General features: G+C 44.2%; 3 protein-coding genes across 3 annotated transcripts; 2 read left to right on the top strand and 1 right to left on the bottom strand.

Annotated features, from left to right (window-relative positions):
- Positions 1–20,591: 20,591 nt before the first annotated feature.
- rab38b (RAB38b, member of RAS oncogene family) lies at positions 20,592–30,630 on the bottom strand. Its single transcript, XM_084190132.1, has 5 exons — positions 30,453–30,630; positions 30,089–30,254; positions 23,828–23,979; positions 23,557–23,685; positions 20,592–20,764 (listed from the first exon to the last, which is right to left on the bottom strand). Exons 1-5 carry the CDS (start codon positions 30,522–30,524, stop codon positions 20,612–20,614), a joined length of 672 nt encoding a protein of 223 aa, XP_084046258.1. The 5' UTR covers positions 30,525–30,630; the 3' UTR covers positions 20,592–20,611.
- A 35,396-nt stretch (positions 30,631–66,026) lies between these two features.
- Positions 66,027–76,990, top strand: kpna7 (karyopherin alpha 7 (importin alpha 8)). Its single transcript, XM_084190135.1, has 13 exons — positions 66,027–66,118; positions 66,369–66,509; positions 67,356–67,441; positions 67,958–68,126; positions 68,980–69,079; positions 69,154–69,236; positions 73,802–73,888; positions 73,971–74,147; positions 74,341–74,397; positions 74,810–74,986; positions 75,945–76,127; positions 76,242–76,388; positions 76,669–76,990. Exons 1-13 carry the CDS (start codon positions 66,053–66,055, stop codon positions 76,753–76,755), a joined length of 1,560 nt encoding a protein of 519 aa, XP_084046261.1. The 5' UTR covers positions 66,027–66,052; the 3' UTR covers positions 76,756–76,990.
- Positions 76,991–82,818: 5,828 nt separating this feature from the next.
- Positions 82,819–135,048, top strand: fgl1b (fibrinogen like 1B). Its single transcript, XM_084190139.1, has 11 exons — positions 82,819–82,899; positions 101,532–101,690; positions 103,673–103,764; positions 103,997–104,133; positions 104,538–104,617; positions 116,737–116,896; positions 117,766–117,863; positions 123,169–123,257; positions 129,867–129,992; positions 130,502–130,566; positions 134,568–135,048. Exons 3-11 carry the CDS (start codon positions 103,690–103,692, stop codon positions 134,752–134,754), a joined length of 1,017 nt encoding a protein of 338 aa, XP_084046265.1. The 5' UTR covers positions 82,819–82,899; positions 101,532–101,690; positions 103,673–103,689; the 3' UTR covers positions 134,755–135,048.
- The last annotated feature ends 9,131 nt before the right edge of the window (positions 135,049–144,179 follow it).

Genomic DNA, 144,179 nt, shown 5'->3' with positions numbered 1-144,179 from the left:
GATCAGCATCCCACCCACGTCCCTCCGTATCCCTAAGGCCCCGAGAGGCCAGGACCCATCCATCGAAAACAGCACACAGTGCCACCCACAAAACAGAAGCAGATTAACCGCCAAAAGCATTTCCAATGCTTTCACCTCTCTCTCTCTCTCTCTCTCTCTCTCTCTCATATATATATATATATATAACTATTTTTTTAAAATTATACATATCCTATTTTCCATCATTATCAATTAATATGCGTAATAATGTCGGCAGTTCACGCGTAGGATTCTAACATATAACCCGGATTGCCATTGTATTACATTTAATTCATTGACAAGCAGTTATTATCCTAGCAAATAATTCCCGTGGTCCATCCCATACCCTCCCCCCCAACATCCCCACCCCCCCACAACAGATGCCAGACAAGCACACACACACATACTCACATACTCCAATACACTCAACCCTCCTCCTCCACAATCCACCATAAAATCAGATACTCAACGGCTGTTATATCCCAGAGCCCAACTCGAGAAATAACTTGATTTACGAGTGCACATACAGTTAAAGCTGACTGAGAAAGCATGCAGATTGAGCAGAAATTGATAACAATGTGAGATTTGATTAATCTACTTAATCTATTTCAAGTCCTAGGTGATGGAGATCAGATCCACCCTCTTCACCTGAGACACAAACACTCTGATCCCCTGTTGTAACCATTTTCCCAAGCATCTCCATGCGGTCAGACCTTTGATTATTTTGTGCCACCTGGGCCACAATGATAAACCCCCTCTCTGATTGTCCGAGTGTGACCCCCTCCCCATGGGTTACTGCAGCCAGTGTTGCCAGCACTGCCACTACCTGGGTGGGCGTACCCCACCGGAATCCCCACCGGCTAGGTAAAAGGTAGTCAAGGTTCTCATTAGCAGCTTTGAGAATTTCCTTGTATATTATGCTCTCCCATCAGGGGGCTCTGGCTTTGTAGGACCAACCCTGCCAGGCAGGCTCAGAATCTTGAGGGGGCGGTGCTGCTCAAGTAGGTCTCTGACCGCATTTATTTCTCTGTTTAGGCTGCATATTCACAGCAGGTCCATAAAAGAGATGGGAACTTCTCTTTGGTGTATGGGTCGCTCAGGTGGGTGTCCAGGTTATAGGGTTAGGGATCTTTCCATCATGATAGGACAATGAAAAAATAGATTAGATGTATACTATATTTAAAAATGTATATCCCTCATCTACACAAAATTGAAAGCTCTCTCTCACTACCCCTGCTCATAGACCCCCGGTCGGCTCTGGGATATGCAACCATTTCCCCTCTCACTCACTTAATGCCGCACCTTTTCAAACACTAAAATGCACACCACATGCTTGACTGCGTAAGAAATGGTTCGAGCGTGCAAACGCACCCGCATCCACATCTGCCGCAAGGGGAAAGGACGCCAGAGAGAACACAGGACCAACCACAACAACCATCCGCCAAAAAAGCCATGTTCTAATTATTTGTATTTAAAGGTGTATTATTCTGCTTGTTACATCGTTTTATCCTTTTATAAAATACTATACTTACTATAAATGTTATTTAATATTACAATCCCTATCATTGCTAGTATCAGGTGCTCCAATATTTGACTCCTCTATTACAACTTTTAGAATAGCCATGGAGTAGTCTTTGTGTCTCTGAACATTTGGTTGTCAATATATAATTTATCCACCACTAGTGCAACACGTTTCCCTTTTAATCTGTTTTCCTTGAAGATTGGATACAGAACTTTGCGCCTTTCTACAATCTCCCTCGGGAACTGATCATTCATGCCTATTTTCGTGCCAGCAAGTCTTTTTCCTAGGCTTTTCACCATAGCTTTATCCTTAAAAAAAGCAAATTTGGCAACGATTGGGCGCTCATATTTCTGTCCTCTTTTTCCGAAACGATGTACACGTTCGAGTTGGATTTTATCGACAGCCTCGAGTGGGATTTGTAGCGCTGTATGCAGGAAGTCCTTCATAATATTCTCTGTTATTTCTCCCTCCTTTTCCTGAATACCCGTAAGTACTAGATTTTCCCTCATCGATCTAGTTTGGATGTCTAGTAAGGCTTCTCTCAGAAGATTGTTCTCCTTTTTTAGTTCCCTAACGTCCGTTTCCATTTTAGAGACTGTCACTTTTAATTCTTTGGTTTCTTTCTCCATTACCAAAGCTTTTTCGTCACTCATTTGAAGACTCACTTTCAACTCTTTAACGTCTTTACTGACCAATTCTAGTATGCCCAATTTGTCATTTATCGACTTCAACAGGTAGCTTTCCACACTTACCATACCCAGTGGTGAAAAGCATATATAATCTGTATCTGTCGATGAGTCGCGTTTCCTTTTGGGGATCGGCTCTCCACGCTTGTCTTCAGTCATGTTTGGGTGTTGCGTGTTGTTGTAATATTTGTCGATATATTTCTCTAGCCTTATGATCTGTTTTGTGTTATTATCCAGATTGAATTATATTAACTGCGATATATGAAATGCTAATATTTAGTCTAACTTACTGATTTTGAATATTATGTTTTTATCTTGAGGTGTTTTGTACCAATTTCTATTCAATACGCCATCTTGTCTACGCGTGCCCCGCTCCTGTATTTTGAATTACCAATATTACCTAAGTATTTTGTCCTCTCCTTCGTATATATTTAATCCTACCATCCCCCTTTTGACACATGATTTGCCCATGTGTCAATATTACCACCTACCTAAACAATCACTTAGGTAATATTGGTAATTCATTATCCAATTGCCATCCCTCCACTCTCTCTACTGTTATTTTATGGTTCAAATCATATATATTATTACCAAATTATAATCTTCTTCACACTTTTCACAGTATTAAAAATTACCCTCAACTTAGTAAAATAAACTATCTTAAAGTCCTCCTCTCATGCCTTTAGAATTTACTAGTGTGGATGATTAATTAACACCAGAAGGTTAAAACATAGTTCAGAGGCAATTGAAATTATTCAACGAACTGTTCCATCCCATAGTATAACAAACATTACCATTATTCTAAATATTTCATAATTGTTACTTATCCCAAGTGTTCATTAAGTCCTCATGACATTCATTCTCATAAGAAATCATATATACCCCAAACTCAGCCAAAACCGAAAAACTCCATAAAATTCACTCTGCGTGCTCCTCCAAGACCTATCACCCTTGACCTGCTGAAAACCCCCCAAAATTGAAACAACAACCCTTTATAAACATCATACTAGGTGTGTTGTTTTTTATTTGAAAACCCCAATTAAAAAACAACAACCAAACAGCCAGGTCATGAGGACTCCTGATTTCTCTCTTCCCCTTCTGCCTACAGTTTCTTAACTGGTGCCCTTTCCTTGCACATTAACTACACGGTTCCTCACATTCTCTAGCAAAATGTCCCGTTTTGTCACAATTGTAACACTTCCACTCACTCCTGTCTCCACTATTACCATTTCCTTCTTGTCTGCCTTTGCTACCGTAACCTCTCTTCTCTCCTAGGTATTGACTAATAGTCTCACTGTCTCTAATTCAACACAAAACCCCATCATCAAATGTACTCCCAGCAGAACTGAAAAAAACAAAACAGACTGTGATTTCCAGGACACTGCACCTTTGTTTCTGGCCTCACTATCTCCCCGGGAATTGGCCCTCCCTCAAGGTCCCTCCCAATCTGCTCTTGGTAAACTGCAAACCTTTTATTGCTTCTGATTTCATAGGGTATTGCTTCTGATATGGCCTATGATTAGATTTGGGTATCACCTGTACTGGAATTACCCCTTTTATTAATCCTACGTCTGCTGGACCCCGGGACCACAAATGCTCTGGAACTTCTTTTAAGTCTGACTCCTGTTGTTCTGTCAACAGGTATTCCTCTCCTCAGCATCTGCTATTCTCATCTAAATGTACTATCTGTGGATGGGCTGTGTTGATCGCCACTCACAATATTGACCCAATCAGTGATCCTCTTACCCTTGGATACCCACTGGCCCATGTCTTTCCAGTCCTCTGCTGGCTCCTTTGCTAGGGACACATGTGGGCTCCATATTTCCCTGAACAGTCTCTGACTTTGGGGCCCTAGTTCCACTTCCACTGCTGCGTGGGTGTTGTCATAGTGAAACCATTTCAGTGCTACAGTTCTTTCTGTGGTTTTAAATAGTGCTTCCTCATAGATTGAATCTGGACCTGGGTGTTGGTTATACCAGAGAGTACAGTGTAGGTCTTCGGGGGACATTTTAGTGGGGCCTGGTACTACATCATCAGCAAATTCCATCAAGGTTCGGGGAATATCAGTTATTCCCCCCCTTAACAAATCTTGCCTATACCAATAACATGGCTCCCCTTCCCCACAGACCACCACATTGTCTCTGACTATGTGTGCTTTCATTCCCCTCTCAGTGGAAATGACGGCCACATTCAATTTAGTCATTACATCACGTCCTAGTAAATTTACCGGACACAGCTTAGATGTCAGGATGGGTATGGTTGCCTCTCCTCCTGATTGGTCATGTTTTAGGGTTATTGGGGCTGATAACCTGTCAATAAATTGATGACCAGAGGCAGATCGCACTATGATTTTCTCCCCATCAATCCTGACTCCATCTGGCTTGTCTGTTGCACAGATTGCTGTCCTGCAGGCTCCCGTATCACAAAGGAATTTAATTTTCTTACCCATTACTGTCAATGTCAAATAAGGTTTCTGTTCCTGTTGAAGTGCTAAGTCAATAGTAGCCAATTCAAACACCTCACAATTTGGATCAAAGGGTTCCTTAGTCTTCCCCTCACTAGAGTCTACTATTTCTCCCTCAAGGACTAGTCACGCCTTATCTTCCTCTTCCTCACGCTCAAAGCTGGGGGATGGACTTCTCTCTCTCTCTTCTCTCTTTTCTCTCCCCGGTTTCCCTTCTTGCCCTCTCCTTTATGTTTGCAGCGGGAAAAGTTATGGCCTATCTTGCCACAGTATTTACACGGGGCCTCACATTCTTTGGCGAAGTGCCCTCCCTTGTTACAGTTAAAGCCCCTATTCTCCCCCCGTGGCCTTCACTCTTTCCTGCCTGCTTCTCTCTCCTAAGTTTCTAGTTCTACCCGCCATCTCTCCCAGAGTGGCAATTAGTTACTCTGCATCTTCCTCTTCTTTCTTGGCTCTGTCCTGTCTGTTATTCTGCTCATGATGGATTGCATGTCTCTCTGAGGCTATTACACAATTCAGTTATTTTCCCAACATACTCTCCGTGATCGGCCCATGGCAAAAGTGTCCTCTGGGCATCCCCTGAAACCCACTGCCCTCTAACGGCAGCCCAAACCTTACTATTCCTGTTTTGGGGTGGGTCATTCCTTCTACCGCTCTGGCCACATCCTCTGTGTTCATGGCCTGTCTGCTAAATGGCATATTATTACTGTATACATCTAAGGTTGCTGGGGCCCCTTTCATTCCCCGCCAATAGATTAGGTAAGGCTATCAGTGGGTACTGGCCCCCTCCTACTCTCTCTCTCTCTCACTGCTTATTTCTCCTTAACACACCTTATGTATCTGTTTAAGCATGGATTCGAGTTTATCTGCGTCTAGACGTCCCTCAAAACCATACCTCTCCCTCCACCTGGTTACATAATGGAGATTTCTTCTATCCCTGGATTCCATTTTAATTACATCAAGTATTTCTCGTCCCCAGTAAATTCTGGGACCTCTTGTGAGGATTTGCCCCCCATGGTTGGTACTGTTAAAAATCCCTTAGCCACCTCTTCTATATAACAAGTCAATTTAACAAGTAATTCAAAACAGCTTCACACAACAACACCTTGAATCACCCCTTCCTGTATATGTAATCTTGACTAGTCCCCCAGAATTATCTCATACTTTTACAGAGGGATTGATCCCCACAATGTAATCTTGATAATTCCTGACAGTCTCATACAACAGGAATGGGTTCTCCTTCTTCTCTATACAACCACCTGGAATTATTCATAGATGTGACTTTTGAGCAAATATTAGGTCTCACACGTATACAACCTTACATGATTATTGGTTAACACCATCGGTAACCTGGTGTTTATAAGGCTCCAGAACGGATAGAGTTACAGCAAAATCTACAGTTGTTTGTGACTTTTGACTTTACTAATATTCTATTTCTCACACATGCTATTTTAATTCCTTCTGGTGTACTTTTTGTATTTGTTTAACCCAGATTATTTGTTGACTGTTCAATAATCTCTTACAGGTTACATCCCATAGGTGTACTTTTAATAGTTCCTTCTATTTCAACACCGGGTAGTTTCTTTTGGTAATGGCCTATTACCGTGAATCGTTACGGACCCACCACCAGGTTGACTAGTCCCCCAGAATTATCTCCTACTCTACGGAGGAATCTATCCTCACAGTGTCATCTTGATAATTCCTGACAGTCCCCTACATTTCACTTAAAATGGCTACGCATTGATCAATTTAATACTTTTTCAATATTTTAGCAAGTTCTCAAATCAATTTCACCAAGTAATGAATAAAGACTACTGAACTTATCCTTGCAGCCGAGATTCAATGTAGGTTTGGATTCCGTCACCGTCTCTGTCATTAATCAGGTGTCCTCTGGCCTGTTTTAACCCTTAATGTCAAAGGGCAGGACTTTCTATTTACGAATGTATCATTCGCCCGTCAACGGTTTTCAGAGTTACCTGGAATGACAGAAACAGAGTATTGGAGTCCGGCTCAGAAGGACCAAGCTGTTATGTGAATTATTTAACAAACAATTTCAGTGTCTCTGTGCGTCTCCCAAAAGGTTGTAAGTCTTTTGGGATTTAAGTAACGGCCAGAGTCCCGGTCTGCATAGTCAGAGATATTTATTCATTGAGAATTCTGCCATCACAATTTCAGAGTCCATCTTTTATACTCATACGTCATACAAAAAAATACCTCCCCTCTGTAGGAGGGCTGTAGTTTTCCACTCTAAAACTGCTCTACTGACCATCAGTTCACACACACACACACATATACACACACACACACACACACACACACACACACACACACACACACACACACACACACACACACATATCCTACTCCCTGCATTATTCAGTTATTGCCGTTCTCACAATATTCTGCACCATGTTTTCATAACAGTTTCTCCCCTCCCTAAATTGGGAGGCCTCTTTATCTTAGTTTCTCAGTTGTCTTTGTTGTCTGGCCTAACTCTGACTCACATTGCTAAATAGTGGCTCAATGCCATAGCCTTTACTGGTCCTACACTCACACATTTCTAACACATTATACACAGTTTCAGGGTGTAATAATTAGTCATTAATAATTAATCTATCAGAGAGGCACTCAGAGCGGTCTGCTTGTTCGACTTAGGAGGCCCGCACACCACCCACCGCTTCCAAGTATACTACTCGCTAATGTTCAGTCTTTGGTTAACAAGATCGACGAACTCCGGGCAAGGATTTCTTTCCAGAGAGACATCAAGGCCTGTAACATACTTTGTTTCACGGAAACATGGATCTCTGGGGATATTCTGTCGAAATCGGTCCAGCCAGATGGGTTCTCAGTTCATCGCGCAGACAGGAATAAATATCTCTCCGGGAAGCAGAAGGGCGGAGGTGTGTGTTTCATGATTAACGACTCATGGTGTAATTGTAGTAACATACAGGAACTCGAGTCCTTCTGTTCACCCGACCCAGAATACCTCACAATCAAATGCTGACCGTATTATCTCCCAAGAGAATTCTCTTTGGTTATAGTCACGGCCGTGTATATCCCCCCTCAAGCTGATACCACGACGGCCCTCAAAGAACTTCACTGGACTTTATGCAAACTGGAAACCACATATCCTGAGGCTGCATTTATTGTAGCTGGGGATTTTAACAAAGCAGATTTGAGGACTAGGCTGCCAAAGTTCTATCAACATATCAACTGTTGTACTCGCGCTGCTAAAATCCTCGACCATTGCTATTCGAACTTCTGGGATGGTTATAAGGCCCTCCCCCGCCCTCCTTTCGGCAAATCTGACCACAACTCAATTTTGCTTCTCCCTTCCTATAGGCAGAAACTCAAACAGGAAGTACCTGTGCTAAGGACTATTCAACGCTGGTCTGACCAATCGGAATCCACACTTCAAGACTGTTTTGATCACGCGGACTGGGACATGTTACGGGTAGCTTGCAAAAATAATTTAGACGAATACACTGAAACGGTGACTGAGTTTAGGAAGTGTATAGGTGATGTTGTGCCCTATGTGACTACTAAAACCTACCCTAACCAGAAACCGTGGATAGATGGCAGCATTCTCGCAAAACTGAAAGCGCGAACCACCGCATTTAACAATGGCAAGGCGACGGGGAATATGGTAGAATACAAACAGAGTAGCTACCCACTCCGCAAGGCAATTAAACTTGGTAAGACATTTAAGCATGTTAACCCCAGCAAGGCTGCCGGCCCAGACGGCATTCCTAGCTGCGTCCTCAGAGCATGCGCAGACCAGCTGGCTGGAGTGTTTACGGACATATTCAATCTCTCCCTATCCCAGTCTGCTGTCCCCACTTGCTTCAAGATGGCCACACTTGTTCCTGTACCCAAGAAAGCAAAGGTAAGTGAACTAAATGACTATCGCCCTGTAGCACTCACCTCTGTCATCATGAAGTGCTTTGAGAGACTAGTCAAGGATCATATCACCTCTACCTTACCTGTCACCCTAGACCCACTTCAATTTGCTTACCGTCACAATAGATCCACAGAACGATGCAATCGCCATCACACTGCACACTGCCCTATCCCATCTGGACAAGAGGAATACCTATGGAAGAATGCTGTTCATTGACTACAGCTCAGCCTTCAACACTATAGTACCCTCCAAGCTCATCATTAAGCCCGGGTCCCTGGGTCTGAACTCCGCCCTGTGCAACTGGGTCCTGGACTTCCTGACGAGCCACCCCCAGGTGGTGAAGGTAGGAAACAACACCTCCACTTCGCTAATCCCACAATGGTGCGTGCTCAGCCCCTTATGCCTCTTATGAATGCTGTTCACCCAGAAGGTCAGTACAGGTGCATCAAAGATGAAAAACAGCTTCTATCTCAAGGCCATCAGACTGTTAAATAGCCATCGCTAGCACATTCCACCTCCATGCTTCACGGTTGGGATGGTGTTCTTGGGGTTGTACTCATCCTTGTTCTTCCTCCAAACACAGCGAGTGGAATTTAGACCAAAAAACTCTATTTTCGTCTCATCAGACCACATGACCTTCTCCCATTCCTCCTCTGGATCATCCAGATGGTCATTGGCAAACTTCAGATGGGCCTGGACATGTGCTGGCTTGAGCAGCGGGACCTTGCATGCGCTGCAGGATTTTAATCCATGACGGCGTAGTGTGTTACTAATGGTTTTCTTTGAGAATGTGGTCCCAGCTCTCTTCAGGTCATTGACCAGGTCCTGCCGTGTAGTTCTGGGCTGATCTCTCACCTTCCTCATGATCATTGATGCCCCACGAGGTGAGATCTTGCACGGAGCCCCTGACCGAGGGTGATTGACCATCATCTTGAACTTCTTCCATTTTCTAATAATTGCGCCAACAGTTGTTGCCTTCTCACCAAGCTGCTTGCCTATTGTCCTGTAGCCCATCCCAGCCTTGTGCAGGTCTACAATTTTATCCCTGATGTCCTTACACAGCTCTCTGGTCTTGGCCATTGTGGAGAGTTTGGAGTCTGTTTGATTGAGTGTGTGGACAGGTGTCTTTTATACAGGTAACGAGTTCAAACAGGTGCAGTTAATACAGGTATTGAGTGGAGAACAGGAGTGCTTCTTAAAGAAAAACTAACAGGTGTGTGAGAGACAGAATTCTTACTGGTTGATAGGTGATCAAATACTTATGTCATGCAATAAAATGCAAATTAATTACTTAAAATCATACAATGTGATTTTCTGGATTTTTGTTTTAGATTCCGTCTCTCACAGTTGAAGTGTACCTATGATAAAAATGACAGACCTCTACATGCATTGTAAATACGAAAACCTGCAAAATCGTCAGTGTATCAAATACTTGTTCTCCCCACTGTATCTACATTGGGGGAAAAAAGTATTTAGTCAGCCACCAATTGTGCAAGTTCTCCCACTTAAAAAGATGAGAGAGGCCTGTAATTCATCATAGGTACACGTCAACTATGACAGACAAAATGAGATTTTTTTTCCAGAAAATCACATTGTAGGATTTTTAATGAATTTATTTGCAAATTATGGTGGAAAATAAGTATTTGGTCACCTACAAACAAGCAAGATTTCTGGCTCTCACAGACCTGTAACTTCTTCTTTAAGAGGCTCCTCTGTCCTCCACTCGTTACCTGTATTAATGGCACCTGTTTGAACTTGTTATCAGTATAAAAGACACCTGTCCACAACCTCAAACAGTCACTCTCCAAACTCCACTATGGCCAAGACCAAAGAGCTGTAAAAGGACACCAGAAACAAAATTGTAGACCTGCACCAGCCTGGGAAGACTGAATCTGCAATAGGTAAGCAGCTTGGTTTGAAGAAATCAACTGTGGGAGCAATTATTAGGAAATGGAAGACATACAAGACCACTGATAATCTCCCTCGATCTGGGGCTCCACGTAAGATCTCACCCCGTGGGGTCAAAATGATCACAAGAATGCTGAGCAAAAATCTCAGAACCACACGGGGGGACCTAGTGAATGACCTGCAGAGAGCTGGGACCAAAGTAACAAAGCCTACCATCAGTAACACACTACGCCGCCAGGGACTCAAATCCTGCAGTGCCAGACGTGTCCCCCTGCTTAAGCCAGTACATGTCCAGGCCCGTCTGAAGTTTGCTAGAGTGCATTTGGATGATCCAGAAGAGGATTGGGAGAATGTCATATGGTCAGATGAAACCAAAATATAACTTTTTGGTAAAAACTCAACTCGTCGTGTTTGGAGGAAAAGAATGCTGAGTTGCATCCAAAGAACACCATACCTACTGTGAAGCATGGGGGTGGAAACATCATGCTTTGGGGCTGTTTTTCTGCAAAGGGACCAGGACGACTGATCCGTGTAAAGGAAAGAATGAATGGGGCCATGTATCGTGAGATTTTGAGTGAAAACCTCCTTCCATCAGCAAGGGCATTGAAGATGAAACATGGCTGGGTCTTTCAGCATCACAATGATCCCAAACACACCGCCCGGGCAACAAAGGAGTGGCTTCGTAAGAAGCATTTCAAGGTCCTGGAGTGGCCTAGCCAGTCTCCAGATCTCAACCCCATAGAAAATCTTTGGAGGGAGTTGAAAGTCTGTGTTGCCCAGCGACAGCCCCAAAACATCACTGCTCTAGAGGAGATCTGCATGGAGGAATGGGCCAAAATACCAGCAACAGTGTGTGAAAACCTTGTGAAGACTTACAGAAAACGTTTGACCTGTGTCATTGCCAACAAAGGGTATATAACAAAGTATTGAGAAACTTTTGTTATTGACCAAATACTTATTTTCCACCATAATTTGCAAATAAATTCATAAAAAATCCTACAATGTGATTTTCTGGATTTTCTTTTCTCATTTTGTCTGTCATAGTTGACGTGTACCTATGATGAAAATTACAGGCCTCTCTCATCTTTTTAAGTGGGAGAACTTGCACAATTGGTGGCTGACTAAATACTTTTTTCCCCCACTGTATCTGTTCTGTTAGACCTTCTATTTCCTTTGTTAGTATGGACTCTTTTGACCTAAATTGCTTTTGTTTTCGAGATGAGTGCTGAATTGCATGGCCTCTAAAGGCAAATTTAAATGTGTCCCATACAATAAGGGGATTCGCTGTACCTATGTTATGTTGGGAAAAAAAACAGTTATAAATTCCTCTGTCCTAGTTAAAAACAAGTTATCATCAAATAGGCTTTTATTAAATTTCCAATATCCTCGCCCACGTGGAAATTCAGTAAGAGTAATGTATATGCCAATTATATGATGGTCTCACCACATTCTGTCCCCTATCAACACTTTTTAAACTTTTGGTGCCAACAAGAATGACATACTGTAAGAAAGAAGTCAAGACGACTAGCTTGATTGAGTCTCCGCCATGTATATCTCACTAGATCAGGATATTTAAGCCTCCATATATCTACTAGTTCTAATGTATCCATGACGTTCACGATGTCCTTAAGTGCATGAGGGTGATAGTTTGTAGTGTGATTTCCTTTACGGTCCATTGAGCTATTTAAAACAATATTATAATCTCCCACCATAATAATAGAGTCTTGTATTGCTTGCAGGGTTGATAATTTATTATATATATTGTCAAAGAAGTGTGGATCATCATTATTTGGTCCGTAAAGGTTAATGAGCCATATCTGTTTATGGTCCAATAACATATTTTAAATAATCCATCTACCTTGCGGATCTGTTTGGACAATTTGCACAATTGGATCGAAATTACTGTTAATTAATATCATCACCCCTTTTGAGTTTCTTTGCCCATGGGAGAAGTATATTTCGCCCCCCCATTCCTTTTTCCACACAACTTCATCTAGAATTGTTGAATGAGTTTCCTGTAAACAATAGATATTATATTCCTTCTCTTTGAGCCATGTAAATATTGTTCTTCTTTTGTTATTATCAGCTAAGCCATTACAATTATAACTGGCTATACTTATTTCACCACATACCATAATGAGATACAACTTTGAAATCTATTTATCATTATATATGTTTGTAAATTTACCAATAGAAAATACCATAATGATTGAGTGTCCATATAGCTGTACCATGATATTTGCATTGCTACTAAGTAACCCTCCAATTGTTCTCCCGCTAAAGCCCCTCCCCATCCCAAGTTGAGCCGTCATCCCAGTGATCGGCATCCCACCCCCGTCCCCCGGATCCCTAAGGCCCCGAGAGGCCAGGACCCATCCATCGGAAACAGCACACAGTGCCACCCACAAAACAGAAGCAGGTCAACCGCCAAAAGCATTTCCAATGCTCTCACCTCAATATATTTATATAGCTATTTAAAAATATATATCTATTCAAATATCTTGCATATCTTATTTTCCATCATTATCAATTAATATGCATAATAATGTCGGCAGTTCATGTGTAGGATTTTAACATATAAGCCGGATTGCCATTGTATTACATTTCATTTTTGACAAGCAATTATTGTTTTAGCAAACAATTATTGTGGTTCATCCTATATTCTCCCTAACATCCTTACCCCCTTGCAACAGATGTGGGATACACACACACACACACACACACACACACACACACACACACACACACACACACACACACACACACACACACACACACACACACACACACACACACACACACATGCACATACTCTAACACACTCAACCCCTTTCCTCCACAATCAACCATAAGATCAGATGCTCAACAGTTGTTCCATCCCAGAGCCCAACTCAAGAAAGGACCTGATTTACGAATGCATATACAGTTACAGTCCATAAAACAGATGGGGACTTCTCTTTGGTGTGTGGGTCGCTCAGGTGGGTGGAGATAGTGTCTAGGACATAGGGTTGGGGATCGTTCCATCCTGATAGGACAATAAAAAAATATATTAGATGTATACTTTATTTTAAAATGTATATCCCTCATCTGCACAAAATTGAAAGCTCTCTCTCATAACCCCTGCTCACAGACACACGTTGGTTCTGGAATATGCAACCATTTCCTTTCTCTCTCATTTAACGACACACTTTTTCAAACACCAAAACGCACACCACGCCTTCCATCACAATTCATCCCCACACACCCACATACTGTGCCTTCTATGTCTTCTGTTTGCTGTGTTTTTATCTCCACTATGTTGACTGAGTACTTGTGTTCTAATTTAGTTGTATTTGAAGATGTATTATTTCGCTTGTTATCTTTTCTTGTAATACCGTCTTTTCCCTTTATAAAATACTATTACCTACTATAAATGTGCTTTATTATTACAATCCCTACCATGGCTAGTATTGGGTGTTCCATTCCAATCCCTACCATGGCTAGTATTGGGTGTTCCATTCCAATCCCTACCATGGCTAGTATTGGGTGTTCCATTCCAATCCCTACCATGGCTAGTATTGGGTGTTCCATTCCAATCCCTACCATGGCTAGTATTGGGTGTTCCATTCCAATCCCTACCATGGCTAGTATTGGGTGTTCCATTCCAATCCCTACCATGGCTAGTATTGGGTGTTCCATTCCAATCCCTACCATGGCTAGTATTGGGTGTTCCATTCCAATCCCTACCATGGCTAGTATTGGGTGTTCCATTCCAATCCCTACCATGGCTAGTATTGGGTGTTCCATTCCAATCCCTACCATGGCTAGTATTGGGTGTTCCATTCCAATCCCTACCATGGCTAGTATTGGGTGTTCCATTCCAATCCCTACCATGGCTAGTATTGGGTGTTCCATTCCAATCCCTACCATGGCTAGTATTGGGTGTTCCATTCCAATCCCTCCCATGGCTAGTGTTGGGTGTTCCATTCCAATCACTACCATGGCTAGTATTGGGTGTTCCATTCCAATCCCTACCATGGCTAGTGTTGGGTGTTCCATTCCAATCCCTACCATGGCTAGTGTTGGGTGTTCCATTCCAATCCCTACCATGGCTAGTATTGGGTGTTCCATTCCAATCCCTACCATGGCTAGTATTGGGTGTTCCATTCCAATCCCTACCATGGCTAGTATTGGGTGTTCAATTCCAATCCCTACCATGGCTAGTATTGGGTGTTCCATTCAGATCCCTACCATGGCTAGTATTGCGTGTTCCATTCCAATCCCTACCATGGCTAGTATTGGGTGTTCCATTCCAATCCCTACCATGGCTAGTATTGGGTGTTCCATTCAAATCCCTACCATGGCTAGTATTGGGTGTTCCATTCCAATCCCTACCATGGCTAGTATTGGGTGTTCCATTCCAATCCCTACCATGGCTAGTATTGGGTGTTCCATTCCAATCCCTACCATGGCTAGTATTGGGTGTTCCATTCCAATCCCTACCATGGCTAGTATTGGGTGTTCCATTCCAAGCCCTACCATGGCTAGTATTGGGTGTTCCATTCCAATCCCTACCATGGCTAGTATTGGGTGTTCCATTCCAATCCCTACCATGGCTAGTATTGGGTGTTCCATTCAGATCCCTACCATGGCTAGTATTGGGTGTTCCATTCCAATCCCTACCATGGCTAGTATTGGGTGTTCCATTCCAATCCCTACCATGGCTAGTATTGGGTGTTCCATTCCAATCCCTACCATGGCTAGTATTGGGTGTTCCATTCCAATCCCTACCATGGCTAGTATTGGGTGTTCCATTCCAATCCCTACCAGGGCTAGTATTGGGTGTTCCATTCCAATCCCTACCATGGCTAGTGTTGGTTGTTCCATTCCAATCCCTACCATGGCTAGTATTGGGTGTTCCATTCCAATCCCTACCATGGCTAGTGTTGGGTGTTCCATTCCAATCCCTACCATGGCTAGTATTGGGTGTTCCATTCCAATCCCTACCATGGCTAGTATTGGGTGTTCCATTCCAATCCCTACCATGGCTAGTATTGGGTATTCCATTCCAATCCCTACCATGGCTAGTATTGGGTGTTCCATTCCAATCCCTACCATGGCTAGTATTGGGTGTTCCATTCCAATCCCTACCATGGCTAGTATTGGGTGTTCCATTCCAATCCCTACCATGGCTAGTATTGGGTGTTCCATTCAGATCCCTACCATGGCTAGTATTGGGTGTTCCATTCCAATCCCTACCATGGCTAGTATTGGGTGTTCCATTCCAATCCCTACCATGGCTAGTATTGGGTGTTGCATTCCAATCCCTACCATGGCTAATATTGGGTGTTCCATTCCAATCCCTACCATGGCTAGTATTGGGTGTTCCATTCAGATCCCTACCATGGCTAGTATTGGGTGTTCCATTCCAATCCCTACCATGGCTAGTATTGGGTGTTCCATTCCAATCCCTACCATGGCTAGTATTGGGTGTTCCATTCCAATCCCTACGATGGCTAGTATTGGGTGTTCCATTCCAATCCCTACCATGGCTAGTATTGGGTGTTCCATTCCAATCCCTACCATGGCTAGTATTGGGTGTTCCATTCCAATCCCTACCATGGCTAGTATTGGGTGTTCCATTCCAATCCCTACCATGGCTAGTGTTGGGTGTTCCATTCCAATCCCTACCATGGCTAGTATTGGGTGTTCCATTCCAATCCCTACCATGGCTAGTATTGGGTGTTCCATTCCAATCCCTACCATGGCTAGTGTTGGGTGTTCCATTCCAATCCCTATCATGGCTAGTATTGGGTGTTCCATTCCAATCCCTACCATGGCTAGTGTTGGGTGTTCCATTCCAATCCCTATCATGGCTAGTGTTGGGTGTTCCATTCCAATCCCTATCATGGCTAGTATTGGGTGTTCCATTCCAATCCCTACCATGGCTAGTGTTGGGTGTTCCATTCCAATCCCTACCATGGCTAGTATTGGGTGTTCCATTCCAATCCCTACCATGGCTAGTGTTGGGTGTTCCATTCCAATCCCTACCATGGCTAGTATTGGGTGTTCCATTCCAATCCCTACCATGGCTAGTATTGGGTGTTCCATTCCAATCCCTACCATGGCTAGTATTGGGTGTTCCATTCCAATCCCTACCATGGCTAGTGTTGGGTGTTCCATTCCAATCCCTACCATGGCTAGTATTGGGTGTTCCATTCCAATCCCTACCATGGCTAGTATTGGGTGTTCCATTCCAATCCCTACCATGGCTAGTATTGGGTGTTCCATTCCAATCCCTACCATGGCTAGTATTGGGTGTTCCATTCCAATCCCTATCATGGCTAGTATTGGGTGTTCCATTCCAATCCCTACCATGGCTAGTGTTGGGTGTTCCATTCCAATCCCTACCATGGCTAGTATTGGGTGTTCCATTCCAATCCCTATCATGGCTAGTATTGGGTGTTCCATTCCAATCCCTACCATGGCTAGTGTTGGGTGTTCCATTCCAATCCCTACCATGGCTAGTATTGGGTGTTCTATTATTCGACTCCTCTATTAGAACTTTCAGAATAGCCATGGAGTAGTCTTTGTGTCGCGGAATAGTCTTTGTGTGGTTGTCAATATACAGTTTATCGACAACGAGAGCAACACACTTCCCTTTTAATTTATTTTCCTTGAAGATTGGGTACAGAACTTTGCGCCGTTCTGCAATCTCCCTGGGGAACTGATCATTCATGCCTATTTTGGTGCCAGCAAGTCTTTTACCTAGGCTTTTAACCATTACTTTATCCTTAAAAAAAGCAAATTTGGCAACGATTGGACGCTCATATCTCTGCCCTCTTTGTCCGAAACAGTGTACACGTTCGAGTTGGATTTTATCGACAGCCTCGAGTGGGATTTGAAGTGCTGTAAGAAAGAAGTCCTTCACATTTTTTTCGGTAACCTCTCCTTCTTTTTCCTGGATACCCGTAAGTACTAGATTTTCTCTCATCGATCTAGTTTGCATGTCTAGTAAGGCTTCTCTCAGAAAGTTGTTCTCCTTTTTAAGTTCCTTAACGTCCGTTTCCATCCTAGTGACTGCCCCTTTTAGTTTTTTTGTATCGCTCTCCATTATCACAGCTTTTCTGTCACTCATTTCAAGACTAGCCTTCAACTCTTTTACGTCCTTACTGACCAATTCTAGTATGCCCAGTTTGTCATTTATCGACTTCAACAGGTCGCTTTCCACACTTACCATACCCAGTGGTGAAAAGCATGAATCATCTGTATCAGTCGAGGAGTCGCGTTTCCTTTTGGAGATTGATTCTCCTCGTTTATCTTCCGTCATGTTTGGGTGTTGCGTGTTGTTGTAATATTTGTCGATACATTTCTCTAGCCTTATGATTTGTTTTGTGTTATTATCCAGATTGAATGTTATTATCCTCGAATATATGAAGTGCTAATATTTAGTCCAACTTACTGATATTGAATATTATGTTTTTATCTTGAGGTGATTTGTAGCACTGTGTATTCAATGCACCATCTTGTAAACCGGAAGTTCTCAACTCTTATTTTTCTTTAAACTGCATTGCTGGTTAAGGGCTTGTCAGTAAGCGTTTCACAGTAAGGTCTACACCTGTTGTATTCGGCACATGTGACAAATAAAATTGAATTTGATTTGATTTTGATTTGGTTTGATACAACCATCCCAGCTCTGCAGATTTTGCTGCGAAGAGACAGAATCATTAGATCATTTGTTTTGGTACTGTCCATATGTAGCTTGTTTTGGGTTGCAGGTTCAGAAATTACTGAAGATTGCAACATTTACCTCGAGCTAACTCTGCAAATAGCACTGCTGGGTGATTTGAAAAGTCAAAACTGGATGGTTTTCAGAGATAGATGGGAGGGGTTGAGGGTAGCTGAAGGGTGGGACTGGATGGTTTTCAGAGATAGATGGGAGGGGTAGAGGGTAGCTGAAGGGTGGGACTGGATGGTTTTCAGAGATAGATGGGAGGGGTTGAGGGTAGCTGAAGGGTGGGACTAAAAACAAACAAAAGATAACTATTGTAAAATATACTGTGTCTGTATAATGTATGTAGTATGTATAAGATGGAAAGTAGAAGCCCAAGTGTTATTATCCATTAGTTTACTCCAATTAGGGGAGGGGTGGTAGGATTAGGGGAAAATAATAAAGGAAAATATATAAATAAATAATATATATATATATATATATATATATAGTGCATTCGGAAAGTATTCAGACATCTTGACGTTTTCCACATTTTGTTATGTTACAGCCTTATTCCATAATGGATTAAATAGTTTTTATTTTCTCATTAACCTACACATTGATGAGATATGCAGAGCTCACATTTGCTAGCTATCTTGCTAACAACAGCTAACTGTATCCCACTGGCATTTAGGGTCAATACAGGGCAGGCACTTGGATACTAGCTTGCTGGCTAATCATAGGATGTAGCCAGCTTGCTTTCAAATAAAAAAACTATTTAATCAATTTTAGAACAAGGCTGTAACATAACAAAATGTGGAAAAAGTGAAGGGGTCTGAATACTTTCCGAATGCATTGTATAGCGATGGCTCTGGCAGGAAATAGCAAAACATTCAGCAACATAGCTGATTGCATGGTAACAGCCTGAAACTATTCTGTAGTTACAGTCCCTCTATTAGCATAAGCAGTGCCTTCGGAAAGTATTCAGACCCCTTGACTTTTTCCACATTGTTACGTTAGAGCCTTATTCTAAAATAGATTAAATCGTTTTTTTCCCTCACGCCATACTTTTTCAAACACCAAAACCTTTTACATGTTGTTACGTTTCAGCCTTATTCTAAAATGGATTACATTGTTTCACCCCCCCCCCCTCATCAATCTACACACAATACCCCATAATGAAAAGGCAAAAACAGGGTTTTATAATTTTTAGCAAATTTATTAAAACTAAACAACTGAAATATAACAAATTCCATAAGTATTCAGACCCTTTACTCAGTACTTTGTTGAAGCACCTTTGGCAGCGATTACAGCCTCGAGTCTTCCCCCAATCAAGTTGTAGAAACATCTAAAGGATGATCAATGGAAACAGGATGCACCTGAGCTAAATTTTGAGTCTCATAGCAAAGGGTCTGCATACTTACATAAATAGTTATTTTTGTTTTTTATTTTAATACATCTGCAAAAATGTCTAAAAACCTGTTTTCGCTTTGTCATTATGGGGTATTGTGTGTAGATTGATGATGAAAAAATATAATTTAATCAATTTTAGAATAAGGCTGTAACGTAACAAAATGTGGAAAAAGGGAAGGGGTCGGAATACTTTCCGAATGCACTGTATAACCTCAGTAACAGTTAAACATTTAATTTGTTACATGTGTCAAATCTCCAACTCAGACATAAACAAATGTACCTGACATATAATTAGGCACGCCTCTCCATTATTTTGTATGAAATTGTGCAAACATACTCCAAACATATCGCAGTGCGTGTCAGGATATCACTTCGCTCTGAAGCTTGCAGACTTGCTGGCTCGGTCGAAGTGGCTATATGAGGGTCTAATTTTCACTCCCTCAGCTTTGGGACACGAAGGTGTGCATGAACACGTAAATGGAGGGCTGAGGGGCGAGGAGAAGGGGGTGATTTGGGATTCAGCGCCTCTGTCTTCTGGAGAGGTGGAGATGGAGGGAACTTGTAGTTTTGTCAGGTGACATTCAATCATCTCTCCACTCTCTGCTCCCCAACAAAATAATAATAATAATAATCATAATAATCATCATCATCATAATAATATCCAAAGCGACTTACAGTCATGCGTGCATACATTTTAGGTACCCAGGCATTACAAGCACCATGCTTTACAAAGTGAACTACAGAGGACCAACAGGCGAACTACAGAGGACCAACACAGAGCCCCCTTCCACTTCCTCTTCCTCTTCTCCTCTGTCTCCTCTCCCCCTCCCCAGCACTCCTCTCCCCCTCCGCAGTCCTCTCCTCCCATCCCCAGTCCTCCACTCCCCCTCTCCAGCCCTTCTCTATGGTTAGTTCTCTCCTCCCCTCGCCTCCTCCCCAGTCCTCTCCTCCTCTCCTCCCTCTATGGTTTGTAGCAGGCAGAGCAGGTCCCAGGTTGTGAGTCGTCTAGCTATGGTTTGTAGCAGGCAGAGCAGGTCCCAGGTTGTGAGTCGTCTAGTTTTGGAGAGATGGTGTCTGGGATCACTGACTTTAGGATGTCATTCTCTGTAGCCATGATGTGTTTCACCAGGAAGTTGGCTGCCTCGTTGATGTTAGTGTTCTCCTAAAGGGACACAGCAGAATAACAACATCATGGTTAAAAGCTAGTGGCTAGTTTCAGCTATGAGCTGTTGCCTTGTTAGGGTTAAACGAAAACAGGTGCTACGTTAACGTTGTTCAGTACAGTTTATATAAACACCTTTTCATTATACAAAGAGGTGTTTTTATTGATCCTTACAGTGCATATGGAAAGTATTCAGACCCCTTGACCTTTTCCACATTTTGTTACGTTACAGCCTTATTCTAAAATTGATTACATTATTTTTGTTCCTTATCAATCTACACACAATAACCCATAATGACAAAGCGAAAACAGGTTCTTAGAAATGTTTGCAAACTAATAAAAAATAAAAAACAGAAAAACCTTATTTACATAAATATTCAGACCCTTTGCTATGAGACTCAGAATTGAGCTCATGTGCATCCTGTTTCCATTGCTCATCCTTGAGATGTTTCTACAACTTGATTGGAGTCCACCTGTGGTAAATTCAATTGATTGGACATGATTTGGAAAGGCACACACCTGTCTGTATAAGGTCCCACAGTTGAAAGTGCATGTCAGAGCAAAAAGCAATGAGGTCAAAGGAATTGTCTGTAGAGCTCCGAGACAGGATTGTGTCGAGGCACAGATCTGGGGAAGGGTACCAAAACATTTCTGCAGCATTGAAGGTCCCCAAGAACACAGTGGCCTCCATCATTCTTAAATGGAAGAAGTTTGGAACCACCAAGACTCTTCCTAGAGCAGGCCGCCCGGCCAAACTGAGCAATCGGGGGAGAAGGGCCTTGGTCAGGGAGGTGACCAAGAACCCGATGGTCACTCTGACAGAGCTCCAGAGTTCCTCTGTGGAGACGGGAGAACATTCCAGAAGGACAACCATCTCTGCAGCACTCCACCAATCAAGCCTTTATGGTAGAGTGGCCAGAGGAAGCCACTCCTCAGTAAAAGGCATATGACAGCCCGCTTGGAGATTGCCAAAATGCTTCTAAAGGACTCTCAGACCATAAGAAACAAGATTCTCTGGTCTGATGAAACCAAGATTGAACTCTTTTGCCTGAATGCCAAGCGTCACGTCTGGAGGAAACCTGGCACCATCCCTACGGTGAAGCATGGTGGTGGCAGCATCATGCTGTGGGGATGTTTTTCAGTGGCAGGGACTGGGAGACTAGTCAGTATCGAAGGAAAGATTAATGGAGAAAAGTACAGAGAGATCCTTGATGAAAACCTGCTCCAGAGCGCTCAAGACCTCAGACTGGGGTGAAGGTTCACCTTCCAACAGGACAACGACCCTAAGCACACAGCCAAGACAACGCAGGAGTGGCTTCGGGAAAAGTCTCTGAATGTCCTTGAGTGGCCCAGCCAGAGCCCGGACTTGAACCCGATCGAACATCTCTTGAGAGACCTGAAAATAGCTGTGCAGCGATGCTCCCCATCCAACCTGACAGAGCTTGAGAAGATCTGCAGAGAAGAATGGGAGAAACTCCCTAAATACAGGTGTGCCAAGCTTGTACCGTCATACCCAAGAAGACTCGAGGCTGTAATTGCTGCGAAAGGTGCTTCAACAAAGTACTGAGAAAAGGGTCTGAATACTTATGTAAATTTGATTTTTTATTTTTGTATTTGTAATACATTGTGATTATTACGTATTGTGTGTAGATTGATGAGGGGGGAAAAACAATTTAATCCATTTTAGAATAAGGCTGTAACATAACAAAATGTGGAAAAAGTCAAGGGGTCTGAATACTTTCCGAATGCACTGTACACAGGTAAAACAGCCTGGTTAAACTGATTTAGAAGCAGTGGGGATGTTTAGTGACTGTCTGACTCGACAGCAGCTTAGCCTATGACCTCATTGACCTCTGACCCCTATAGAACATCCTCGCCAGGGAGAGTGCAGTGACCTGAGGGAGAAGACTCCTAACAAGTTCTTTAGAGTAATCTGTGCGAAAGGATTATGGCTCTGTGTTAGGATAGAGAATGGCTGAATTGAAAAGGTTTATGGCTGTGTGTCTCAGTCCATTCTCTTATGGAATACATCAGGAGGGTCCATTCTGCAGGTACCAGATTAGGTTTGGACCTGGTGAAATGTGGAAACCATCCACTTGAGGAAACGTGAGCACCTATTACCTTCTAGAAGGCTTGCGGCTGGCTCGTGGATGGAGGATGGATGTTTAAGCTGCAAACTCTGGCTCCAAAGGTCGTATGTTCAATCCCAGTGCTAGGCACTAGTTTTTTATTGTTGTTGTTGTTGTTGTCTTAAGCGTTTTCCAAACCTTAACCCTTAACTTAACCACTCAGAATGAATGCCTAAATGTAAGTTGAACCCGATCCCTATCCTTAACCCTTAACTTAACCACTCAGAATTAATGCCTAAATGTAAGTTGAACCCGATCCCTAACCTTAACCCTTAATTTAACCACTCAGAATTAATGCCTAAATGTAAGTTGAACCCGATCCCTAACCTTAACCCTTACCTTAACCACACAGAATTAATGCCTAAGCTTAAGTTGAACCCTAACCCTAACCTTAACCCTTAACTTAACCACTATGAATTAATGCCTAAATGTAAGTTTTAGTTTCACTTTTGTGGAGTTTGACTGACAGCTAAGAAATGGCACCACATGGCGTAATTATGTTGCTGCAGTTATACCACTGGTTGGAGATTGGGTTGGTGTGTCTGTATAGAGGATGGCTGAATGAGGACACTGTCCCACAAAGCTGTTGTGCATGTTTTGTGTGTGTGTGTGTGCACGTGTGTGCTTTTGTGCGTGCGTTTGTGCGTGCGTGTTTGTTTCCACCTTGGCTGAGGTCTCGAACCAGCCGACAAAGCCATTGTCTTTACAGAACTGGTCCATCTTCAAGCCGTTATTGGTCAGAACCTCCCGCCCCTGGTCACATTTATTAGCCAATAGGACTGTGGCGATGCTCTGTCCAATAGAGAGGTAAAATATAAGAAGGTGATGCATGAACGAGATGATTTAAACAGTACTTTTACTAAAAGTATTTGCAATGGTAGAATCAACTCATTTACACGGCGCACATTTGAACCTGTCACTGTCCTGTACTCACCTCTTTGTTGGTCAGCATGAGTTTAGAGTCCAGGTCCTCCTTCCACTTGGTGATGGCTTCGAAGGTAGACGGCCGTGTCACGTCAAACACGATGAACGCCCCCATCGCCTCTCTGTAGTACACACGGGTCATGTTCCCAAACCGCTCCTGACCTACAGGGGAGAGAGAGAGAGACACAGATATACTGTTATTGCAACTGGTGGGATTTGATCCCTGGTCTCCCACATGGTAACCCAAAACGCTCACCATTAGACCAAGAGAAGATCTTCGTGATCTGAGGACGACAATTGTGTTCCATGTCTCAGGCAGGACTACTCACTAACATTGTCTTCCATGTCTCGGGCAGGACTAATCAGTAACATTATCTTTCATGTCTCAGGCAGGACTAACAGTAACATTATCTTCCATGTCTCCAGCAGGACTACTCACTAACATTATCTTTCATGTCTCAGGCAGGACTAATCAGTAACATTGTCTTCCATGTCTCAGGCAGGACTAATCAGTAACATTATCTTCCATGTCTCCAGCAGGAAAAGGTTACCACCACTGTTCAGGAGACAGAAGGAAAAGGTGCAGAGAAACTCTTCCTGTGGTTCCTTAGTGATGAGTGTTGCTACTACTCTACAGATAGCCAGCTACAGCTCATTCCATTCTGTAGTCTAGGTGACGAACAGAAAAACAGTGGATAACGTGGTTATATTAGTGGCCATTCCAGAGACAGTTAACAGTCTCCACATTCCAGAGTGAGTTAACAGCAGTCTCCACATTCCTAGTCATTATAGAGGCCCAGTGAAGCAACACATTCTCCAGGTCTGAGTCTCACAGAACTCCTTTAGTCTAGTCTGGTCTAGTCTGGTCTAACCTATTCTAGTCTGGTTTAGTCTGGTCTAACCTATTCTAGTCTGGTTTAGTCTGGTCTAACCTATTCTAGTCTGGTTTAGTCTGGTCTAACCTATTCTAGTCTGGTTTAGTCTGGTCTAACCTATTCTAGTCTGGTTTAGTCTGGTCTAACCTATTCTAGTCTGGTTTAGTCTGGTCTAACCTATTCTAGTCTGGTTTAGTCTGGTCTAACCTATTCTAGTCTGGTTTAGTCTGGTCTAACCTATTCTAGTCTGGTCTAGTCTGGTCTAACCTATTCTAGTCTGGTTTAGTCTGGTCTAACCTATTCTAGTCTGGTTTAGTCTTGTTTTGTCTGGTCTAGTCTAGTCTAGTCTTATTTAGTCTGGTCTGGCCTAGTCTGGTCTGGGTTTGTCTGGTTTGGTCTGGTCTGGTGTAGTTTGGGGTTGTCTGGTGTAGTTTGGGGTGGTCTGGTGTAGTTTGGGGTTGTCTGGTCTGGTGTAGTTTGGGGTTGTCTGGTATGTTCTACTGTGGTCTGGTCTGGTGTAGTTTGGGGTTGTCTGGTATGTTCTACTGTGGTCTGGTCTGGTGTAGTCTGGGGTTGTCTCGTCTGGTCTGGTGTAGTTTGGGGTTGTCTGGTCTGGTCTGGTCTGGTGTAGTTTGGGGTTGTCTGGTCTGGTCTGGTCTGGTGTAGTTTGGGGTGGTCTGGTGTAGTTTGGGGTTGTCTGGTGTAGTCTGGGGTTGTCTGGTGTAGTCTGGGGTTGTCTGGTGTAGTTTGGGGTTGTCTGGTCTCGTCTGGTCTGGTCTGGTGTAGTTTGGGGTGGTCTGGTGTAGTTTGGGGTTGTCTGGTCTGGTCTGGTCTGGTGTAGTTTGGGGTGGTCTGGTGTAGTTTGGGGTTGTCTGGTGTAGTCTGGGGTTGTCTGGTGTAGTCTGGGGTTGTCTGGTGTAGTTTGGGGTTGTCTGGTCTCGTCTGGTCTGGTCTGGGGTTGTCTGGTATGTTCTACTGTGGTCTAGTCTGGTCTGGTCAGACAGTCAGAGCAGACAGTCGTCATGGCACCAAGGCACAAGGTACCAACATTGTGTTGACTGTAAAGAGAAGATATAGTCAACTCTACAAGACACCAGTATTGTGTTGACCGTAAAGACAAGGTCCAGTCAACTCTATTAGACACCAGTATTGTGTTGACTGTAAATTCAAGGACCAGTCAACTCTACTAGACACCAGTATTGTGTTGACTGTAAAGACAAGTGCCAGTCAACTCTACTAGACAGCAGTATTGTGTTGACTGTAAAGACAAGATCCAGTCAACTCTACTAGACAGCAGTATTGTGTTGACTGTCAGGACAAGTTCCCCACATTGTTAGTGGTTCCCAATGGTGGAACAAGCTCCCTCACGACGCCAGGACAGCGGAGTCACTCACCACCTTCCGGAGACATTTGAAACCCCACCTCTTTAAGGAATACCTGGGATAGGATAAAGTAATCCTTCTACCCCCCCCCCCCCCCCCCCAAAAAAAAAATTGTAAAGTGGTTATCCCACTGGCTATAGGGTGAACGCACCAATTGGTGAGTCGCTCTGGATAAGAGCATCTGCTAAATGACGTAAATGTGCCCTTGAGCAAGGCACTTAACCCTAATTGCTCCTGTAAGTCGCTCTGGATAAGAGCGTCTGCTAATTGACTAAAATGTAAATGTAAATGTAAATGTTAGTGAAGTTCAGGACCTGTTTTAGTCTAATTGGGACTCCACATATCGATATAAAGTCCACAAAAAAATATTTTTCATTTTCATCTCTCCAAATCCAAACACATTTTAATAATCACGGCCTTCGTAAACAACATGTGGTTTAGTCTAACAATGAAAGGCTCTTATATGCTATATATATATAAAACATATATGCTCTATATATATATATATCCCAACAACGCAGAGAGAAAGAAAACAGAGAAATAATAAAAAAGTTAAACACGTAATAATAAAAGTAATAATAGATACACAATGAGTAACGATAACTTGGCTATATACACGGGTGCAGGGGTACGAGGTATTAACTTGGCTATATACACAGGGTACCAGTACTGAGTCGATGTGCAGGGGTACGAGGTATTAACTTGGCTATATACACAGGGTACCAGTACTGAGTCGATGTGCAGGGGTACGAGGTATTAACTTGGCTATATACACAGGGTACCAGTACTGAGTCGATGTGCAGGGGTACGAGGTATTAACTTGGCTATATACACAGGGTACCAGTACTGAGTCCATGTGCAGGGGTACGAGGTAATTGAGGTAGATATGTACAGTACCAGTGAAAAGGTTGGACACACCAACTCATTCAAGGGTTTTTCTTTGTTTTTACTATTTTCTACATTGTAGAATAATAGTGAAGACATCAAAACTATGAAATAACACATATGGAATCAAGTAGTAACCCAAAAAGTGTTAAACAAATCAAAATATATTTTATATTTGAGATTCATCAAATAGCCACCCTTTGCCTTGATGACAGCTTTGCACACTCTTGGCATTCTCTAAGCTAGATTCATATTATGTGTATTATCCATGTCCTTGTTCAGCCACGACTCAGAGAAACATAGAATATTACATTTCTTCAGGTCCCGTTGATAGGATTGTCTCGAATGGAGTTCGTCCAGTTTGTTCTCCAGTGATTGTACATTTACCAATAGAATGGAGGGTCAGAGTGTCGTCAGACCTCTTTTACGCCGTCTCTTCCTTTCCAGAGTCTCAGGGATTAGGGCCTGGTCCGGGGTATGTCCTGGTCCGCGGTATGTCCAGGTATGTCCTGTGCTGCCGACTCATTGAAGTAGAAATCTTCATCCAAATCGAGGTTAGTGATCGCTGTTCTGATGTCCAGAAGCTATTTTCGGTCATAGGAAATTATGGCGGAGACGTTATGTACAAAAATGTTATGATCAGTGCACAAAAACACAAAGTAGCAGAATTGGTCAGGAGCTGTAAAACAGCACCATTCTATCTACATAAACAGGTTTTCAGTGTAAGAACATTAGTTCACTAGTTCCTTTTTCAGTGTATTTAACTCCTGTTTGAAATGGACAAATATCTACTGTAGCTATGTGTTCAGAATCAACTCTCTGTGTTCAGAATCAACTCTCTGTGTTCAGAATCAACTCTCTGTGTTCAGAATCAACTCTCTGTGTTCAGAGTCAACTCTCTGTGTTCAGAATCAACTCTCTGTGTTCAGAGTCAACTCTCTGTGTTCAGAGTCAACTCTCTGTGTTCAGAATCAACTCTCTCTGTTCAGAGTCAACTCTCTGTGTTCAGAGTCAACTCTCTGTGTTCAGAGTCAAGCTGGTGTGCTCACATTAGATGTCAGGGAAAGTGGAGAAGAGGAAATGGAACGGCGTCAGAGGTGGAGAAGAGGAAATTAAACAGCATCAGAGGTGGAGAAGAGGAAATGAAACAGCATCAGAGGTTGTATTTTAGGCCCTGGTTGTTGTGTAAAAAAAAAAAGCTGCCATAACTGACTCACAGGAGAGTAACTGTCTGTCTGCCTGCCTGTGTGCCTGTCTATCTGTCTATCTGTCTGCCTGTCTATCTATCTGACTGTCTGCCTGCCTGTGTGCCTGTCTATCTGTCTGTCTGTCTGTCTGTCTGCCTGCCTGCCTGTGTGCCTGTCTATCTGTCTGTCTGTCTATCTGTCTGTCTGTCTGCCTGCCTGTGTGCCTGTCTATCTGTCTGCCTGTCTATCTGTCTGTCTGTCTGCCTGCCTGTGTGCCTGTCTATCTGTCTGCCTGCCTGTGTGCCTGTCTATCTGTCTGTCTGCCTGTCTGCCTGTCTGTCTGTGTGCCTGTGTATCTGTCTGCCTGTCTGTCTGTCTGCCTGTGTGCCTGTCTATCTGTCTGTCTGCCTGTCTGCCTGCCTGCCTGTGTGCCTGTCTATCTGTCTGTCTGCCTGTGTGCCTGTCTATCTGTCTGTCTGCCTGTCTGCCTGCCTGCCCGTGTGCCTGTCTATCTGTCTGTCTGCCTGTCTGCCTGTCTGTCGTAACAAACTTCTTCTTCTTGTACTCCATTATAATTTCTGGTTGTTCTGCTTGTATTGTCATTAGTGTTTTGGTGGGATAAAAAGTGAATATAGTTGTATATATATATATATATATATATATATATATATATATATATATATAGTTATATTATATTGTTCATGAAAAGACAGCCAAGGCCAAGGCTGTAAAGGCAGTTATAGGCAGACAGGTAGGGAGTGAGACAAGGACTGTGTGTGTGTGTGTGTGTGTGTGTGTGTTTACAATGGTTCTACTGTGACTTGCTCTTAAATCTCCCTCACATGGGCTCACATGATCCCACCCATACCTTTCACGAGATAGACCCATACCTTCCACGAGATACATGAACCGTGAGAGCGAGAGAGAGAGGGAGCGAGAGAGAGAGAGAGAGAGAGAGAGAGAGAGAGAGAGGGAGCGAGAGAGAGAGAGAGAGAGAGAGAGAGAGAGGGAGAGAGAGAGGGAGCGAGAGAGAGCGAGAGAGAGAGAGAGAGAGAGAGAGAGAGAGAGAGAGAGAGAGAGAGAGAGGGAGTCCTGGCACATGAGATAGGCCAATTAAAATAGCGTTCCAAAGGAGAGACACGCGCTGCATCAACAGGCAGCTTCTCCAAACAGAGATCGTTTATGAACTCTTCAACCCTGATCCATGAACTCTTCAACTCTGATGGAACCACCGCTTTAAAACCAATACAATCCAAAACCAGCAGGAATTATGAACACACGTTACATGTTAATGATGCAGCACCTCCACATTCCATATGGCAGCTGTCCTTGGCTGACAGACACACCCTAGGCTAGGCTTTTGTTCTTAATACAGAGCCGTTGTTACTCCTAGACATTTCCACTTCACAATAACAGCACTTAAAGTTGACCGGGGCAGCTCTAGCAGGGCATATATTCGACAAACTGACTTGTTGGAAAGGTGGCATCCTATGTCTTTGAGCTCTTCAGTAAGGCCATTCTACTGCCAATGTTGTGCTATGGAGATTGCATGGCTGTGTGCTATATTTTATACACCTGTCAGCAACAGGTGTGGCTGAAATAGCCGAATCCAGTATATGTTATCATTCTCACCTGTCAATTTTTTTATATAAAGATATTACAGACAGTCATTCAACATCATTCTCAGTGGTTTCTCAAGAAGAACAAGAGTTTTTCCCAATAAGATGTCGACTTGCCCACCAGCTGTTAACCATATAAATAATTAACAACTTTTCCGGTATGAACGAAGTCGACAAAAAAGGTTTGGATAAATAAATATATGTTCTAATTGATTGTGATAGCTTTAATTGATAGATAGGCATATAACAGAAGTTGAGATAAGAAGCGTTATGAGCCTAACAAAAATGAGTTAGTAGGCTAGATGAGAAGCTGTCTGTCCTACCCGCGATATCCCACAGCTGTAGCCGGACGGTCTCAGAGTCCCAGTTCAGGACCTTCAGGGCGAAATCCACGCCAATGGTGGCGCGGTAGTTGGTGGAATAAGTCTGATGGACATACCGCTTAATGATCGAGGTCTTCCCCACACCCAGGTCCCCAATCACCAACACCTGGAACACGGAGCACAACCAGACTCACGTCATCATTCTCCATGAGAAATCATTAGACATTGTTGGAGCACAACCCATACATCACCCATCATTCTCCATTCTCCACCATAGCCCTACATCATAAGACATCTTGATTCAAAATATCTCTCTGATCATAATAACTTCACAAATACATTGAAAATATAAATATCACGTTACCTTGTACAGGTGTTCCTTTCCGGGGTTCGGCATCCCGGCGGCGGACGACGGGGGAAGTCGTTGGTTGGTCATGCCAGTTCAGGGTACGGTTCACCCGGTAGTATAGAAGGAAAAGGTTTGGTTCTAAATGTGGTTTTAAGGAGCAGTTCCCTGTCTTCTGATCTCTCCTCTCTGCTCTGCTCTGCTCTGCGCGCAAGCACACACACACACACACACACACACACACACACACACACACACACACACACACACACACACACACACACACAGACACACACACACAGACAGACAGACACACACACACACACACACACACACACACACACACACACACACACACACACACACACACACACAGACACAGACACAGACACAGACACAGACACAGACACAGACACAGACACAGACACAGACACACACACACACACAGACACACACAGACACACACACACACACACACACACACACACACACACACACACACACACAGACACACACAGACAGACAGACAGACAGACAGACAGACAGACAGACAGACAGACACACACACACACACACACACACACACACACACACACACACACACACACAGAGGAATGCCTAGCTGCAGGGAACTTGTGACACAGCAGCAGCCGCTCCGGTCTCGCCTCGCGCCATGGGGAGGGAGACACATGCTGGGAAGCTCGTGAGAGCCACATTCATGATGAATTGTTATGGCTGCGTCACGGGAGATGGTAAAGAACATCATCTGGTTGTTACCCAACAATACCGGCCCTGTGACTGGCTGACATTACAACTCCTCTTAATGCAAGTAGCTTATAGTCCACTACAATCACTTCATCTTACAACATACCTAGACGGTCAGGAGTTACTCCTGAGCAGGAGATCCTCTGGCCAAAATAGATATAGAACAATTCCATCTCTCTGAGCCCTGTGTGAATCACTATGCTATGAGCCCTGTGTGAATCACTACGCTCTGAGCCCTGTGTGAATCACTACGCTCTGAGCCCTGTGTGAATCACTATGCTCTGTGCCCTGTGTGAATCACTACGCTCTGAGGCCTGTGTGAATCACTATGCTCTGAGCCCTGTGTGAATCACTACGCTCTGAGCCCTGTGTGAATCACTACGCTCTGAGCCCTGTGTGAATCACTATGCTCTGAGCCCTGTGTGAATCACTACGCTCTGAGCCCTGTGTGAATCACTACGCTCTGAGCCCTGTGTGAATCACTACGCTCTGAGCCCTGTGTGAATCACTACGCTCTGAGCCCTGTGTGAATCACTACGCTCTGAGCCCTGTGTGAATCACTACGCTCTGAGCCCTGTGTGAATCACTACGCTCTGAGCCCTGTGTGAATCACTACGCTCTGAGCCCTGTGTGAATCACTACGCTCTGAGGCCTGTGTGAATCACTACGCTCTGAGCCCTGTGTGAATCACTACGCTCTGAGCCCTGTGTGAATCACTACGCTCTGAGCCCTGTGTGAATCACTATGCTCTGAGCCCTGTGTGAATCACTACGCTATGAGCCCTGTGTGAATCACTATGCTCTGAGCCCTGTGTGAATCACTACGCTCTGAGCCCTGTGTGAATCACTATGCTCTGAGCCCTGTGTGAATCACTACGCTCTGAGCCCTGTGTGAATCACTACGCTCTGAGCCCTGTGTGAATCACTACGCTCTGAGCCCTGTGTGAATCACTATGCTCTGAGCCCTGTGTGAATCACTATGCTCTGAGCCCTGTGTGAATCACTACGCTCTGAGCCCTGTGTGAATCACTACGCTCTGAGCCCTGTGTGAATCACTACGCTCTGAGCCCTGTGTGAATCACTACGCTCTGAGCCCTGTGTGAATCACTACGCTCTGAGCCCTGTGTGAATCACTACGCTCTGAGCCCTGTGTGAATCACTATGCTCTGAGCCCTGTGTGAATCACTACGCTCTGAGCCCTGTGTGAATCACTATGCTCTGAGCCCTGTGTGAATCACTACGCTCTGAGCCCTGTGTGAATCACTATGCTCTGAGCCCTGTGTGAATCACTACGCTCTGAGCCCTGTGTGAATCACTATGCTCTGAGCCCTGTGTGAATCACTACGCTCTGAGCCCTGTGTGAATCACTACGCTCTGAGCCCTGTGTGAATCACTACGCTCTGAGCCCTGTGTGAATCACTACGCTCTGAGCCCTGTGTGAATCACTATGCTCTGAGCCCTGTGTGAATCACTACGCTCTGAGCCCTGTGTGAATCACTACGCTCTGAGCCCTGTGTGAATCACTATGCTCTGAGCCCTGTGTGAATCACTACGCTCTGAGCCCTGTGTGAATCACTATGCACTGAGCCCTGTGTGAATCACTACGCTCTGAGCCCTGTGTGAATCACACTACCCCTGGGCATGGCACACTGATATATCACACTACCCCTGGGCATGGCACACTGCTATAAGATCACACTTTTAAGAGAGAAGGTATTGGAGGAGGGTGGAACATCAGAACACTGAAAAAAAATAAAGAAAAGGACCCTGAGACTGAGTCCCCCTCTGTCAACCTGTACAAGAATGGAACAGTGGTGATGCAGGGCAACTTCATACACTTCCAAAAGGACTTCCACAGAATCACAGCGAGAGCAGGGCAGGAGAAGCTTTCTCTCTGTGACGACTCCCCCACCCCGAGTGAGTCCGATCACACCTCTTCAAACTGTCCTGCAGCAAGGGCCTCAGCAGGACATATGCCCAGGCCGTGAGCAGAGCAACAGGCCCACCCCCACTATTACTCCCGCCCAAGCCCCATCCTGCGACCTAAAAGGTATGTATCAGATGCTCAACATGCTCTGCTCACAGCTACTGTAATGGTCTGAGCCTAAACCACACGAAAACAACACTAGACACCATGGAACACAAAGCCTTCACTATCTCATCCTGGAATATCCAAGGCCTGAGGGCATCTGCCTTTGGCCTAAAGAGCAGGAACCCAGACCATCAAAGAAATTGGAAATACAGACATTGTCATCCTACAAGAAACATGGTATAGAGGAGACGAACCCACTGGTTGCCCTCTAGGTTACAGAGAGCTGGTAGTCCCATCCACCAAACTACCAGGTGTGAAACAGGGAAGGGACTCAGGGGGTATGCTCATTTGGTATAGAGCAGACCTAACCTACTATTTTAAATTAGTCAAAACTACTGGCTAGAAATTAATAAGGAAATTATCTCAACAGAGATCAATGTCCTCCTGTGTGCTACCTATATCCCCCCAATAGAATCCCCATACTTTAATGAAGACAGCTTCTCCATCCTAGAGGGGGAGATCAACCATTTCCAAACCCAGGGACATGGACTAGTCTGTAGCGACCTAAATGCCAGAACTGGACAAGAACCTGACACCCTCAGCACACAGGGACAAACACCTACCTGGAGGTGACATTATTCCCTCCCCAATATGCCCCCCTAGGCACAGCTACGACAACATAACCAACAAAAACGGATCACAACTCCTGCAGCTCTGTCACATGCTGGGTATGTACATAGTCAATGGTAGGCTTCGAGGGGACTCCTATGGTAGGTACACCTATAGCTCATCTCTTGGCAGTAGTACTGTAGACTACTTTATCACTGACCTCAACCCAGAGTCTCTCAGAGCATTCACAGTCAGCCCACTGACACCCCTATCAGACCACAGCAAATTCACAGTCTACTTGAACAGAGCAATACTCAACCATGAGGCATCAAAGCTGAACAAACTGCATACTATTAAAAAATGCTATAGATGGAAGGAAAGTCATGTAGAAACCTACCAGAAAACAATTAGCCAACAACAAATTCAATTCCTTTTAGACAACTTCCTAGACAAAACGTTTCACTGTAATAGTGAAGGTGTAAACTTGGCAGTAGAAAACCTAAACAGTATATTTGACCTCTCAGCTTCCCTATCAAATCTAAAAATGTGAAGCAGACAACCTAAGAAAATTAACAACAATGACAAATGGTTTGATGAAGAATGCAAAAACCTAAGAAAGAAATTGAGAAACCTATCCAACCAAAAACATAGAGACCCAGAAAACCTGAGCCTACGCCTTCACTATGGTGAATCACTAAAACGGTACAGAAATACACTACGGAAAAATAAGGAACAGAACGTCAGAAATCAGCTCATTGCGATTGAAGGGCTCCCGAGTGGCGCAGCGGTCTAAGACACTGCATCTCAGTGCTAGAGGCGTCACTACAGACCCTGGTTCGATTCCAGGCTGTATCACAACAGGCCGTGATTGGGAGTCCCATAGGGCTGTGCACAATTGGCCCAGCTTTGTCTGGGGTAGGCCGTCATTGTAAGTAAGAATTTGTTCTTAACTGACTTGCCGAGTTAAATAAAATAGAACAAACTACAACACGTAGAGTTATCTATCCAAAATGGAGATGTGTGGATAAACCACTTCTCCAATCTTTTTGGCCCTATAACAAAGAACAAACAGCAAAAACATGATCAATAAAAAATCCTAGAGTCAGCTATTAAAGACTACCAGAACCCACTGGATTCCCCAATTACATTGAATGAACTACAGGACAAAATACAAACTTTCAACCCAAAAAGGCCTGTGGTGTTGATGGTATCCTCAATGAAATGATAAAATATACAGACCACAAATTCCAATTGGCTATACTTAAACTCTTTAACATCATCCTCAGCTCTGGCATCTTCCTCAATATTTGGAAACAAGGACTGATCACCCCAATCCACAAAAGTGGAGACAAATTCGATCCCAATAACTTCCATGGGATATGAGTCAACAGCAACCTTGGGGAAATCCTCCGCATTATCATTAACAGCAGACTCGTACATTTCCTCAGTGAAAACAATGTACTGAGCAAATGTCAAATTGGCTTTTTACCAAATTACCGTACGACAGACCACGTATTCACCCTGCACGCTCTAACTGACAAACAAACAAAACAAAGGCAAAGTCTTCTCATGCTTTGTTGAATTCAAAAAAGCTTTAGACTCAATTTGGCATAAGGGCCTGCTATACAAATTGATGGAAAGCAGTGTTGGGGCAAAACATACGACATTGTAAAATCCATGTAAACAAACAACTAGTGTTCGGTGAAAATTGCCAAAAAACACACATACGTCTTTCCTCATGGCCGGAGGGTGAGACAGGGATATACCTTGAGCCCCACCCTCTTCAACAGTCAGTATACCTCCAAAACCCCCTATACCTCCTATACCTCCTATACCTCGTATACCCCCTATACCCCCTATACCTCCTATACTATACCTCCTATACTATACCTCCTATACCTCCTATACCTCCTATACCTCCTATACCTCCTATACCTCCTATACCCCCTATACCTCCTATACCTCCTATACCTCCTATACCTCCTATACCTCCTATACCCCCTATACCTCCTATACCTCCTATACCTCCTATACCCCCTATACCTCCTATACCTCCTATACCTCCTATACTATACCTCCTATACCATACCTCCTATACCTCCTATACCTCCTATATTATACCTCCTATACCTCCTATACATCCTATACTATACCTCCTGTACCCTCTATACCTCCTATACCCCCTATACCTCCTATACGCCCTATACCTCCTATACCTCCTATACCTCCTATACCCCCTATACCCCCTATACCTCCTATACCTCCCATACCTCCCATACCTCCTATACCTCCTATACCTCCTATACCTCCTATACCTCCTATACCCTCTATGCCTCCTATACCTCCTATACTATACCTCCTATACCTCCTATACCCCCTATACCCCCTATACCCCCTATACCTCCTATACCTCCTATACCTCCTATACCTCCTATACCCCATATACCTCCTATACCTCCTATACCTCCTATACCTCCTATACCCCCTATACCTCCTATACCTCCTATACCTCCTATACTATACCTCCTATACCTCCTATACCTCCTATACTATACATCCTATACCTCCTATACCTCCTATACCTCCTATACTATACCTCCTATACCTCCTATACATCCTATACTATACCTCCTGTACCCCCTATACCTCCTATACCCCCTATACCTCCTATACGCCCTATACCTCCTATACCTCCTATACCTCCTATACCCCCTATACCCCCTATACCTCCTATACCTCCTATACCTCCTGTACCTCCTATACCTCCTATACCCCCTATACCTACTATACCTCCTATACCTCCTATACCTCCTATACCCCCTATACCTCCTATACCTCCTATACCCCCTATACCTCCTATACCTCCTATACTATACCTCCTATACCTCCTATACCTCCAAAAACCACTATACCTCCTATACCCCCTATACCCCCTATACCCCCTATACCTCCTATACCTCCTATACCTCCTATACCCCCTATACCTCCTATACCTCCTATACTATACCTCCAAAACCCCCTATACCTCCTATACCCCCTATACCCCCTATACCCCCTATACCTCCTATACCTCCTATATCTCCTATACCCCCTATACCTCCTATACTATACCTCCTATACCTCCTATACCCCCTATACCTCCTATACCCCCTATACCTCCTATACCTCCTATACCCCCTATACCCCCTATACCTCCTATACCTCCTATACTATACATCCTATACCTCCTATACCTCCTATACCTCCAAAAACCCCTATACCCCCTATACCTCCTATACCACCTATACCTCCTATACCTCCTATACCACCTATACCTCCTATACCTCCTATACCTCCTATACTATACCTCCTATACCTCCTTTACCTCCTATACCTCCTATACCTCCTATACCTCCTATACACCCTATACCTCCTATACCTCCTAAACTATAACTCCTATACCCCCTATACCTCCTATACCTCCCATACCTCCTATACACCCTATACCTCCTATATCTCCTATACCTCCTATACCTCCTATACCCCCTATACCTCCTATACCCCCTATACCTCCTATATCTCCTATACCTCCTATACTATACCTCCTATACCTCCTATACCCCCTATACCTCCTATACCTCCTATACTATACCTCCTATACCTCCTATACTATACCTCCTATACCTCCTATACCTCCTATACCTCCTATACTATACCTCATATACCTCCTATACCTCCTATACCTCCTATACTATACCTCCTATACCTCATTTACCTCCTATACCTCCTATACCTCCTATACCTCCTATACTATACCTCCTATACTATACCTCCTATACCTCCTATACCCCCTAAACCTCCTATACCTCCTATACCTCCTATACCTCCTATACCTCCTATACTATACCTCCTATACCTCCTTTACCTCCTATACCTCCTATACCTCCTATACCTCCTATACTATACCTCCTATACTATACCTCCTATACCTCCTATACCCCCTATACCTCCTATACCCCCTATAGCTCCTATACCTCCTATACCCCCTATACCTCCTATACCTCCTATACTATACCTCCTATACCTCCTATACCTCCTATACCTCCAAAACCCCCTATAACCCTATACCTCCTATACCACCTATACCTCCTAAACCTCCTATACCACCTATACCTCCTATACCTCCTATACCTCCTATACTATACCTCCTATACCTCCTATACCTCCTATACTATACCTCCTATACCTCCTTTACCTCCTATACCTCCTATACCTCCTATACCTCCTATACACCCTATACCTCCTATACCTCCTATACTATACCTCCTATACCCCCTATACCTCCTATACCTCCTATACCTCCTATACACCCTATACCTCCTATACCTCCTATACCCCCTATACCTCCTATACCTCCTATACCTCCTATACCCCCTATACCTCCTATACCTCCTATACTATACCTCCTATACCTCCTATACTATACCTCCTATACCTCCTATACCCCCTATACCTCCTATACTTCATATTCTATACCTCCTATACCTCCTATACTATACCTCCTATACCTCCTATACCTCCTATACTATACCTCCTATACCTCCTATACCTCCTATACCTCCTATATTATACCTCCTATACCTCCTTTACCTCCTATACCTCCTATACCTCTGTAGCTCAGCTGGTAGAGCACGGCGCTTGTAACGCCAAGGTAGTGGGTTCGATCCCCGGGACCACCCATACACAAAAAAAATGTATGCACACATGACTGTAAGTCGCTTTGGATATAAGCGTCTGCTAAATGGCATATTATTATTTATTATTATTATACCTCCTATACCTCCTATACCTCCTATACTATACCTCCTATACCTCCTATACCCCCTATACCTCCTATACCTCCTATACCTCCTATACCCCCTATACCCCCTAAACCTCCTATACCTCCTATACCTCCTATACCTCCTATACCTCCTATACTATACCTCCTATACCTCCTTTACCTCCTATACCTCCTATACCTCCTATACCTCCTATACTATACCTCCTATACTATACCTCCTATACCTCCTATACCCCCTATACCTCCTATACCCCCTATAGCTCCTATACCTCCTATACCCCCTATACCTCCTATACTATACCTCCTATACCTCCTATACCTCCTATACCTCCAAAACCCCCTATAACCCTATACCTCCTATACCACCTATACCTCCTATACCTCCTATACCACCTATACCTCCTATACCTCCTATACCTCCTATACTATACCTCCTATACCTCCTATACCTCCTATACTATACCTCCTATACCTCCTTTACCTCCTATACCTCCTATACCTCCTATACCTCCTATACACCCTATACCTCCTATACCTCCTATACTATACCTCCTATACCCCCTATACCTCCTATACCTCCTATACCTCCTATACACCCTATACCTCCTATACCTCCTATACCCCCTATACCTCCTATACCTCCTATACCTCCTATACCCCCTATACCTCCTATACCTCCTATACTATACCTCCTATACCTCCTATACTATACCTCCTATACCTCCTATACCCCCTATACCTCCTATACTTCATATTCTATACCTCCTATACCTCCTATACTATACCTCCTATACCTCCTATACCTCCTATACTATACCTCCTATACCTCCTATACCTCCTATACCTCCTATATTATACCTCCTATACCTCCTTTACCTCCTATACCTCCTATACCTCTGTAGCTCAGCTGGTAGAGCACGGCGCTTGTAACGCCAAGGTAGTGGGTTCGATCCCCGGGACCACCCATACACAAAAAAAATGTATGCACACATGACTGTAAGTCGCTTTGGATATAAGCGTCTGCTAAATGGCATATTATTATTTATTATTATTATACCTCCTATACCTCCTATACCTCCTATACTATACCTCCTATACCTCCTATACCCCCTATACCTCCTATACCTCCTATACCTCCTATACCCCCTATACCTCCTATACCTCCTATACCTCCAAAACCCCCATACCCCCTATACCTCCTATACCACATATACCTCCTATACCTCCTATACCACCTATACCTCCTATACCTGCTATACATCCTATACCTCCTATACTATACCTCCTATACCTCCTATACCTCCTATACTATACCTCCTATACCTCCTTTACCTCCTATACCTCCTATACCTCCTATACCTCCTGTACCTCCTATACCTCCTATACCTCCTATACCTCCTATACTATACCTCCTATACCTCCTATACCCCCTAAACCTCCTATTCCTCCTATACCTCCTATACCTCCTATACCCCCTATACCCCCTATACCTCCAAAAACCCCTATACCCCCTATACCTCCTATACCTCCTATACCTCCTATACCCCCTATACCCCCTATACCTCCTATACCACCTATACCTCCTATACCTCCTATACCTCCTATACCTCCTATACCTCCTATACTATACCTCCTATACCACCTATACCTCCTATACCTCCTATACCTCCTATACCTCCTATACCTCCTATACTATACCTCCTATACCTCCTATACCACCTATACCTCCTATACCTCCTATACCTCCTATACCTCCTATACCTCCTATACTATACCTCCTATACCCCCTATACCCCCTATACCTCCAAAACCCCCTATACCCCCTATACCTCCTATACTCCCTATACCCCCTATACCTCCTATACCTCCTATACCTCCTATACCCCCTATACCTCCTATACCTCCTATACCCCCTATATCTCCTATACCTCCTATACCTCCTATACCTCCTATACCTCCTATACTATACCTCCTATACCTCCTATACCTCCTATACTATACCTCCTATACCCCCTATACCTCCTATACCTCCTATACCTCCTATACCTCCTATACACCCTATACCTACTATACCTCCTATACTATACCTCCTATACCCCCTATACCTCCTATACCTCCTATACCTCCTATACACCCTATACCTCCTATACCTCCTAAACCTCCTATACCCCCTATACCCCCTATACCTCCTATACCTCCTATACCTCCTATACCTCCTATACACCCTATACCTCCTATACCCCCATACCTCCTATACCTCCTATACTATACCTCCTATACTCCTATACCTCCTATACTATACCTCCTATACCTCCTATACCCCCTATACCTCCTATACCTCCTATACTATACCTCCTATACCTCCTATACTATACCTCCTATACCTCCTATACCTCCTATACCTCATATACTATACCTCCTATACCTCCTATACCTCCTATACCTCCTATACTATACCTCCTATACCTCCTATACTATACCCCCTATACCTCCTATACCTCCTATACCCCCTATACCTCCTATACCCCCTATACCTCCTATACCCCCTGTACCCCCTATACCTCCTATACTATACCTCCTATACTATACCTCCTATACCCCCTATACCTCCTATACCTCCTATACCTCCTATACCCCCCATACCTCCTATACCTCCTATACTAAACCCCCTATACCTCCTATACTATACCTCCTATACTATACCTCCTATACCCCCTATACCTCCTATACCCCCTATACCCCCTATACCTCCTATACCACCTATACCTCCTATACCTCCTATACCTCCTATACCTCCTATACCTCCTATACTATACCTCCTATACCTCCTATACTATACCTCCTATACCTCCTATACTATACCTCCTATACCCCCTATACCTCCTATACCCCCTATACCCCCTATACCTCCTATACCTCCTATACCTCCTACACCCCATATACCTCCTATACCTCCTATACCCCCTATACCTCCTATACCTCCTATACCTCCTATACCTCCTATACCCCCTATACCTCCTATACCTCCTATACTATACCTCCTATACCTCCTATACCTCATATAGTATACCTCATATACCCCCTATACCTTCTATACCTCCTATACCTCATATACCTCCTATACCTCCTATATCTCCTATACACCCTATACCTCCTATACCTCCTATACTATACCTCCTATACCCCCTATACCTCCTATACCTCCTATACTTCCTATACACCCTATACCTCCTATACCTCCTATACCTCCTATACCCCTATACCCCCTATACCTCCTATACCTCCTATACACCCTATACCTCCTATACCTCCTATACCCCCTATACCTCCTATACCTCCTATACCTCCTATACCTCCTATACCCCCTATACCTCCTATACCTCCTATACTATACCTCCTATACCTCCTATACCCCCTATACCTCCTATACCTCCTATACTATACCTCCTATACCTCCTATACTATACCTCCTATACCTCCTATACCTCCTATACCTCCTATACCTCCTATACTATACCTCATATACCTCCTTTACCTCCTATACCTCCTATACCTCCTATACCTCCTATACTATACCTCCTATACTATACTACCTATACCTCCTATACCCCCTAAACCTCCTATACCTCCTATACCTCCTGTACCTCCTATACCCCCTATACCTCCTATACCTCCTATACCCCCTATACCTCCTATACCTCCTATACCTCCAAAACCCCCTATATCCCCTATACCACCTATACCTCCTATACCTCCTATACCACCTATACCTCCTATACTATACCTCCTATACCCCCTATACCTCCTATACCTCCTATACCTCCTATACACCCTATACCTCCTATACCTCCTATACCTCCTATACCCCTATACCCCCTATACCTCCTATACCTCCTATACACCCTATACCTCCTATACCTCCTATACCCCCTATACCTCCTATACCTCCTATACCTCCTATACCTCCTATACCTCCTATACCCCCTATACCTCCTATACCTCCTATACTATACCTCCTATACCTCCTATACCCCCTATACCTCCTATACCTCCTATACTATACCTCCTATACCTCCTATACTATACCTCCTATACCTCCTATACCTCCTATACCTCCTATACCTCCTATACTATACCTCATATACCTCCTTTACCTCCTATACCTCCTATACCTCCTATACCTCCTATACTATACCTCCTATACTATACTACCTATACCTCCTATACCCCCTAAACCTCCTATACCTCCTATACCTCCTGTACCTCCTATACCCCCTATACCTCCTATACCTCCTATACCCCCTATACCTCCTATACCTCCTATACCTCCAAAACCCCCTATACCCCCTATACCACCTATACCTCCTATACCTCCTATACCACCTATACCTCCTATACCTCCTATACCTCCTATACCTCCTATACCTCCTATACTATACCTCCTATACCTCCTTTACCTCCTATACCTCCTATACCTCCTATACCTCCTATACACCCTATACCTCCTATACCTCCTATACTATACCTCCTATACCCCCTATACCTCCTATACCTCCTATACCTCCTATACACCCTATACCTCCTATACCTCCTATACCTCCTATACCCCCTATACCCCCTATACCTCCTATACCTCCTATACCTCCTATACACCCTATACCTCCTATACCTCCTATACCTCCTATACATTACATTTACATTTACATTTTAGTCATTTAGCAGACGCTCTTATCTAGAGCGACTTACAGGAGCAATTAGGGTTAAGTGCCTTGCTCAAGGGCACATTTACGTCATTTAGCAGACGCTCTTATCCAGAGCGACTTACAAATTGGTGCATTCACCCTATAGCCAGTGGGATAAGCACTTTACAATTTTATTTTATTTTTTATTTTATTTATTTATTTATTATTATTATTTTTTTTTGTGTGGGGGGGATAGAAGGATTACTTTATCCTATCCCAGGTATTCCTTAAAGAGGTGGGGTTTCAAATGTCTCCGGAAGGTGGTCAGGTGACTCCGCTGTCCTGGCGTCGTGAGGGAGCTTGTTCCACCATTGGGGTGCCAGAGCAGCGAACAGTTTTGACTGGGCTGAGCGGGAACTATGCTTCCGCAGAGGAAGGGGAGCCAGCAGGCCAGAGGTGGATGAATGCAATGCCCTCGTTTGGGTGTAGGGACTGATCAGAGCCTGAAGGTACGGAGGTGCCGTTCCCCTCACTGCTCCATAGGCAAGCACCATGGTCTTGTAACGGATGCGAGCTTCAACTGGAAGCCAGTGGAGTGTGCGGAGGAGGGGGGTGACGTGAGAGAACTTGGGAAGGTTGAACACCAGACGGGCTGCGGCATTCTGGATGAGTTGTAGGGGTTTAATGGCACAGGCAGGGAGGCCAGCCAACAGCGAGTTGCAGTAATCCAGACGGGAGATGACAAGTGCCTGGACAAGTGCCTATACCTCCTATACTATACCTCCTATACCTCCTATACCTCCTATACCTCCTATACTATACCTCCTATACCTCCTATACCTCCTATACCTCCTATACCTCCTATACCCCCTATACCTCCTATACCTCCTATACCTCCTATACTATAACTCCTATACCTCCTATACCTCCGATACTATACCTCCTATACCCCCTACACCTCCTTCACCTCCTATACCTCCTATACCTCCTATACTATACCTCCTATACCTCCTATACCCCCTATACCTCCAATACCTCCTATACTATACCTCCTATTCCTCCTATACCTCCTATACCTCCTATACCTCCTATACCTCCTATACTATAACTCCTATACCTCCTATACCTCATATACCTCCTATACTATACCTCCTATACCTCCTTTACCTCCTATACCTCCTATACCTCCTATACTATACCTCCTATACCTCCTTTACCTCCTATACCTCCTATACCTCCTATACCTCCTATACTATACCTCCTATACTATACCTCCTATACCTCCTATACCCCCTACACCTACTATACCTCCTATACCCCCTATACCTCCTATACCTCCTATACCCCCTATACCTCCTATACCTCCTATACCTCCTATACCTCCTATACCTCCTTTACCTCATATACCTCCTATACTATACCTCCTATACCCCCTATACCTCCTTTACCTCATATACCTCCTATACCTCCTATACCTCATATACCTCCTATACACCCTATACCTCCTATACCTCCTATACTATACCTCCTATACCCCCTATATCTCCTATACCTCCTATACCTCCTATACACCCTATACCTCCTATACCTCCTATACCCCCTATACCCCCTATACCTCCTATACCTCCTATACCTCCTATACCCCCTATACCCCCTATACCTCCTATACCTCCTATACCTCCTATACCTCCTATACCTCCTATACACCCTATACCTCCTATACCTCATATACTATACCTCCTATACCCCCTATACCTCCTATACCTCCTATACCTCCTATACACCCTATACCTCCTATACCTCCTATACCCCCTATACCCCCTATACCTCCTATACCTCCTATACCTCCTATACCCCCTATACCCCCTATACCTCCTATACCTCCTATACCTCCTATACCCTCTATGCCTCCTATACCTCCTATACTATACCTCCTATACTATACCTCCTATACCTCCTATACCCCCTATACCTCCTATACCTCCTATACTATACCTCCTATACCTCCTATACTATACCTCCTATATCTCCTATACCTCCTATACCTCCTATACCTCCTATACTATACCTCCTATACCTCCTATACCTCCTATGCTATACCTCCTATACCTCCTTTACCTCCTATACCTCCTATACCTCCTATACCTCCTATACCTCCTATACCTCCTATACCTCCTATACCCCCTACACCTCCTATACCTCCTATACCTCCTATACCTCCTATACCCCCTATACCTCCTATACCTCCTATACCCCCTATACCTCCTATACCTCCTATACCACCAAAAAAACCTATACCTCCTATACCACCTATACCTCCTATACCTCCTATACCTCCTATACTATACCTCCTATACTATACCTCGTATACCTCCTATACCTCCTATACCTCCTATACTATACCTCCTATACCTCCTTTACCTCCTATACCTCCTATACCTCCTATACCTCCTGTACCTCCTATACCTCCTATACCTCCTATACTATACCTCCTATACTATACCTCCTATACCTCCTATACCTCCTATATCCCCTATATCTCCTATACCTCCTATACTATACCTCCTATACTATACCTCCTATACCCCCTATAACCCCAATACCTCCTATACCTCCTATACCTCCAAAAAACCCTATACCCCCTATACCTCCTATACCTACTATACCTCCTATACCACCTATACCTCCTATACCTCCTATACCACCTATACCTCCTATACCTCCTATACTATACCTCCTATACCTATACTATATCTCCTATACCCCCTATACCTCCTATACCTCCTATACCCCCTATACCTCATATACCTCCTATACCTCCATACCCCGTATACCTCCTATACCTCCTATACCATCTAAACCTCCTATACCCCCTATACATCCTATACCCCCTGTACCCCCTATACCTCCTATACTATACCTCCTATACTATACCTCCTATACCCCCTATACCTCCTATACCTCCTATACCTCCTATACCCCCTATACCTCCTATACCTCCTATACCCCCTATACCCCCTATACCTCCTATACCACCTATACCTCCTATACTATACCTCCTATACCTCCTATACTATACCTCCTATACCTCCTATACCTCCTATACTATACCTCCTATACCCCTTATACCCCCTATACCTCCTATACCACCTATACCTCCTATACTATACCTCCTATACCTCCTATACCTCCTATACTATACCTCCTATACCTCCTATACCTCCTATACATCCTATACTATACCTCCTATACTATACCTCCTATACCTCCTATACCCCCTAAACCTCCTATACCTCCTATACCTCCTATACCTCCTATACCCCCTATACCCCCTATACCTCCTATACCTCCTATACCTCCTATACCTCCTATACCTCCTGTACCTCCTATACCTCCTATACCTCCTATACTATACCTCCTATACTATACCTCCTATACCTCCTTTACCTCCTATATCTCCTATACCTCCTGTACCTCCTATACATCCTATACCTCCTATACCTCCTATACTATACCTCCTATACTATACCTCCTATACCTCCTATACCCCCTAAACCTCCTATACCTCCTATACCTCCTATACCCCCTATACCCCCTATACCTCCTATACCTCCTATACCTCCAAAAAACCCTATATCCCCTATACCCCCTATACCTCCTATACCCCCTATACCTCATATACCTCCTATACCACCTATACCTCCTATACCTCCTATACCTCCTATACCCCCTATATCTCCTATACCTCCTATACCCCCTATACCTCCTATACCTCCTATACCCCCTATACCTCCTATACCTCCTATACCTCCTATACCCCCTATACCTCCTATACCTCCTATACCTCCTATACCTCCTATACCTCCTATACTATACCCCCTATACGTCCTATACCTCCTATACCTCCTATACTATACCTCCTATACCTCCTATACCCCCTAAACCTCCTATACCTCCTATACCTCCTATACCCCCTATACCCCCTATATCTTCTATACCCCCTATACCTCCTATACCTCCTATACCTCCTATACCTCCTATACCTCCTATACTATACCTCCTATACCTCCTATACCCCCTATACCTCCTATACCTCCTATACTATACCTCCTATACCTACTATACTATACCTCCTATACCTCCTATACTATACCTCCTATACCTCCTATACCTCCTATACTATACCTCCTATACCTCCTTTACCTCCTATACCTCCTATACCTCCTGTACCTCATATACCTCCTATACCTCCTATACCTCCTATACTATACCTCCTATACTATACCTCCTATACCTCCTATACCCCCTAAACCTCCTATACCTCCTATACCTCCTATACCTCCTATACCCCCTATACCTCCTATACCTCCTATACCTCCTATACCTCCTATACTATACCTCCTATACCCCCTATACCTCCTATACCTCTTATACCTCCTATACCTCCTATACTATACCTCCTATACCTCCTATACCTCCTATACTATACCTCCTATACCCCCTATACCTCCTATACCTCCTATACCTCCTATACTATACCTCCTATACCTCCTATACCTCCTATACCTCCTATACTATACCTCCTATACCTCCTATACCTCCTATACCTCCTATACCTCCTATACTATACCTCCTATACTATACCTCCCATACCCCCTATACCTCCTATACCTCCTATACCTCCTATACCCCCTAAACCTCCTATACCCCCTATACCTCCTATACCTCCTATACCTCCTATACCTCCTAAACCTCCTATACCCCCTATACCTCCTATACCTCCTATACCTCCTATACCCCCTATACCCCCTATACCTCCTATACCCCCTATACCTCCTATACTATACCTCCTATACTTCCTATACCTCCTATACCTCCTATACTATACCTCCTATACCTCCTATACCTCATATACCTCCTATACCTCCTATACCCCCTGTACCTCCTATACCTCCTATACCTCCTATACTATACCTCCTATACCTCCTATACCTCCTATACTATACCTCCTATACTATTACTCCTATACCTCACGTAGGTGTTCCTCTTGTCCAGGTGGGAAAGGGCAGTGTGGAGTGCAATAGAGATTGCATCATCTGTGGATCTGTTGGAGCGGTATGCAAATTGGAGTGGGTCTAGGGTTTCTGGGATTATGCTGTTGATGTGAGCCATGACCAGCCTTTCAAAGCACTTCATGGCTACAGACGTCAGTGCTACGGGTCAGTAGTCATTTAGGCAGGTTATCTTAGTGTCCTTGGGCACAGGGACTATGGTGGTCTGCATGAAACATGTAGGTATTACAGACTCAGTCAGGGACATGTTGAAAATGTCAGTGAAGACACTTGCCAGTTGGTCAGCACATGCTTGGAGTACACGACCTGGTAATCTGTCTGGCCCTGCGGCCTTGTGAATGTTGATCTGCTTAAAAGTCTTACTCACATCGGTTATTGAGAGCGTGATCACATAGTCATCCGGAACAGCTGGTGCTTTCATGCATGCTTCAGTGTTGCTTGCCTCGAAGCGAGCATAGAAGTGATTTAGCTCATCTGGTAGGCTTGTGTCACTGGGCAGCTCGTGGCTGTGCTTCCCTTTGTAGTCTGTAATAGTTTTCAAGCCCTGCCACATCCGACGAGCGTCAGAGCCGGTGTAGTACGATTCGATCTTAGTCCTGTATTGACTCTTTGCCTGTTTGATGGTTTGTCGGAGGGCATAGCAGGATTTCTAATAAGCGTCCGGGTTAGAGTCCCGCTCCTTGAAAGCGGCAGCTCAACCCTTTAGCTCAGTGCGGATGTTGCCTGTAATCCATGGCTTCTGGTTGGGGTATGTACGTACGGTCACTGTGGGGACGACGTCATCGATGCACTTATTGATGAAGCCAGTGACTGATGTGGTGTACTCCTCAATGCTATGAGAAGAATCCCGGAACATGTTCCAGTCTGTGCTAGCAAAACAGTCCTGTAGCTTAGCATCTGCGTCATCTGACCACTTTTTTATTAACCGAGTCACTGGTGCTTCCTGCTTTAGTTTTTGCTTATAAGCAGGAATCAGGAGGATAGAGTTATGGTCAGATTTGCCAAATGGAGGGCGAGGGAGAGCTTTGTATGCGTCTCTGTGTGTGGAGTAAAGGTGGTCTAGAGTTTTTTTTCCTCTGGTTACACATTTAACATGCTGGTAGAAATTAAGTAGAACGGATTTAAGTTTCCCTGCAGTAAAGTCCCCGGCCACTAGGAGCGCTGCCTCTGGATGAGCGTTTTCCTGTTTACTTATGGCCTTATACAGCTCATTGAGTGCAATCTTAATGCCAGCATCGGTTTGTGGTGGTAAATAGACAGCTATGAAAAATATAGATGAAAACTCTCTTGGTAAATAGTGTGGTCTACAGCTTATCATAAGATACTCTACCTCAGGCGAGCAAAACCTTGAGACTTCCTTAGTATTTCATTTTGTGCACCAGCTGTTGTTTACAAATATATACAGACCGCCACCCCTTGTCTTACCGGAGTCAGCCTTTGGTGTGAAAGAATCATCATAAAGTTCATAAAATAGGTTTAAGGCCTTAGGTGTGAAAGAATCATCATAAAGTTCATAAAATAGGTTTAAGGCCTTTGGTGTGAAAGAATCATCATAAAGTTCATAAAATAGGTTTAAGGCCTTTGGTGTGAAAGAATCATCATAAAGTATTAGTCGGGAAGAGGTTCAAGGCCTCAACCGTGTTATACAAGCCCTGTGACAATAAGTCCTGTGGATGAATTACTCAAAATGGCCAGGAGATAGAGCCAATGACATGTAACCTATTGAATATTAGCACCAAAATGGCAGAAATAAGCAAACAACATTTTAATACAGATGGGGATTTTATGTAAAGTGTTTAATTACTAATGATTGCATGAACTAATAGTAATTAATGACCAGCTTAGTAGAGCGATATCTGGAAAAACAGTCACCATTAAACGTAAAGCAGCGCTTCATTTAACTCGAAGAGAGAGACAGGAAGTGACAAAATGATTACATGCAAAATCATAGTTAGAATAAGTATTTTGTAAAAGTAATGAGAAATTAAGTAATTGAATGGGACGAAATTGGCTATCTTATGAGCAAAGAGCAGTAGGTTATTTGAATCTGAAGGGTAAAAAAATAAGTTCTAAAAATTAGTATAATAATTTGATATAAATTTGCATAAGAAGTTACGATATATAACTTAATTAATTCATAGAATAATCAAGGACTGGTTGGTATGGAGACTGACGTTATTTTAGAGAGCAATTTAGGCTATATTTTCTGGACAGGCAGAGCAGTGTCCGGGAAATTACAGTCTATTTATTTATATATTTTTGGTTCTGCTGGGAGAAGTAATAAATAAACTGAACATACATGACGTTACTAGAGTAATTTATGATGGTTAATGTTGTTACGTTAGTTTTTAAACCCTGTGATAGAGGTTAATGTAGAATGCTGTTTGAGAGTGTGTTAATTAGTCTACTAGTAAAACATGGAGGAATGTCCATGTTTTTGTCTGCGGGTGTTAACCACTGGGGCTCGCTGAAACGTGAGAGCGCTGGGAGGGACATTATGGGTTACGTTAGGTGTACAAGGATCAATGGTTGCTGTGGAGAAGGAAGTCATAGGGGGTTGAATGTTTGAAACTTTTTCATTGAGGATATTGACATAGATTAATAGGTGACTTGATAAACATTTTGTGAAAGGGATTGTCTTACCGACACATAGTGAATAGTATAACATATTCATTAAAGTTGCATCGCTTTGAATTGGATGTTTTATTTGTTTTGACTATAACTTCACAGTAATTTGTCATCTGTTGAGGTACCGTTATACGGAAAGTTAGCGGTAGAGTATGATAGATATTGTAGAGGGTTTAAAAAGTAAGTACGTTAATTGGGTGATGAGACATGTTGACTTGATGTTGAATGGGATTGTTTAATATAAGTAATTATTTATATTTAGGAGAATGAGAATATGTTATTAGGTAGTATTGCTTTGTGGAGACGATTTACTAATGAAGAACATATCTAGATAGTTGAATAAGGAAAGATATTTGATAATTGATCATTTTATTTTAACATTATATAGTTTGGTTAAACAGCGGTGAGTTATGACCAAGGTTCATTACTTCTGATAACGATAATATGTTTATAGTACGTTGAACGATGGGAGGTAGTTGTTGCTGTTGGCCTGGTGGATTAAGTAGACATCTTTTTGTGGGTTTTGGATTATGAAACAACAGGTTTATATTTTAATAACATCAATGCAACAGTTTGTGATGATTAAATTACTAGAAGGGGTTATAGGTTTATAGTAGAAGGTGTAGTTAACTTAATAAACGTGGTATTATCCAGTGTTTTGTGAGGGGGCGTTTTTTTTTCAGGATTTATGGAAGTCTCCTATAGCATTATGATAAGGGGAGAGTAGGAGACAACGTAGCGAACATATTTTAAATAGATGCCTGGGATAAAATATCAAGTCTTACACAAAGTAAGTGAGGGTATTGGCTAATGAATGAAATATGACATTTACAGGTCAGACGTTTCTTGTAGTTGGCCACCAGGTTTGCACACATCTCAGGGGGGATTTTGTCCCACTCCTCTTTGCAGATCTTCTCCAAGTCATTAAGGTTTCAAGGCTGACGTTTGGCAACTCGAACCTTCAGCTCCCTCCACAGATTTTCTATGGGATTAAGGTCTGGAGACTGGCTAGGCCACTCCAGGACCTTAATGTGCTCTTCTTGAGCCACTCCTTTGTTGCCTTGGCCGTGTGTTTTGGGTCATTGTCATGCTGGAATACCCATCCACGACCCATTTTCAATGCCCTGGCTGAGGGAAGGAGGTTCTCACCCAAGATTTGACAGTACATTGCCCCGTCCATCGTCCCTTTGTGGTGAAGTTGTCCTGTCCCCTTATCAGAAAAACACCCCCAAAGCATAATGTTTCCACCTCCATGTTTGACGGTGGGGATGGTGTTCTTGGGGTCATAGGCAGCATTCCTCCTCCTCCAAACACGGCGAGTTAAGTTGATGCCAAAGAGCTCAATTTTGGTCTTATCGGACCACAACACTTTCACCCAGTTCTCCTCTGAATCATCCAGATGTTCATTGGCAAACTTCAGACGGGCCTGTATATGTGCTTTCTTGAGCAAGGGGACCTTGCGGGCGCTGCAGAATTTCAGTCCTTCACGGCGTAATGTGTTACCAATTGTTTTCTTGGTGACTATGGTCCCAGCTGCCTTGAGATCATTGACAAGATCCTCCCGTGTAGTTCTGGGCTGATTCCTCACCATTCTCATGATCATTGCAACTCCATGAGGTGAGATCTTGCATGGAGCCCCAGGCCGAGTGAGATTGACAGTTATTTTGTGTTTCTTCCATTTGCGAATAATCGCACCAACTGTTGTCACCTTCTCACCAAGCTGCTTGGCGATGGTCTTGTAGCCCATTCCAGCCTTGTGTAAGTCTACAATCTTGTCCCTGACATCCTTGGAGAGCTCTTTGGTCTTGGCCATGGTGGAGAGTTTGGAATCTGATTGATTGATTGCTTCTGTGTACAGGTGTCTTTTATACAGGTAACAAGCTGAGATTAGGAGCACTCCCTTTAAGAGTGTGCTCCTAATATCAGTTTGTTACCTGTATAAAAGACACCTGGGAGCCAGAAATCTTACTGTTTGAGAAGGGGTCAAATACTTATTTCCCTCATTAAAATGCAAATCAATTTATAACATTTTTGACATGCGTTTTTCTTGATTGTTTTGTTGTTATTCTGTCTCTCACTGTTCAAATAAACCTACCATTAAAATTATAGACTGATCATGTCTTTGTCAGTGGGCAAACGTACAAAATCAGCAGGGGATCAAATACTTTTTTTCCCTCACTGTATATAATATTTTTATGGAGTAGTTATGAGGAATTAGTTTGATATAAACGATTATTGATGAGATAGGACTGTGTATAGCTGTATCATGTTTTGTGTGTACTTACTATTTTGGGATTATTGATTGTAATTGAATGTTAACAACATGTATAATGTCTATTCCAGGAGCAAGGGGATTTCCTTATCTCATTGGAATATTGCCCAGGGCAACAGGGCATCAGGGCAACAGGGCATCAGGGCAACAGGGCATCAGGGCAACAGGGCATCAGGGCAACAGGGTGGAACCGTTAGTGAAATTAGGTAGTCTTATTTTTAGGTCGTAAAAGGGAGCTACTAAATTAAGTATGGCCTGGCTATTTTTGTTAGTTGTTTTTAAATTGGGTTTTTCATATAAAACACACCTAGTATGATGTTTATAAAGGGTTGTTATTTTGAGTGTGAGGAGTTTCAACAGGTCAAAGGTGATATGTCTTAAAGGAGCACACAGTGAATTTTATGAAGTTTTGTATTTTTTGACTGAGTTTTGGGTATACATGATTTCTTATGAGAATAAATGTCAATGAGGATTTAATGTACACTTGGGGTACATAACATTTATGAAAGGTTTTCAATGTGGTAATGTTTCGTATACTATTGGATAGAACAATTAATTGAATGATTTCAATGACCTCTGCAATCTGTCCTGGCTTGATAGTGTGACTTGATCACCCGCACTGAAAATCCTAGAGGCATGCTGAATTGGGGGTTAGTTATGATAAGGATAATTGTGAAGAAGTTTATAATTTGGTAATAATATATATGAATCGAACCATAAAATAACTGCAGAGAGAGGGAGCTATCCTGAATGAGGGATACCTGTTGCTAGCTAATCTTGGATTACTTTACGGGATAGAAGTAAGTTGAGGTGTTATCCAATGTTGTCATTTTAATTTCATTTTTATTAGGGTTTAATAAACAATGTTGGTGTTTTGTTTTTGAAAGCATGAATCACGTTGTGACTCATGTGTTCAAAAAAGGGGGTAGTATTGATGGTATGAGGATTTATTGGTAAATTTGCATATTGTATTAAGTATATGAGCAGTAGTAAGTAATGTGTTATGGGTTAGATTAAATGTTTTAGGGGAAAATGTATTTGTTGTATAAGGAAGAATGTAGAGGAGGTCTTTCTATGACATTAGTGACTATAACAAGCTGCAAGAATGTGCACTTCCTAATCTAAAAGGCTTATCAGGAATGATAAGAAGACAGGATGAAGTAGCATGCTGTGTCTCAACTAACAATGTTATGCAGACTTTTTTTAGAAAAGGTGAAGGCTTCTCTGCCAGACCTACCAGGAGAATCTGGACATTTTTTGCAACTTGGAGACTATGTGGTGGTAAAGGATTAAGGAAGTAATTGATGGACAACACCCAAGTGGGAAGGTTAGTAATAGGTGTTGATGGCTACCTTGATGGAGGGGCAAGTAAGAGAGAGAGATTCCTAGATCTATATGTACCATTGTAGGACTTTTCTAACGCAGAGGAGGAAGATGGCACCGCTTCGGCAGAGCATTGTTTTGTTTTGTCTGTGTGTTTTTGGAAACAGGGAATATTGGTACGCTGATAGAAGGACACAACAACAGAGAGACGGTGATAAATGGAGAAGGACTCTGCATGATCAGAGAACTAGTGAAGGAAGAAGGTTCATGCATCATCACACAGTCTACACCAACGGAGGTATGGATAGAGGGGAGATTGAACAGGTATCAGGTCAACCAACAGATGGCTACGAGGAAACTGACGATTAGAGATGAGGATACTGTTGATGACAATTATCAGGTGATGGAGGACGATGTTTGAGGAATGACAATGATGAGATGTGGGTTATGGCTGATTACCTCAGTGGAGGAACAGAGCTATAGACCTCCAATAATTTCAAGATTTCCAGATTTCCAGGAATCAACTGGCTGTCATTCCATTCGGTTATATGTATTTAAAGGGTTTACGTAATAGAAATTGGGTATAATAGGAATTGGTATTAGGAATTATTGTTAAAGCATGATCATTTGTCATATGATGAATGTTTATAGGGATTTATTGGTTTAGAAATGAAAAAAATTGTTGTGTTTTTTGTCTTCTAGTGAGGTAAATACAGATGGTATCTTGATGCATAATAAGGGATAATTTGGAATAGAATGGTGTGAACCTATAAATCAGGAAGTAACAAACTATGAACCGGCTGAAGATGAATATCAGAGGCGTTGAAGATGTTTTTGTAAAATACAATTTCTACATGCAACTGGTCTACAACAAACAATCGAAGATATCAAAGGATTTTATTTTTTTATATCGAAGGAGTGGGAAAGGAGTTCACCATTGAGTGAGAATGGAGAAAGATATGTTGAAATGCAACATTTATCATGTTGTTGGTATAATGGTTGGCAAAATGGACATTACATTGAGGTTGTGGAGTTGGTGATGAATCGAATGGGACATTGTAGTTGTGACATTTTAATGGGAAAGTCATTTTGGAATATGAAGCTGTCGGAAGAACATAATGAAGAGACGCCAGAAGATTTAAGTGCTGGGTGGAATAAAGGGGTTGCTTGTTGATAATAAAATTGGATTTATCTAAATTTGCTAATTTGGGTAGTAGGTATATACACTGGTAAATTGATAGTATTAAGAATGCATTGAGATAATGATCTGTATTTATTATCAGGATGAGGAAAGTCATAATTGAATTATGAATGTTTATAATGTATGTTAATATAAGTGTACATTGAAAGTTGAAATGGGTGATAAAGTTGAAGGTTTTAATTTTCAGTGATAAGGATAAAGTGAATAAGGATTGTCATTTTAAATTGGTTGAGTTAAGTAATTTGGTTAGTTATAATTCATAATATGAATGAGTGATTTAAGTGAATCATTAGTATGTATAAGTATAGAAATGTTTTAAATAGATTTTATGGGTTAAAACAGTGATACATTATGGTAATGTCTTAGGATACATTTATATGATTTATTTTGAATAGACATTGTTGAATCATACTGTTTGAAACATGGAAGTTAAGGTGAGGATTGTGAATGAAATCATTAGTAGGTTGATGAATTCAGTTACAGTATTAATATATTAGTCGTTATACATTTGAAGTATGGGGTGATATTGATATGGATGTTTAGAGTGGTAAATATCTAGGTTGATTAGTAGGTACTTAATTGGTTATTATCATGGGGTTATGATATTTTCATATGATCTGATTATGGTTGCATTCTTAAAGCAGGAATAGTCTAGGGATGTAATGATTTAACAAGGAGCGATAATAGAGTGTTATAATGTGTCATATCAGGTATATTAGGAGGACAAAGGCGGAGTTTAACATTGTATATTTTAACAATTTGAGAATTGGGTCTGAGATGTTAATCATTAAATTACAATTTTTTATATGCCATTTAGCAGACGCTTTTATCCAAAGCGACTTACAGTCATGCGTGCATACATATTTTTTTTTTGTGTATGGGTGGTCCCGGGGATCGAACCCACTACCCTGGCGTTACAAGCGCCGTGCTCTACCAGCTGAGCTACAGAGGACCATAATGTGTAATTGATAATCACATAGCATTGGATGCTATTATATTAAGATTAGGAGGATATGGTCATTTGAATGCTGTTGAAGTCTTTTCAAAGGTTTTTTAGTGATAATTCAATAGGAACATAGATGGCAAGCATTATAGGTCCCCTAGTGGCCATAGTAATTATTGTACCAATAGTTATGGGGTGGTGTTTTTAAAAACATTTCGGGGATGGATTTTAAGATCGGTACAAACGATTATTAACATGCCTGTGTGTCACGTTCGTTCATCGACGGGTCAGACCAAGGCGCATACATGTTTATTTAAACCGAATAAACACAACGACAAAAACAACAAACTAAACGAAACGTGAAGTCCAAGGTATACAAACAACACACGGAACAAGATCCCACAACCCACTAGTGCCAATAGGCTGCCTAAGTATGGTCCCCAATCAGAGACAACGAGCGACAGCTGCCTCTGATTGGGAATCACACCGGCCAACATAGATCTAGAAAACCTAGATTCACAACATAGAACAAATACAACACAAACATACACACCCTGACTCAACATATAAGCGTCCTCTGAGTCAGGGCGTGACACTGTGATTACAGTTAGAGATGTGTCAGTTAATGGTAAAACAAGGAGGGAGAGGAATAAGTATTATTCTTTGTTATCTTGTTCCAGTTTAGAGTCCATTAATAATGTTGATTGAGGAATGGGAATGTTAAGGTGGATATGTATAACATGGAATTAAGGGTTACAGGAAGAAGATGTGGACAGATGGCGATCTCAGTGGATCAGATAGATCCCCTTGCGATCTCAGTGGATCAGATAGAGCCCCTTGCGATCTCAGTGGATCAGATAGAGCCCCTTACTATCTCAGTGGATCAGATAGAGCCCCTTGCGATCTCAGTGGATCAGATAGAGCCCCTTGCTATCTCAGTGGATCAGATAGAGCCCCTTACTATCTCAGTGGATCAGATAGAGCCCCTTGCTATCTCAGTGGATCAGATAGAGCCCCTTGCGATCTCAGTAGATCAGATAGAGCCCCTTGCGATCTCAGTGGATCAGATAGAGCCCCTTACTATCTCAGTGGATCAGATAGAGCCCCTTGCGATCTCAGTGGATCAGATAGAGCCCCTTGCGATCTCAGTGGATCAGATAGAGCCCCTTGCGATCTCAGTGGATCAGATAGAGCCCCTTGCTATCTCAGTGGATCAGATAGAGCCCCTTGCGATCTCAGTGGATCAGATAGATCCCCTTGCTATCTCAGTGGATCAGATAGAGCCCCTTGCGATCTCAGTGGATCAGATAGAGCCCCTTGCGATCTCAGTGGATCAGATAGAGCCCCTTACTATCTCAGTGGATCAGATAGATCCCCTTACTATCTCAGTGGATCAGATAGAGCCCCTTGCGATCTCAGTGGATCAGATAGAGCCCCTTGCGATCTCAGTGGATCAGATAGAGCCCCTTACTATCTCAGTGGATCAGATAGATCCCCTTACTATCTCAGTGGATCAGATAGAGCCCCTTGCGATCTCAGTGGATCAGATAGATCCCCTTGCTATATCAGTGGATCAGATAGAGCCCCTTGATATCTCAGTGGATCAGATAGAGCCCCTTGCTATCTCAGTGGATCAGATAGAGCCCCTTGCGATCTCAGTGGATCAGATAGAGCCCCTTGCTATCTCAGTGGATCAGATAGAGCCCCTTGCGATCTCAGTGGATCAGATAGAGCCCCTTGCGATCTCAGTGGATCAGATAGAGCCCCTTGCGATCTCAGTGGATCAGATAGAGCCCCTTGCGATCTCAGTGGATCAGATAGATCCCCTTACTATCTCAGTGGATCAGATAGAGCCCCTTGCGATCTCAGTGGATCAGATAGATCCCCTTGCTATATCAGTGGATCAGATAGAGCCCCTTGATATCTCAGTGGATCAGATAGAGCCCCTTGCTATCTCAGTGGATCAGATAGAGCCCCTTGCGATCTCAGTGGATCAGATAGAGCCCCTTGCGATCTCAGTGGATCAGATAGAGCCCCTTGCGATCTCAGTGGATCAGATAGAGCCCCTTGCGATCTCAGTGGATCAGATAGAGCCCCTTGTGATCTCAGTGGATCAGATAGAGCCCCTTGCGATCTCAGTGGATCAGATAGAGCCCCTTACTATCTCAGTGGATCAGATAGAGCCCCTTACTATCTCAGTGGATCAGATAGAGCCCCTTGCGATCTCAGTGGATCAGATAGAGCCCCTTGCGATCTCAGTGGATCAGATAGAGCCCCTTACTATCTCAGTGGATCAGATAGAGCCCCTTGCGATCTCAGTGGATCAGATAGAGCCCCTTGCGATCTCAGTGGATCAGATAGAGCCCCTTGCGATCTCAGTGGATCAGATAGAGCCCCTTGCTATCTCAGTGGATCAGATAGAGCCCCTTGCGATCTCAGTGGATCAGATAGAGCCCCTTGCGATCTCAGTGGATCAGATAGAGCCCCTTGATATCTCAGTGGATCAGATAGAGCCCCTTGCGATCTCAGTGGATCAGATAGAGCCCCTTGCGATCTCAGTGGATCAGATAGAGCCCCTTGCGATCTCAGTGGATCAGATAGAGCCCCTTGCGATCTCAGTGGATCAGATAGAGCCCCTTGCAATCTCAGTGGATCAGATAGAGCCCCCAGGTGACCAGTGATAAGCTTGGGGTTCCTCTGACAGCGCATGGATGAGGAAGATGGATGTTATTTATTTATTTATATTCACGTGTTTCATGTAATTACGTAATGGTTATGTAGAATTGTTTTGTATGGATGATGTCATGATGGTCACAATATATTTCTATGGATGTTTATTTATTTGTTATTGTTTTATTGCGTGTATCAGAAAAAAGGGTCATTTTAAAGAGGGGATGATGTCTATGTGGGATTTTTCCTTTTATATAAAAAATAAGGTTTTGACTACATAGATTATTATCATGAATATATAGTAGTTAATTATCTGTTTATCTGTTACTCTGACTGAGTTATAGAGGTTTGAGAGGTTTGATATCACAGAAGATAGATAATATGTAACATTGATGGGGAATATTGTATTTTATATGAATTTATGGGGGAAAAGTAATTTTACTTACCACAAAATGAAAAAAAAAAAGAGTGGATTGATATGATGTTTTTTATAGTGTAATGATGTCATGTCATAGTGTTGTGAAAGTCAAGAGTTAGTAGATAATGGGTTTGGAGTCAGGAAGTCTACATTCCATTATGTCAAAGGAGATTACTGATGTTTAGGATAGTATGCATTGAAGGTCCCCAAAAACACAGTGGCCTCCATCATTCTTAAATGGAAGAAGTTTGGAACCACTAAGACTCTTCATGGAACTGGCCTCCCGGCCAAACTGACCAATCGTGGGAGAAGGTCCTTGGTCAGGGAGGTGACCAAGAACCCGATGGTCACTCTGACAGAGCTCCAGAGTTCCTTTGGCCTGAATGCCAAGCGTCACATCTGGAGGAAACCTGGCACCATCCCTACGGTGAAGCATGGTGGTGGCAGCATCATGCTGTGGGGATGTTTTTCAGCGGCAGGGTCTGGGAGACTAGTCAGGATCGAGGGAAAGATGAACGGAGTAAAGTACAGAGAGATCCTTGATGAAAACCTGCTCCAGACCGCTCAGGACCTCAGACTGGGGTGAAGGTTCACCTTCCAATAGGACAACGACCCTAAGCACACAGCCAAGACAATGCAGGAGTCTCTGAATGTCTTTGAGTGGCCCAGCCAGAGCCCGGACTTGAACCTGATTGAACATCTCCGGAGAGACCTGAAAATAGCTTTGAAGCAACGCTCCCCATCCAACCTGACAGAGCTTGAGAGGATCTGCAGAGAAGAATGGGAGAAACTCCCCAAATACAGGTGTGCCAAGCTTGTAGCGTCATACCCAAGAATACTCGAGGCTGTAATCGCTGCCAAAGGTGCTTCAACAAAGTACTGAGTAAATGGTCTGAATACTTTTGTAAATGTGATATTTCCGTTTTTTGTGTAGAGTGATGAGGGAACAAAACTATTTAATCCATTTTAGAATAAGGCAACAAAAACAAAAAAACGTAACAACTTGTGTAAAAAGTCAAGGGGTCTGAATACTTTCCGAAGACACTGTACTTTATTTGTCAGTGCTATGCCAATTAAAGGCAGACGTTTTAATAATAAAATCAATTCATTTCTGGGTAACAATGAAGTACCGTACTGTAATAGTGTTTCATGAAAATAGTCAGAAAGAAACAAAAATAGCTTTTTAGCAAAAAACTATTTTTCAAGCAAGAATTTTGCTAGGAGTGGGAGTGGTCTGATTGGGGAGGGGAAACTGAAAATGAGCTGTTATTGGCAGAGATTTGGAACTCTCTTTGTTACTGGTCTTTTAACTCATCACCAGGCAAGCCGAAACTCCCCCCTGTCACGATCGTCGTAGAGAATAGACCAATGCGCAGCGTTGGTTGCGAACATACTTAACTTTATTATCTTTAGTGATAATATAACAACAAAACAACAAAACGAAACGTGCAGTCCTACGGTTAACACGGAAACAAACCAAACGGAAACAAGATCCCACAAACACTAAGGGAAACAGACTGTTTAAATATGGCTCCCAATCAGAGACAACCAGCAACAGCTGACCCTCGTTGCCTCTGATTGGGAGCCACTCTGGCCAACATAGAAATACCACAACTAGAACTCCCACACAGAACATAAACACATGGAATCTACACACCCTGGCTCAACATATAGAGTCCCCAGAGCCAGGGTGTGACACCCCCATGCTGATTAGAAGGTCCTATGTAGATTGTATTTTCAACCAGCAACTACAGTGCCTTCAGAAAGTATTCATACCTCTTGACTTATTCTACATTTTGTTGTTACAACCTGAATTCATAATGAATTAAATATAGTTTTTTTTCTCAACCATCTCCACACAACACCCCATAATGACAAAAGTGTGAAATTATGTTTTTAGACATTTCTGCAGATTTATTGAGAACGAAATACAGAAATATCTCATTTACATAAGTGGGGAAGTTGCACAACTGAATGTATTAAACCAAAATGTGTCTTCTGCATTTAACCCTCTGAATCAGAGAGGTGCAGCTGGCCGGCTGCCTTTATCGACCTCCATGTCATCGGCGCCTGTGGAGCACCTGTCGTTGGGGGTTAACTGCTTTGCTCAAGGGCAGAACAGCAGATTTTTCCACCTTGCCAGTTCGAGAATTCGCTCTTACCCACTAGTCTACCTGCCGCCCCATTCACACCCCTGAGTCAATACTTTGTAGAATCACCTTTGGCAGCGATTACAGCTGTGAGTCTTTTTGGGTAAGTCTCTAAGAGCTTTCCACACCTGGTGTCAAGGTAGATGTAGGTGGGTGTGGGTGGAATCAGGCGCAGGACGCAGTACGTTAGTCCAACAGACTTTAGTGATGCACAGCAAAACAAACACGAAATAAATGCCCTGAGGCAAAAGCTCCGCACGTAGGCGAAAACACAAGCGCACAAACAGGTGCGACGAAATACTCCAAAACTAAGGAGCAAAATAGCTCAACCGAGCAAACAGTAATATTCCAGCCTAACGGCACGACAGTAAAACAATCACACACAACACTAGACAAACACAACGAGAACTTATAGGACACTAATTACACTAAACGATAACAGGTGTACAACAATCAGACAAAAGCAAATGAACATAGAAACATACAACGGTGGCAGCTAGTATTCCGGAGACGACGAACGCCGAAGCCTGCCCGAGCAAGGGAGAGAGGCAGCCTCGGCCGAAACCGTGACACCTGGATTGTACAATATTTGCATATTGTTATTTAAAAATGCTTCAAGCTCTGTCAGGTTGATTGTAGATCATTGCTAGACAGCCATTTTCAAGTCTTGTCATAGATTTTCAAGCCGATTTAAGTATCAACTGTAACTAGGCCACTCAAACACTTTAAATGTTGTCATAGAAAGCAACTCCAGTGTAGGTTTGGCCTTGTGTTTTAGGTTATTATCCTGCTGAAAGGTGAATTTGTCTCCCAGTGTCTGTTGGAAAGCAGATTGAACCAGGGTTTCCTCTAGGATTTTGCCTGTGCTTAGCTCTGTTCCATTTATTTTTATCCTACAAAGTCCTTGCCAATGACAAGCATACCCATAACATGATGCAGCCACCACCATGCTTGAAATATTAAGAGTGGTACTCAGTGATGTGTTGTGTTGGATTTTCCTAAACATAATGCTTTGTATTCAGGACAAAACGTTCATTTCTTTTGGAGAGCTCTTCTTTTGTCTACACCCATTCTGCATCGTTCACACCCTCTTAAGCCTTAGCCCCACCCATCTATTTAAGGATTCACATCTGAGGCCATGTGCTAAACAGAGTGAGTACGGTAGAGGCAGGGTAGGCTAGCAGGGTAGACCATGTGAGGCCATGTGCTAAACAGAATGAGTACGGTAGTGGCAGGGTAGGCTAGCAGGGTAGACCATGTGAGGCCATGTGCTAAACAGAGTGAGTACGGTAGTGGCAGGGTAGGCTAGCAGGGTAGACCATGTGAGGCCATGTGCTAAACAGAGTGAGTACGGTAGTGGCAGGGTAGGCTAGCAGGGTAGACCATGTGAGGCCATGTGCTAAACAGAGTGAGTACGGTAGTGGCAGGGTAGGCTAGCAGGGTAGACCATGTGAGGCCATGTGCTAAACAGAGTGAGTACGGTAGTGGCAGGGTAGGCTAGCAGGGTAGACCATGTGAGGCCATGTACTAAACAGAGTGAGTACGGTAGTGGACTAAACAACCAAAGATTTCAACACTAAAGGCAGGTTTATACTACGTCTATCGACATGTCTGTATACAGTTGTCGCAGTGACATCATGAACATGAACATTCTATTGTCGTCCAACATCAAACTTGTCGTTGTCGTTATGAAAAAGTATAAACACAAAAACGACAGTCTGGTGGCCTGGTGGTTCAAAATAGCATAACTGGTGTATTTTAACATCAATTAACCCATCCGTTTAAAAATGAATTTAGTATATGTAAATCTAGCAAACCAGGCAACTAACACCAACTTTCTAAACAATGTTTTGGTTAGTTTCTAGCTTGTTAGCTAGCTAGCTAAAGTTAAGTTAGCTGGCTAGCCAGTTCAAATAATGACCATATCATATAGCTGACAACGTCTTAACTTTAGCTAATTTGTATACATTATTACAGGAAAATAAACTCACAACAAGATCATTATTTACAAGTTAATGGCGAGCTAATTACAGAAAATAGCTTAAAGTTGTGATGAAACAAAAGGAGGGCATTCTATCGGAGAAGTGTAGAACTTGGACACTGTCTCGTTGGCCTAACGTTATATCCTAATCTGACTTTGGTGCAGGTCATGTTGTTCTTCACATTACCGTCTCTGGTAAACACACACTATATCAAATAAAATCTAAGTTTATTTGTCACATGCAAAGGATACAGAAGGTGTAAACGGTATACAGTGAAATTGCTACTTGCATAGTGGAGTCTTTTGTTTAGACATGTATCTAGCAAAACAATGAACCATAATCCCAACACATTACAACCCTGCATGAATCTACAGGTAGCTAAAGCTAACCAACTAGCTAGCTAAGGTCAATGTTAGCTAGCTAGCTAACATTAGGCTATAACTAGCTAGACTCTCTTACCCGTATACATGGATGAACGCTTCTCCCTCTCTGTCACGGATGCCATGGTTGCCCTTAGTTTGAAGATGTAATCCGGAGACAGGTGTTTTACAACAGCCTTCTGTGTTCTCTTTTCGACTCCCTCCGCATTTGCAATCAAACGCCTGAATTTTCTTCATCTCCTTAGCTATCATACTCTGCTTCTACCGGGCATTCCACTGATTTCAAAACTCGGTCCTCCAGAAAGTGGAGAGCAACACTTTTGCAGTTCTACTACGTGATATATATTTTTTAAAAGCCGCGTTAGAAAGGATTACCTACACATACTGACCAGCTCATGTTATAGCGTGCTACATGGCAGACCAATCCGAACTCATCTCTCGGCATGTCCAGCCCATCCATTATCTCAGCCAATCATGGCAAGCGGGAAAGTTCCTGTCTTTTTCCGTGGCTAAACCAACTAGGCTCGTAATTTAACCATTTTATTCATATTTACAGATGGCATACACATTTGTTATTAAGGCACATGAAAGTTCACATGTTCCAGAAGGCATTTCTGACAAAAAAAAAAAGCATGTTTACTCCTGTGAAGTAGTGTTGCGCGACATACGCCTAGTTTCCTGAAACGAGTCACAAATCACCATTGGCTTACCTGAGCAGTTTCCTTCCTCTCCGGCAACTGAGTTAGGAAGGACGCCTGTATCTTTGTAGTGACTGGGTGTATTGATACACCATCCAAAGCCTAATCATTAACTTCACCAATCACAAAGGGATATTCAGCAGCTGCTATTTTGCATTTTTACACATCTACCAATCGGTGCCCTTCTTTGGTGGCATAGAAAAACCTCCTTGGTCTTTGTAATTGAATCTGTACCCCACACATACAATTTATTATGCGATTTGTTAAGCACATTTTTACTCCTGAACTTATTTAGGCTTGCCATAACAAAGGGATTGAATACTTATTGACTCAAGACATTTCAGCTTTACATTTTTTATTAATTTCTAAAAAAATGTGTGTAGATCAGTGACTCACATCTCAATTTTAACACAACAAAATGTGGAACAGGTAAAGGGGTGTGGATACTTTCTGAAGGCACTGTATCACAAAATAACACAGATCAACAATTTTGTCACACTTTTACAGCATTAGTTTCATCAGCTGTTGTACAATATGATGCAAAACAAAGGAAAAACATAATTTTGAGTGCACTGGGCCGTTAACATTGCTTTTGACGTTAGTAGGCTAAACTAGTAATATAGAGTAGGTTTATTAAATATTGAAAACAGAGTTTGTTAATATAAGAAACAGACACCGTTTCACACAATGTATGTGCTTGATATGGGCCGGGGTGTGCATTTTTGGGGCAATGCATTGGTTTTCATGAGGGATCTTTGCCCACCGGCGCCACAGGCGAGCTCAATCAAGCGCACCAGTGGATTGACCGGGGCAGAATAAGGAGGAGCGTGTGTCACTCTAATCACCAGGATGGAGATGCACCTGTCGTCCTTCAGAAGAGGTATTTAAACTCCTGACAATCCTACAGGGAGCATTCGGTTGTTGTGTCGCGAAGAGAGAACTGTGTCAGTCTAAACTAACCCAACGGTCAACATGCCCACCAAGAATGCTACTGATGACCGTCTGAACAAGTTCAAGAACAAGGGAAAAGAGCCGTCGGTAAGGCAGATCCGGAGCCTTTGATTATCTATATTGTCGAGTTAACGTTACCTTTATAAAAGTTCCGTCCCTTTATTTTTGTTTCGCCTTCTTTTTCCACGCTTCGGGTTGGATCTTTCCCCATCCAACTCCGTGAGCACAGGATGGCAGCACGTATAGCCTTCAATCGTAATGATTTTCCAAAAATTAGACTTAATTAGTTTTTTTATTGAAAACGTTGTAACTTGATATCAATGTCGTTGATCTGCAGAAGCTCCGTGAGCGGCGGATAGCGGAGTGCGTGGAGCTGCGGAAAGCCGCGAAGAACGAAAACTTTCTCAAGAGGAGGAACATCTCCACTCTACCGGAGGACGAGGTCCTGTCACCACACTTCAACACAGACGACTACAAGGTACAGATTTGATGACTTGTTACAGTAAAGGTTATAGTTCTCCCAAATTACAATTTGACATTGGTTTCATTTCACCCAGACTGTAAAGTCTATGGACAAGGTATGACGCCGGCAATGCGTAGTGTAGTTTCCCTGGCACGGTCTCCACATGTTCACTTTTTTTTAGCAACAATTGTACTACAAATCCCATCCAAGTCATGGGCATGATTAGATGATTTGAACATGAGCAAGACCCACTAAGTGATATTTAATGTTGACCTATGACTTTAATTGGATTTGTGCACTAATGCTCAAACTTCAGCGTGTGGAAACATTTCTGGGGAAACTAAACCATGGATTGCTGGCATACTGTACCTTAAAGTAATCACTAGGTAACAGTCATATTTGTGGCCTACAATCAAATGGTTGGAGGCTAATGTGTTGACAACCCTTCATCTGTGTAGTGCTTACAATGTGGGATGTCAATGTAGGCTACATAAGGTCGTTATAGCTTTTGTCACGGCATCTCCAGGTGATTTCAGACTGAGGATATTGTTGGCTTAAAATCAAAACGGTCCCTAATAACACCATGTTCTGTACGTAGTGTACTACTGGCTATATGGACGCTAGTCAAAAGTGCGCTATAATAGGATGGTGTTTGGGACGCAGAACTGTACGGTGGCTGGGTTGGTCAATTCAGGAAGTAAACTGAAATTCCTATACACAAATGTTGTCTTGAGTATCGTGGGGATTCTGAATTTGAAAATGATTTGACCACCCCTGACCTCTGCAAGGGTATTTTGTAGAAGTGTGGTTATTGTACCTTGTGTCATGACACTTGGTTGTAATGCTTCATGATGTCTCCAGGTGACTCTGACTACCATCAAGGAGATTGTTGGTCATGTGAACGGCGACTGTAAGGAGAGACAGACTCGAGGATGCCAGGCTGCCAGGTGAGATGGACCGGAGATGGGTTGATCCCTTAGGTAACTGAACCTGACTTTGGTGTTGCGAGCAGCACTGTTACCCACTGAGCCACAACTTATTTTGGTTGTGTTGAAGTGTTTTTGCAGCATTCTCATCTATCGCATTGTTTTAAAGTCTTTGCTGTGCATCTCGATCACCTGACCTGTCTAGTGATGGCTGGAAGGTAGTAAGGGTATTGGCAAGGTCCTGTCCACTGGCAAGCGACTGTTGCAACATTGGTGACTGTCTCTAATACATCAATGATAATGGCTGGCCAAGTGGGGAAGCGACGATGTTGGTGATTGTCGCCAGTATGAAGAATGTATGCACTCACTAGCTATATGACTGAAACGTAATACATCAACGATAATGGCTGTCCAAGTGTGGAATGGATACCTAGTCAGTGGCACAACTGAATGCATGCATTAATTAATTACAGGAATAGGTTGGTTAGATCTACAGGGACTAGGGTTACTCAACTCTTCTTCTCTTCCCCCCTGTAGGAAGCTGCTGTCCCGGGAGTGTAAGCCTCCGCTGAAGGAGATTGTGGAGGCAGGGCTGCTGTCCAGATTTGTTGAGTTCCTAGGGAGAGATGATGACCCCAGTCTGCAGTTTGAAGCCGCCTGGGCTCTAACCAACATTGCCTCGGGGACCTCCTGGCACACACAACAGGTTCATACACACACAGCCCTGAGCTTTCACCATCGCTTCGGCTAGCTATGGCTCTGCCGACCTGGTGGTGAACCACTACTATACTGAACAAAAATATATAAATGCAACTTGTGAAGTCTTGGGCCCATGTTTTTATGAGCTAAAATCAAAGATTCCAGAAATGTTCCATACGCACAAAGCTTACTTCTCAAATGTTGTGCACAAAGTTTTTTACATCCTTGTTAGTGAGCATTTCTCCTTTGCCAGGAGGTAATCCATCCACCTGACCGATGTGGCATATCAAGAAGCTTGATCATTACACAGGTGCACGTTGGGGGGAAAAAGGCCACTATAAAATGTGCAGTTGTCACAATGCCACAGATGTCTGAAGTTTAGGGAGCAATTGGCAGGCTGACTGCAGGAATGTCCACCAGAGTTGTTGCCAGAGAATTTAATGTTAATTTCTCTACCGTAAGATGCCTCCAATGTCTTAAGAGAATTTGGCAGTACGTCCAACCGGCCTCACAATGGCAGACCACGTGTAACGACGCCAGCCCAGGACCTCCACAGCCACTTTCTTCACCTGCGAGATCGTCTGAGACAGCCAACTGGACAGCTGATGAAACTGAGGAGTGTCTCTGTCTAAAGCCCTTTTGCGGGGAGAAACTCTCTGCTTGGCTGGGCCTGGCCCCCATAGCTGCCCCCCCCCCCTACCCAATCATGTGAAATCCATAGCTTAGGGCCTAATGACTTTATTTAAATTGACTGATTTCCTTATGAACTATTGTGTATTTAACTTTCCAAACTGTTGCACTGCTAGGTGTCCTCTAGATGGCCCTGATGTATCTGACTGGTGTAATGTCTCCCTCTACAGGTGGTGGAGCATGGTGCAGTGCCGGCTTTCATCGCTCTGCTGGCATCCCCCATGTTACACATCAGTGAGCAGGCTGTCTGGGCCCTGGGAAACATAGCAGGTAACGCGCAGAGCTGGAGGGCAACTGGGCTGGAACAAAAGCCTGCATACTAAGACTGTTTCCCGTTTTTTCAGGTGACGGTCCGGCGTATCGAGATACTCTGATAGAATGTAACGTGATCCCTGCTCTGCTGTCTAGAATCACCCCAGAGACACCTGTAAGTTCAAACACGCACACCTAGTGATCTCTCTGTAGGGTCCTTAATGTACTCCTTTACCCTAATGTACGCCTGCCCATACCCTATTGTCTACTTGCATGTTCCAAGTCATGGCTTGGCTCTACTCACCAGGTGGACCAAGTTCATAACATGTTGGAACCAATTTTCCATTCTGTTCCTTCTGAACATGATGCCGACCAGCAAAATAAAGTTCTGAACCCATTTGAATCTTAGTTACTGTATATATATTAAGTTAGCCGCTTTCTATGGAGCAGTCAAGCTATTTGCATGCATTGGCCGGGCGAGATGCGGCTGAAGCTTGGCAGGTGGGGTGAGCGTGGAGGAGGCTTGGCTTTAAGTGCTGGGCTTATGACATGCAGGTGGGGTGAGCGTGGAGGAGGCTTGGCTATAAGGGCTGGGTGTGGAGGAGGCTTGGCTATAAGGGCTGGGCTGGGCGTGGAGGAGTCTTGGCTATAAGGGCTGGGTGTGGAGGAGGCTTGGCTATAAGGGCTGGGCTGGGCGTGGAGGAGGCTTGGCTTTAAGTGCTGGGCTTATGACATGCAGGTGGGGTGAGCGTGGAGGAGGCTTGGCTGTAAGTGCTGGGCTGGGCGTGGAGGAGGCTTTGCTTTAAGTGCTGGGCTTATGACATGCAGGTGGGGTGAGCGTGGAGGAGGCTTGGCTTTAAGTGCTGGGCTTATGACATGCAGGTGGGGTGGGCGTGGAGGAGGCTTTGCAGGTGGGCTGGGCGTGGAGGAGGCTTGGCTTTAAGTGCTGGGCTGGGCGTGGAGGAGGCTTGGCTATAAGGGCTGGGCATGGAGGAGGCTTGGCTATAAGGGCTGGGCGTGGAGGAGGCTTGGCTTTAAGGGCTGGGCTGGGCGTGGAGGAGGCTTGGCTTTAAGGGCTGGGCGTGGAGGAGGCTTGGCTATAAGGGCTGGGCTTATGACATGCAGGTGGGGTGAGCGTGGAGGAGGCTTGGCTTTAAGGGCTGGGCTGGGCGTGGAGGAGGCTTATGACATGCATGATCTGAATTAGTCTTTTGGAAAGGATTCAGCTCCTTTGACTTTTTCCCCGTATGTTACGTTACGCCCTTATTCTAAAATGGGTTAAAAATCTACACTACCCCATAATGACAAAGCAAAAACCAGTAAATTTTTTTTTGCAAATGTATTTTAAACTAACACATTTACATAAGTATTCAGACCCTTTACTCAGTACTTTGTTGAAGCACCGTTGGCAGCGATTACAGCCTCAAGTCTTCTTGGGTATGACACTACAAGCTTGGTACACCTGTATTTGGGGAGTTTCTCCCATTCTTCTCAAGCTCTGTCAGGTTGGATGGGGAGTGTCGCTGCACAGCTATTTTCAGTTCTCTCCAGAGCTGTTCAAGTCCGGGCTCTGGCTGGGCCACTCAAGGACATTCAGAGACTTGTCCCGAAGCCACTCCTGCGTTGGCTTGGCTGTGTGCTTAGGGTCGTTGTCCTGTTGGAAGGTGAACCTTCACCCCAGTCTGAGGTCCTGAGCGCTCTGGAGCAGGTTTTCATCAAGGATCTCTCTGTACTTTGCTCCGTTCATCTTTCCCTCGATCCTGACTAGTCTCCATGTCCCTGCAGCTGAAAAACATCCCCACAGCATGATGCTGCCGCCACCATGCTTCACCGTAGGGATGGTGCCAGGTTTCCTCCAGACGTGACACTTGGCATTCAGGTCAGAGTTCAATCTTGGTTTCATCAGACCAAAGAACCTTGTTTCTCATGGTCAGTCCTTTAGGTGCCTTTTGGAAAACTCCAAGCGGGCAGCCGTCTGGCCACTCTATCATGAAGGTCTTATTGGTGGAGTGCTGCAGAGATGGTTGTCCTTCTGGTCAGTTCTCCCAGCTCCACAGAGGAACTCTGTAGCTCTGTCAGTGACCATCGGGTTCTTGGTCACCTCCCTGACCAAGGCCATTCTCCCCCGATTGCGCAGTTTGGCCGGGCGGCCAGCTCTAGGAAGTGTCTGGGTGGTTCTAAACTTCCATTTAAGACTGTCGGCCACTGTTCTTGGGGACCTTCAATGCTGCAGAGTTATTATTATTTTTTGGTACCCTTCCCCAGATCTGTGCCTCGACACAACCCTGTCTCGGCGCTCTACGGACAATTCCTTCAACCTCGTGGCTTGTTTTTTGCTCTGACATGCAATGTCAACTGTGGGACCTTATATAGACAGGTGTGCCTTTCCAAATCGTGTCTAATCAATTGAATTTACCACCGGTGGATTCCAATCACGTTGTAGAAACATCTCAAGGAGGTGGTAGGTAGCCTGGCGGGTAGGAGCATTGGGCCAGTAACCGAAAGGTTGCAGGATCGATTTTCCCTGCGCTGACAAGGTAGAAATCTGTTCTGCCCCTGGCAAGGCAGTTAAACTGTGCGCCGACGACGTGGATGTCGCTTTTTAAGACAGCCCTCCGCACCTCTGAGAGGGGGCTGGGTTAAATGAAGACACATTTCATTTGAATGTATAACTGAGTATCCCCCTCTCCCCAATGGAAACACGATGCTCAATTTCGAGTGTCATAGCAAAGGGTCTGAATAAGGTATTTCTGTATTTGTAATGCATTTCTAAACCAGTTTTTGCTTTATCATTTATGGAGTATTGTTTGTAAATTTAGGAACACTTTTAAAATTCCTATTTTAGAGGAAGACTGTAACAAAGTGGAGAGTCAAAGGGTCTGAATATCTTCCGAAAACAGTTTGGAAGAGCGGCATCTAAACTCAGCAAAAAAAGAAACGTCCCTGTCTTTCAAAGATAATTAGTAAAAATCCAAATAACTTCACAGATAATTGTAAATGGTTTAAACACTGTTTCCCATGCTTGTTAAATGAGCCATAAACAATTAATGAACATGCACCTGTGGAACGGTCGTTAAGACACTAACAGCTTACAGACGGTAGGCAATTAAGGTCACAGTTATGAAAACTTAGGACCCTAAAGAGGCCTTTCGACTGACTTTGGAAAAACCCCAAAAGAAAGATGCCCAGGGTCCCTGCTCATCTGCGTGAACATGCCTTAGGCATACTGCAAGGAGGCATGAGGACTGCAGATGTGGCCAGGGCAATAAATTGCAATGTCCGTACTGTGAGGTGCTACAGGGAGACAGGACGGACAGCTGATTGTCCTTGCAGTGGCAGACCACGTAACAACCCCTGCACAGGATCTGTACATCACACCTGCGGGACAGGTACAGGATGGCAACAACTGCCCGAGTTACACCTTGGGAACGCACAATCCCTCCATCAGTGCTCAGACTGTCCGCAATAGGCTGAGAGAGGCTGGACTGTTGTAAGGCAAGTCCTCACCAGACATCACCAGGCACAAACCCACCGTCGCTGGACCAGACATGACTGGCAAAAAGTGCTCTTCACTGACTAGTCGCGGGTTCTGTCTCACCATGGTCGGATTCACACTTATCGTTGAAGGAATGAGCGTTGCACTGAGGCCTGTACTCTGGCACGGGCTCGACGTGGTGGGTCCGTCATGGTCTGGGGTGGTGTCACAGCATTATCGGACTGAGCTTGTCATTGCAGGCAATCTCAACGCTGTGTGTCACAGGGAAGACATCCTCCTTCATGTGGTGCTCATCCTGACATGACCCTCCAGCATGACAATGCCAAACTGCTTGTTTCTGTGTGTGATTTCCTGCAAGACCGGAATGCCAGTGCTCTGCCATGGCCAGTGACGAGCCCAGCTCTCAATCCCATTGAGTGCGTCTGGGACCTGTTGGCTCGGAGGGTGAGGGCTAAGGCCACTTGCAGGTGCCTTGGTGGGGTAACATCTCACAGTAAGAACGGTCAAATCTGGTGCAGTCCATGAGGCGACGCACTACAGGACTTAATGCAGCTGGTGGCCTCCAGATACTGACACTTGATTTTGACCCTCTCCTTGTTCAGGTCCATTTCTGTTAGTCATGTCTGTGGACCTTGTTCAGTTTGTCTCAGTAGTTGAATCTGGTATAAATATTTGTATGAACACATGTTAAGTTTGCCAATAAACGCTGTTGACCGTGAGGACGTTTCTTTAAAAAAAATGAGTTTATGTAAACTTTGTCTTTGAACTTCAGTTGTGTTAATGTTGAACCGCTAACGTGCAGATCGGCACCAGAATAAAAGGGTCTTACCTTTATTGTAGTTAATAAATCAGCTAGCATAGAGGATTGGTTGACCTTTCTTCAATTTACAATTATCTCCTGATTTCTGAATCACGCTTGCAATGTCAGCAGCATATGCTTTGGCAGGTAGCCTACGCCCACACTGGCAAAGATTTTCAGCTGGCAGACAACTTTCTGAGTGACAGTGGGCTTTGCATTTTGGGGAACTGGGCAGAACTTAAACGTTATTAACCGGTTCCCGTGCTGCAACAGTATAGTCTCTCAATCAAATGGATTTAGAAAGCCTTTTTTTTTTTTTTTTTTTTTTTTTATATCAGGAGTTGTCAGTGCTTATACAGAAACCCAGCCTAAAACCCCTGAGAGCAGATGTAGATCACTTTCATTCTGTTCTCTGCTCTAGTTACAAGTCATCTCTCCTCTCCAGGTCGGTTACCTTCGTAACCTGACATGGACCCTGTCTAACCTCTGCAGGAACAAGAACCCCTTCCCCCCTCTATCTGCTGTCCAACAGGTAACCTCCACAAACACACTATGTTGCACTCCAGTTCTCTACCCCCACCCCCCCATTCAGAAATATGCACTTCCTCCCACAGGTGCTCCCCTCTCTGCTTCAGCTCCTCCACCTGAGTGATCAGGATATCCTGAGTGATGCATGCTGGGCCGTGTCCTACCTGACTGATGGTTCCAACGACCGTATCGACGTTGTGGTGAAGACCGGTATTGTCCCCCGTCTGGTCTCCCTCATGGGCTTCGAGGAGCTCACTGTGGTGGTAAATAAAGTCATCTGTCTGGTCTTTTTTTAAAGACTAGGGGTCCATTACGATCAGTGAGTTGGAATTACCCAGAGCTCGCTATATGAGATATATAGGGTATCAATGAGATTGACTTGTTTGGTCTTCAGACTCTAAACCACTACATAGGAAGGCTTCTGTTCTAAAGGGTTTGGCCTCTCTCCCTCTCCAGACCCCAGCTCTGCGCTCCATAGGGAACATCGTGAGTGGCTCAGACGTCCAGACTCAGGTGACTATCCACTGACTGATACACTTTAGCGGTTAAAGCGTTTGGCCGAAAGTTCGCTTGTTCCAAGAGGTGACTAGGTGAACAATCTGTTTGTGCCCTTGAGCAAGGCCTTTAACGCTAACTTTCTCCAGAGGTAAAAAGTCCCTGAAAATAAAATAAAACATTTCACTGAACTTATCCAGTGTGACACTGTTTTATGATTACCTGTAAGCTTTAGTAGTCAATTAAATTCACTAAGTTACATTAACTAGAGTATACTACACTATGATTACTACTTGTAAGCTTTGGACAGAGTCATAATGAACTTGAATTATGATTTCATTAGGATAAATTATTTTATCATGTGGCTAGATGATACTAAACTACCTGTAAGCTTGAATAACTTTGACTTTAATAATTGTATTCCTGTCAGGTGGCCATCGATGCAGGGGTTCTGTCTGCCCTGCCCAGGTTAATGAGACACAGCAAGGCCAGCGTTCAGAAGGAGGCAGCCTGGGCCGTATCCAACATCGCTGCTGGTCCCGCTCAACAGATACAACAACTACTCACCTGCGGCCTGCTGCCCCCGCTTATTGACCTGCTACGCAACGTTGGTGACACCTTGACACTGATACAGCCGCTACTCACCTGTGGCTTTCAGACCTCTCCTTTGGAACCCCCAGAGTTACAATATTTAGTTGTAGCCCTGAACTGGAACATCAGCTAGTTAAGGGCTTGATGATTAGTTGAATCAGATTAGCTAGTTCTGGAATAGATCAAATACATGGAACAGCTGGGGGGTCCTGTAGGGTTGGAACAGCTGGCTGGGGGTCCCAGAGAAGAGGGTTGGGAACCACTAGTCTTCTGCCTCCACTTAAAGACCAGAGGGGTGTCCTATGAAGCTGGCTAACTGAGTTTCAACGTGCTAAACGGTCATACAAATGTGGCTGACCTTTTAGACCGGCATGTCTATGGCAACGAGTCCTTCAGAACTAGCCTGCCCTGGTGCAGGTTAACTCCATTTACCCTGAATGAAGTGTCTGAGCAATTAGTTGAAGACTATCAGATTCTTTTTGTTAAAATATCATTTAATAATGACAAAATGAGCTTTAAATCTCATGCACAGTAACACTTTTGTTGGGCTTAATAAAATCGATAGGAGTGGGAAAAGGTGGTTGTGCGTTGCACGTACGTCGTAGCTTTTAGTTTTGACGTCAGCATTCGCCTAGCCGTGTTGGACGTGCACCTTACAATCCTGCTGGCGTCAGCGGCAGGCGGGCGAGCAATATCCACCTTATGGATGAAGCCTGAGCTGGAATTTGAAGCTGGCTAGCTTTGGATCTACTCATGGCTTTATAACTTGCGTAGCAGTTCACCGCTCTCTCTACGCAAGATGCCGTCACAGGTGGCAATTTGATGGACTCGTCGGGTGTTCACCCTCACAGTTCATTCACGTTAACTTTTACTGTGAAGGGCATAAGCACTTACGCTGTATCTGGTTTCTCAGGGTGATTCAGTGTGGTCCATAACTAACGTCACTTAACCCCGTATCTGGTGTGTTCTCTCAGGGTGACTTTAAGACCCAGCGGGAGGCAGTGTGGGCAATAACTAACTTCACCAACGGGGGCACTGTAGAGCAGGTGATCCAGCTCGTCCAATCAGGAGGCCTGGAGGCCATCCTCAACCTGCTGACTGTCAAAGACTCCAAGACCATCCTCGTCATAATGGACGCCATCAACAACCTCTTCATGGTGAGCCCACCTAGTCAGAGTTTGTTAGCCTTTGTACTTTCCCTCCCAGGCAGCAGAGAAGCGGTCCGTTTTGTGGAGTCAAACCTCCTCCCTCATCCTCTTCTCTTGTTCCAGGCAGCAGAGAAGCTGGGTGAGACTGATAAGCTGTGTCTACTGGTTGAGGAGTTGGGAGGGCTGGATAAGATCGAGATGCTCCAGAACCATGAGAATGACACTGTGTACCGTACTGCCCAGGGACTCATAGAGAAGTTCTTCACTGATGTGAGTAACTCTGAAATCACCTGGAATTAGTCACTGAACTGATGTCCCTTCATTTGATGTCTGAAAGTTGTCGACAGTCAAGTCCTTGATCCCTCATGTCCCCCTCAGTGCATCGGAGGCTCAATGATATCTTCCCTCCAACCTCATCCTGATTGAGCTTTTGATTGAGGACTCAATGAGTTGACTGCTTGTACACTTCAGACAGAGTCCTAGGACAGTCTTATTGCGTTTTAATTGAGACACAATCAGGTCTAACAGACGACATCTTGTTTCCTCCCAGGAGGAGGCCGAGTGTCTGCAGACTGAAGCCACTGACACGTCCTTCATCTTCAAGACCCAGGATGTCCAGAAGACCTTCCAGTTTTAATACTCCAACAGGATGTCCAGAAGACCTTCCGGTGTTAATACTCCAACAGGATGTCCAGAAGACCTTCCGGTGTTAATACTCCAACAGGATGTCCAGAAGACCTTCCGGTGTTAATACTCCAACAGGATGTCCAGAAGACCTTCCGGTTTTAATACTCCAACAGGATGTCCAGAAGACCTTCCGGTGTTAATACTCCAACAGGATGTCCAGAAGACCTTCCAGTGTTAATACTCCAACAGGATTTTGGAATATGTAATAAATGTATTTTTTGCAATTCCGGCTCTGCTGCGTAGTTTATCATCCACTGTAATGGCGTTTGTTTACTAGGGTGGTATCAGATTCATACCATTCTGGGGTATATGATACAGGCATCCACTGTAATGGCGTTTGTTTACTAGGGTGGTATCAGATTCATACCATTCTGGGGTATATGATACAGGCATCCACTGTAATGGCGTTTGTTTACTAGGGTGGTATCAGATTCATACCATTCTGGGGTATATGATACAGGCATCCACTGTAATGGCGTTTGTTTACTAGGGTGGTATCAGATTCATACCATTCTGGGGTATATGATACAGGCATCCACTGTAATGGCGTTTGTTTACTAGGGTGGTATCAGATTCATACCATTCTGGGGTATATGATACAGGCATCCACTGTAATGGCGTTTGTTTACTAGGGTGGTATCAGATTCATACCATTCTGGGGTATATGATACAGGCATCCACTGTAATGGCGTTTGTTTACTAGGGTGGTATCAGATTCATACCATTCTGGGGTATATGATACAGGCATCCACTGTAATGGCGTTTGTTTACTAGGGTGGTATCAGATTCATACCATTCTGGGGTATATGATACAGGCATCCACTGTAATGGCGTTTGTTTACTAGGGTGGTATCAGATTCATACCATTCTGGGGTATATGATACAGGCATCCACTGTAATGGCGTTTGTTTACTAGGGTGGTATCAGATTCATACCATTCTGGGGTATATGATACAGGCATCCACTGTAATGGCGTTTGTTTACTAGGGTGGTATCAGATTCATACCATTCTGGGGTATATGATACAGGCATCCACTGTAATGGCGTTTGTTTACTAGGGTGGTATCAGATTCATACCATTCTGGGGTATATGATACAGGCATCCACTGTAATGGCGTTTGTTTACTAGGGTGGTATCAGATTCATACCATTCTGGGGTATATGATACAGGCATCCACTGTAATGGCGTTTGTTTACTAGGGTGGTATCAGATTCATACCATTCTGGGGTATATGATACAGGCATCCACTGTAATGGCGTTTGTTTACTAGGGTGGTATCAGATTCATACCATTCTGGGGTATATGATACAGGCATCCACTGTAATGGCGTTTGTTTACTAGGGTGGTATCAGATTCATACCATTCTGGGGTATATGATACAGGCATCCACTGTAATGGCGTTTGTTTACTAGGGTGGTATCAGATTCATACCATTCTGGGGTATATGATACAGGCAGTGGAAAAGTATTTAATCACCCTGTTATACGGTATCTTGCCCAACCCCATTTTCTTATTGTTCAGACGAGCTACTTTGGCGACGTCCCGAGCAGTACACTATTCCCTACAGGCCCTGCAATTTTTTTAAAAAAAATTGAAATTGCGTGTAATTTTCAATTGTGCTTACATTCATTTACCATTAATGCAGTCTCCCTGAATACAAGTTACCTTTAAATTTCACTCGTGCTGATCTTTCGCTATCTGGCTTGAATCTAGGCCCTAGTGTTAAGGGTTGAAACATGGTTAGGGGATACTGTCTCTCTGATCATTTTGTTCTAATTGGAAGACCTTTTGGCGCAGTACTAGTTCATGATACTTCATTCGGATGTATTCATCTCTGGTAGATAAGACATTCCTTTTAGATCCATCCGATCATGGAACATATGGAAACATTCTAAAGCTTCTATACAGCCTATGGAAATCTTAACTTAAACATCTGGGTTGTGTTCATTAGTGCACACTAGCAATGTTGTGCAACAGAACTAGTTCCGGTAGTCTGTTTCTGTTCTGTTTGGTGCGTATGACTAACATGGCATTTATTCAGACGTTCCCCAAACATATCAGGGGTGGGAAATTGACTCGAGGGCCACATTGGGATTTCAAAATTCAGCGGATTTGTTCAAGAGCAATTTGCGGGCCAGAAAATGGAAGTTATTTAAAATTACTGTATAGGTCCATTATAATTGACACATTCAAACATTGCCTTGAGTTTTAGATGGAACATTCAGGCTTTCCAATAGTTTAATATGGATTAGAACAGAGCCAGATGGCTCCTACAGACCATTGTGTCCCCTAATGTTCAGATTAAGGCGTGGTGGAAGTTGGGTGTTTTCATAAGACCGTATTCCAATATGTACATCCTGGCTAGCTTATACCTTTTGCTTGTAGTGAACGACCCTTAGGGGAGGATCAATGAGTTGGCCAACTTTAAACAATTAGAAATAAGTGTTTCGGGGGAGGGGTTCATTAAGAAAGCTAAACCTGGATAACTCAAGGACATTCAGAGACTTGTCCCGAAGCAACTCCTGCGTTATCTTGGCTGTGTGCTTAGGGTCGTTGTCCTGTTGGAAGGTGAACCTGAGGTCCTGAGTGCTCTGGAGCAGGTTTTCAAGGTTCTCTGTACTTTGCTCTGTTCATCTTTCCCTCTCTCCTGACTAGTCTCCTAGTCCCTGTCGCTGAAAAACATCCCCACAGCATGGCGTTGCCACCATGCTTCACCGTACAGATGGTGCCAGGTTTACTCCAGACGTGACGCTTGGCGTTCAGGCCAAAGAGTTCAATCTTGGTTTCATCAGACCAGAGAATCTTGTTTCTCTTGGTCAGAATCCTTTAGGTGCCTTTTGGCAAACTCCAAGCGGGCTGTCATTTGCCTTTTACTGAGGAGTGGTGTCCGTAAAGGCCTGAATGGTGAAGTGCCTCAGAGATGGTTTTCCTTCTGGAAGGTTCTCCCATCTCCACAGAGGAGCTCTGGAGCTCCTGATTCCTGCTTAAAACTAAAAACAGGAAGTACCAATGATGCGCTCCATACGGAAGAGGTCCGATGAAGCGAATGCTAACCTAAAGGACTGTTTCGCTAGCACAGACTGGAATATGTTCCGGGACTCATCCGATGGCATTGAGGAAATTACCACATCAGTCACCGGCTTTTGTCCTCTAAATTTCTGCTACCACGAGTTCCCGCGGAAATCCAATGAGCGGTTACATCAATCAAATGATTCATCAACCACATGCTGAGAGGTAACACACAATCAAATTATATACCACAGCCTCAAGTCCCCTGGACTTACCTAACTTCACCTAACGTGTTCTAAGGATTTTTTGGCCCATCATAATGATCGCCTCCTGGGAGGGCTACCGTAGATTCGCACATAAGTTATACACATATACCTTGGCCTTATTCCTCTCAATCTATTCTTCTTGAACTTTTATTCAAGCAAAATATCCCTATAGACACTCCCCCCTTTTTTGCGTTGTTTACCAGCGCAAACAAATTTAGAACGGACTCCTATCTCACAGCACATCAGCAACGCACACACGCAAGTTCTTTAACGGTGCATTCTTTCAACACACACACAGACACACGAACCGACCAGAGCCCAAAGTTGAGAGCAAACTCACCCTTATCAGCCTCTGGAGCCAGAGTCAGCTCGGCGCCCATGAATGAAACGCTGAGGAAAAACGCAACACGACCAAATTCCTCGTCGCCATTCTGTAGTGTCGAGTTAACGTTGCTAATTATGCTGTGATGACCAAGGAGGACCCGTTGACGCTGTATTTTCATCATAAGGTTTATTCATAACAAAGGGTTACAGCGTCGATTTGCAGATACCCGGAGAATAATCGCCCCATCTCTAATATGATTATTCTGCTTCTCCTCTGTCCTCACTGTGGTATATATTCTATGTAATCTGATATGGGTGTTCCCCTACAGACCAATCACCTGTCTCCACACAAGACTTCCTCTGTTCTATGGTGTTCCTCTAAAACGGCTCCCTCTAAAACAGAATAAACATCCTCTCAGGTTCCACTTGAAAACATTAGCAAAGTCATAATTCTTCATACACTACACTCAACCAGCTTCACCTGGAATGCTTTTCCAACAGTCTTGAAGGAGTTCCCACATATGCTGAGTACTTGTTGGCTGCTTTTCCTTCACTCTGCGGTCCAACTCATCCCAAACCATCTTAATTGGGTTGAGGTCGGGGGATTGTGGAGGCCAGGTCATCTCTCCTTCTTGGTCAAATAGTCCTTACACATCCTGGAGGTGTGTTGGGTCATTGTCCTGTTGAAAAACAAATGATTGTCCCACCAAACCCAAACCAGATGGGATGGCGTATCGCTGCAGAATGCTGTGGTAGCCATGCTGGTTAAGTGTGCCTTGAATTCTAAATAAATCACAGACAGTGTCACCAGCAAAGCACCATAACACCACCTCCTCCATGCTTCACAGTGAGAACTACACAAGCGGAGATCATCCGTTCACCTACACTGCGTCTCACAAAGACACAGCGGGTGGAACCAAAAATCTCAAATTTGGACTCCAGACCAAAGGACAGATTTCCACTGGTCTAATGTCCATTGCTCGTGTTTCTTGGCCCAAGCAAGTCTCTTCTTCTTATTGGTGTCCTTTAGTAGTGGTTTCTTTGCAATTCGACCATAAAGGCCTGATTCACACAGTCTCCTCTGAACAGTTGATGTTGAGATGTGTCTGTTACTTGAACTCTGTGAATCACTTATTTGGGCTGCAATTTCTGAGGCTGGTAACTCTAATGAACTTATCCTCTGCAGCAGAGGTAACTCTGGGTCTTCCATTCCTGTGGCGGTCCTCATAAGAGCCAGTTTCATCATAGCGCTTGATGGTTTTTGCGACTGCACTTGAATACATTTTTTAAGTTCTTCACATTTTCCGTATTGACTGACCTTCATGTCTTAAAGTAATGATGGACTGTCGTTTCTCTTTGCTTATTTGAGCTGTTCTTGCTATAATATGGACTTGGTCTTTTAACAAATAGGGCTATCTTCTGTATACCCCCCTACCTTGTCACAACACAACTGATTGGCTCAAACGCATTAAGAAGGAAATAAATTCCACAAATGAACTTTTAACAAGGCACACCAGTTCATTGAAATGTATTCCAGGTGACTACCTCATGAATCTGGTTGAGAGAATGAGCCAATAGTATGCAAAGCTGTCATCAAGGCAGAGGGTGGCTATTTGAAGAATCTCAAATATAAAATATATTTTGATTTGTTTAACACGTTTTTAGGTTACTACATGATTCCATATTTGTTATTTCATAGTTTTGATGTCTTCACTATTATTCTACAATGTAAAAAAATAAAAATAAAGAAAGAAAAACCCTTGAATGAGTAGGAGTGTCCAAACTTTTGACTGGTAGTGTATATTATTTTTGTGTGAGTGTGGTATTAGATGGGAGGGTATTTGTTGTATTTTTTCTTTTTTCAAGCAAAGTATAAGGGAGTTATACTCCAGTCCAGTAGGTGGCGGTAATGCAATATTTATTGGACGCCAACCGCCGTTAAACCTCATCGAAGAAGAAGAAGACTAAGGAACGTCCTAAGAATCCCAAATAGCACTGACCTGAAAGTCATGCTGCTCTGTTCTGTCATATGAATGTGATTCTTTTTGGTCGTATGTTCTCTTCATTGAAACTATTATACGTTTTTACGTATTCATACATGAACTGCACATCGTGTGGAGGCGTCTTTTCAGTTCAATACAAACGTAGAGGTTGGCAAAACAGTTCAACTCAACGCTAACGCATTGCAAAGCTAGGAAGCTAGCTAGCTAACTAGCCGATTTGACAGATAACGTTACAGCATGGAGCCCGAAGCACAAATGCGAAACGTAAGTTCATCCCATGTCATCGATTCGTGCTTTATTGAACGGACACGTTATAGATGTAGCCATGATATGACTCCAAGACCAGGCTTTTTGTGTTCATGCGATGCGTTGATCCTATGTTTTGGTTGTTTTAGCTACGGGACTTTCTGATGGTCTACAACCGTATGACAGAGATCTGCTTCCGGAGATGCACCAGTAACTTCAACTACAGAAGTCTCACCATGGACGAGGTATGGCCTGGGACATTACATGGTTGTGTTTGAGAGATGACACTCCTCAGGGGACATGGCTCTATGTCTTTAGCCAATGGTGTAGTGCTATTTATTTTAGGTGTGAGAGGGAAAAATAAAAATTACTTAATCGTTTCCTCATTCAAAGTTTGTACTGACTTATAATAATATGCCATTTAGCAGACGCTTTTATCCAAAGCGACTTAGTCATGCGTGCATACATTTTGTGTATGGGTGGTCCCGGGGATCGAACCCACTACCTTGGCGTTACAAGCGCCGTGCTCTACCAGCTGAGCTACAGAGGACCACCCATACCAGGACTTATGTAGTCTATTGAATATATATACATACAGTTGAAGTCGGAAGTTTACATACACCTTAGCCAAATACATTTAAACTCAGTTTTTCACAATTCCCGACATTTAATCCTAGTAAAAATTTCCTGTTTTAGGTCAGTTAGGATAACCACTTTATTTTACATTTTAGTCATTTAGCAGACGCTCTTATCCAGAGCGACTTACAGTTAGTGAATACATATATATATTTTTTTTATACTGGCCCCCCGTGGGAATCGAACCCACAACCCTGGCGTTGCAAACACCATGCTCTATCAACTGAGCTACATCTGATTCGAACCAGGATCTCTAGTGGCACAGTTAGCACTGCCTTAGACCACTGCCCCACTCAGGAGACACATTTTAAGAATGTGAAATGTCAGAATTTACATTTACATTTTACATTTTAGTCATTTAGCAGACGCTCTTATCCAGAGCGACTTACAGTTAGTGAATACATTTTTTATTTTTTTATACTGACCCCCGTGGGAAACGAACCCACAACCCTGGCGTTGCAAACGCCATGCTCTATCAACTGAGCTACATCCCTGCCGGCCATTCCCTCCCCTACCCTGGACGACGCTGGGCCAATTGTGCGCCGCCCATGAGTCTCCCGGTCGCGGCCAGCTGCGACAGAGCCTGGATTCGAACCAGGATCTCTAGTGGCACAGTTAGCACTGCGATGCAGTGCCTTAGACCACTGCGCCACTCAGGAGAATAATTGTAGAGAGAATGATTTATTTAAACTTTTATTTATTTCATCACATTCCCAGTGGGTCAGAAGTTTACATACACTCAATTAGTATTTGGTAGCATTGCCTTTCAATTGTTTAACTTGGGTCAAACGTTTTGGGTAGCCTTCCACAAGCTTCCCACAATAAGTTGGTTGAATTTTGGCCCATTCCTCCTGACAGAGCTGGTGTAACTGAGTCAGGTTTGTAGGCCTCCTTGCTCGCACACGCTTTTTTAGTTCTGCCCACAAATTTTCTATAGGATTGAGGTCAGGGCTTTGTGATGGCCACTCCAATACCTTGACTTTGTTGTCCTTAAGCCATTTTGCCACAACTTTGGAAGTGTGCTTGGGGTCATTGTCCATTTGGAAGACCCATTTGCGACCAAGCTGTAACTTCCTGACTGATGTCTTGAGATGTTGCTTCAATATATCCACATAATTTTCCTTCCTCATGATGTCATCTATTTTGTGAAGTGCACCAGTCCCTCCTGCAGCAAATCACCCCCACAGCATGATGCTGCCACCCCCGTGCTTCACGGTTGGGATGGTGTTCTTCGGCTTGCAAGCACCCCCCTTTTTCCTCCAAACATAACGATGGTCATTATGGCCAAACAGTTCTATTTTTGTTTCATCAGACCAGAGGACATTTCTCCAAAAAGTACAATCTTTGTCCCCATGTTCAGTTGCAAAACGTAGCCTGGCTTTTTTATGGTGGTTTTGGAGCAGTTGCTTCTTCCTTGCTGAGCGGCCTTTCAGGTTATGTCGATATAGGACTCGTTTTACTGTGGATATAGATACTTTTGTACCTGTTTCCTCCAGCATCTTCACAAGGTCCTTTGCTGTTGTTCTGGGATTGATTTGCACTTTTTGCACCAAAGTACGTTCATCTCTAGGAGACAGAAAGCGTCTCCTTCCTGAGCGATATGACTGCTGCGTGGTCCCATGGTGTTTATACTTGCATACTATTGTTTGTACAGATGAACGTGGTACCTTCAGGCGTTTGGAAATTGCTCCCAAGGATGAACCAGACTTGTGGACGTCTACAATCCTTTAGGTGGCTTTTGGCAAACTCCAAACTCCAAGAGGGCTATTGTGCCTTTTACTGAGGAGTGGCTTCTGTCTGGCCACTCTGCCATAAAGGCCTGATTGGTGGAGTGCTGCAGAGATGGTTGTCCTTCTGGAAGGTTCTCCCATCTCCACAGAGGAACTCTAGAGCTCTGTCAGAGTGACCATCGGGTTCTTGGTCACCTCCCTGACCAAGGCCCTTCTCCCCCGATTGCTCAGTTTGGCCGGGCGGCCCGCTCTAGGAAGAGTCTTGGTGGTTCCAAACTTCTTCCATTTAAGAATGATGGAGGCCACTGTGTTCTTGGGGACCTTCAATGCTGCAGACATTTTTTGGTACCTTTCCCCAGATCTGTGCCTTGACACAATCCTGTCTTGGAGCTCTACAGACAATTCCTTCGACCTCATGGCTTGGTTTTTGCTCTGACATGCACTGTCAACTGTGGGAGCTTATATAGACAGGTTTGTGCCTTTCCAAATCATGTCCAATCAATTTAATTTACCACAGGTGGACTCCAATCAAGTTGTAGAAACATCTCAAGGATGATCGATGGAAACAGGATGCACCTGAGCTCAATTTCGAGTCTCATAGCAAAGGGTCTGAATTCTTATGTAAATAAGGTTTTTATTTTATTTGTAAATACATTTGCAAACATTTTCTAAAAACCTATTTTTGCTTTATTTATTTTTTGAATAAGGCTGTAATGTAACAAAATGTGGAAAAGGTGAATGGGTCTCAATACTTTCCGAATGCACTGTACACATACACACGGGTGGTCCCGGAACAAAAAGTGAGGTGGGGTACCGGATGAAGAAAAAAAAGACCTTTATAATAAAGCAGTAAAGTACTAACAGAAGTTGCACACATGGGAAACATTTGTTGTGGCCTAGGGTCTGGGAAATGTTTGGCCTTTTTATAAACAAACAAACATGTTATAAACGCATTTCATGTAATTATACGTCATTTTACGTGTCTAGAGACATTGTCATAATAATTTTCAATGCCGCATTCAAAACAACTGGGAGCTGGGAAATCTCTGACTTCAGAGCGTTCAAGACAACTGGGAAATCTGGAAAAAACGAGCTCCGACTGGAAAATGAGCTTTGACCTGTCATCCAACTCGGATTTCCAAGGGGAACTCTGGACTCTTTCTACAGCTCAGACTATTATTATGATTTTTATATATATATATTTTTTTAAACATACACATACATACATACATATACATGCATATCCTTGTCTGAAGAACATTTTCTATTTTTTATACCCTCAATCACCAAGTTCATACCTCATTTGAAAATAGGCCTTCATCATCTGTCATAATGATCATTATTCACATTTTACTGCATCTGTCTGCATGCCAATCATTTGATTGATCTCAATCAGTTTCATGGCAGAGGAGGGACCAACCAATCATCTAGTTGATCTCAAGGTGGGACCAATTCAATATTATTTGAGTCACAAGCAAGTCCCAAGTCTCAAGGTCCGAGTCTCAAGTCGAGTCCCAAGTAGAACGGGTCAAGACTCGAGTCTAGTCCAAGTCGTGCATTCTAAGGTTCAAGTCTCAAGTCAAAACAAGTCCAAATCTATACTTGTTGAACTACAAATCTTTGTCTTTTTATTGAGGCTACCAGACAGCCCTTTTCATTATTTAGTCTACAACACATTGTGATTAGCCAATGTAACTGATGATGTAATTGTAAAATGGGGACCTTGTAGCAGTCGTAAGGGCATGAAAGGCAGGATTACGTGCTCAGAAGGCAAGGCGGGTTGATGTCCTCAGAAGGCAAGGCAGGTTGATGTCCTCAGAAGGCAAGGCGGGTTGATGTCCTCAGAAGGCAAGGCGGGTTGATGTCCTCAGAAGGCAAGGCGGGTTGATGTCCTCAGAAGGCAAGGCGGGTTGATGTCCTCAGAAGGCAAGGCGGGTTGATGTCCTCAGAAGGCAAGGCGGGTTGATGTCCTCAGAAGGCAAGGCGGGTTGATGTCCTCAGAAGGCAAGGCGGGTTGATGTCCTCAGAAGGCAAGGCGGGTTGATGTCCTCAGAAGGCAAGGCGGGTTGATGTCCTCAGAAGGCAAGGCGGGTTGATGTCCTCAGAAGGCAAGGCGGGTTGATGTCCTCAGAAGGCAAGGCGGGTTGACGTCCTCAGAAGGCAAGGCGGGTTGACATCCTCAGAAGGCAAGGCGGGTCAGAAGGCAAGGCGGGTTGATGTCCTCAGAAGGCAAGGCGGGTTGATGTCCTCAGAAGGCAAGGCGGGTTGATGTCCTCAGAAGGCAAGGCGGGTTGATGTCCTCAGAAGGCAAGGCGGGTTGACGTCCTCAGAAGGCAAGGCGGGTCAGAAGGCAAGGCGGGTTGATGTCCTCAGAAGGCAAGGCGGGTCAGAAGGCAAGGCGGGTTGATGTCCTCAAAAGGCAAGGCAGGTTGATGTCCTCAGAAGGCAAGGCGGGTTGATGTCCTCAGAAGGCAAGGCGGGTTGATGTCCTCAGAAGGCAAGGCGGGTTGATGTCCTCAGAAGGCAAGGCGGGTTGATGTCCTCAGAAGGCAAGGCGGGTTGATGTCCTCAGAAGGCAAGGCGGGTTGATGTCCTCAGAAGGCAAGGCGGGTTGATGTCCTCAGAAGGCAAGGCGGGTTGATGTCCTCAGAAGGCAAGGCGGGTTGATGTCCTCAGAAGGCAAGGCGGGTTGATGTCCTCAGAAGGCAAGGCGGGTTGATGTCCTCAGAAGGCAAGGCGGGTTGATGTCCTCAGAAGGCAAGGCGGGTTGATGTCCTCAGAAGGCAAGGCGGGTTGACGTCCTCAGAAGGCAAGGCGGGTTGACGTCCTCAGAAGGCAAGGCGGGTCAGAAGGCAAGGCGGGTTGATGTCCTCAGAAGGCAAGGCGGGTTGACGTCCTCAGAAGGCAAGGCGGGTTGATGTCCTCAGAAGGCAAGGCAGGTTGACGTGCTCAGTGTAGATTTATTTACAGATCTTGGTGATCCAATGATGAAAGCGCTATATCATACAAAATATACAAGTATATTGACCAAATATCCACGGGCAATAGGCTCTGTATCAGGCTGAACCTGTCCAATCTGAACGGATGGTAGAGGGCAAAGCTGAACAGCCTCCCCTTGAGAAACCAAATGGAGTCTGTCTAACAGGAGCTCAAACAGGTAGACCTGCGTAATATAACCACTCGGCCCCCAGGACCAGACAATTACTCAACTGGCAATTACAATAAACTGGTTCTACAATGTAAAAGGCAATTTCCACATCCATTGTTACATAAGTACATTTGTCTTAATCAGACTTAATGATATTTCATCACCATTCATACATTCAACGTTCTGACTCCAAAGCGTGGAGCGCAGGCCACGTAGCCTATTTCTATGAGCCCTGAGGCGCCATTCCAGGTGACTACCTCATGAAGCTGGTTGAGAGAATGCCAAGAGTGTGCAAAGCTGTCATCAAGGCAAAGGGTGGCTACTTTGAAGAATCTCAAATATAAAATATATTTTGATTTGTTTAACACTTTTTTGGTTACTACATGATTCCATATGTGTTATTTCATTAAAATGCAAATCAATTTATAACATTTTTGACATGCGTTTTTCTAGATTTTTTTGTTGTTATTCTGACTCTCACTGTTCAAATAAACCTACCATTAAAATTATAGACTGATCATGTCAGTGGGCAAACGTACAAAATCAGCAGGGGATCAAATACTTTTTCTATCCCTGTAATGCTTAGAGAATATCTTATGTCAAGTGTTATGGAAGTGTTGTGGTTGCAGGTTCACTTGGCACATCTAAAGCCTTTTCTTTTGGGGTGTTGCTATAGGCCACCAGGTGCTAACAGTCAGTATCTAAATCATATGTGTGAAATGCTTGATAGTGTATGTGATGTAAACAGAGAGGTCTACTTTCTTGGGGACCTGAATATTTACTGGTTTTCATCAAGCTGTCCGCTCAAGAGGAAGCTTCTCACTGTAACCAGTGCCTGGAATCTGGTTCAGATTATTAATCAACCTACCAGGGTGTTTACAAACACTACAGGAACAAGATCATCCACATGTATTGATCCCATTTTTACTAATACTGTAGAACTTTGTTCTAAAGCTGTATCCGTACCCATTGGATGCAGTGATCACAATATAGTGGCTATATCCAGGAAAGACAAAGTTCCAAAAGCTGAGCCTAAAATAGTGTATAAGAGATCATAAAAAAGATTATGCTGTGACTCTTATGTGGATGATGTTAAAATATGTTTTGGTCTGATGTGATTAATAAGGAACATCCAGACGCTGCACTTGATGAATTTATGAAATTGCTTCTTCTAATGATTGATCAACATGCACCTGTTAAGAAACTGACTGTTAGAACTGTTATATTAAATGTTAAGGCTCCATGGATTGATGAGGAATAGAAAAACGGTCTGGTTGAAAGAGACGGGGCAAAAGGAGTGGCTAATAAGTCTGGCTGCACATCTGACTGGTTGACTTACTGCAAATAGAGAAATGATGTGACTAAACTCAACAAAAAGAAGAAGAAACTGTATTATGAAGCCAAGATCAATGATTTAAAGAATGATGGAAAAAAAAGTACTTTCAATGAAATTATGGGCAGAAAGACTCATTCAACTCCACCTTTCATTGAATCCGATGGATATTCATCACAAAACCATTTGATGGTGCCAGTTATTTTAATGATTACTTCATTGGCAAACTTGGGCAGGAAATGCCAACAACGAACAGTGAGCCATCGTACTCATGCATAAAAAAAAAACAAATAATGAAAGAAAAGTTAGAATTTTGTAAAGTTAGTGTGGGATAGGAGGAAAAATTAATGTTATCGATAAAAAATGACAAACCTCCTGGCATTGATAACTTAGATGGAAAGCTACTGAGGATGGTAGCTGACTCTATAGCCACTCCTGTCTGTCATATCTTTAATCTGAGCCTAGAGGAAAGTATTTTTCCTCAGGCCTGGAGGGAAGCCAAAGTCATTCCGCTACCCAAGAGTGATAAAGCAGCCTTTACTGGTTCTAACAGCAGACCTATCAGCTTGCTTCCAGCTCTTAGAAAACAGTTGGAAAAAATGGTTTGACCAAATGCAATGCTATTTCTCTGTAAACAAATGAACAGACTTTCAGCATGCTCATAGAGAAGGGGACTCAACATGACCGATGATTGGTTGAAAGAAATTGACAATAAGAAGATTGTGGGAGCTGTTCTGTTAGATGTCAGCCGTTGTTACTGTATGGACCAGAAGGACCACGACACGGTGTTTAGAATGACCTGTGTTTATCCTCCTGTCCTCCAGGAGCGCTGTGCAGACAGCTGTGCCGGGAAGCTGATCCGCTCCAACCACCGTCTGATGGGGACCTACGTCAACCTGATGCCCGGGATGGTTCAGCGCCGCATGGCTGAGATGGAGAAGAAGAATGCTGAGCTGGTCACGGCGGAGGCCGAGGCTGCAGGGGCGCTGGAGGGGACACCTGGACTGGCTGATCAAGGCCTACCTATAGCCTCAACCCCGGGTGAAGCCTCCCCTCCAGCCCTGGGGACAGGTGAGGCTATGACAGCCTCAGAGGTAGCAGTGATGGCTGCCTCAGTCTTAAAGCCTGCTGTTTTAGATTTCTCTGCAGACCTGGGTCCATCTGCCTCCATATCTATAGCTGCTGCACCTGCCACCCCCTCCTCTCCTCTTGACCCCCCCTCCACCTCCTCCACAGAGGTTAAACTAGCAGCTGCCTCCCCCGCCACCCCAGCCTCAGAACCACTGGTGCCCTCCTCCCTGTCCCAGGCCGTGAACGGAGCAGGGATCACCAGGCTGACTTCAGGCCCAATTTTAGAGTTGTCCCCCGTTAGACATGATGAATCCACGGTCACTGCTGCTGCTAGTGCAGCGCATAGTGGTCCCCACCAAAGTAGATAACCAGACACCAGTAATATTAGTTCCGCCCACATTTACACATGTGGTGCCTGTAGAGGCGACACCAGCGCCTACAATAGTGGCTCCTAACCCCATCCCCAGCCCTAACCCCAGCCCTAACCCCATCCCCAGCCCTAACCCCAGCCCCAGCCCTAACCCCAGCCCTAACCCCATCCCCAGCCCTAACCCCATCCCCAGCCCTAACCCCAGCCCTAACCCCATCCCCAGCCCTAACCCCATCCCCAGCCCTAACCCCATCCCCAGCCCTAACCCCATCCCCAGCCCTAACCCCAGCTCCTAACCCCAGCCCCAGTACTTCTGCTAGCTCCAGCGCCAGCTTCAGTCCCAGTCCCAGCTCCGACCAGCAGCAGTGATGTCCCTCTCTCCCCCAGCCCTAACCCCAGCCCTAACCCCAGCCCTAACCCCAGCAGTGATGTCCCTCTCTCCCCCAGCCCTAACCCCAGCCCTAACCCCAGCAGTGATGTCCCTCTCTCCCCCAGCCCTAACCCCAGCCCTAACCCCAGCCCTAACCCCAGCAGTGATGTCCCTCTCTCCCCCAGCCCTAACCCCAGCCCTAACCCCAGCAGTGATGTCCCTCTCTCCCCCAGCCCTAACCCCAGCAGTGATGTCCCTCTCTCCCCCAGCCTACTGCCTGCATCCACCCAGACCACACAGGACTTCCAGCTGCCATCTTGGAGTGTATGTGATCTTTAAAATGTAACAAAGGGTCCTGGAGAGCTACTGGGTTAATACAGCCCTGAGTCACATATTCTAATAATCAGGGTCTTCAGTCAGCCTGGAGTCAGCCATAATTATCTGAATCAAGTGTGTTACCTTACTGCCCTGCAGGGTAAATGCTTGGTTATCAGCAATACAGAGTACTATATGTTAATATAATAATAATATGCCATTATATTATTATTATTACTATATGTTGATAATGATGATGTTGCCTTGGTGTACAACACTGTATAGTCTTACACCATGATGTAAAAATACCATTCTGTCAAATATTAAAAGATTCTGGAAAGGAAGTCATCACTGGGATTAGATTTCTTGTCCAACTTCTTTCCTATTATGTGTTTGTGTTACGAGGAGGGAAATGCTTCACCTTCTTCCCCTGAAGGATTTAAAAGCAGTGGAATGGACAAGACATTTCAGTGGAATGGACAAGACATTTCAGTGGAATGGACAAGACATTTCAGTGGAATGGACAAGACATTTCAGTGGAATGGACATATTGTCTAGTAGTGTCTATAGTGTCTGGACAAGTAGACAAGGATCTCCTTCCAGAGAGACATCGGGGACTGTAACATTCTGTTTCAAGATGTCTACCATTGTTCCTGTACCCAAGAGAGCAAAGGTAACTGAACTAAATGACTATCGCCCCGTAGCACTCACCTCTGTCATCATGAAGTGCTTTGAGAGACTAGTCAAGGATCATATCACCTCTACCTTACCTGTCACCCTAGACCCACTTCAATTTGCTTACCGCCCCAATAGATCCACAGACAATGCAATCACCATCACACTGCACACTGCCCTATCCCATCTGGACAAGAGGAATACCTACGTCAGAATGCTGTTCATCGACTACAGCTCAGCCTTCAACACCATAGAACCCTCCAAGCTCATCATTAAGCTCGAGACCCTGGGTTTGAACCCCGCCCTATGAAACTGGGTCCTGGACTTCCTGACGGGCCGCCCCCCAGGTGGTGAAGGTAGGAAACAACACCTCCACTTCGCTGATCCTCAACACTGGGGCCCCACAAGGGTACGTGCTCAGCCCCCTCCTGAACTCCCTGTTCATCCATGACTGCGTGGCCAAGCACGCCTCCAACTCAATCATCAAGTTTGCAGATGACACAACAGTAGTAGGCCTGATTACTAACAATGTTGAGACCGCCTACAGGGAGGAGGTGAGGGCTCTGGGAGTGTGTTGCCAGTAAAATAACCTCTCACTCAACATCAACAAAACAAAGGAGATGATCGTGGACTTCAGGAAACAGCAGAGGGTGCACCCCCCTATCCACATCGACGGGACCGCAGTGGAGAAGGTGGAAAGCTTCAAGTTCCTTGGCGTACACATCACTGACAATCTGAAATGGGCCACCCACGCAGACAGTGTGGTGAAGAAGGTGCAACAGAGCCTCTTCAACCTCAGGAGGCTGAAGAAATTTGGCTTGGCACCTAAAACCCTCACAGACTTTTACAGATGCACAATTGAGAGTATCCTGTCTGGCTTTATCACCGCCTGGTACGGCAACTGCACCGCCCGCAACCACAGGGCTCTCCAGAGAGTGGTTGGGTCTGCCCAACGCATCACAGGAGGCACACTGCCTTTCCTCCAGGACACCTACAGCCACCCGATCCACGGCATGTTCACCCGGCTGTTACCTAGAAGGCGAGGTCAGTACAGGTGCATCAAAGCTGGGACCGAGAGACTGAAAAACAGCTTCTATCTCAAGGCCATCAGACTGTTAAATAGACATCACTAGCCGGCCTCCACCCGGTACCCTGTCCTGAACCTCCACCCAGTACCCTGTCCTGAACCTCCACCCAGTACCCTGCCCTGAACCTCCACCCAGTACCCTGTCCTGAACCTCCACCCAGTACCCTGTCCTGAACCTCCACCCAGTACCCTGTCCTGAACCTCCACCCAGTACCCTGTCCTGAACCTCCACCCAGTACCCTGTCCTGAACCTCCACCCAGTACCCTGTCCTGAACCTCCACCCAGTACCCTGTCCTGAACCTCCACCCAGTACCCTGCCCTGAACCTCCACCCAGTACCCTGTCCTGAACTTAGTCACTGTCACTAGCCGGCCTCCACCCAGTACCCTGTCCTGAACTTAGTCACTGTCACTAGCCGGCCTCCACCCAGTACCCTGCCCTGAACTTAGTCACTGTCGCTAGCCGGCCTCCACCCAGTACCCTGCCCTGAACTTAGTCACTGTCACTAGCCGGCCTCCACCCAGTACCCTGCACTGAACTTAGTCACTGTCGCTAGCCGGCCTCCACCCAGTACCCTGTCCTGAACTTAGTCACTGTCACTAGCCGGCCTCCACCCAGTACCCTGTCCTGAACTTAGTCACTGTCACTAGCCGGCCTCCACCCAGTACCCTGCCCTGAACTTAGTCACTGTCACTAGCCGGCCTCCACCCAGTACCCTGCACTGAACTTAGTCACTGTCGCTAGCCGGCCTCCACCCAGTACCCTGCCCTGAACTTAGTCACTGTCACTAGCCGGCCTCCACCCAGTACCCTGCCCTGAACTTAGTCACTGTCACTAGCCGGCCTCCACCCAGTACCCTGCACTGAACTTAGTCACTGTCGCTAGCCGGCCTCCACCCAGTACCCTGCCCTGAACTTAGTCACTGTCACTAGCCGGCCTCCACCCAGTACCCAGCACTGAACTTAGTCACTGTTACTAGCAGGCCTCCACCCAGTACCCTGCACTGAACTTAGTCACTGTCACTAGCCGGCCTCCACCCAGTACCCTGCACTGAACTTAGTCACTGTCACTAGCCGGCCTCCACCCAGTACCCAGCACTGAACTTAGTCACTGTTACTAGCAGGCCTCCACCCAGTACCCTGCACTGAACTTAGTCACTGTCACTAGCCGGCCTCCACCCAGTACCCTGCACTGAACTTAGTCACTGTCACTAGCCGGCCTCCACCCAGTACCCTGCACTGAACTTAGTCACTGTTACTAGCAGGCCTCCACCCAGTACCCTGCACTGAACTTAGTCACTGTCACTAGCCGGCCTCCACCCAGTACCCTGCACTGGACTTAGTCACTGTCACTAGCCGGCCTCCACCCAGTACCCTGCACTGAACTTAGTCACTGTCACTAGCCGGCCTCCACCCAGTACCCTGCACTGAACTTAGTCACTGTCACTAGCCGGCCTCCACCCAGTACCCTGCACTGAACTTAGTCACTGTCACTAGCCGGCCTCCACCCAGTACCCTGCACTGAACTTAGTCACTGTTACTAGCAGGCCTCCACCCAGTACCCTGCACTGAACTTAGTCACTGTCACTAGCCGGCCTCCACCCAGTACCCTGCACTGAACTTAGTCACTGTCACTAGCCGGCCTCCACCCAGTACCCTGCACTGAACTTAGTCACTGTTACTAGCAGGCCTCCACCCAGTACCCTGCACTGAACTTAGTCACTGTCACTAGCCGGCCTCCACCCAGTACCCTGCACTGAACTTAGTCACTGTCACTAGCCGGCCTCCACCCAGTACCCTGCACTGAACTTAGTCACTGTCACTAGCCGGCCTCCACCCAGTACCCTGCACTGAACTTAGTCACTGTCACTAGCCGGCCTCCACCCAGTACCCTGCACTGAACTTAGTCACTGTCACTAGCCGGCCTCCACCCAGTACCCTGCACTGAACTTAGTCACTGTCGCTAGCCGGCTACCACCCGGTTACTCAACTCTGCACCTTAGACACTGCTGCCCTATATACAGTGCATTCGGAAAGTATTCAGACCCCTTGACTTTTTCCACATTTTTTTTACTTTACAGGCTTATTCTAAAATTGATTACATTTCTTTTTTTCCTCATCAATCTACCACAAAACCCCACAATGACAAAGTGAAAATAGTTTTTCAGAAGGTTTTGCACATAAAAAAAAAGTTAACCTTATTTACATAAGTATTCAGACCCTTTGCTATGAGACTCAAAATTGAGCTCAGGTGCATCCTGTTTCCATTGATAATCCAACTTGATTGGAGTCCAGCTGTTGTATTTTTAATTGATTGGATATGATTTGGAAAGGCACACACCTGTCTATATAAGGTCCCACAGTTGACAGTGCATGTCAGAGCAAAAACCAAGCCATGAGGTCGAAGGAATTTTCTGTAGAGCCCCGAGACAGGATTGTGTCGAGGCACAGATCTGGGGAAGGGTACCAAAATATTTCTGCAGCATTGGAGGTCCCCAAGAACACAGTGGCCTCCATCATTCTTTAATGGAAGAAGTTTGGAACCACCAAGACTCTTCCTAGAGCGGGCCGCCCGGCCAAACTGAGCAATCAGGGGAGAAGGGCCTTGGTCAGGGAGGTGACCAAGAACCCAATGGTCACTCTGATAGCGCTCCTCTGTCGGGATAGGAGAACCTTCCAGAAGGACAACCACCAGACAGAAGCCACTCCTCAGTAAAAGGCACATGAAAGCCCGCTTGGAGACTCTCAGACCATGAGAAACAAGATTCTCTGGTCTGATGAAACCAAGATTTAACTCTTTGGCCTGAATGCCAAGCGTCACGTCTGGAGGAAAACTGGCACCATCCCTACGGTGAAGCATGGTGGTGGCAGCATCAAGCTGTGGGGATGTTTTTCAGCGGCAGGGACTGGGAGACTAGTCAGGATCGGGGAAAAGATTAACGGAGAGATCCTTGGTGAAAACCTGCTCCAGAGCACTCAGGACCTCAGACTGGGGTGAAGGTTCACCTTCCAACAGGACAACGACCCTAAGCACACAGCCAAGACAATGCAGGAGTGGCTTTGGGACAAGTCTCTGAATGTCCTTGAGTGGCCCAGCCAGAGCCCGGACTTGAACCCGATCGAACATCTCTGGAGAGACCTGAAAATAGCTGTGCAGCAACGCTCCCCATCCAACCTGACAGAGCTTGAGAGGAACTGCAGAGAGGAATGGGAGAAACTCCCCAAATACAGGTGTGCCAAGCTTGTACCGTCATACCCAAGAAGACTCGAGGCTGTAATCGCTGCCAAAGGTGCTTCAACAACGTACTGAGTAAATGGTCTGAATAGTTATGTAAATGTAATATTTCTGTTTATTTGTAAAACATTTGCAAAAAAGTCTAAAAACCTGTTTTTGCTTTGTCATTATGGGGTATTGTGTGTAGATTGACGAGGGGAAAAAAACTATTAAATCCCTTTTAGAATAAGGCTGTAACATAACAAAATGTGGAAAAAGTCAAGGGGTCTGAATACTTTCCGAATGCACTGCATATGCTAATAGAGGGACTGTAACTACAGAATAGATTCAGGCTGACTTCATTACTATGCAATCAGCTACGTTGCTGAATGCTTGATGATATGTTTTGCTATTTCCTGCCAGAGCCATCTCTATACAATGCATTCAGAAAGTATTCAGACCCCTTCACTTTTTCCACATTTTGTTATGTTACAGCCTTATTCTAAAATTGATTAAATCGTTTATTTCTTTGAAAGCAAGCTGGCTACATCCTATGATTAGCCAGCAAGCTAGTATCCAAGTGCCTGCCCTGTATTGACCCTAAATGCTAGTAGGATACAGTTAGCTGTTGTTAGCAAGATAGCTAGCTAACGTGCGCTATGCATATCTTCCTCTGACATGCTACATCACAGTACATATTAGCTTGATGTATTTAGCTAGCTACAGTATCATTCCCATTTGATCTGTGGTATCATAGCTAGCCTGCCTAGCTAGCGTTATCAAATAATGTTGTATAACTAAAAGTAGCTACTACCAGCTACTGTATCTAAGTAAGTAAGAAAGTCACTCCACTTGACTGTGGAATTATTCCCACATTCTGTTGTGTTACAGCCTGAATTAAAAAAATAATAATAATTATGTCACACAATGTCGAAGTGGAATGATGTTTTTAGAAATGTTTACAAATTAATTAAAAATGAAAAGCTGAAATGTCTAGTGTCAATAACTATTCAATCCTTTTGTTATGGCAAGCGTAAATAACTTAAGGAGTAAATATTTTCTTGACAAGTCACAAGTGTGCATGGACTCACTCTGTGTGCAATAATAGTGTTTACCATGATTTTCTTTATGACTACCTCATCTCTGTACTCATTCGAGCAGTGAATTTAAAATACAGATTCAACCACAAAGACCAGGGAGGTTTTCCAATGCCTCGCATAGAAGGGCTCCTATTGGTAGATGGGTAAAAAAAAAAAAAAAAGCAGATATTGAATATATCCCTTTGAGCGTGGTGAAGTTATTAATTACACTTTGGATTGTGTATCAATACACCCAGTCAATACAAAGATACAGGCGTCCTTCCTAACTCAGTTACCAGAGAGGAAGGAAACCGCTCAGGGATTTTACCATGACTTAAACAGTTACATAGGTTAATGGCTGTGATAGGAGAAAACTGAGGATGGATCAACAACATTGTAGTTGCTCCACAATACTAACCTAAATGACAGAATGAAAAGAAGGAAGCCTGTACATATTACACATATTCCAAAACATGCATCCTGTTTGCAATAAGGCACTAAAGTAAAACTGCAAAAAATGTGGCAAAGAAATTCACTTTATGTCCTGAATACAAAGCATTATGTTTGGGGCAAATCCAACACAACACATCACTGAGTACCACTCTTCATATTTTCAAGCATGGTGGTGGCTGCATCATGTTATGGGTATGCTTGTCATTGGCAAGGACTAGGGAGTTTTTTAGGATAAATGAAATGGAATAGAGCTAAGCACAGGCAAAATCCTAAAGAAAAACTTGGTTCAGTCTGCTTTGCAACAGACACTGGAAGACAAATTCACCCTTCAGGAAGACAATTACCTAAAACACAAGGCCAAATATACACTGATGTAGCTTACCAATATGACATCGAATGTTGCAGAGTGGCCCAGTTTTGACTTAAACCGGCTTGAAAAACTATGGCAAGACTTTAAAATAGCTGTCTAGCAATGAATAACAACCAATTTGACAGAGCTTGAAGAATTTTAATAACAAATAATGAGCAAATATTGTACAATGCAGGTGTGCAAAGCTTTTAGAGACTTACCCAGAAAGACTCACCGGGTCTCCGATCTGGAACTTGTGACAGTTCAAAAGAGCTTACCCACTGGGCAAAAACTGGTTGAATCAACATTGTTTCCTCGTCATTTTAAACCAAAAAAATCTATTTGATGACCGTTGAATCATAATTATATGCCATTTAGCAGACGCTTTTATCCAAAGCGACTTACAGTCATGCGTGCATAAATTTTTTTTGTGTATGGGTGGTCCCGGGGATCGGGGATCGAACCCACTACCTTGGCGTTACAAGCGCCGTGCTCTACCAGCTGAGCTACAGAGGACCACAAATCAAATCAACGTGGAAAACTAATTGGATTTGCAAAAAGTCATCAACGTGTATTTCATCTAGTTTTTTGTTGTTGTTAACTCAACCAAATGTAAATCAAAACTAGACGTTGAACGGACGTCTGTGCCCAGTGGGTAGGTCTAGTCACGGTTAGAGAAGACAGTTCAAAGGTTGACAGAGGTATTTTTTCCCTTCCATCCTCCTAGCGGTTTTTAGCTACACTGTTCTCTTGTAGTACAGGGTCCCTGTGCTGCGTTTAGGCTGAAATGGGCTTGTCTCCATTTCACATGTAATGTTCTTAAACTGTAAACTTATATTCACTTTAATAATAATATGCCATTTAGCAGACGCTTTTATCCAAAGCGACTTACAGTCATGTGTGCATACATTTTTACGTATGGGTGGTCCCGGGGATCGAACCCACTACCCTGGCGTTACAAGCGCCGTGCTCTACCAGCTGAGCTACAGAGGATCACGTGAATATACCAATATTCACGTGATTATGTGTGCCAATCTTTCACATAAAAAACTATTTTTCTTCTCAGTTGCAGCTGGTAAGGCTTCTGAGAATACGTCTGGAATCAATAAAGGGAATGAATGCCTCTGCACCCGTACTCCCATCTGATACGTCTGGAATCAATAAAGGGAATGAATGCTTCTGCACCCGTACTCCATCTAGCCAGACACAGCTGCTGCTGGGAAAAACACACAGAAAACCACATGATGATGATGATGATGATAGTGTCTGAAAAGAACACGTCCATTTTCAAATGTAGGATGGAGTGGTAGGATGGTGTATAATGTTTATTCCCGGACCAGACACAGGAGAGTGGTAGGATGGTGTATAATGTTTTTTCCCGGACCAGACAGAGTGGTAGGATGATGTATAATGTTTTTTCCCGGACCAGACACAGGAGAGTGGTAGGATGATGTATAATGTGTTTTCCCGGACCAGACAGAGTGGTAGGATGATGTATAATGTTTTTTCCCAGACCAGACAGAGTGGTAGGATGATGTATAATGTTTTTCCCGGACCAGACAGAGTGGTAGGATGGTGTATAATGTTTTTCCCAGGACCAGAGTGGTAGGATGGAGTGGTAGGATGGAGTGGTAGGATGATGTATAATGTTTTTTCCCGGACCAGACAGGAGAGTGGTAGGATGGTGTATAATGTTTTTTCCCGGACCAGACAGAGTGGTAGGATGATGTATAATGTTTTTTCCCGGACCAGACACAGGAGAGTGGTAGGATGATGTATAATGTGTTTTCCCGGACCAGACAGAGTGGTAGGATGATGTATAATGTTTTTTCCCAGACCAGACAGAGTGGTAGGATGATGTATAATGTTTTTCCCGGACCAGACAGAGTGGTAGGATGGTGTATAATGTTTTTCCCAGGACCAGAGTGGTAGGATGGAGTGGTAGGATGGAGTGGTAGGATGATGTATAATGTTTTTTCCCGGACCAGACAGGAGAGTGGTAGGATGGTGTATAATGTTTTTTCCCGGACCAGACAGAGTGGTAGGATGATGTATAATGTTTTTTCCCGGACCAGACACAGGAGAGTGGTAGGATGATGTATAATGTGTTTTCCCGGACCAGACAGAGTGGTAGGATGATGTATAATGTTTTTTCCCAGACCAGACAGAGTGGTAGGATGATGTATAATGTTTTTCCCGGACCAGACAGAGTGGTAGGATGGTGTATAATGTTTTTCCCAGGACCAGAGTGGTAGGATGGAGTGGTAGGATGGAGTGGTAGGATGATGTATAATGTGTTTTCCCGGACCAGACAGAGTGGTAGGATGGTGTATAATGTTTATTCCCGGACCAGACACAGGAGAGTGGTAGGATGGTGTATAATGTGTTTTCCCGGACCAGACAGGAGAGTGGTAGGATGATGTATAATGTTTATTCCCGGACCAGACAGGAGAGTGGTAGGATGGTGTATAATGTGTTTTCCCGGACCAGACACAGGAGAGTGGTAGGATGGTGTATAATGTGTTTTCCCGGACCAGACACAGGAGAGTGGTAGGATGGTGTATAATGTGTTTTCCTGGACCAGACACAGGAGAGTGGTAGGATGGTGTATAATGTGTTTTCCCGGACCAGACAGGAGAGTGGTAGGATGGTGTATAATGTTTATTCCCGGACCAGACAGGAGAGTGGTAGGATGGTGTATAATGTGTTTTCCCGGACCAGACACAGGAGAGTGGTAGGATGGTGTATAATGTGTTTTCCCGGACCAGACAGGAGAGTGGTAGGATGGTGTATAATGTGTTTTCCTGGACCAGACACAGGAGAGTGGTATGTGAAGAAGGGTGTATCCCAAATGGAACTGTATTCCCTACATAGTGCGCTACGTTTCACCAGCACTATAGTCAGAAGTAGGCTGCCATTTGTGACGATGCTCAAATCTTCACCACAGAGCACGGACCGTAGGCTAGATACAGGTCTAAGATCAGCTTATCCACACCAACTCCCTACCTTTACCACCAGGGGGGAAAAGCCTAACTGATCATCCATCAGATTTCAGGGGAAACTCCATTCTGCTCTTTCTCTAACATGGACCATGCGGAACCGAGCGGACCGGGTCTGGGCCGATAAATCACAGGGTGTCGGAACACACTGCACCTAGACGACAGATCTTCCTTGACTCACAACGGAAGAAACACCGAAGGAGTCAAGGTAGGCTCTATGTATGCATGTTTCTGTTTTATAAACGTTGTTATATGAATAATATTAAGACTATTTCAGGTATCCATTCAATGTAATGTAACCTAATATCAATGTTACTTTTTATCCTAGATACAGTGCATTCGGAAAGTATTCAGACCACTTGACTTTTTCCACATTTTGTTACGTTACAGCCTTATTCTAAAATTGATTAAATTGTTTTTTTCCCTCATCAATCTACACACAATACCCCATAATGACAAAGCAAAAACTTAAATATCACATTTATGTAAATATTCAGACCCTTTACTCAGTACTTTGTTGAAGCACCTTTGGAAGTGATTACAGCCTCAAGTCTTCTTGGGTATGATGCTACAAGCTTGGCACACCTGTATTTGGGGAGTTTCTCCCATTCTTCTCTGCAGATCCTCTCAAGCTCTGTCAGGTTGGATGGGGAGCGTTGCTGCACAGCTATTTTCAGGTCTCTCCAGAGATGTTTGATCGGGTTCAAGTCCGGGCTCTGGCTGGGCCACTCAAGGACATTCAGAGACTTGTCCCGAAGCCACTCCTACGTTGTCTTGGCTCTGTGATTAGGGTCATTGTCCTTTTGAAAGGTGAACCGTCGCCCCAGTCTGAGGTCCTGAGTGCTTTGGAGCAGGTTTTCATCAAGGATCTCTCAGTTCATCTTTTCCCCGATCCTAACTAGTCTCCCAGTCCCTGCCGCTGAAAAACATCCCCACAGCTTGATGCTGCCACCACCATGCTTCACCGTAGGGATGGTGCCAGGTTTCCTCCAGACGTGACACTTGGCATTCAGGCCAAAGAGTTAAATCTTGGTTTCATCAGACCAGAGAATCTTGTTTCTCATGATCTGAGAGTCCTTTAGGTGCCTTTTGGCAAACTCCAAGCGGGCTGTCATGTGCCTTTTACTGAGGAGTGGCTTCCGTCTGGCTACTCTACCATAAAGGCCTGATTGGTGGAGTGCTGCAGAGATGGTTGTCCTTCTGGAAGGTTCTCCCATCTCCACAGAGGAACTCTGGAGCTCTGTCAGCGTGACCATCAGGTTCTTGGTCACCTCCCTGACCAAGGCCCTTCTCCACTGACTGCTCAGTTTGGCTGGTGGCCAGCTCTAGGAAGAGTCTTTGTGTTTCCAAACTTTTTCCATTTAAGAATGATGGAGGCCACTGTGTTCTTGGGGACCTTCAATGCTGCAGACATTTTTTGGTACCTTTCCCCAGATCTGTGCCTAGACACAATCCTGTCTCGGAGCTCTACGGACAATTCCTTCGACCTCATGGCTTGGTTTTTGCTCTGACATGCACTGTCAACTGTGGGACCTTATATAGACAGGTGTGTGTCTTTCCAAATCATGTCCAATCAACTGAATTTACCACAGGTGGACTCCAATCAAGTTGTAGAAACATCTTAAGGATGATCAATGGAAACAAGATGCACCTGAGCTCAATTTAGAGTATCATAGCAAAGGGTCTGAATACTTATTAAAAACTATTTTCACTTTGTCATTGTGGGGTTTTGTGGTAGATTGATGAGGAAAAAAAGTAATGTAATCCATTTTAGAATAAGCCTGTAACGTAACAAAATGTGGAAAAAGTCAAGGGGTCTGAATACTTTCCGAATGCATTTAGGGCAGGGTATTTCTGTTGTTTATTTTTAATACATTTGCAAACATTTCTACAAACCTGTTTTTGCTTATTCATTATGGGGTATTGTTTGTAGAGTGATGAGGAAAACAAATTATTTAAACATTTATTTATTAAAAAAATAAAAAATAAAAAAATCCATTTTAGAATAAGGCTGTAACGTAACAAAATGTGTAAAAAGTCAAGGAGTCTGAATACTGTACCTGCTATGTAGCCCTGTTGATAGATGAAATATACTAGGATCTGTTATTAGATGTATCAGTGTCCTTTGCCTGCATATATTGAGTGCATAGTTTAGCCTTACATATTCTTAATGATTGTATCTTGTTATAGATTTCTACCTGAAGACCATGTCTCTGATGCTGCTGCTGCTGCTGCTACTGCTGGTACTGCTGTGCCAAACCATGGTGTTACCTGGACCCTCAGTATGTACCAATCACTGGGGGGAGCATTCTACACTGCACTGGCTCTGTAATCTTCCTTAGGCCCGGCTTCTTTCAACAAGAAAGGGTGCTTTGGAAAGAAAGGGTGCTTTGGAAAGCTTCTGTTTACTGCTTACAAAGCCAATTTCCTTTTGGAGGCCACAATTAATTGATTTATTGATTGATTGATTGATTCAATGACTGATTACATTTCCTCCATCTCCCCCCCTCCGAGGCGTCAGACCCCTGTGTTCTGGAACTAGAGGAGTTGAGACGTGATGTCCGTACTCTGCAGAACAAACTGTTGATCGGGGCGTGGCAGCTCACACACCTCAAGACACACAGCTACACCATCACCCATCCACCACCCAGGTACACCATCACCCCCCCACCACCCAGCTACAACATCACCCATCCACCACCCAGCTACACCATCACCCCCCCCACCACCCAGGTGTAGCCTGACGTACAACACTACTACTATGTCTTCAGTTTTATCAACGCTGACCCTAACACCATGGAGTCTCCTCTACTAATCAACCCTGACCCTGATGCTAACACCATGGAGTCTCCTCTACTAATCAACATTGACTCTGAATCTAACATTATGGAGTCTCCTCTTCTAATCAACCCTGACCCTGACCCCAACCCTGACCCTAACTCTAACCTGTATTTCAATCTTCCTGGGAGAATTGGATATAGAAAAAACGAATGTCGTAAATGTATGGACAATAAAGTAATATTCCTCTTCTTCCTCACACTAACTCTGGCTCCAGCACGAACCAAACAGAGGAACACAGGACAGGGGCCCTAGCTTCCCTTCCTCCAGCAGGAAGCCTCATCGTACATGACAAAGGTAAGAGATTCATAGCCTTGTCCCAGATGTGTTTGGGCTGTTTTGCCAACTCCTACAGTATGGTCATTATTGTCAATGACCAAGACAACACTTAAACTGATCTGGGATCAGGCTAAGAGGTTACATCCTCCGTTAGCCAACAGATCCGACCCACTGGCTTACAGCTGCACTAGAGTCGGACAATGAGATTGAGTATTGAGGTACGTTTTCCCAGCCATATCTCGTGTCGGCTCCGTGGGGTCCTAATCAGGAAGACTGTCTGACCCTAGTGCAGCTGTAAGCAGGCGGATCTGCTAGCTACATCCTCCATAACCTTTCAACATGGTCTACTGTATGGCTGTGTCACCAGTCTGCTCTGAGAACACAATGTAGATCAATGCTACCAGCTGTAGAAACACTAGTAGAGATGCTACCAGCTGTAGAAACACTAGTAGAGATGCTACCAGGTGTGGAAACACTAGTAGAGATGCTCTCCAGGTGTGGAAACACTAGTAGAGATGCTCTCCAGGTGTAGAAACACTAGTAGAGATGCTACCAGGTGTAGAAACACTAGTAGAGATGCTCTCCAGGTGTAGAAACACTAGTAGAGATGCTCTCCAGGTGTGGAAACACTAGTAGAGATGCTCTCCAGGTGTAGAAACACTAGTAGAGATGCTACCAGGTGTAGAAACACTAGTAGAGATGCTACCAGGTGTAGAAACACTAGTAGAGATGCTACCAGGTGTAGAAACACTAGTAGAGATGCTCTCCAGGTGTGGAAACACTAGTAGAGATGCTCTCCAGGTGTAGAAACACTAGTAGAGATGCTACCAGGTGTAGAAACACTAGTAGAGATGCTACCAGGTGTAGAAACACTAGTAGAGATGCTACCAGGTGTAGAAACACTAGTAGAGATGCTCTCCAGGTGTGGAAACACTAGTAGAGATGCTCTCCAGGTGTAGAAACACTAGTAGAGATGCTACCAGGTGTAGAAACACCAGTAGAGATGCTCTCCAGGTGTGGAAACACTAGTAGAGATGCTCTCCAGGTGTAGAAACACTAGTAGAGATGCTACCAGCTGTAGAAACACTAGTAGAGATGCTACCAGGTGTGGAAACACTAGTAGAGATGCTCTCCAGGTGTGGAAACACTAGTAGAGATGCTCTTCAGGTGTAGAAACACTAGTAGAGATGCTCTCCAGCTGTAGAAACACTAGTAGAGATGCTACCAGCTGTAGAAACACTAGTAGAGATGCTCTCCAGGTGTAGAAACACTAGTAGAGATGCTCTCCAGGTGTGGAAACACTAGTAGAGATGCTCTCCAGGTGTAGAAACACTAGTAGAGATGCTACCAGGTGTAGAAACACTAGTAGAGATGCTACCAGGTGTAGAAACACTAGTAGAGATGCTACCAGGTGTAGAAACACTAGTAGAGATGCTCTCCAGGTGTGGAAACACTAGTAGAGATGCTCTCCAGGTGTAGAAACACTAGTAGAGATGCTACCAGGTGTAGAAACACCAGTAGAGATGCTCTCCAGGTGTGGAAACACTAGTAGAGATGCTCTCCAGGTGTAGAAACACTAGTAGAGATGCTACCAGGTGTGGAAACACTAGTAGAGATGCTACCAGGTGTAGAAACACTAGTAGAGATGCTCTCCAGCTGTAGAAACACTAGTATAGATGCTCTCCAGGTGTGGAAACACTAGTAGAGATGCTACCAGGTGTAGAAACACTAGTAGAGATGCTACCAGCTGTAGAAACACTAGTAGAGATGCTCTCCAGGTGCCTCTTAGTGGGCGGGAAAAAAACATGTTACGCAGCGGATACAAGCATGACATTTGGTACAAACATTCCTTAGGTGATATGAAAACATCCCAGAAAGGGTACCCATTTCAAACTTAACCAGGAAGCGAGTTATCGCAAAAATTCTAAATGTCTGCCATAATACCTCGTATTTGACCATAAAAACTGTTATGCTACAGATAAAAGCATGATATTTGGAACAAACATTCTTCCGATTATATGAAAACATCCTAGAAGGGGTGCTCATTTCAAAATTAACCAGGAAAAATGGCCGCCAATGGAGATGGTAATGCATCAAAAGTTAAAAAAGCTTATTAAATGACATTTTCACACAAACATTTTTTGGTAATAATAAATCAAATGTATTCCTTAAGGCCAGGCACCACAGGCTGAAATACTATTTTTGCATCTACTTATCTATTTTGGTATTTTGGTCCCTTAATATTAGTTATTTCAAAAAGTAAAAGTAAAAATGTGCTAAAACTTGCTAAAAATATTTTATTTTGTTTATCATACTACCGTCGTCAAAATTTCATGAATTTTAACCACATTCAAATTGACATAAATCCATAATTTCTAAGCTCACTAATTTTAATCATACATAATTTAAAAGTCAGTTTCATAGCAAATGTTACAAACTGGACTATATGTAGTAACTTACTTTGAAGAGATCATGATTGGCAGGGCGTTTCCATTTCTGCCACATGATTGGGTCTAAATAGATGTTTGGCGATTGGTAGGCTAAATACTTATCTTACAGTGGCTTGCGAAAGTATTCACCCCCCTTGGCATTTTTCCTATTTTGTTGCCTTACAACCTGGAATTAAAATAGATTTTTGGGGGGTTTGTATCATTTTGATTTACACAACATGCCTACGTCTTTGAAGATGCAAATTTTTTTGTTGTTGAGAAACAAACAAGAAAAAAGACAAAAAAACAGAAAACTTGAGCGTGCATAACTATTCACCCCCCCAAAGTCAATATTTTGTAGAGCCACCTTTTGCAGCAATTACAGCTGCAAGTCTCTTGGGGTATGTCTCTATAAGCTTGGCACATCTAGCCACTGGGATTTTTGCCCATTCTTCAAGGCAAAACTGCTCCAGCTCCTTCAAGTTGGATGGGTTCCGCTGGTGTACAGCAGTCTTTAAGTCATACCACAGATTCTCAATTGGATTGAGGTCTGGGCTTTGACTAGGCCATTCCAAGACATTTAAATGTTTTCCTTTAAACCACTCGAGTGTTGCTTTAGCAGTTTGCTTAGGGTCATTGTCCTGCTGGAAGGTGAACCTTCGTCCCAGTCTCAAATCTCTGGAAGACTGAAACAGGTTTCCCTCAAGGGGCGGCAGGTAGCTTAGTGGGTAAGAGCGTTGTTCCAGTAACCGAAAGGTCACTGGTTCTAATCCCCGAGCTGACTAGGTGCAAAATCTGTCGATGTGCCCTTGAGCAAGGCACTTAACCCTAATTGCTCATGTAAGTCGCTCTGGATAAGAGCGTCTGCTAAATGACTAAAATGTAAATGTAAGAATTTCCCTATATTTAGCGCCATCCATCATTCCTTCAATTCTGACCAGTTTCCCAGTCCCTACCGATGAAAAACATCCCAACAGCATGATGCTGCCACCACCATGCTTCGGGGATGGTGTTCTCGGGGTGATGAGAGGTGTTGGGTTTGCACCAGACATAGCGTTTTCCTTGATGGCCAAAATGCTCAATTTTATCTGACCAGAGCACCTTCTTAGATATGTTTGGGGAGTCTCCCACATTCCTTTTGGCGAACACCAAACGTGTTTGCTTATTTTTGTTCTTTAAGCAATGGCTTTTTATCTGGCCACTCTTCCGTAAAGCCCAGCTCTGCGGAGTGTACGGCTTAAAGTGGTCCTATGGACAGATACTCCAATCTCCGCTGTGGAGCTTTGCAGCTCCTTCAGGGTTATCTTTGGTCTCTTTGTTGCCTCTGATTAATGCCCTCCTTGCCTGGGCCGTGAGTTTTGGTGGGCAGCCCTCTCTTTGCAGGTTTGTTGTGGTGCCATATTCTTTCAATTTGTCTTTTTTCTCTTTCTTTTCAAAGTTTCTGATATTTTTTTATAATCCTGTGAGGGGAACGGCACCTCCTTACCTTCAGGCTCTGATCAGTCCCTACACCCAAACGAGGGCATTGCGTTCATCCACCTCTGGCCTGCTGGCTCCCCTACCTCTGCGGAAGCACAGTTCCCACTCAGCCCAGTCAAAGCTATTCGCTGCTCTGGCACCCCAATGGTGGAACAAGCTCCCCCACGACGCCAGGACAGCGGAGTCACTCACCACCTTCCGGAGACACTTGAAACCCCACCTCTTTAAGGAATACCTGGGATAGGATAAAGTAATCCTTCTACCACCACCCCCACCCCCCCCCCCCCCCCATAAAAAAAAGGGTGGTTGTCCCACTAGCTATCATAAGTTGAATGTACCAATTTGTAAGTCGCTCTGGATAAGAGTGTCTGCTAAATGACTTAAATGTAAATGTAAATAACACATCCCTGATCTGTACTTCTGACCTGTTTGGAGAGCTCCTTGGTCTTCATGGTGCCGCTTGCTTGGTGGTGCCCCTTGCTTAGTGGTGTTGCAGACTCTGGGGCCTTTCAGAACAGGTGTATATATACTGTGATCATGTGACAGATCATGTGACACTTAGATTGCACACAGGTGGACTTTATTTAACTAATTATGTGACTTCTGAAGGTAATTGGTTGCACCAGATCTTATTTAGAGGCTTCATAGCAAAGGGGGTGAATACATATGCACGCACCACTTTTCCGTTATTTAATTTTTAGAATTTTTTGAAACAAGTTATTTATTTTTTTCACTTCCCCAATTTGGACTATTTTGTGTATGTCCATTACCTGAAATCCAAATAAAAATCAATTTAAATTACAGGTTGTAATGCAACAAAATAGGGGGGTGAATACTTTTGCAAGGCACTGCAACTGCTATTTCCCGAAAGTCAGACCCTTCCCACATGCCAAAAATAATTTCTCAGCTTCAGAAGCATCGGCATTCACCAAATTACAGTATCTGTAGTTATCCTTAGATATATTCTCTGGATTTGGGAATTGTTGAAAAGTTGTCAAATATTTATTCTAGATACCATCTTCTTTGAAAACAATTCACCAAAAATAAATTTTACGTAAGAGTCTTTACTATTTCACAGATAGTAAGATGAAAAAAGTATTTATCCACAATCTACTCTATTCAAGTCCAGTGCTGGAGTGTCTTAAGACTTCTACCATTCAGCAGCTCATTGTTTTTCTCATGGGCATGGTCAAGCGGCCTGCATGATAACTTGTTTTGTGTTTTTGGCAGTACCCAGCAGTCTGAGAATTATTTTCTGATGATAGATGGTAGCTTTCATGTCTTAGATGTGGATAGGAATCCACCTTGCACAGTTTGTTCTGTCCAGTGCAAATAACCATGGAACCAAGGCCTCTAATGTTTCAACATCAAGACCAAAATCTCTAGTTCTGTGTGCACAGACAAAAATCATCACTAGCCTCTCAAATTCAAGAACAATGTTCCAGAATTGGAAGGTTGGATACTTCTGAATCATGTCTGCTTTCCATGTCTACAAGGCCCTGTGTAGCTCAGTTGGTAGAGCATGGCGCTGCTAAATGACTAAAATGTAAAATGTAAAAGAAGTGCATGTGGAATCCAGCAGCATCTTTCAGGAGTTTGGACAATGAAAGCAAAGTAACTTGAAAGGAGGGATTGCTGGAACATGACAAACAAAATTACAGTTAAGGAAAATGTATGCTTAATCCAGTATAAACTAATGTATAGAGTTTATTTTACAAGAGACAAAATTCACTAATTCTACAGCACAATGGCAGAGTCATGTCTTAGGTGTAAAACTAACAAAGACTCAATGATCCATGCCTTCTGGGAACGCTATAAAGTCCCAAATGTTATGGGCGGAGTTAGAAAGTTAGCTGCCAGAAGTATTACAATGGAGTTTACTTTTAATTAGTCTGTCTGGATATTTCAAGACATGGCATATGGGGGTGCAGTGAGATACCCGATACGTTGGACAATACTTTCCTCGTCAATCATCTTGAAAAAATGTATACTTAAAAACTGGAAATCAACCAATCCTCCATCATTAACACAATGGAAAGGTCAAACGCTAAATGTTGAAAGTGAGTGGGCAACGGAGAGATACAAAATGGTGCAGTGTGAGGCCGGAGAGTGATGCTGCAGATGGGAGTGTGAGCAGGTGGGTCTGGGCAGGGGTGATGCTGGAGATGGGGGTGTGAGCAGGTGGGTCTGGGCAGGGGTGATGCTGGAGATGGGGGTGTGAGCAGGTGGGTCTGGGCAGGGGTGATGCTGGAGATGGGGGTGTGAGCAGGTGGGTCTGGGCAGGGGTGATGCTGGAGATGGGGGTGTGAGCAGGTGGGTCTGGGCAGGGGTGATGCTGGAGATGGGGGTGTGAGCAGGTGGGTCTGGGCAGGGGTGATGTTGTGGGTGTTTGTGTGCGTCTGTATGTTGACTGTGTTTTAGTCTGCCCTCAAGAATGATTCTGCTGTCCCCGAGGTGCCACTCCAACACAAGGCAGCTGTCCAACCTGAGCCATCGTAAAGTTATCTTATTGTGTGCCAAAGGGCCATCTCTATATGCAGTCCACCAAACATAACCACAAACATTTGCTCTCCATAAGCCTTAGGAAAGCTCCACTGAACTAACTTTGCAAGAGCAAACAGTGTTTGGTCATCACAGGTATTTGGCCAGGATTAAGATGTTCTGTGATTGGCCAGGATTAAGATGTTCTGTGATTGGCCAGGATTAAGGTGTTCTGTGATTAACAGGATGAAGGTGTTCTGTGATCTGCGTTTGGAATTTTTAAGCTTGATAGCATGATGTTTTCAAGGTGATTCATGTAGTAGTTCAATAAAATTCAAGTAGTTTGCAGGTTGATTTCTGGCGTTTCCATTTCTGCCACTGTAGGCAGGTTGCTTATGAAATGTAATGGCATATTGTTGAAGACCGGTCCACTACTCACAAATACGCAAGATTTTTATTACATATGGCAACAAAAATTTAACAGTAATATAAACTTTCCAAAATCGGATTCAGTATTGGCGGCCATATTGAATTATGTAAAAAGAATAGTGGTGCCCCTTCTAATATCAATGAATGCATCCCAAGCTTGTATCTGCCTTGAAAGGGTTTTATCACTTTTTGACACTAAGACCCCTGCCTAGAGAGGAACCTCTGCTTCAGATCTGGTTCTGATAAAGACCCCTGCCTAGAGAGGAACCTCTGGTTCAGATCTGGTTCTGATAAAGACCCCTGCCTAGAGAGGAACCTCTGCTTCAGATCTGGTTCTGATAAAGACCCCTGCCTAGAGAGGAACCTCTGGTTCAGATCTGGTTCTGATAAAGACCCCTGCCTAGAGAGGAACGTCTGCTTCAGATCTGGTTCTGATAAAGGCCATTGAAACGTTAATAGGACTTACTAGAAGATGGCACTGACAGACATGACAGCTCTGCTCCTAGCTCCTCAGCAACAGACATGACAGCTCTGCTCCTAGCTCCTCAGCAACAGACATGACAGCTCTGCTTCCAGCTCCTAAACAACTTTGCAGTATTTTTTGTGTGTGTGTCTATTTCTTACATTATTAGCCCAGAATGTTTTTTGTGTTATTATTACATGCAGCCGGAAATAACCTTTGGATTTCAGAGCAGCGATAACTCACCAGCATTACGACCAGGAATATGACTTTCCCGAATTGGATCCTTTGTTCGTACCCCTCAGGGCAATTGAACTTATCTCAGAGGCTGCTCCAGTGGAGAAGAGGTATTCGGAATGAGGACTTCTAGTCAGACTCAGGAGGCGTGCACACCATCCACCACTTTTCGAGTATGTTACTAAAGTAGACGAGCTCAGGGCGAGGATCTCCTTCCAGAGAGACATCAGGGACTGTAACATACTCTGTTTCACAGAATCATGGCTCTCTTGGGATATACCGCCCCCCCCCGTCCATACAGCCAGCTGGGTTCTCAGTACATCACGCAGACAGGAATAAAAACTCTCCGGGAAGAAGAAAGGCGGTGGTGTTTCATGATTAACTACTCATGGTGTGATTGTGATAACATACAGAAACGCAAGTATTTTTGTTCACCCGACCTAGACTACCTCACAATCAAATGCCGACCGTATTACCTCCCAAGAGAATTCTCTTCGGTTATAGTAACAGCTGTAATATTCCCCCCTTCAGCTGATACCACGACGGCCCTCAAGGAACTACACTGGACTTTGTGCAAAATGGAAACCACATATTCTGAGGCTGCATTTATTGTAGCTGGGGATTTTAACAAAGCAAATTTGAGGAAAACGCTACCGAAGTTCTGTCAACACATCGACTGTAGTTCTCGCACTGGAAAAACATGCTTCAAGATTGTTTTGATCACGCGGACTGGGATCTGTTCCGGTTAGTCTCTGAGAATAACATTGACGTATACACGGACACGGTGGCTGAGTTCATCAGGAAGTGTATAGGGGATGTTGTTCCCACTGTGACTATTAAAACCTACCCAAACCAGAAACCGTGGATAGATGGCAGCATTCGCGCAAAACTGAAGCACGAACCAATGCATTTAACCATGGCAAGGTGACGGGGAATATGGTTGAATATACAAACAGTGTAGTTGTTCCCTCCGCAATCAAACAGGTAAAACGTCAGTATAGAGACAAAGTTGAGTCGCAATTCAACGGCTCAGACACGAGATGTATGTGGCAGGGACTACAGACAATCACGGACTACAATAGGAAAACCAACCACGTTGTGGACACCGACGTCTTGCTCCCAGACAAGCTGAACACCTTCTTCACCCGCTTTGAGGATAACACAGTGCCACCGACGGGGCCCACTGCCAAGGACTGTGGCCTCTCCTTCTCCGTGGCCGACGTGAGTAAGAAATGTAAGCATGTTAACCCTCGCAAGGCTGCCGGCCCAGACGGCATCCCTAGCCGCGTCCTCAGAGCATGCGCAGACCAGCTGGCTGGAGTGTTTACGGACATATTCAATCTCTCCCTATCCCAGTCTGCTGTCCCCACTTGCATTAAGATGTCAACCATTGTTCCTGTACCCAAGAAAGCAAAGGTAACTGAACTAAATGACTATCGCCCCGTAGCACTCACTTCTGTCATCATGAAGTGCTTTGAGAGGCTAGTTAAGGATCATATCACCTCTACCTTACCTGACACCCTAGACCCCCTTCAATTTGCTTACCGCCCCAATAGATCCACAGACAATGCAATCGCCATCACACTGCCCACTGCCCTATCCCATCTGGACAAGAGGAATACCTATGTAAGAATGCTGTTCATTGACTACAGCTCAGCCTTCAACACCATAGTACCCTCCAAGCTCATCATTAAACTCGGGTCCCTGGGTCTGAACCCCGCCCTGTGCAACTGGGTCCTGGACTTCCTGACGGGCCACCCCCAGGTGGTGAAGGTAGGAAACAACACCTCCACTTTGCTGATCCTCAACACTGGGGCCCCACAAGGGTGCGTGCTCAGCCCCCTCCTGTATTCCCTGTTCACCCATGACTGCGTGGCCATGCATGCCTCATACTCAATCATCACATTTCCAGACGACACAACCATAGTAGGCCTGATTATCAACAACGACGAGACAGCCTACAGGGAGGTGGTGAGGGCCCTGGCGGAGTGGTGCCAGGAAAATAACCCCTCCCTCAACGTCAACAAAACGAAGGAGCTGATCGTGGACTTCACGAAACAGCAGAGGGAGCACGCCCCTATCCACATCGACGGGACTGCAGTGGAGAAGGTGGAAAGCTTCAAGTTCCTTGGCGTACACATCACCGACAAACTGAAATGTTCCACCCACGCAGACAGTGGGGTGAAGAAGGTGCAACAGCGCCTCTTCAACCTCAGGAGGCTGAAGAAATTTGGCTTGGCCCCTAAGACCCTCACAAACTTTTAAAGATACACATTTGAGAGTATCCTGTTGAGCTGTATCACCGCCAGGTATGGCAACTTCACCGCCCGCAACCGCAAGGCTCTCCAGAGGGTGGTGCGGTCTGCCCAACGCATCACCGGGGGCACACTGCCTGCCCTCCAGGACTCCTACAGCACCCGATGTCACAGGAAGGCCAAAAAGATCATCAAGGACATCAACCACCCGAGCCACGCCCTGTTCACCCCGCTACCATCCAGAAGGCGAGGTCAGTACAGGTGCATCAAAGCTGGGGCCGAGAGCCTGAAAAACAGCTTCAATCTCAAGGCCATCAGACTGTTAAATAGCCATCACTAGCAGGCTACCTCCCGGTTACTCAACCCTGCACCTTAGATTCTGCTGCTCTATATACATAGACATGGAACCACTGGTCACTTTAATAATGTTTACATACTGCTTTACTCATTTCGTATGTACAGTGAGGGAAAAAAGTATTTGATCCCCTGCTGATTTTGTACGTTTGCCCACTGACAAAGAAATGATCAGTCTATAATTTTAATGGTAGGTTTATTTGAACAGTGAGAGACAGAATAACAACAACAAAATCCAGAAAAACCCATGTCAAAATTTTTATAAATTGACTTGCATTTTAATGAGGGAAATAAGTATCTGACCCCTCTGCAAAACATGACTTAGTACTTGGTGGAAAAACCCTTGTTGGCAATCACAGAGGTCAGACGTTTCTTGTAGTTGGCCACCAGGTTTGCACACATCTCAGGAGGGATTTTGTCCCACTCCTCTTTGCAGGTCTTCTCCAAGTCATTAAGGTTTTGAGGCTGACGTTTGGCAACTCGAACCTTCAGCTCCCTCCACAGATTTTCTATGGGATTAAGGTCTGGAGACTGGCTAGGCCACTCCAGGACCTTAATGTGCTTCTTCTTGAGGCACTCCTTTGTTGCCTTGGCCGTGTGTTTTGGGTCATTGTCATGCTGGAATACCCATCCACGACCCATTTTCAATGCCCTGGCTGAGGGAAGGAGGTTCTCACCCAAGATTTGACGGTACATGGCCCCGTCCATCGTCCCTTTGATGCGGCGAAGTTGTCCTGTCCCATTAGCAGAAAAACACCCCCAAAGCATAATGTTTCCACCTCCATGTTTGACGGTGGGGATGGTGTTCTTGGGGTCATAGGCAGCATTCCTCCTCCTCCAAACACGGCGAGTTGAGTTGATGCCAAAGACCTCGATTTTGGTCTCATCTGACCACAACACTTTCACCCAGTTCTCCTCTGAATCATTTAGATGTTCATTGGCAAACTTCAGACGAGCATGTATATATGCTTTCTTGAGCAGGGGGACCTTGCGGGCACTGCAGGATTTCAGTCCTTCACGGCGTAGTGTGTTACCAATTGTTTTCTTGGTGACTATGGTCCCAGCTGCCTTGAGATCATTGACAAGATCCTCCCGTGTAGTTCTGGGCTGATTCCTCACCATTCTCATGATCATTGCAACTCCACAAGGTGAGACCTTGCATGGAGCCCCAGGCCGAGGGAGATTGACAGTTCTTTTGTGTTTCTTCCATTTGCGAATAATCGCACCAACTGTTGTCACCTTCTCACCAAGCTGCTTGGCGATGGTCTTGTAGCCCATTCCAGCCTTGTGTAGGTCTACAATCTTGTCCCTGACATCCTTGGAGAGCTCTTTGGTCTTGGCCATGGTGGAAAGTTTGGAATCTGATTGATTGATTGCTTCTGTGGACAGGTGTCTTTTATAAAGGTAACATGCTGAGATTAGGAGCACTCCCTTTAAGAGTGTGCTCCTAATCTCAGCCCGTTACCTGTATAAAAGACACCTGGGAGCCAGAAATCTTTCTGATTGAGAGGGGGTCAAATACTTATTTCCCTCATTAAAATGCAAATCAATTTATAACATTTTTGACATGCGTTTTTCTGGATTTTTGTTGTTGTTATTCTGTCGCTCACTGTTCAAATAAACCTACCATTAAAATTATAGACTGATCATTTATTTGTCAGTGGGCAAACGTACAAAATCAGCAGGGGATCAAATACTTTTTTCCCTCACTGTATATACTGTATTCTATTCTACTGTATTTTAGTCAATGCTACTCTGACATTGCTCGTCCTAATATTTATATATTTCTTAATTTCATTATTTTACTTTTATATTTGTGTGTATTGTTGTGAATTGGAGCTAGGAACACAAGCATTTCGCTACATCCGCAATAACATCTGCTAAATATGTGTTTGTGACCAATAAAATGTGATTTGATTTGTTTAAATAAAAGACTATGTTTTTAATGGTTAGTGAGTGTAAAATCTGCCTTCATCTATAGTAAACCGTGATAATCTGGAGTCTCTCCTCTAGACTGCTCTGAGCTGTTTGACAGACGGAGGCCAGGCTCCGGGTTTTACCGGATCAGACCTAGAGTGGATCAGGAGCCGGTCCTAGTCTACTGCGACATGGAGGATGGAGGGGGATGGACCGTTATACAGCGACGAAGACACGGGAGGGTCGACTTCAACAGGTGTGTGTGTGTGTCTGTGCGTCCTTTGGGAAGCGGGCCTGTTTAAGATCAGCCAGTAGTAAATCACATCAGCACTGTGGCATTCAGCTACTAGCTACTGTGTGTTAGCGTAGCGACATAGAGACTGAACCAGTGAATGTTGTCTCCTCCATAGAGACTGAACCAGTGAATGTTGTCTCCTCCATAGAGACTGAACCAGTGAATGTTGTCTCCTCCATAGAGACTGAACCAGTGAATGTTGTCTCCTCCATAGAGACTGAACCAGTGAATGTTGTCTCCTCCATAGAGACTGAACCAGTGAATGTTGTCTCCTCCATAGAGACTGAACCAGTGAATGTTGTCTCCTCCATAGAGACTGAACCAGTGAATGTTGTCTCCTCCATAGAGACTGAACCAGTGAATGTTGTCTCCTCCATAGAGACTGAACCAGTGAATGTTGTCTCCTCCATAGAGACTGAACCAGTGAATGTTGTCTCCTCCATAGAGACTGAACCAGTGAATGTTGTCTCCTCCATAGAGACTGAACCAGTGAATGTTGTCTCCTCCATAGAGACTGAACCAGTGAATGTTGTCTCCTCCATAGAGACTGAACCAGTGAATGTTGTCTCCTCCATAGAGACTGAACCAGTGAATGTTCTCTCCTCCATAGAGACTGAACCAGTGAATGTTGTCTCCTCCATAGAGACTGAACCAGTGAATGTTGTCTCCTCTATAGAGACTGAACCAGTGAATGTTGTCTCCTCCATAGAGACTGAACCAGTGAATGTTGTCTCCTCCATAGAGACTGAACCAGTGAATGTTGTCTCCTCCATAGAGACTGAACCAGTGAATGTTCTAGACTGAACCAGTGAATGTTCTCTCCTCCATAGAGACTGGGTGGACTACAGAGACGGGTTTGGAGACTTTAAGCTGTGGAACGATGAATTCTGGCTGGGCAATGAACACATCCATTCTCTGGTGAAAGATGGTAAGATCTGGGGCCATATGTAACCCTATGAGAGGCTTGATTCATACGGCTCCAGAACACATTCACTCCCTGGTTTTAGGGGTGGCAGGTAACCAAGCGGTTAAGAGCGTTGGGGCAGTAAGCGAGAAGTCACTGGTTCGAATCCCTGAGCCGGCAAGGTGAAAATATCTGCCATTCTGCCCTTGAGCAAGACAGTTAACCCCCAAGCAGGTGACGTTGATCACCCCATACCTCTCTGATTCAGAGGGGTTGGGTTATTTGCGGACACATTTCGGTTGAATGCATTCAGTTGTGCAACTAATGAGGTATCCCCCTTCCCTTCCCCTCTAGAAGGTAAGACACATTAACTCAACAAGAGATGACTTCCTGTAACAGCTATGACTCAGACCTCGATCAATGGGAGCGTGGCAAAATCCCCAGGCAGTGATCACATGTGGGAGTGCTGATCTGTATCAAATCTCTCTGGTGCTAATAAACACTGGATCAAATCTCTTTAACCCTAATAAACAAATATGAGTGCGTCCCAAAATGGCATCCAATTCTCTTTATAGTGCACTACTTTTCATCAGGGCCCATAGGGCTTTGGTCAACAGTAGGGCACTATATAGGGAATAGGGTGCCATTTGGTCAACAGTAGTGCACTATATTTACATTTACATTTACGTCATTTAGCAGACACTCTTATCCAGAGCGACTTACAAATTGGTGCATTCACCTTATAGCCAGTGGGACAACCACTTTACAATATATATATTTTTTTCTTTCTTTGGGGTGGGGTAAGGGGGGGTAGAAGGATTACTTTATCCTATCCCAGGTATTCCTTAAAGAGGTGGGGTTTCAAGTGTCTCCGGTAGGTGGTGAGTGACTCCGCTGTCCTGGCGTCGTGAGGGAGCTTGTTCCACCATTGGGGTGCCAGAGCAGCGAACAGTTTTGACTGGGCTGAGTGGGAACTGTGCTTCCACAGAGGTAGGGGGGCCAGCAGGCCAGAGGTGGATGACCGCAATGCCCTCGTTTGGGTGTAGGGACTGATCAGAGCCTGAAGGTACGGAGGTGCCGTTCCCCTCACAGCTCCGTAGGCAAGCACCATGGTCTTGTAGCAGATGCGAGCTTCAACTGGAAGCCAGTGGAGTGTGCGGAGGAGCGGGGTGACGTGAGAGAACTTGGGAAGGTTGAACACCAGATGGGCTGTGGCATTCTGGATGAGTTGTAGGGGTTTAATGGCATGGGCAGGGAGCCCAGCCAACAGCGAGTTGCAGTAATCCAGACGGGAGATGACAAGTGCCTGGATTAGGACCTGTGCCGCTTCCTGTGTAAGGCAGGGTCGTACTCTCCAAATGTTGTAGAGCATGAACCTACAGGATCGGGTCGACGCCTTGTTAGCGGAGAACGACAGGGTGTTGTCCAGCGTCACGCCAAGGCTCTTCGCACTCTGGGAGGAGGACACAACGGAGTTGTCAACCGTGATGGCGAGATCATGGAACGGGCAGTCCTTCCCCGGGAAGAAGAGCAGCTCCGTCTTGCCGAGGTTCAGCTTGAGGTGGTGATCCATCATCCACACTGATATGTCTGCCAGACATGCAGAGATGCGATTCGCCACCTGGTTATCAGAAGGGGGAAAGGAGAAGATTAGATGTGTGTCGTCTGCGTAGCAATGATAGGAGAGGCCATGTGAGGATATGACAGAGCCAAGTGACTTGGTGTATAGCGAGAATAGGAGAGGGCCTAGAACTGAGCCCTGGGGGACACCAGTGGTGAGAGCATGTGGTGCGGAGACAGATTCTCACCATGCCACTTGGTAGGAGCGACCTGTCAGGTAGGACGCAATCCAAGAGTGAGCCGCGCCGGAGATGCCCAACTCGGAGAGGGTGGAGAGGAGGATCTGATGGTTCACAGTATCAAAGGCAGCAGACAGGTCTAGAAGGACAAGAGCAGAGGAGAGAGAGTTAGCTTTAGCAGTGCGGAGAGCCTCCGTGACACAGAGAAGAGCAGTCTCAGTTGAATGACCAGTCTTGAAACCTGACTGGTTTGGATCAAGAAGGTCATTCTGAGAGAGATAGCAAGAGAGTTGGCTAAAGACGGCACGCTCAAGAGTTTTGGAGAGAATAGAAAGAAGGGATACTGGTCTGTAGTTGTTGACATCGGAGGGATCGAGTGTTGGTTTTTTGAGAAGGGGTGCAACTCTCGCTCTCTTGAAGACGGAAGGGACATAGCCAGTGGTCAAGGATGTGTTGATGAGCGAGGTGTGGTAAGGGAGAAGGTCACCGGAGATGGTCTGGAGAAGAGGGGATAGGGTCAAGCGGGCAGGTTGTTGGGCGGCCGGCCGTCACAAGTCGCAAGATTTCATCTGGAGAGAGAGGGGAGAAAGAAGTCAAAGCATAGGGTAGGGCAATGTGAGCAGGACCAGCAGTGTCATTTGACTTAACAAACGAGGATCGGATGTCGTCAACCTTCTTTTCAAAATGGTTGATGAAGTCATCCACAGAGAGGGAGGAGGGGGGGAGGGGGAGGAGGATTCAGCAGGGAGGAGAAGGTGGCAAAGAGCTTCCTAGGGTTAGAGGCAGATGCTTGGAATTTACAGTGGTAGAAAGTGGCTTTAGCAGCAGAAACAGATGAAGAAAATGTAGAGAGGAGGGAGTGAAAAGATGGCAGGTCCGCAGGGAGTCTAGTTTTCCTCCATTTCCGCTCGGCTGCCCGGAGCCCTGTTCTGTGAGCTCGCAATGAGTCGTCAAACCACGGAGCAGGAGGGGAGGACTGAGCCGGCCGGGAGGATAGGGGACATAGAGAGTCAAAGGATGCAGAAAGGGAGTAGAGGAGGGTTGAGGAGGTAGAATCAGGAGATTGGAGGGAGAAGGATTGAGCAGAGGGAAGAGATGATAGGATGGAAGAGAAGAGAGTAGCGGGAGAGAGAGAGCGAAGGTTGTGACGGCGCATTACCATCTGAGTAGGGGCAGAGTGAGTAGTGTTGGAGGAGAGCGAGAGAGAAAAGGATACAAAGTAGTGGTCGGAGACATGGAGGTGAGTTTCAGTGAGATTAGTAGAAGAACAGCATCTAGTAAAGATGAGGTCAAGCGTATTGCCTGCCTTGTGAGTAGGGGGGACGGTGAGAGGGTGAGGTCAAAAGAGGAGAGGAGTGGAAAGGAGGCAGACAGAAATGAGTCAAAGGTAGACGTAGGGAGGTTAAAGTCACCCAGAACTGTGAGGGGTGAGCCATCCTCAGGAAAGGAACTTATCAAGGCGTCAAGCTCATTGATGAACTCTCCAAGGAAACCTGGAGGGCGATAAATGACAAGGATGTTAAGCTTGAATGGGCTAGTGACTGTGACAGCATGGAATTCAAGTGAGGAGATAGACAGATGGGTCAGGGGAAAAAGAGAGACTGTCCACTTGGGAGAGATTAGGATTCCTGTGCCACCACCCCGCTGACCAGATGCTCTCGGGGTATGCGAGAACACATGGTCAGACGAGGAGAGAGCAGTAGGAGTAGCAGTGTTTTCAGTGGTAATCCATGTTTCCGTCAGCGCCAAGAAGTCGAGGGACTGGAGGGTAGCATAGACTGAGATGAACTCTGCCTTGTTGGCCGCAGAACGGCAGTTCCAGAGGCTGCCGGAGACCTGGAACTCCACGTGGGTCGTGCGTGCAGGGACCACCAGGTTAGAGAGGCAGCAGCCTCGCGGTGTGAGGTGTTTGTATAGCCTATGCGGAGAGGAGAGAACAGGGATAGACAGACACATAGTTGACAGGCTACAGAAAATGGCTACAATAATGCAAAGAAGATTGGAAGGAAATGAACTAAACATCTGGGAAAGCGAGAGAGCGGGGCCTCCCTCACTTACGTTTCACTGAAACACCCAAATATAACTCTCCAACTTCCACCTCAGAAACTATAATTGTTGTAAACTACAGCGGTTCAATGTTTTCTAGGAATAGACTAACTTAGTTTATTCAGCTAGCTAACTTGGTACAGTATTCTTCCGTGAAAACCGTCCAGGGCACCTAGTCATATGACGCCACAGCCAACTAGCATGCCGGGCTCCAACAACACGGTTTAGCACCAATACTCGGCCACAACAAACCACCAGTGTGTCAACACGCCAAGCAGATCATTTGTGTCTGTGTCTAACGTTGTGGGTTAGTCCCGACAGCTTGAGCGAGTCTGTCGTCAACTTATTCAGCCAGTTAGTTAGCTAGAATAGTTAGCATACTAGCTAGCCATTGCTTTATGCCAACGCAGAAACCCGTCCTCCCACAGCATGAACACACAGAGAGAGCCAAGCTAACGTTAACTAGTCACCCATGTCCCGAATTCCCTTGAACGACTCTGGCTACCAGTATGTAAAAACAAAACACAAATGTAGGTTATAACTTACCCCTAGCAGCTACTGTTAGCTAGCCGAGTGCAAAGCTAGCCACTGAATTGACTCAGCCAGTTCGCGTCTGTTCGCTAGGTCGTTCCAGCTATTGTTTAGTAGCTATCCAGGTAGCAACAAGCTAGCTAAATTTCAAGCACAGTAGCTACTTACTACCTAACGTTAACGCTTCAGACAATGAGGTTAGAAAACAGCTGAATGGTAGGCATTATTGTATGTAATTATTGTAGGCAGCCAGCTGGCGTAATTACAGGCACTCTCAGGCGTGAAACAACTATCCACAGTTGCTAATAGTTACCAGTAGCTGCCCGCTAGCTAGTCCAGGTAGTGGGTTAGCTAGCCTCGTGCTTCACCGGGCTCAGCCGAATACAATACTTACAATAATTACATACAATAACCTACGATAACTACCTACAATACCTAACTACAATCTAACTACATAGTTTAAGCTTTACTCAACACCATATAAGCCATATAAGCTAAGCTTACCTCCCGCCAGAGAGAGACACAACCTCACCCGACGACGACCACTGGACATACCACTATGTTGTCATGTTGTCCTTCCGTGGCCTCCAACTTCCCTTCCTATCCTCACCCTTGACTCTAGGTTAACTAACTGGATCAAATCTCTTCAACACTAATAAACACTGGATCAATTCTCTCTAACCCTAATAAACACTGGATCGAGATCGAGAGCAAGATACTTGAACAGGCTACTGATTATTATGTGATTGTGTGTGTTTGTAATAGTGTGTGTGTGTGTGTGTAATAACGTGTGTGTATAATAATTTTTCTGTAATAATGTGTGTGTAATAATGTGTGTGTGTGTGTGTGTGTGTGTGTCTGTAATAATGTGTGTGTGTGTGTGTGTGTGTGTGTGTGTGTAATAGTGTGTGTGTGTGTAATAATGTGTGTAATAATGTGTGTGTGTGTTTGAGGTGAGAACCTGGTGAAGATAGATCTGATGGACTGGAGTGGAGAGAAGACTCACGTCTACTACCAGAACTTCAGGATAACAGAGGAGAAGGTGAGACACTCAGTCTGTGGAATGGCAGGTAAAGTCAGTGTACTACTGATTCAACTCATTTCATTCTCTGTAGTAGCTGTGGAGGTTCTCTGTCAGGTGGACAGGTAAAGTATTTAAAAGCCAGGTCTGTCTGACACAAGACATTTCAGCTTTTCATTATAAATTAATTTGTACAAATTTCAGAAAAAATAATTCCACTTTGACATTATGGGGTACTGTGTGTAGGCCAGTGACAAAAAAACTCAATTTAAGCTATTTTAAATTCAGGTTGTAACACAACAAAATGTGGAAAAAGTCAAGGGGGATGAATACTTTGTGAAGGCATCTACTTTCTGTAGATGACACTTATTTTAGATCTATTTGACCTTATAATCACTGGAGACAAATGTGAAACCAGTCATATGGCAGCATATTGAAACATATTAACTTTCCCACAGTAAAGTACATGAAATGCTGAGCCATGATGCATAATTTAATTTGTACAGGCATTTAACTTGCAGGGATGGGCAACTCTCGAATGTCCTAATTATAGGCTACCCCGACTTTCTCTGTTTCCTATTTCTATCATGTTAAATATTAGCCACTATCAGTATCCACCGTCAGTAGGTCTAATAACCACACATATTCAACTGATAATTGATTGTTAGTTCCCTTCAATTGGTATAACCTGCAGGGTACTACTGTACTCTACCCTTTACTATCTACCCCCTGTACCTCCCTCCCTCCCATCTCTCCTCACCCTCCTCCGTCCTCCCCCCTCTCCTCACTCCCCTCCACTCTCCCACTCCCTCCCATCTCTCCTCTCCCTCCCCTCTCTCCCTCCCCCCTGTACCGCCCTCCCTCCCATCTCTCCACTCTCCCCCTCCCTCCCTCCCATCTCTCCTCTCCCTCCCCCCTGTACCGCCCTCACTCCCATCTCTCCTCTCCACTCCCTCCCTCCCTCCCTCCCCCTTCTCCCCTCACTCCCCTCCACTCTCCCCCTCCCTCCCTCCCTCCCTCCCATCTCTCCTCTCCCTCCCCCCTGTACCGCCCTCCCTTCCTCCCCCATCTCCCTCCCTCCCCTCTCTTCTCTCCCTCCCCCTCCCTCCCTCCCATCTCTCCTCTCCCTCCCCCTCCCCCTTCCTCCCCCCTCTCCCTCCCTCCCCTCTGTCTCCCTCCCCTCTCTTCTCTCCTTCCCCCTCCCTCCCTCCCTCCCCTCTGTCTCCCTCCCCTCTCTTCTCTCCTTCCCCCTCCCTCCCTCCCTCCCTCCCTCCCTCCCTCCCTCCCTCCCTCCCTCCCTCCCTCCCTCCCTCCCTCCCTCCCTCCCCTCTCTTCTCTCCCTCCCCTTCCCTCTCCCCTCTCCTCTCACTCCCCTCCACTCTCTCTCTCCCTCCCTCCACTCTCTCTCTCTGGAGGGAGGCTAATCGTCTATAGTACGATGTGTATAGTGGTTGTGGAGGGAGGCTAATCGTCTATGGTATGGTTTTTATTGTGGTGTTGGAGGCTAATCGTCTATGGTATGGTTTTTATTGTGGTGTTGGAGGCTAATCGTCTATGGTACGATGTGTATAGTGGTCTTGGAGGGAGGCTAATCGTCTATGGTATGGTGTGTATAGTGGTCTTGGAGGGAGGCTAATCGTCTATGGTATGGTTTTTATTGTGGTGTTGGAGGCTAATCGTCTATGGTATGGTTTTTATTGTGGTGTTGGAGGCTAATCGTCTATGGTATGGTTTTTATTGTGGTTTTGGAGGCTAATCATCTATGGTATGGTTTTTATTGTGGTGTTGGAGGCTAATCGTCTATGGTATGGTTTTTATTGTGGTGTTGGAAGCTAATCGTCTATGGTATGGTTTTTATTGTGGTGTTGGAGGCTAATCGTCTATGGTATGGTTTTTATTGTGGTGTTGGAGGCTAATCATCTATGATATGGTTTTTATTGTGGTGTTGGAGGCTAATCATCTATGGTATGGTTTTTATTGTGGTGTTGGAGGCTAATCGTCTATGGTATGGTTTTTATTGTGGTGTTGGAGGCTAATCGTCTATGGGATGGTTTTTATTGTGGTGTTAGAGGCTAATCGTCTATGGTATGGTTTTTATTGTGGTGTTGGAGGCTAATCGTCTATGGTATGGTTTTTATTGTGGTGTTGGAGGCTAATCGTCTATGGTATGGTTTTTATTGTGGTGTTGGAGGGCTAATCGTCTATGGTACGATGTGTATAGTGGTCTTGGAGGGAGGCTAATCGTCTATGGTATGGTGTGTATAGTGGTCTTGGAGGGAGGCTAATCGTCTATGGTATGGTTTTTATTGTGGTGTTGGAGGCTAATCGTCTATGGTATGGTTTTTATTGTGGTGTTGGAGGCTAATCGTCTATGGTATGGTTTTTATTGTGGTGTTGGAGGCTAATCGTCTATGGTATGGTTTTTATTGTGGTGTTGGAGGCTAATCGTCTATAGTATGGTTTTTATTGTGGTGTTGGAGGCTAATCGTCTATGGTATGGTTTTTATTGTGGTGTTGGAGGCTAATCGTCTATGGTATGGTTTTTATTGTGGTGTTGGAGGCTAATCATCTATGGTATGGTTTTTATTGTGGTGTTGGAGGCTAATCATCTATGGTATGGTTTTTATTGTGGTGTTGGAGACTAATCGTCTATGGTATGGTTTTTATTGTGGTGTTGGAGGCTAATCGTCTATGGTATGGTTTTTATTGTGGTGTTGGAGGCTAATCGTCTATGGTATGGTTTTTATTGTGGTGTTGGAGGCTAATCGTCTATGGTACGATGTGTATAGTGGTCTTGGAGGGAGGCTAATCGTCTATGGTATGGTGTGTATAGTGGTCTTGGAGGGAGGCTAATCGTCTATGGTATGGTTTTTATTGTGGTGTTGGAGGCTAATCGTCTATGGTATGGTTTTTATTGTGGTGTTGGAGGCTAATCGTCTATGGTATGGTTTTTATTGTGGTTTTGGAGGCTAATCATCTATGGTATGGTTTTTATTGTGGTGTTGGAGGCTAATCGTCTATGGTATGGTTTTTATTGTGGTGTTGGAAGCTAATCGTCTATGGTATGGTTTTTATTGTGGTGTTGGAGGCTAATCGTCTATGGTATGGTTTTTATTGTGGTGTTGGAGGCTAATCATCTATGATATGGTTTTTATTGTGGTGTTGGAGGCTAATCGTCTATGGTATGGTTTTTATTGTGGTGTTGGAGGCTAATCGTCTATGGTATGGTTTTTATTGTGGTGTTGGAGGCTAATCGTCTATGGTATGGTTTTTATTGTGGTGTTAGAGGCTAATCGTCTATGGTATGGTTTTTATTGTGGTGTTGGAGGCTAATCGTCTATGGTATGGTTTTTATTGTGGTGTTGGAGGCTAATCGTCTATGGTATGGTTTTTATTGTGGTGTTGGAGGGCTAATCGTCTATGGTACGATGTGTATAGTGGTCTTGGAGGGAGGCTAATCGTCTATGGTATGGTGTGTATAGTGGTCTTGGAGGGAGGCTAATCGTCTATGGTATGGTTTTTATTGTGGTGTTGGAGGCTAATCGTCTATGGTATGGTTTTTATTGTGGTGTTGGAGGCTAATCGTCTATTTTATGGTTTTTATTGTGGTGTTGGAGGCTAATCGTCTATGGTATGGTTTTTATTGTGGTGTTGGAGGCTAATCGTCTATAGTATGGTTTTTATTGTGGTGTTGGAGGCTAATCGTCTATGGTATGGTTTTTATTGTGGTGTTGGAGGCTAATCATCTATGGTATGGTTTTTATTGTGGTGTTGGAGACTAATCGTCTATGGTATGGTTTTTATTGTGGTGTTGGAGGCTAATCGTCTATGGTATGGTTTTTATTGTGGTGTTGGAGGCTAATCGTCTATGGTATGGTTTTTATTGTGGTTTTGGAGGCTAATCATCTATGGTATGGTTTTTATTGTAGTGTTGGAGGCTAATCGTCTATGGTATGGTTTTTATTGTGGTGTTGGAGGCTAATCGTCTATGGTATGGTTTTTATTGTGGTTTTGGAGTGTAATCATCTATGGTATGGTTTTTATTGTGGTGTTGGAGGCTAATCGTCTATGGTATGGTTTTTATTGTGGTGTTGGAGGCTAATCGTCTATGGTATGGTTTTTATTGTGGTGTTGGAGGCTAATCGTCTATGGTATGGTTTTTATTGTGGTGTTGGAGGCTAATCGTCTATGGTATGGTTTTTATTGTGGTGTTGGAGGCTAATCATCTATGGTATGGTTTTTATTGTGGTGTTGGAGGCTAATCGTCTATGGTATGGTTTTTATTGTGGTGTTGGAGGCTAATCATCTATGGTATGGTTTTTATTGTGGTGTTGGAGGCTAATCGTCTATGGTATGGTTTTTATTGTGGTGTTGGAGGCTAATCGTCTATGGTATGGTTTTTCAAATCAAATCAAATCAAATCAAATTTTATTGGTCACATGCGCCGAATACAACAGGTGCAGACATTACAGTGAAATGCTTACTTACAGCCCTTAACCAACAGTGCATTTATTTTAAACAAAAAAAGTAAGAATAAAACAACAACAAAAAAAGTGTTGAGAAAAAAAGAGCAGAAGTAAAATAAAGTGACAGTAGGGAGGCTATATATACAGTAAAATAAAGTGACAGTAGGGAGGCTATATATACAGGGGGGTACCGTTGCAGAGTCAATGTGCGGGGGCACCGGCTAGTTGAGGTAGTTGAGGTAATATGTACATGTGGGTAGAGTTAAAGTGACTATGCATAAATACTTAACAGAGTAGCAGCAGCGTAAAAAGGATGGGGTGGGGGGGCAGTGCAGATAGTCCGGGTAGCCATGATTAGCTGTTCAGGAGTCTTATGGCTTGGGGGTAGAAGCTGTTGAGAAGCCTTTTGGACCTAGACTTGGCACTCCGGTACCGCTTGCCGTGCGGTAGCAGAGAGAACAGTCTATGACTAGGGTGGCTGGAGTCTTTGACAATTTTGAGGGCCTTCCTCTGACACCGCCTGGTATAGAGGTCCTGAATGGCAGGGAGCTTTGCCCCAGTGATGTACTGGGCCGTACGCACTACCCTCTGTAGTGCCTTGCGGTCAGAGGCCAAGCAGTTGCCATACCAGGCGGTGATGCAACCAGTCAGGATGCTCTCGATGGTGCAGCTGTAGAATTTTTTGAGGATCTGAGGACCCATGCCAAATCTTTTTAGTCTCCTGAGGGGGAATAGGCTTTGTCGTGCCCTCTTCACGACTGTCTTGGTGTGTTTGGACCATGATAGTTCGTTGGTGATGTGGACACCAAGGAACTTGAAGCTCTCAACCTGTTCCACTACAGCCCCGTCGATGAGAATGGGGGCGTGCTCAGTCCTCTTTTTTTTCCTGTAGTCCACAATCATCTCCTTTGTCTTGGTCACGTTGAGGGAGAGGTTGTTGTCCTGGCACCACACGGCCAGATCTCTGACCTCCTCCCTATAGGCTGTCTCATCGTTGTCGGTGATCAGGCCTACCACTGTTGTGTCGTTGGCAAGCTTAATGATGGTGTGGTTTTGGAGGCTAATCATCTATGGTATGGTTTTTATTGTGGTGTTGGAGGCTAATCGTCTATGGTATGGTTTTTATTGTGGTGTTGGAGGCTAATCGTCTATGGTATGGTTTTTATTGTGGTGTTGGAGGCTAATCGTCTATGTTATGGTTTTTATTGTGGTGTTGGAGGCTAATCGTCTATGGTATGGTTTTTATTGTGGTGTTGGAGGCTAATTGTCTATGGTATGGTTTTTATTGTGGTGTTGGAGGCTAATCATCTATGGTATGGTTTTTATTGTGGTGTTGGAGGCTAATCATCTATGGTATGGTTTTTATTGTGGTGTTGGAGGCTAATCGTCTATGGTATGGTTTTTATTGTGGTGTTGGAGGCTAATCGTCTATGGTATGGTTTTTATTGTGGTGTTGGAGGCTAATCGTCTATGGTATGGTTTTTATTGTGGTGTTGGAGGCTAATCGTCTATGGTATGGTTTTTATTGTGGTGTTGGAGGCTAATCGTCTATGGTATGGTTTTTATTGTGGTGTTGGAGGCTAATCGTCTATGGTATGGTTTTTATTGTGGTGTAGGAGGCTAATCGTCTATGGTATGGTTTTTATTGTGGTGTTGGAGGCTAATCATCTATGGTATGGTTTTTATTGTGGTGTTGGAGGCTAATCGTCTATGGTATGGTTTTTATTGTGGTGTTGGAGGCTAATCGTCTATGGTATGGTTTTTATTGTGGTGTTGGAGGCTAATCGTCTATGGTATGGTTTTTATTGTGGTGTTGGAGGCTAATCGTCTATGGTATGGTTTTTATTGTGGTGTTGGAGGCTAATCGTCTATGGTATGGTTTTTATTGTGGTGTTGGAGGCTAATCGTCTATGGTATGGTTTTTATTGTGGTGTTGGAGGCTAATCGTCTATGGTATGGTTTTTATTGTGGTGTTGGAGGCTAATTTTCGATGGTATGATGTGTATAGTGGTCTTGGAGGTTGAGGCTGTACTGTAACCCTTACCGTTCCTCTCCTCTCCTCCCTTTATCCCCAGGATAGCTATCGTCTACGGTACGGTGTGTATAGTGGTCTTGGAGGGGAGGCTGTACTGTAACCCTTACCGTTCCTCTCCTCTATCCCCAGGATAGCTATCGTCTACGGTACGGTGTGTATAGTGGTCGTGGAGGGGATGCTTTATCAGGAGGAGGGCGGATGGTGGAGCAGTGGTCTGCCTCTCTCAGTGGGATGCAGTTCAGCACCAGAGACCAGGTTAGTCACAGCTAATCAATCATTCCCAGGTTAGTCACAGCTTCCTACTCAATCATTCCCAGGTTAGTCACAGCTTCCTACTCAATCATTCCCAGGTTAGTCACAGCTACCTAATCAATCATTCCCAGGTTAGTCACAGCTTCCTAATCAATCAATCCCAGGTTAGTCACAGCTTCCTAATCAATCATTCCCAGGTTAGTCACAGCTTCCTAATCAATCATTCCCAGGTTAGTCACAGCTTCCTAATCAATCATTCCCAGGTTAGTCACAGCTTCCTAATCAATCATTCCCAGGTTAGTCACAGCTTCCTAATCAATCATTCCCAGGTTAGTCACAGCTGTTCCCTTCCAATATAAAGCCAGTATGTGATGAAGGCATTTCTTCTTCATGTGATTATTGTAGACACCTTTGGAGACACTCATAGTGTATTGAGCACAGTGAAAAGCACTACATTTTGGCAGTAAAAAGCACAATGTAATTGTAATGTTTTATCCTGACGATTCCTATAGGACCATGACCGCTATCTACAGGGCAGCTGTGCCCAGGAGAACAGAGGAGGGTGGTGGTATAACAGGTGGGTGAGGAGACTACCCCAGGAGAACAGAGGAGGGTGGTGGTATAACAGGTGGGTGAGGAGACTACCCCAGGAGAACAGAGGAGGGTGGTATATAACAGGTGGGTGAGGAGACTACCCCAGGAGAACAGAGGAGGGTGGTATATAACAGGTGGGTGAGGAGACTACCCCAGGAGAACAGAGGAGGGTGGTGTATAACAGGTGGGTGAGGAGACTACCCCAGGAGAACAGAGGAGGGTGGTATATAACAGGTGGGTGAGGAGACTACCCCAGGAGAACAGAGGAGGGTGGTGGTATAACAGGTGGGTGAGGAGACTACCCCAGGAGAACAGAGGAGGGTGGTGGTATAACAGGTGGGTGAGGAGACTAATTCAGCCTGATGTCTCTCTACCTCTCTAGGCCTTGTTTTTGGTTATACACCAGTTTACAGGAAACACAGGCAGTAACGTTTCCCCGATCTAATGTTGCTGAGAATCTCCTCTTTCAGATGCTTTTGTTATGAGTCTGTGGTCTCAAAGGGCACTCTGACGTCAATTATGGGATGTGACCACGAAGAGGCAGACACAAGCCACTGGGCACAAACTGGTTGAATAAACATTGTTTCAACGTAATTCGTCAACATATTGATGGATTTGAAAAAAGTTAACAACATAAACTGTTGTTTTGAGGGTGAAATTTCAACTACAGAATTATGTCATCATGGTAACCAATTTTCAACATAGACAAAGCTTGTATAAAATATGTTCAATTTGTACCTTTGAAACAATGTCAGATCTTTAATGTTATATCCACTATCAGAATAATCCACTATCAGAATAATCCACTATCAGAATAATCCACTATCAGAATAATCCACTATCAGAATAATCCACTATCAGAATAATCCACTATCAGAATAAAACAATAGTCTGGGCAGCCCCTCCTCCATTTGGTCTCCCATCCTGAGTTTTAACCAATCCCTGCTTAGCTTTGATAGTTGTCACTGACTACTACCAATGTGCTATTGTCAATAATATAATAATAATAATATGCCATTTAGCAGACGCTTTTATCCAAAGCAACTTACAGTCATGCGTGCATACATAAAAAAAAATATATATATATATATTGTGTATGGGTGGTCCCGGGGATCGAACCCACTACCTTGGCGTTACAAGCGCCGTGCTCTACCAGCTGAGCTACAGAGAATGATTATTGAGAGAAGCTTAATAACTAAATACAGTGCCTTGCAAAAGTATTCATCCCCCTTGGTGTTTTTCCTATTTTGTTGCATTACAACCTGTAATTTAAATTGATTTTTATTTGGATTTCATGTAATGGACATACACAAAATAGTCCAAATTGGTGAAGTGAAATGAAAAAAATAACTTGTTTCAAACAATTCAAAAAAATTAAAAACAGAAAAGTGGTGCGTGCATATGTATTCACCCCCTTTGCTATGAAGCCCCTAAATAAGATCTGGTGCAAACAATTACCTTCAGAAGTCACATAATTAGTTAAATAAAGTCCACCTGTGTGCAATCTAAGTGTCACATGATCTGTCACATGATCTCAGTGTATATACACCTGTTCTGAAAGGCCCCAGAGTCTGCAACGCCACTAAGCAAGGGGCATCACCAAGCAAGCGGCACCATGAAGACCAAGGAGCTCTCCAAACAGGTCAGGGACAAATTTGTGGAGAAGTACAGATCAGGGTTGGGTTATAAAAAAATATCAGAAACTTTGAACATTCCACGGAGCATTTAAATCCATTATTAAAAATGGAAAGAATATGGCACCACAACAAACCTGCCAAGAGAGGGCCGCCCACCAAAACTCATGGACCAGGCAAGGAGGGCATTAATCAGAGAGGCAACAAAGAGACCAAATATAACCCTGAAGGAGCTGCAAAGCTCCACAACGGAGATTGGAGTATCTGTCCATAGGACCACTTTAAGCCGTACACTCTACAGAGCTGGGCTTTATGGAAGAGTGGCCAGAAAAAGCCATTGCTTAAAGAAAGAAATAAGCAAACACGTTCGCCAAAAGGCATGTGGGAGACTCCCCAAACATATGGAAGAAGGTAATCTGGTCAGATGAGACTAAAATTGAGTTTTTTGGCCATCAAGGAAAACGCTATGTCTGGCACAAACCCAACACCTCTCATCACCCCGAGAACACCATCCCCACAGTGAAGCATGGTGGTGGCAGCATCATGCTGTGGGGATGTTTTTCATCGTCAGGGACTGGGAAACTGGTCAGAATTGAATAAATAATGGATGGCGCTAAATACAGGGAAATTCTTGAGGGAAACCTGTTTCAGTCTTCCAGAGATTTGAGACTGGGACAGAGGTTTACCTTCCAGCAGGAAAATAACCCTAAGCATACTGCTAAAGCAACACTCGAGTGGTTTAAGGGGAAACATTTAAATGTCTTGGAATGGCCTAGTCAAAGCCCAGACCTCAATCCAATTGAGAATCAGTGGTATGACTTAAAGATTGCTGTACCCCAGCGGAACCCATCCAACTTGAAGGAGCTGGAGCAGTTTTGCCTTGAAGAATGGGCAAAAATCCCAGTGGCTAGATGTGCCAAGCTTATAGAGACATACCCCAAGAGACTTGCAGCTGTAATTGCTGCAAAATGTGGTTCTACAAAATATTGACTTTGGGGAGGGGGGGTGTGAATAGTTATGCACGCTCAAGTTTTCTGTTTTTTTGTAAGCTTATGGACAACAATACATAGGCTTTTACTTCCAGCTTGTACATACTATATACATTTTACGGACACAGTATATTTTACAATTATTATCTTTTGTTTGTTTTTAGTCCCATCCTTCAGCTCCATTCAACCCCTCCCATCTATCTCTGAACACCCTCCAGTTTTGACTGTGCTGTGATGTTTCACACAAGTTCTGAACCTTTCTATTCTCATAGTTTCTACAGATTGTAAATCAAAGATAAGAAATGTTGCTAAGCGTATTGTTATATTATTGATCAATTGACTTACTTTTTAAATCACCCAGTAGTGCTATTTGCAGAGTTAGCTCCAGATACAGTTAAAGTCAGAAGTTTACATACACCTTAGCAAAATACATTTAAACTCAGTTTTTCACAATTCCTGACATTTAATCCTAGTACAAATTCCCTGTTTTAGGTCAGTTAGGATCACCACTTTATTTTAAGAATGTGAAATGGCAGAAATTAAGCTTTTATTTCTTTCATCACATTCCCAGTGGGTCAGAAGTTTACATTTGAAGTCAAAAGTTTCGGGTAGCCTTCCACAAGCTGGGTGAATTGTGGCCCATTCCTCCTGACAGAGCTGGTGTAACTGAGTCAGGTTTGTAGGCCTCCTTGCTCGCACACACTTTTTCAGTTCTGCCCACATATTTTCTACAGGATTGAGGTCAGGGCTTTGTGATGGCCACTCCAATACCTTGACTTTGTTGTCCTTAAGCCATTTTGCCACAACATTGGAAGTATGCTTGGGATCATTGTCCATTTGGAAGACCCATTTACGACCAAGCTTTAACTTCCTGACTGATGTCTTGAGATGTTGCTTCAATATATCCACACAATTTTCCTTCCTCATGATGCCATCTATTTTGTGAAGTGCACCAGTCCCTCCTGCAGCAAAACACCCCCACAGCATGATGCTGCCACCCCCGTGCTTCACGGTTGGGATGGCGTTCTTCGGCTTGCAAGTACCCCCTTTTTCCTCCAAACATAACGATGGTCATTATGGCCAAACAGTTCTATTTTTGTTTCATCAGACCAGAGGACATTTCTCCACAAAAGTATGTCCCACTCTGTGTATCCCTCTAGATCCCTCTCCTAGTGCTCCATCTCATTACATGTTGTGTTCCTTTCCTCCTCCTTCTCCAGTTTCATGTCTTTCTGTCTGTCACTCTCTCTTTATACGTGTTGCTTACTATCTCTTGGCTGCACTTGATAAGCTGTAACACTGTAATGTATTTCTCTCGCTCTGTACTCAGAACTCAGAACATGTTTTACCTGTCTCTCCAGGTGTCATGCAGCCAACCTGAATGGGAAGTTCTACCGCGGCGGAGTCTACAAGGGTCTCTATGACAACGGTGTGGTGTGGGGCACCTGGAGAGGCCTGTGGTACTCCCTACGACACACCACCATCAAACTACGGCCCCTGCTCTCCCTGGACAGCCTGGCAGGCAGTGGAGCAGTGCCCGACGGGTAGAGACTCCAGGAAACACCCAGGCTTCAGCCAGCGCTAGGCCTCAACACATGGAGCCAATCAACCACCGAACCACCTGCAGTAGAAAGGATTAGAGGCAACTAGTCAGGCTTTAAAAAACATTTTGTTAAAACATATTTTCATTTATTGCTTGTTATTTTCACATCTTTTGTCAAATTCTTTGTAAATATATCAAATATTAGTAGGACTTTGTCTTTCCAGTTTCCTAGTATAGTTGAGACATTAAGCTCACAGCAGGGGAATTATATAGTTCAGACGTATATGATTTGAACTAAATGCAATCATGCAATAATAATAAATGAGCATTCTAAACTAACACGGCTCCCTGATGTTTACAGCTGATCAACCTGAATTAAACACTCTAATACTGTAGTAGAAGAAACAGTATAGTACTACAGTCTGTAGTAAATTAAACAGTATAGTACTACAGTCTGTAGTAAATTAAACAGTATAGTACTACAGTCTGTGGTAAATTAAACAGTATAGTACTACAGTCTGTAGTAAATTAAACAGTATAGTACTACAGTCTGTGGTAAATTAAACAGTATAGTACTACAGTCTGTAGTAAATTAAACAATATAGTACTACAGTCTGTAGTAAATTAAACAGTATAGTACTACAGTCTGAAGTAAATTAAACAGTATAGTACTACAGTCTGTAGTAAATTAAACAGTATAGTACTACAGTCTGTAGTAAATTAAACAGTATAGTACTACAGTCTGTGGTAAATTAAACAGTATAGTACTACAGTCTGTAGTAAATTAAACAGTACAGTACTACAGTCTGAATACAAAAACAATAAACCAGTACATAGAAAAGTTGTTTGAAAGGTGACAATACAAGCCGCCATCTTGTAAAAGGTGGAAAGTTATCTTTGGGTATACATTCACATAGTCCCTGAACCATACACACACATATTAATCACCCATAACTGTAATGAGCATTACAAACACATCAATCAAATGTAATACATTTAATACTCACATGATATGGCCTCATTAGACAGAGCCCACTCCACAATGCAGGACAGTAACAGTGATTAATAGAGATATTGGCTACCCTTGGAACATTCAGGGTGGAACAGTCAGATTAAAACAGTCAGGTTAAAATAGTCAGATTAAAACAGTCAGGTTAAAATAGTCAGGTTAAAACAGTCAGGTTAAAACAGTCAGGTTGGAACATTCAGGGTGGAATAGTCAGGTTAAAATAGTCAGGTTAAAATAGTCAGATAAAATAGGCAGGTTAAAACAGTCAGGGTGAAACATTCAGGTTGGAACATTCAGGGTGGAATAGTCAGGTTAAAACAGTCAGGGTGGAACAGTCAGGTTAAAACAGTCAGGTTGGAACAGTCAGGGTTGAATAGTCAGGTTAAAATAGTCAGGGTAAAATAGTCAGGTTAAAATAGTCAGGTTGGAACATTCAGGGTGGAATAGTCAGGTTAAAATAGTCAGTTTGGAACATTCAGGGTGAAATAGTCAGGTTAAAATAGTCAGGTTGGAACATTCAGGGAGGAATAGTCAGGTTAAAATAGTCAGGTTAAAATAGTCAGGTTGGAACATTCAGGTTAAAACAGTCAGGTTGAAACATTCAGGTTAAAACAGTCATGTTAAAACAGTCAGTCAGGTTAAAACCGTCAGTCAGGTTAAAACAGTCAGTCATATTAAAACAGTAAGTCGGGTTGAAACAGTCAGGTTGAAACAGTCAACTTAAAACAGTCAGGTTGAAATAGTCAGGTTAAAACAGTCAGTCAGGTTAAAATAATCAGTCAGTTTAAAACAGTCAGGTTGAAACAGTCAGGTTAAAATAATCAGTCAGATTAAAACAGTCATGTTAAAACAGTCAGTCAGGTTAAAACAGTCAGTCAGGTTAAAACAGTCAGTCAGGTTAAAACAGGCAGGTTAAAACAGTCAGTCAGGTTAAAACAGTCAGTCAGGTTAAAATAGTCAGGTTAAAACAGTCAGGTTGAAACAGTCAGGTTAAAACAGTCAGCCAGGTTAAAATAGTCAGGTTAAAATAGTCAGTCAGGTTAAAATAGTCAGGTTAAAACAGTCATGTTAAAACAGTCAGTCAGGTTAAAACAGTCAGTCAGGTTAAAATAGTCAGGTTAAAACAGTCAGGTTAAAACAGTCAGGTTGGAACATTCAGGGTGGAATAGTCAGGTTAAAATAGTCAGGTTAAAATAGACAGGTTAAAATAGTCAGATAAAATAGGCAGGTTAAAACAGTCAGGGTGAAACATTCAGGTTGGAACATTCAGGGTGGAATAGTCAGGTTAAAACAGTCAGGGTGGAACAGTCAGGTTAAAACAGTCAGGTTAAAACAGTCAGGTTGGAACAGTCAGGGTTGAATAGTCAGGTTAAAATAGTCAGGGTAAAATAGTCAGGTTAAAATAGTCAGGTTGGAACATTCAGGGTGAAACAGTCAGGTTAAAACAGTCAGCCAGGTTAAAATAGTCAGGTAAAAATAGTCAGTCAGGTTAAAATAGTCAGGTTAAAACAGTCATGTTAAAACAGTCAGTCAGGTTAAAACAGTCAGTCAGGTTAAAATAGTCAGGTTAAAACATTCAGTCAGGTAAAAATATTCAGGTTAAAACAGTCAGTCAGGTTAAAATAGTCCGGTTAAAACAGTCAGGCAGGTTAAAACAGTCAGGTTAAAACATTCAGGTTGAAACAGTCAGTCAGGTTAAAACAGTCAGTCAGGTTAAAATAATCAGTCAGTTTAAAACAGTCAGGTTGAAACAGTCAGGTTAAAATAGTCTGCCAGGTTAAAATTGTCAGGTTGAAACAGTCATGTTAAAACAGTCAGTCAGGTTAAAACAGTCAGTCAGGTTAAAACAGTCAGTCAGGTTAAAACAGTTAGGTTAAAACAGTCAGTCAGATTAAAACAGTCAGTCAGGTTAAAATAGTCAGGTTAAAACAGTCAGGTTGAAACAGTCAGGTTAAAACAGTCAGCCAGGTTAAAATATTCAGGTTAAAATAGTCAGTCAGGTTAAAATAGTCAGGTTAAAATAGTCAGGTTAAAACAGTCATGTTAAAACAGTCAGTCAGGTTAAAACAGTCAGTCAGGTTAAAATAGTCAGGTTAAAACAGTCAGGCAGGTTAAAACAGTCAGGTTGAAACAGTCAGTCAGGTTGAAACAGTCAGGTTGAAACAGTCAACTTAAAACAGTCAGGTTAAAATAGTCAGGTAAAAATAGTCAGTCAGGTTAAAATAGTCAGGTTAAAACAGTCATGTTAAAACAGTCAGTCAGGTTAAAACAGTCAGTCAGGTTAAAATAGTCAGGTTAAAACATTCAGTCAGGTAAAAATATTCAGGTTAAAACAGTCAGTCAGGTTAAAATAGTCCGGTTAAAACAGTCAGGCAGGTTAAAACAGTCAGGTTAAAACATTCAGGTTGAAACAGTCAGTCAGGTTAAAACAGTCAGTCAGGTTAAAATAATCAGTCAGTTTAAAACAGTCAGGTTGAAACAGTCAGGTTAAAATAGTCTGCCAGGTTAAAATTGTCAGGTTGAAACAGTCATGTTAAAACAGTCAGTCAGGTTAAAACAGTCAGTCAGGTTAAAACAGTCAGTCAGGTTAAAACAGTTAGGTTAAAACAGTCAGTCAGATTAAAACAGTCAGTCAGGTTAAAATAGTCAGGTTAAAACAGTCAGGTTGAAACAGTCAGGTTAAAACAGTCAGCCAGGTTAAAATATTCAGGTTAAAATAGTCAGTCAGGTTAAAATAGTCAGGTTAAAATAGTCAGGTTAAAACAGTCATGTTAAAACAGTCAGTCAGGTTAAAACAGTCAGTCAGGTTAAAATAGTCAGGTTAAAACAGTCAGGCAGGTTAAAACAGTCAGGTTGAAACAGTCAGTCAGGTTGAAACAGTCAGGTTGAAACAGTCAACTTAAAACAGTCAGGTTGAAATAGTCAGGTTAAAACAGTCAGTCAGGTTAAAATAATCAGTCAGGTTAAAATTGTCAGGTTGAAACAGTCATGTTAAAACAGTCAGTCAGGTTAAAACAGTCAGTCAGGTTAAAACAGTCAGTCAGATTAAAACAGTCAGTCAGGTTAAAACAGTCAGGTTGAAACAGTCAGGTTAAAACAGTCAGCCAGGTTAAAATAGTCAGGTAAAAATAGTCAGTCAGGTTAAAATAGTCAGGTTAAAACAGTCATGTTAAAACAGTCAGTCAGGTTAAAACAGTCAGTCAGGTTAAAATAGTCAGGTTAAAACATTCAGTCAGGTAAAAATATTCAGGTTAAAACAGTCAGTCAGGTTAAAATAGTCCGGTTAAAACAGTCAGGCAGGTTAAAACAGTCAGGTTGAAACAGTCAGGCAGGTTAAAACAGTCAGGTTGAAACAGTCAGTCAGGTTAAAACAGTCAGTCAGGTTAAAATAATCAGTCAGTTTAAAACAGTCAGGTTGAAACAGTCAGGTTAAAATAGTCTGCCAGGTTAAAATTGTCAGGTTGAAACAGTCATGTTAAAACAGTCAGTCAGGTTAAAACAGTCAGTCAGGTTAAAACAGTCAGTCAGGTTAAAACAGTTAGGTTAAAACAGTAAGTCAGATTAAAACAGTCAGTCAGGTTAAAATAGTCAGGTTAAAACAGTCAGGTTGAAACAGTCAGGTTAAAACAGTCAGCCAGGTTAAAATATTCAGGTTAAAATAGTCAGTCAGGTTAAAATAGTCAGGTTAAAACAGTCATGTTAAAACAGTCAGTCAGGTTAAAACAGTCAGTCAGGTTAAAATAGTCAGGTTAAAACAGTCAGGCAGGTTAAAACAGTCAGGTTGAAACAGTCAGTCAGGTTAAAACAGTCAGGTTGAAACAGTCAGTCAGGTTAAAACAGTCAGTCAGGTTAAAATAGTCAGGGTAAAATAGTCAGGTTAAAACAGTCAGGCAGGTTAAAACAGTCAGGTTGAAACAGTCAGTCAGGTTAAAACAGTCAGTCAGGTTAAAATAGTCAGGGTAAAATAGTCAGGGTAAAATAGTCAGGGTAAAATAGTCAAGTGGGGCTGAGAAAATAACAGCTTTCCCCTTTGGCAGGAATGGGGACAGTATTAGTTAACATTGTAACGTGTCCATCATGTCATGTCATTACAGTACATTGTAGGAATGTGTCCTTGATAAAACTCAGAGCATCACAGAAAACATAGACAGACATGGATACACCTCCACCTCCTCCTTCATAGGGTGATTCACCTCCACCTCCTCCTTCATAGGGTGAGCCACCTCCATCTCCTCCTCCATAGGGGGATCCACCTCCACCTCCTCCTCCATAGGGGGAGCCATCTCCACCTCCACCTCCTCCTTCATAGGGTGATCCACCTCCACCTCCTCCTTCATAGGGGGATCCACCTCCACCTCCTCCTTCATAGGGGGATCCACCTCCACCTCCACCTCCTCCTTCATAGGGTGATCCACCTCCACCTCCTCCTTCATAGGGGGATCCACCTCCACCTCCACCTCCTCCTTCATAGGGTGATCCACCTCCTCCTTCATAGGGTGATCCACCTCCACCTCCTCCATAGGGGGATCCAGCTCCACCTCCTCCTTCATAGGGTGATCCACCTCCACCTCCTCCTTCATAGGGGGATCCACCTCCACCTCCTCCTCCATAGGGGGAGCCACCTCCATCTCCTCCTCCATAGGGGGATCCACCTCCTCCTCCATAGGGGGATCCACCTCCACCTCCTCCTCCATAGGGTGAGCCACCTCCACCTCCACCTTCATAGGGTGATCCACCTCCACCTCCTCCATAGGGGGATCCAGCTCCACCTCCTCCTTCATAGGGTTATCCACCTCCACCTCCTCCTTCATAGGGGGATCCATCTCCACCTCCTCCTTCATAGGGGGAGCCACCTCCACCTCCACCTCCTCCTCCATAGGGGGATCCACCTCCTCCTCCTCCTTCATAGGGGGATCCATCTCCACCTCCTCCTTCATAGGGGGAGCCATCTCCACCTCCTCCTTCATAGGGGGATCCATCTCCACCTCCTCCTCCATAGGGGGAGCCACCTCCACCTCCTCCTTCATAGGGTGAGCCATCTCCTCCACCTCCTTCATAGGGTGAGCCATCTCCACCTCCTCCTTCATAGGGTGAGCCATCTCCACCTCCTCCTTCATAGGGTGAGCCATCTCCACCTCCTCCTCCATAGGGGGTTGTGCCAGTAACCGAAAGGTCGCTGGTTCTAATCCCCGAGCCGACTAGGTGAAAAATCTGTCGATGTGCCCTTGAGCAAGGCACTTAACCCTAATTGCTCCTGTAAGTCACTCTGGATAAGAGCGTCTGCTAAATGACTAAAATGTAAAATGTTGTGGAGAGGGAGTAAGGGAGAGAGTGAGTGTCTGCTTCTCTCCGGTGGTGGCAGTATGCAGTGCATCAGCATGGTCAAGGAACAGTCTCTCTGCTCACTGGAAGACTGGACAGCTAGGGGCTCATCTCTCTCCATCCTGAGGTCAAGGCCCTCTTCTCTCATCCCCCCGTCTCTTCTTTCATTCCAGTGATGTCACATTATGTCATTTAACTTTCCCTTCTCTCTACCTCCCCCTCGCTCTGTCTCCCAGTCAACCTGACTTTACAAACACTACAGGAACAAGATCATCCACATGTATTGATCACATTTTTACTAATACTGTAGAACTTTGTTCTGAAGCTGTATCCATACCCATTGGATGCAGTGATCACAATATAGTGGCTATATCCAGGAAAGCCAAAGTTCCAAAAGCTGGGCCTAAAATAGTATATAAGAGATCATACAAAAGATTTTGCTGTGACTCATATGTGGATGATGTTAAAAATATGTTTTGGTCTGATGTGATTAATAAGGAACATCCAGACCCTGAACTTGTTTCTGCCAATTATTGATAAAGATGCACCTGTTAAGAAACTGACTGTTAGAACTGTTAAGGCTCCATGGATTGATGAGGAATTGAAAAACTGTCTGGTTGAAAGAGACGGGGCAAAAGGAGTGGCTAATAAGTCTGGCTGCACATCTGACTGGCTGACTTACTGCAAATTGAGAAATTATGTGACTAAACTCAACAAAAAGAAGAAGAAACAGTATTATGAAGCCAAGATCAATGATTTAAAAAACTTTGGAGTACTTTAAATGAAATTATGGGCAGAAAGACAAATTCAACTCCATCTTTCATTGAATCAGATGGCTTATTCATCACAAAACCATTTGATGATGCCAATTATTTTAAAGATTACTTCATTGGCAAGGTGGGCAAACTTAGGCAGGAAATGCCAACAACGAACAGTGAGCCATCGTACTCAGACACACAGGGACAAACACAGTGACCAACACTACAGTGACGGCCATTTTAGGATCTGAGCTGCCCAGGGAGGGGGGGAGGAGTGGAGATAGAGGTGGGACAGATAGAGGTGGGACAGATAGAGGTGGGACAGATAGTGGTGGGACAGATAGAGGTGGGACAGATAGTGGTGGGACAGATAGAGGTGGGACAGATAGAGGTGGGACAGATAGAGGTGGGACAGATAGTGGTGGGACAGATAGAGGTGGGACAGATAGAGGTGGGACAAATAGAGGTGGGACAGATAGTGGTGGGACAGATAGAGGTGGGACAGATAGAGGTGGGACAGATAGAGGTGGGACAGATTGTGGTGGGACAGATAGAGGTGGGACAGATAGTGGTGGGACAGATAGAGGTGGGACAGATAGAGGTGGGACAGATAGAGGTGGGACAGATAGAGGTGGGACGGATAGTGGTGGGACGGATAGAGGTGGGACAGATAGAGGTGGGACATCAGGTATAAATGGAGGGTCAGGTCCAGTACCTCAAGACGGTCCTACCAACTTTACCCCGGACCGGGCGGAGTGGGCGGAACAGAACTGGAGCTATCAAGGTCCATCCCCTATTCAGATGGACATCCTGAACAGGAAGCTGAGAGAGGAGGCAGCACAGCTCTACGTTTAGTATCTATGACTGAACATAGAAGGGCATGTCTCTGCCTCTGTATGGGGACTCTAGTAGTACTAGTGGAGGTGGAGGTGGCTCCCCCTATGGAGGAGGTGGAGGTGGTGGAGGAGGCTCCCCCTATGGAGGAGGTGGAGGTGGATATGGAGGTTACTCCCCCTACTGGCACAACGCTCTTAACCACTAAGCTACCTGCTGCCACAACTCACTGCACACACCATTTTCATTATTTTATTTCACTAGTCCTGCATGTTGGAGCTCGAAGCCCAAGATTTTCACAGTACCCTGCAATCAAATCTGACTATTAAACAATCTGAATCTGAAAGCACAGGGACATAGCTAGGGCTAATCTCGGTTAACCCAGAACTAAAATGTTGAGTAATTTGTTTATGTTTACATAGTCTGTCCACGAGAGATTAAACTAGGCCTGACACTATGGACTTCGTAAGAGCAGAATCAACAACCTCAGGATATTAAAATGCTTGCTTTTGAGAAGAGTTGCAGATTTAGGATTATGGTTGGGGTACAAGCATGAGAGAGGCTCAGGTTAAGGGTTAGGGCTAGGGGTCACAGGTCAGGGTGAGGTAGGTGAGTGGGCTAATTACAGATGGGCTGTGTACAGGTGCAGTGATCGGTAAGGTGCTCTGACAACTGATGCTTAAAGTTAGTGAGGGAGATAAGAGTCTCCAGCTTCAGAGATTTTTGCAGTTCGTTCCAGTCATTGGCAGCAGAGAACTGGAAGGAATGGCGGCCAAAGGAGGTGTTGGCTTTGGGGATGACCAGTGAGATATACCTGCTGGAGCGCATACTACGGGTGGGTGTTGCTATGGTGACCAATGAGCTAAGATAAGGCAGGGATTTTCCTAGCAGTGATTTATAGATGACCTGGAGCCAGTGGGTTTGGCGACGAATATGTAGTGAGGACCAGCCAACAAGAGCGTACAGGTCACAGTGGTGGGTAGTGTATGGGGCTTTGGAGACAAAACGGATGGCACTGTGATAGACTACATCCAATTTGCTGAGTAGAGTGTTGGAGGCTATTTTGTAAATGACATCGCCGAAGTCAAGGATCGGTAGGATAGTCAGTTTTACGAGGGAATGTTTGGCAGCATGAGTGAAGGAGCCTTTGTTGCGAAATAGGAAGCCGATTCTACTCCTCTTCACATATCCCTGATCAATGTTTTGTCCCCAGGCCCTTCCTCTCTACACTTCACTGGAATACAACCATCTTCTTGTAAAAACTCCTGTTTAGGGGGTCCACAAACATCAGACATCATATATGGTGCAGCACAGATGTCCTGGCTCAACGCTTGAAGAGTGCTCTTCAAAGTGACTGTATAGGGCTTTTCGAAAGCAGCTCTTGGTGCCTGTGTCAAGCAGTCCCTATATCAACCGTCGTTGACTGATTGACACACATACAGAATTGCATGTGATTGCAACCCGTTTCCACCACAATAGCCTCAACGTCCTCTGGTGGCCTATTCAT

The sequence above is a fragment of the Coregonus lavaretus genome (genome assembly GCF_964263955.1).
Source record: "Coregonus lavaretus genome assembly, contig: HAP1_SCAFFOLD_425, whole genome shotgun sequence".
NCBI classification, from domain to species: Eukaryota; Metazoa; Chordata; class Actinopteri; order Salmoniformes; family Salmonidae; genus Coregonus; species Coregonus lavaretus.
This window is presented reverse-complemented; position numbering and strand designations above follow the sequence as displayed.

Bases quoted from the DNA above. Each gene is read 5' to 3' on its own strand.
- rab38b (XM_084190132.1), bottom strand. From the start codon at position 30,524: ATGACCAACCAACGACTTCCCCCGTCGTCCGCCGCCGGGATGCCGAAC. The intron at 23,980-30,088 runs GTAGGACAGACA...TCTCCCCTGTAG, and splicing joins ACAGCTGTGGGATATCGCGG to GTCAGGAGCGGTTTGGGAAC. The intron at 23,686-23,827 runs GTGAGTACAGGA...TCTATTGGACAG, and splicing joins TCATGCTGACCAACAAAGAG to AGCATCGCCACAGTCCTATT.
- fgl1b (XM_084190139.1), top strand. From the start codon at position 103,690: ATGTCTCTGATGCTGCTGCTGCTGCTGCTACTGCTGGTACTGCTGTGC. The intron at 116,897-117,765 runs GTGTGTGTGTGT...TCTCCTCCATAG, and splicing joins GGGAGGGTCGACTTCAACAG to AGACTGGGTGGACTACAGAG. The intron at 130,567-134,567 runs GTGGGTGAGGAG...CTGTCTCTCCAG, and splicing joins GGAGGGTGGTGGTATAACAG to GTGTCATGCAGCCAACCTGA.
- kpna7 (XM_084190135.1), top strand. From the start codon at position 66,053: ATGCCCACCAAGAATGCTACTGATGACCGTCTGAACAAGTTCAAGAAC. The intron at 74,398-74,809 runs GTGACTATCCAC...TATTCCTGTCAG, and splicing joins GCTCAGACGTCCAGACTCAG to GTGGCCATCGATGCAGGGGT. The intron at 76,128-76,241 runs GTGAGCCCACCT...CTCTTGTTCCAG, and splicing joins CCATCAACAACCTCTTCATG to GCAGCAGAGAAGCTGGGTGA.